This window comes from Schistocerca americana, chromosome 8, assembly GCF_021461395.2.
Source record: "Schistocerca americana isolate TAMUIC-IGC-003095 chromosome 8, iqSchAmer2.1, whole genome shotgun sequence".
In the NCBI taxonomy this organism is placed as follows: Eukaryota; Metazoa; Arthropoda; class Insecta; order Orthoptera; family Acrididae; genus Schistocerca; species Schistocerca americana.
Window position 1 is genome coordinate 116,100,118 of NC_060126.1, and position 144,179 is coordinate 116,244,296.

At 42.9% G+C, this 144,179-nt stretch overlaps 1 protein-coding gene across 1 annotated transcript; it reads right to left on the reverse strand.

Annotated features, from left to right (window-relative positions):
- Window positions 1-16,324: 16,324 nt before the first annotated feature.
- Window positions 16,325-119,695, reverse strand: LOC124545612. The gene is made up of 5 exons (XM_047124560.1): window positions 119,618-119,695; window positions 58,302-58,472; window positions 34,281-34,470; window positions 22,226-22,364; window positions 16,325-16,676 (listed from the first exon to the last, which is right to left on the reverse strand). The coding sequence occupies exons 1-5, from the start codon at window positions 119,693-119,695 to the stop codon at window positions 16,544-16,546; spliced, it is 711 nt and encodes a 236-aa protein (XP_046980516.1). The 3' UTR covers window positions 16,325-16,543.
- Between the last annotated feature and the right edge of the window lie 24,484 nt (window positions 119,696-144,179).

Consider the following 144,179-nt stretch of genomic DNA (forward strand, 5'->3'; position numbering starts at 1 on the left):
AAGGTTTCATTATCAGTGACAACACCCACGAGAGGCTGCAGACTTACTAAACAGAACACCACATTAACAATGAAATTTTCTGCTGATAACAATTACTTGTACAATTTCAGACACTCACAAAACAAAACAAGCACCAAGGTGACACAGGAAGAAAAGAGGCTTTTAACGTCCTCTTATCCTTCGCACGAACGCAGTAAAGAAGCTACGCCATAGCGATGCAGTGAGATCCTGAAGAAGATCCCAGCAGATGCATCGAAACGTCGAGTAAGAGGAGTTAGAAGTACCCATGCTGGGATCTGATCCTTATTATCATCGCCCTAAAAAAATCGTAGGCACTGCCCGCTACGGGGAGTGTTCACCAGAAACAAGGGGATCGTCAGGTGTGCCCTAGGAAAGTGTAATAGTACCGCTATTATTCTCTATACGCATAAATGATTTGGCATACAGGGTAGGCAGCAATCTGCTGTAGTTTGCTGATGATCTGTGGGAAGGTATGACTGTACGAGCGTTCAAGATGACATGGACGAAATTTATAGTTGATATGATGAATGACAGCTAGCTCTAAATCTAGAAAAATCTTAGTTGATGTAGATGAGTAGGAAAAACAAACTCGTAATGGTAGATTATACACTACTGGCCAATAGAATTGCTACACCACGAAGATAACGTGCTACAGACGCGAAATTTAACCGACAGGAAGAAGATGCTGTGATATGCAAATGATTAGCTTTTCAGAGCATTCACACAAGGTTGGCGCCGGTTTCGACACCTACAACGTGCTGACATGAGGAAAGTTTCCAACCGATTTCTCATACACAAACGACAGTTGACCGGCGTTCCCTGGTGAAACGTTGTTGTGATGCCTCTTGTAAGGAGGAGAAATGTGTACCATCACGTTTCCGACTTTGATAAAGGTCGGATTGTAGTCTATCGCGATTGCGGTTTATCGTATCGCGACATTGCTGCTCGCGTTGGTCGAGATCCAATGACTGTTAGCAGAATATGCAATCGGTAGGTTCAGGATCCCAACGGCCTCGTATCACTAGCAGTCGAGATGACAGGCATCTTATCCGCATGGCTGTAACGGATCGTGCAGCCACGTCTCGATCGCTGAGTCAACAGATGGGGACGTTTGCAAGACAACAACCATCTGCACGAGCAGTTCGACGACGTTTGCATTAGGATGGACTATCAGCTCGGAGACCATGGCTGCGGTAACCCTTAAGGCTGCATCACAGACAGGAGCGCCTGCGATGGTGTACTCAACGACGAACCTGGGTGCACGAATGGCAAAACGTCATTTTTTCGGATGAATCCAGTTTCTGTTTACAGCATCATGATGGTCGCATCCGTGTTTGGCGATATCGCGGTGAATGCGTATCACCCGGCGTGATGATATGGGGTGCCATTGGTTACACGTCTCGGTCACCTCATGTTCGCATTGTCGGCACTTTGAACAGTGGACGTTACATTTCAGATGTGTTACGACCCGTGGCTCTACCCTTCATTCGATCCCTGCGAAACCCTACATTTCAGCACGATAATGGACGACCGCACGTTGCAGGTCCTGTACAGAAAATGTTCGTGTGCTGCCCTGGCCAGCACATTCTCCAGATCTCTCACCAACTGAAAACGTCTGGTCAATGGTGGCCGAGCAACTGGCTCGTCACAATACGCCAGTCACTACTCTTGATGAACTGTGGTATCGTGTTGAAGCTGCATTGGCAGCTGTACCTTTACACATCCTAGCTCTGTTTGACTCAATGCCCAGGCGTATCAAAACTGTTATTACGGCCAGAGGTGGCTGTTCTGGGTACTGATTTCTCAGGATCTATGCAACCAAATTGCGTGAAAATGTAATCACATGTCACTTCTAGTATAATATATTTGTCCAATGAATACCCGTTTATCATCTGCATTTCTTCCTGGTGTAGCACTTTTAATGGGCAGTAGTGTATTGTCAGTTGTATGCTGCTTGACACAATAACATCGATTACATATCTAGCCGTAACGTTGAAAGCGATGCGAAATAGCTCGGGCATATAAGGTTGATAGTAGAAAAGGTGGTCGACTTCAGTTTATTGGTACTTAGGAAAGTGTGGTTCATCTGTAAGGCAGACCGCGTATAGGACACAGGTGTGACCCATTCTTGAGTACTGCTCTAGTGTTTGGGTCCCACAGTAGATCGAATTGACGAAAGACATGAAACTATTCAAGGGTGGGCTGCCAGGTATGTTACCGATTGTTCGAACAACATCCAAGTATAATGGACATGCTTCGGGGACTCAAATGGGAATCCATCGAGGAATGGCGACGTTCTTTTCGAGGAACCTACTGAGAAGATTTAGAGGACCGGCATTTGAAGCTGACTGCAGACTTGTTCTTCTGCCGCCAACGTACATTTTGCCTAAGGACAACGAAGATAATAGAAATTATGGCTCGTACAGAGACACATACAAGATGGTCAGAAAAAGTCTGAAAACCTTGTGAGGTTGTTGCAGGGTAAGCTGTGCTGAGAAATAACTGTTAAGAAAAAAAAAAGAATACGATACATTGCGGCATTTCTGAGTTAATTAGCATTGAAGTTGGACGAGCAAGCCACTGCGCGAGCAAATTCAAACGGCCCGCCAGAGACTTTGGCGCTAAAAGCGTTCTTCGTTTGCTTTCCTAAAACCGAACAAGAGAGCGACACAAAAATTAGACTTGGGGCGGTATTAAGAGTCAAACCTACGAAAACAGCTACGCTACGAGAACAACTACGCAAAGAGAACAATGCTTGAATTTGATTGTGCAATGGCTTACTTTACTAACTTCAGTGCGAATTAGCTCGCAAACTCCGCAGTGTATAGCCTTTCTTTATTAACAATTATTTCACTTCGCAGCCTACCCGACAATACCCTCACAAGCTTTCCAGATTGTTCCTGACCACCACGTAGACAGCCGTTTTCCTTCCGCTCTATTTGTGAGTGGAACATGAAAGGAAATAACTAGGAGCGTTATACGCTGTTGTCCGCCGCATACCGTACAGTAGCTTGCGATGCATATAGACGAAGAACGTCGTTCTGAAAGAGATTCTCGAAATTTATGGACATGTTCTCAAGAAATGCACCGTGCCATTCTTGCATGTTTGCCATCATGGTTTTCAACGTGAGTGAAACAAGCTTGTGAGCATTCAAACGACCCTTACATGTAAACAGGGAACCTCGTTATGGCGACCTGATCAGTCCCGTAGTGTCGAGTAGTGTCCGCAATCTATTTTGTGCCTAGACGCCTTTCCTGTGTCTTAGCATTGAATCGTAGCCTGCCATTTAGGGTAAATCAGGGTGATATAGTGAACAAAAAATCTGGGCCTCGTAGAAGACAAGAAATTGTTTATTTAAACAAAATAAAAACACTCTCCTTTCACAAAATACGTAAGTAACACATTGACAGTACCACACACTGTTTAAGGCACTAAAACAGTTATAAAAACAATACTAATTTTTATCAATTTCACCCATGTATTTGGGTGAAATGGCGAATGCCCTTGGGGTGAAATGGTGGACTTATTGCCCCTGCTTTTTGCCACATACGTCACACATAGATTCATATTTTGAACAGTCTTCATGCAGCCAATGTTGGCAGCAAATACATTTTTTTGATCCAATCCACTTCTTTTTTAGTTTAACTGTACAGTTCACCGCACCCAACACAACAACACTCCTCATCATCCGCGTCGTCATCATCGTCTTGCAATTGGATGTCCAGCGACGAGTCGGATTCGGTGTCAGTGGTAGACGCTTTTCGTTTCTTAGGCTGCTTCTTTTTGATAATTCCTTGGTAGTCTCTTTGGTTACCATTTTTCCTTTGGTTACGGTTTCTCCTTTGTCCTCTTTTTAACATTTGCTCTACTCTTAACTCGACCGTGCTTGTGAACTTTCGATTTGCGGATTGAGAGTTCCGGATTTCTTTTTAAGAATAAATGCAGCCAGTCCATTCCAGAAATTTCCTTTTCTCGGTTAAATTTGTGATGTTGGTTATATTTCTCAGTTAGTTTATGTGCCATGGTACGTACTTCTGTCCTTGTCGGTGCAAATCCCAAGTTTTGTAATTTTATGATATGTTTTACCAACTTTTCCTCATATTCTTGTGTTAGTACAGGCGGCCCACCCAAAGGTTTTTCCGTAAAGCACCCGTTTGCTAATGTTCTCTTCAGCGTTGGCCATGGAACGTGAAACTCCTTTGAGGCTTTATTCAGGCTCATTCCATTTTGCACCGCTTTTACGGCATCGTTAAGTTGCTCCTCTGTCCAATCAGCACGGCTGGATCCTTTTTGTCTTTTGTAAAATGTAGGCATCTTTGCTTGAAACAATGGCGGTAGTTAGAACATTTTCGTTTTTAATCACTGACAAACCAAACTATACTCGCAAAAATATATATAAAAACTAATTTTTAAATTAACGATTGTATTGGTCGTCCCATAAAACAGAATATAACTCTCGCATGGGATAGGAAACGCTAACATTTCATGACTTGTCAAAAACCCTGGTTGGTATGTACCTAAATAAAAGCTTTACATTTTACACATAAGAAAAGTCCTTCACCGTATCACCCCTGCCCGAGTTCACCATTTCTCCCATTTGCTATTACTGAAACGGTGAATAGCACGGCAAAAAGTTCAGAAGACTAGACGCATCGATTTATAGGTTATGTAGTACATAAGCAATATAAGAAGGCAGAATATATCAAAAAATACCCCGCGGACTACGCTACCTGACGTAACATCTACAAATGCATGCAGCATATAAAAACTGTTTAGCATCTAAAACAGTTTTGTACAAAGTACTTACGGTTTTTAAAACCGATCTGGTTCTGTGCACACTGCACAGATGATCAGAAGCTGTTGGCATGCAGACATGCAGACATACTGTTTAACCAGTAAAGAATTAAAGCAATTCACCATTTCACCCGATTCTCCATATCACCCTGACTTACCCTACTTTACACTCAGCTGCGCCTTCAAGTACGTTCCACTTCTTACCTCCATAGGTTGCTGCTCCAAAATATTTGTATCGCGTGAGTATTTGTGACTCATTATTGTTGAGTCGGTTCAGGGGTGGATGCCAAGGAATAGGCGTGTGCTGAGACGGAGAGGAAAATATGTGGAAGCACACGTAATATGCATGTAACGTCGTTTACTTAACTTTCTTCAGTAAGTCCAAATAGCGATCCACACTAATCGATTACATACCCACGTTCGTCATAAACAGTCACAGTAACGAAGAGGCAAACTAAGTCGCGCTGCGAAGGCTTCAAATGAACTCCCCGATTACTCTGGATGGCTTCGGTGCGGCGTCTTCTTAAGTCGGATCAGTGGCGGCGCTTCTCGCGAGTGCAGCAGAGGGTGTGTCCATGAGCTGGCTGCCGATTGGCGGGGCAGTCACAAGTGTTATTGCCAACCTCTAGACGCACAATGCCTGGTTTGGTGTCGATACTGTACGAAGCCACAATTACTCCAGTAATTGAAGGGTAACACGCATTTACATTTAGTGAAGAGTACAACATCGCATATCTTGACATTAACGGCTTCAGTCTCTATCTTTTTGTAGCTCAGTGAATAAATCAAACACGTTGTCCTTGATTGTGGCATACGCTTTACACCATTTGCTTTCAACGCGTCACTCGTTATAGGTTTTTCATTTCCCACTAGGTGCCTGGGTCTGAAATAAAGATAGTTAATGTTTGTCTTTAGTAATTTTGAACTGGAGTGTATTTAGAACACACAATAATATGCTAATATATCATATGCTATCCAATAACTGTTTGTTTATTTCTTTACAATAATATAGCGGTATATTTTCTCGATGCCCCACTGAAGCTACTTCCGGCAACGACCTAAACGTCTACGTCTTTAATATTGATTTTTTCGAGCATGACACATGTGGTGTCACCGTCAGACACCACACTTGCTAGGTGGTAGCCTTCAAATCGGCCGCGGTCCGTTAGTATACGTCGGACCCGCGTGTCGCCACTATCAGTGATTGCAGACCGAGCGCCGCCACACGGCAGGTCTAGAGAGACGTCCTAGCACTCGCCCCAGTTGTACAGCCGACTTTGCTAGCGATGGTTCGCTGTCTACATACGCTCTTATTTGCAGAGACTACAGTTATAGCCTTGAGCTACGTCATTTGCTACGACCTAGCAAGGCGCCATGTTCAGTTACTATAATCTGAACAGATAATATTTTGACTCATGTACCGTCAACAGCGACGTTCATCATTAATGGATTAAAGTTAAATATCCAACTAATTATGTCCGCTTTCTGAATTCTAATTCCTTGTCATGTTCCAGACCTCGCGTCAGTATAGTCCTTCCCTCCTCACGCGAGCCTGCGTGAGCTACAACGCGTGCATTTCGGCCTCCTCTAGAGTAACACGGTGTTGGCTCTTCTGCCAACACAACAACACATATGTCATTTATTTTCTGATATAAATTGTTCACTTTCAACACGCTCTAAAATTTTGGTGAATCATACCAGTTTTTAAGTGTAGTATTTCAATCTTAATTTGTTCCAGAGTCCAAACTTTTCATTCATAAACTCCAAAGGTTATTGGATTCTTATAAATAATGCTTTATCAGTCATGCTCACAAAAAATAGTTATCACTTTCGTATTATTAATTATCGTTCTGTTATTCTGAATTACAATGCACAAAAATTATATGTCATTTAGTGGCATTTTGTCACTTTGAAAAATGAAGGTATATTACAGTGACGCTGTTTGCTGTTGTCTGCGATATGTTTTCTTGTTTAAATACATTTTTTATTACATTATAATCATAAAATATACGGTAGAGTTTCCATTTAATGAAACAGTCAAGGAAGCAAATAATCAGTTACTGAAAATTGATGAGCGGTTTCTGCCTTTATGCAGGCCGTCTTGAGATCTACTGCAGCGTGTGGCTGAAGTCGGCGGCGCACACTACAGTTGTGTGACGCCAGGGTCGTTTGTTGCGGTAGATCCGCAGATGGCCAGCATAAAGGCCACAACCGGCCATAATTTTTAAATAAATGATCATCTGCGAACGTGATAGTTTCGCTCAGTCGTAATTTGCAATAGAGTGCTAGTTTTTCTCTAACCACGTTACCTAAAATATCGAACAATTATTCTTCTGCTTCAATTGATATATTGCAAATAGTTGTGCTGTAAGTCCCAGCACGTAGCATCAGTCGGTGTTTTGCCTGCATATTACTCTGGTGTTCACTTGTGCTAAGTGAGAGAGTTAAATTTGTTCGGTACTTGGTAATAAGCGTTCTTCATATCTGGATACAAGCTGATACAATGCTGTTGTACAATGCTTACCATGACCTAGTATATTTGAGTAAGAAATATGTGTTTTCAGCCTTCGCAATGGTATAATGACACATTTTGATTGTATGTCTTTTTTGGTGATGCTTATATAAATGTTCATCGTGTTGTACATGTACAAAAGTGTTGGACTTTGAATACTGTTATGAACAGTTATGTCACTTATTAATGACAGTGTGTCTTCTACCGGCCAGGTGACAAGAACATCAATGTTTGTTTGATTTGATATGGGTTGACATGCGTATGACATCGTCATAAAGACAACTTATGCCATCCTACAATCCCTCACTGTGTAATTTTCTGTAAAATTTCAGATGTGGTGATGGCTAGCTATTTTAGCCGAAACTAGTTTATCAATGATTATAAATACTTTATGCGATCTTTACTAATAAAGAATTTTATGTATTCGATAAAGTTTAACATTAATAGATCGATTATCTCCAACGCGACTATGTCAGTAAACAACAGGTTGCCAATCTTTGTTCGAGGATCGTATTTTACCGACATGTAACTGTGTATTACTGCAATAATATCATATATAATTTCTTCATGGATAATGATACAATACGTGAAAAGTTCAAAAAAATGTTTCTGAGCACTATGGAACTTAACATCTGAGGTCGTCAGTCCCCTAGAATTTAGAAGTACTTAAGCCCAACTAACCTAAGGACATCACACACATCCATGCCCGAGGCAGGATTCAAACCTGCGACCGTAGCGGTCGCGCGGTTCCAAACTGAAGCGCCTAGAACCACTCGGCCACTCCAGCCAGCTACATGGAAAGTCTGGAATTACAACTTCTACTATTCACTGAGTCATTAACGTATAACATAAACATCAACGCTCCTATTACGCCGCCGTAAGGACTTCTATTGAAAGGTTTCTGTACCTGTCTTGAGATTAAACTGCACGCTTAAAGCTCTGATTTTCACTATATTCGTTCCCAGGACAGTCCAAGGTCGTTCACGTTGCATGTACCCAGGCCAAATCAACTTACCACACAGACCCTGCAGACATTTTAGTCCAGAGACGAAAGGCTTGGGCCGATAAAAAATGTGAAATCATCAGTAATAAATTATTTAACTACGCAACTGGTAGCGCGGGTGTTAATATTTACGAATAGTTGGAAGTGTGTAAGGCTCGGTGAAAATGCCGTCATCAACATGCAGGTTTCTTTCAGCGTTCTACATACAGATAATCAGCCGTTATCATCTGTACTACATTTTTGTCACCACAAACAGTGCTTTGAAATTGGTTGCAGAGACAATAGGATGAGGAAAGAAGTGATTTGGGTTATTTAGTATTTAAACTATCTTCATTTAATCTGAAATGTTTTATTATCTCAAAGAAATACTAAAGTTGCCATGCTACGAGCCTACATTTTCTGAATTAATGTTCAATACACAAACACTTATGATAAAAGTTTTCCCTTAAGGTGAATTGAAACGTTCTTACAAGATTTATTTAGCCTTACACAGTGCTGGTCGAGATGCGGAAACTATAATTATGCCTGTGTTCAAAAACAAGGAAACATACATTTTCTCAAACATCTAGATGTAGATTGGCACTGAGTTACTGAACTTTAGCATGCACCAGATTCTGGAGAACAAAAACTGAGGGCGGGAACTGATACCGTTTGTGCTGATGCATGCTTCATACGTAAATTTAGTCTAGATGCCGAACATAGAAAATAAAATATGGAGAATGCGGTTCAGACAGAAAAATAGCGTACAGGAAGAAAATTTTTCGAAAATGCGAAACTTAACATGCCAGTTGCGTATTGTGATGCTAATTATAACACACAGAATAATTTTGTTTTCGTTCTACATGATCCCCACCAAAGTGTAGAAATTTCGAGCTTGAAACTGAAAAAACTACTAAATGGTCACGGTGCTTTGTACGAAAACTGAAGAGAGCGCTTACCGGAGGAAACCTCAAGTCTTTAACTTTCCAGCCGCCAGAAACTGAAAGCTCACGTGGCCTTCTGTGTTCTAATGTTGCGCCCCAGGCTTTGGACGGCGGTCGCAGGTACGAAAGACTCTCCACAACGCATCCGAAAACAGTGGGTCGAAGATGCAATCAGGTTATCTGGTTACCCTTTTTGTCCCAACTTAGCCTACCCAGAGGCTTGAGATGGCTTTACTGCGTCAAACCTTCCCATACTCCAAATGGAGCGAGTTTTGAATTGACTCTTTTTTCCCCTTTTTTCTCAAGCGTATAGAACGCATGAACGGAAGTGGGCCTGTTCAAGGACAAAACGCCAATTAATGAACATATGAAAACGCTTATTCCCCCTCCAGAAGCTTTGAGTCGGACTGGCAGAGTACCGAATCGAAATATACACACGCAGCCAGACTGCTAAGGTGAACGTCACGCTTAGAGTTCCAACACACCTCTCTGTTGTGACACTAGACGATTCTCCGCTCAGAATAGTGGGCTTCGTCCTATATGTCTCGAAATCATTGATATAGTTTCAAATCCGGTCAGGCACCACATAGTGAAGTAAGTTCATTGAAAAAAGGCTAGTCATTACCAGGAGACATCACGCTCATACGGTGTTACATATAGACTTCCCGTATTCCTGAGATGCCGATTGGTACGTACCACTTGCTGCTCAAAGCAGGCCCAGATATAGAACTTTAAACGAGATTAAAACTTGTTGAATTCAAGGGCCAATCAAGGTCGAGTAGAATGCCTGGTAGACCATCAAACCACGGACAACGTGGTTGTTCTCTTTTTAAACGGCACAGAAATTTATCATGAAGATGTAGAAGGAAGGGCAAAATTTATCTACGTGAATGTTAAAATATAGCAGGCCATTGTTCAGTTGATCGACAAACCACGAGTGTAAGTGTGCAGTCCTGAGAACAAGACGATTGTTGTCTTGGGTAACGGCAGTGTCCAAAGCAATTAATCTTGAAGAAGTAGACGAAACGGCAACATATATCACCGTGAATGTTAAAATGGGCATCGTGTTTCATGTTCAAGGTAATCTGGAAGAGTGTACCCAAGCAATCGTACAAAAAATACCCCGAAAGCCCCTGGAACAAACTTCGATCTGAGCCATAGTTGCACAAACTGTGGCAGAAATGCCTCATTGGAACGACGGTGCACTCGAACTCCTTGCATCATTTGTAAATGGGGAAAAATGCTGATTGGTGAGAGTTCTCTACACGCCTCCAGTCATCTGTTGTCCAATTTCTGCGTTCTCTGGCCCATTGAAGGTTTGCAGTTTTACGTGCTGATAGAGCAGTGCTGTTTCGTGAGGTATCTGAAGGCCCACTGTATCCAGATCGAAAAGTTGTTGAGATTGACCTGCAATCACTTAAAACAGTTATTCATTTCGAACTTGAAACCGACTAGTTCCTGACAAAACTTGGCACTCGTCCCCAGCTACTGTCATTTAGGATCTGTATGATGATCACTCCTCTTACGCCATCTTACACAGCAGCGAGTGGTACATCATTCCTTGTAGACACCTTGGATAGTGAGTTTTAATAAACGAACAACTCTGGCAACTTAAATCACTGTGTGGTCGTGGAAGCGCCTAAACATAATAAAGCATTAAGAGCATTTTTCTGCCACTGTGTCACGTCTCTACGTCGACTCGTCTTGTAATGGTTCCATACCTTTCTGGCACATGCATTTCTGTCTAAAAGTTAAGGATAATCAAGATAAGACGATAATTAAAAGAGAACTGATTAGCAATCGCCCAACATCACCGTAAATGTTTACCTACGAACCCATCTTGTTCGTTCTGTATAGAAAAGGAGTACTCCGTGCTGTGAATATCGGTGTAAACGAAAAGTAAACACATACAGGGCATAAGATTGCTTATGTCTCTGTCTCGTTTGTCCGTTCATAGCGAGCAGAGTGTAGTCTCCTGTTCAAGTTGACAGCCTAATGCCACCAAAGTGCCTACTGGACGCTGCTTTGCAGGGTAGAGTACTCGGCCGCCTGGGAGCAGGCCAGACACAACCACTATCTTTGGATTGCCACAAAGTGTCGTCTCGAGGCTTCGGCGACACAGGAGGCGTTCATCGTAGGCAAGCACAAGGTCGATCAAGACTAGTAACCCTCCAGCAAGACCAGTATCTGTCCATAACTACCAATGAAATCGAAGTATACCTATAACAAAATTGGCTGCAAAGTTCTCAGCTGCCTCAGAAGTTGCTGTTTGCCGACAAACTGAGTATCGGATGCTCAGAACAGCACGGCTGTTTCTCAGACGTCCGTGTACATTCTGCTCACTCATCTATAGTGACGGGCCCTTGTGGAGTCGGCAACAGCAAAATTGGGTCATGAATACATGGATGAATGTGATCTTTTCACATTAATCCTGCTTCAATTTGCAAAACGATTCCCGTCGCCCATTAATCTGGAGAGAACCTGGTAGCCGATGTCATCCCAGGAACATCGTAGAAAGAGACTGGTTTGTTGGTGAAGGCGTCATGCTGTGGGGAGACATTTGAATTGCAGTAGAGAGCTGCACATCTTCGTACGTGGCACAAGTTCTTTCCACATGTGCAGTTGGTCTAGACTTCCTCTTTATGGGTGACAACGCCCGTCTGCATCGAGCTACTCTGGTGGATTAATTTCTTGGTGAAAAGATCCGTCGCATAGACTGGCCAATGAGGTTCTGGGTCCTATAAAAACATGTGCGGGGGGCATTAGGAAGGCGGACCGCGTCTCGCCAGCCTCCATAGAAAAACAGACCTCCGCACCGCTCTTGCTAAGGAATGGGATCAACTGCCAAGTGACCTCCATAACCATTTATCAGAGAGCGTGCCACGTCGCCTTGCAGAATGTGTGGCTGGTGGGGGTAATCATTTCGCCTATTAACGGCTTTTTTTTCATGTGGAACAGATTTAGCAGTTGTATTACTTTCTTATAAGTATGTATCTTAGCTATTAGAACTTTTCTAACATTGTGTTTCGAGCACCGTTGTACACCAAATGACTTGTGATTAACCTGTAGCTTAATCAGTAATCTTAGCGACACTCTGGTAAGGTAATATGTTCTATTTTTCGTGATTATGTTTGATTTTTGCACACTAGTGCACACCCCACTTTACCGTCATAGCTTAATTCAGTTGTGGAGGATGACATGGTCCGATCAGTGTATTTAAAGAAAGTAAAACAAAAAAAAAAAAGGTTTGCTAACTGTTTTTCCAATGGATCAGGTCTCCTAACTTTTTTATAGACTGAAAAATTAGTTTTTCAATCTCGAACGTATATCGCAGCTCACGCTATCTGCGGCATACTGTAATCGACTCTGGATCTGTTTCACCCACAAGTGAAGAAAGTACTTGACAGGGACTCCATAGGGCTTTGGAACCTTATTGAGGTTTAGAGATTCAAGCTGCTTTTCAACATGACTAGTATCGACTAATACGTCACTCACCATTGGAACGGCTATTGAGCGATGACATAATTCATTTGCTTTTCCTTTGTGAGGGAACGTTGAAGTTAAAATTCAGCATTATAGCATTTTGTTTTTCTATTTTTTATGTCAATTCTAATTTCATTTAATTCTTTCTGCACACTAATTTTCATACCACTGACAAATTTATAGAGTCAAATTTTTTTGAATTTTTGAAGAAGATTCACTGATAATATAATCATGCTGCAACGTTTCGCACATTGCCCTTATGGTTAACCAAAGAGTTTCATTTATCGTTTGCCTATCTGCATATCTTTGCTCTTTTATGCTTTGTGAACTGTCCGGGAGGTGCTATACCTACACAAAAGAAAAAAGAAACTTGATATTATCTGTGTACCAAGTGGGATCTCTAGTGTCTTGAAATGTTCTACGGGGAACGCGTTTTTCTAATGCTTCGTCGAGTATTCTTTTTATCATGAACCACAATTTCTCTGCGTATTCACCACTCGAAACAATTATTATAACGCATCTGGGAAATATGGTAACCCCCTTATCTGTTTTACTAAAGATATTCATTTTAATTTCTATTTTTTGTGCCCTTTGTCGCTCTGTGCTCAACGTTACTCCTATCGCTTGCTGTCACTGACTGCTGACCCGCACGTGAGGGGTAAGGTTGATTATCTGTAAAAAAAGTCTAATATATTGCCATCATACACAGAGTGCCGAAACATCTATTCTAAGCTAGTTTTGGAGGAAACTTTTGTAAAAATACTGTACAGAAGAGTATTTTAATAAATAACAATCAAAGTATTGTTTTCTGCTATTTCAATTAAGAGCATTTCCTCTGGCCAACAATTCGTTTTTACAATATGTGTCAAATGCACTGTGATGCAGCAGCGAATACAGGAAACTTCTTAAATTTATACACACAAGACTATTAAGTAATCATATCTTAATTAAACGCACGCTATTCTAGGCTCAAAAATTAGTTCCTCAAACGTGAGCAATCCAAATATGGTAGGACGAAAATTCGCGCAAGAAGGTCGGGAATCAGGCAAGGCCAAGTGAAGACATTCACTAAGGTAGGTTGTTTGTGAAATATTGTTACACTCCTTTTATTAAAAACCACAAGGAATTTTACAGTACAAATTAAAATTATGGTAAGTTATGGTACGGAAAGCTAAAAACCACGCAGACAAAGGGAACAGATGTTATGACAGTGAAAACGCGTGAATAACACACGAAGTATCAAGAATACAGGTTAATGAAAAATTATATATGATAACTACGGCGCTGCTTTATGATCGATACGGTATCCGCCGTGGTGGTAAACTAATGGTGGAGTTTTCGTGATAGAGGAAGAGCATGTCGACAGAGTTCACCCTACGCTGTCTTGAAAATCTAACCGTTATTTATGTACGTGGTAGGCCATCAACTCTGATTGTTGTTTATGGTCATAGTTTATCATCATCTGTGATCGGTGTTTGTAGGCGTAGCTAGTTATCAACTTCGATCGTTGTTTATGGATGTAGCTTGCCATCACGAGACTGAAATATGAAGCCTGTCTCTCACCGAACTTTCAGACTCGATTGCGGCAGTTTTTACTTTATTCGCTTAGTACTACACTGTCCGAATGAAATATTTTTCCTTCTTGCGATTTAGGTGTAGCGATTATAACGTTTGTGCAGGTCTGGAATATTCTTGTTGAATGCGTATCTGTTTATTTTGACGGACTGTTTTCCGGTACAGGCCTCCTAGGTAGACGCCGTTATTTTGGGTGGTCGGGGAAGCGTTTCAATAAAGCGCGATTTTGCATTAGTGATGCAGTTAGTCCAATTTCATGAGATAAATTTCTTCTTAACAAAATTTAGCAGGGTTTACCTTAGTCACTAGATGATAAACTATAAGTAGCAAAAGGTATCACATGGTATTATCTGTATTTTTTAATTAAACCCTCACTAATTATTGAATCTCAAAGGTGTCAGATCTTGTTTTTCACTGGTTGAATGTGTCTGTTAGCGGTATATAACCTCCACAGATAATCTACGTAACTGGTAGCGAAAAAATCTTCAGTTTTTCTTCCTGGATTGCGGCTTTGCAGAACATTGACTTTCAATAGACTGAAAGCTAGTCTGACATAAAGATATTTCGAAAACAGATTACTGACGTACTACCTGTCTGAACCGCGGCGAACACAGTCAGAAAATTATTTTCTTCAGTCAATAGTCGCTACCTAGTACCGGCTTCAGTAGCAAGTTGCATCACTGGGCCATCCTATGGTGCACTGTATTGAAGCTCTCTTACAGAAATAGATGTGTCCTATACTATCATACACCTCCTTCGATAAGCAATCTTGACGACTGCAAGTCAGCGGTAGGCCTGTTGTTGGTATTTGGAAACGAAATTAAAGGGTGCAATTTTTCTCATTCTTCATGTAAGTTCCTTCTTTTGTCAGTGTGATTTCACTCTCTTGATTTCAAAGACACTCCTGACTTAATTTTCCTTGTTGCCTCTATCTTCATACTTTATTGTCACCGCTTATTTTCACAGTGAAATGTAGGATGACAACAAAGCAAGAGATATGGCGTTAGAACTATTTTCGACTACACAACTACAAATAGACTTTTCAGCTGCATTTAAATTACAGCGTTCTTCCTGTTGTTACATCCACTTTGAATATGTTAAAGTCAGCTTACCGAGACGCTAGAACATTTAACTAAATATTTGATATTCCAATATAAACTCCGTCACTCTACGGAACGAAAACTAATGGTGGTGGACGTCAAAGACTCGTCACGTCACACCAAGGACTCTATACAATAAAATTTTGACGTTGTAGTTGTGTCACGAGACCTTCTGATCGAGTGCATTTGCTTTCTCCTTTTCGATATGATATTGTCTTGTTCATGAAACCCTTATTTAGGTTACTACATTTTGTATTTTTTTTGTTTTTTATCTCTCTTTGCATTTATTGACAGAGACTGCGTTGATCGTATGAGGAATTAATATCTTTTCTAAGACAGGTTCAAGGACAAAGTGATACTTTCTACTAGAGGTGTGTTACTTACGTTGTACAGTAGATCGGAAAGGACAAGATCTATGTTTCACCGAAAGAAGAATGTGAACTGAAACGGATTTTTTCACAGATATTGTTCTATGAAGGACGCACAGTGGTTTGGTCACCGCCTACTGACAATGGAATAGCAACTTTTAAATAATATAACATAATTACGAAGAATGTAAAGTAAAAATGTAAAGTCAAAGCAGATTGAGCTGTCCTCTAACTATTGTTTTTTTCCACACTTGTAAATATTTTCTGAATCAATCAAAATTTGATATAAAAGAAACAGTACTTAATATTAATAATATAAGAGTTCATGAAAACATCTCTTATGAATTTTATTTTAGCTCTTGATAACTCCACCTACTACACTTCCAGTTCTTAATGCTCAATCCAGATTTCTTACAGGATGAGTGGCTGTTCCTAGCCTTACTAATTTTGTGATTCAGTACTACACAGCAGAACGTGATGTTGACTGTCTCGTTTGAACCAGTTGTTATTTTAAGTAACGTCGCCAGTTAATATCATGTTATTCCAGTGCGTCAGTTGCGAATCAAATCTTGCTACTCTCGCAGTACTTGAACGAGGTGCTAGGAAAGGCTCAGTCTTTTGCCAAAGTGCCCCTTGCTGCTACAGAGAGACCAGTTATTCGATTCGCAGTCCACGAACTCTTGTTACAGGGAGACTGTAGGGGAGGTCGCCACTCGATGCTGTGTGAGGCTAGGCTAGGATGGGCTGGGCTGCGTTTGTTGCGTTACTGCGCCGGCATGGGGGCGCCGGGTCGCCCACGCTTCGCCACGGCCAGGCGGTAGTGCTGCACGTCGCCGCCAGGGCGCACTCCCTTCGCGTCCCTTACCTGCACCGAGTCACCAGAGGTGCCTTCCTTGCTGCAACAGAGGCGAAAAAAACCAAAATTGTATACAAGTTTCAAATTAAAATCCACACATATAATAAAAATGGATATACATATGTATGTATTTATGTATGTGGGTGTACCGGTATGTTCCACACCTCCTCTTAAACTACTGGACCGATTTCAACGAAATTTGGTACACATATCTCGTGCAGTCTGGAGAGAATAGCTGAAGGGGAAAGAACCGAGTATCACATACCTATCAACGGGGCGGCCGTGTGGTTTTAAAAGTACTGCAGCTCATTAAGTGAAAATTTCCATCTCATTGCCTTAGTGAAGGATGCACTTCACAAGAACTAGTACGTAGACGACGGGGGAGATTATTGATTCAGCAAGACGTTGGCTCCCGTCCCAGTTCGGGGCGTAATGACGTCGCATTGAACGGAGATAATGTTGAAAATAAGGTTTTGCTACCAAAAGGCTGAGGGATAATGTGATGTATTGGGATCCTGAATAAAACGAACCTGCTTTCAGAAAAGGAAATTGTTGCATTACTTATTGAACGCTTCTTCCATAAATCTGTTCGGTAAGCTACAACCAGGAGCAATTAATTTGCGAACGCCTTAGGTGAAGTGAGAGACCTTATGTACTGTTCGCAGTAATTACATATTCTCAGTCACTGAGTTCATACATTATGAAATTGTGTTAGAACTGGGTGTGGTTATAACGTTAGGTGACTGGTAACATAAGCAGGATGCTCACAAAGTTTCAATGAACATGTTAGAGAAATCAAGCTATGACCATGAAACTGATTAGAAAACGTTCTATCTCAAGAACCCCTCATCTTCATTCTGGAAATGCCTGCCCCGCAATGCTTTCTTCATCCGAGGAAACATGAAGTCACTGGATGCCGTGCTTGAAGAATGCAGGGGAGGCATGTGTAGCTGTAGTTGTGTCCTGTGCAGGATGGGCTGGGGTGTGGCGCAGGGTGTTGAATACTGATCCATGACAACTTTTTGATGATACTGTGGACAGGGGACTTCAATGTGTTCCAGTGCGTTAAATTGAGGAAGCAATAAGGAAACCATGGGGAAACTTGGAATGTGAATGAAAAGTCAGGGAATAGATATAAAAATGTTGAATCTTCGTTGATCCATTATGGATCGTGGGACGACGGCTGGCATAAACTTCTTGATGCAATAATTCACCGCAAGCCGTATGATTTGTAGAAGTTTATTTTATTTTTTGAATCTCTATGTGCTGCTACCAGTTTCGGCATTACATTGATGCCATCTTCAGGTCCCATTCGTCATAGTCGTAAAATCGCTATACACGGAAGGCGCCATGTAACTGGATCCGTGAATCAATCGTCCTGCAACAGCTCTTGGTGGCCAGGCGACACAGAGTGTCTAGAAATCATACGGCTGTTGGTAAATTATTGCATCAAGAAAAAAAAAAATAAAAAAAATGTTGAGGTTTGCTGAACACGCTGTAATTCTCTCAGAAGCACGACTTGGAAGATCAGTTCAGCGGAATGGACAATGTCTTTAAAAGAGATACGATGAACATCAATTAAAGTAAAACAAGTGTACCGAAGTAGGTATTTCTGATGGAAAAAGATTGGGAAATGAGGCACTAAAAGTAGTCGATGAGTTTCGTTATTTTGGAAGCAAAATAACTAATGATGACTGAAATAATGACATACAATACAAAATATCTACAGCAAGAAAATAATTTCTGAAAAAAAGAAATTTCTTAACGCCGAATAAAACTGTTAGATGTACTTTTCTGAACGTAAGCGTCTGAAGTGTAACTTGTGCAAAAGTAAAACGTGGACAATAAGCAGTTTACACAATGAGAGAATAGGAGGTTTTCAAATCTTGTGCTGGAGAGGATTGCTTTTTTATGTCAAGTGTAATAGTAACTTTTTTCTGTATAAAGCTTTACTCAGTGGTGTTATGTTTACAGAATGTAAATTTCATAAATAAATATTAGACTCTGGACAGTACCTACAACCGTTTCACTTTGTGTTTTATCATTCTCAATACTGTTTAGTGTTATTGCTTTCATTACTGCTTTTATATCTTACGCTGTATCTAGGATGTCGTCTAAAGAGTTACTTACCTCTCTCGGCCTCAAAGAAGCTACTTCTTACGCTAAAGTCTGTTTTGCTTCATTACGCTTCAGTCTACTTTGAGGCCATCACTCCACCTTTTCGTTGGATGTGCCGTATTTCTTTTATCAGCTGGTGATTTATTTCTTACGATTCTGACAACCTCATGTTTATCCACCCTGTCTGTTTCCGTTCCATTCATGTTGATTAGCAGAGTCTCTAATTAATGGAGTCTTTTTTACCGCTTTCACATCTCTCTCTAGCTCCCTGTATTCAGTGCAGTACTCCGCAGAATTTTCATTTCCATGGTTTTGAAAAGTCTTCTAATTTTGATGTTCCAGATCTTCTCTAAACTTTGTGTCATTGTTTTTTTCACAATTGTTTAGCATTTAGCATCTTTTACTAGACATGTATTTTTATTTTTCCAAACTGTATCATTTAAACAGCCTGCCAGTTTTTTTGAACTGCTTCTTGTTTTTAAACTCATTTTAGACTTTTATACTGACGGACAATTCATAACCAAGGTATTCAAGTGTTAACACCTGTTGAATAATTTTTTCATTTACTTCCAGTTTCTAATGGGTTCCACATGTATAGTCATACATTAGATTTTTTGAGTGGATATGATCATGTTTAGATTTTTGTCTGCCACTTTAAATATATGTAAACGTTTCTGCAAATTATCTAAATTGTTTGCAGCATAAACCATGATTTTCTTCCTTTGTCCACCTTTCTATAATGACTTCCAGCAAATACCTTCTTCATCAACTCGTCCAAGATTGCATAAAAAGTAGCCGCCTCGAAGAGTGACCTCGTTAGTAGCACTATTAACTGATATACAGCTATTCGACCTGGAATCATTTTTCGCCTGGAGGTGTTTGTTGGAATAAACGTTTTTTAATTGTTTTTATGAGCTGGGATGAATGCGTCGACTGTAGAGGAGGTTTACGACGTATATTTCCTATCAAAAATCTTCTATAATCCAGTAGTCGGAAGTATATACTTTATTTCCGGATACTTTTATTAGGAGTTATTTTGATGGTCTGATATTTCTCCTCTTCTTCCCTGTACATGAATAGTACTACTTCTGAATTTATCTGGGATTTTATTATCAGTACAACATTGTCAACTAATCTGATTAATGGTTCAGTATTGCATTGGGAACCCTGTCTTCCTATGTTTTATGAGACTTACAGGTTGTTTCATCTCCGGATGTGGAACAGTTACACCGTCTTTTATGCGGATCTCTTTATTTTCCGTTTTCTCGTATGTTTAATATTTAATCTTCTGTGTTAAATATTTCACACGTGATTCTTAATTTATGCAGGTCATTTTTTAAATTTCATTAAATTTTTTTCTGTTGTCGTATCGCTCTCCAAATTTGTTACCGAACCCCATTGAAGTCATGTTCTACATTTCTAGAAAAGATTTTCCAGTGTTCCTTCTTAAAACAACTAACTAGTAATTTTGTCTCATGACTTCTTTGGTAATTCTCATAAGACTCTTGTATTAATTGTTTTGCATTTAAAAAAGCCACATATTTCTTTTTTTACTTTTTTACATGCACTATGTGATCAAAAGTATCCGGACACCTGCTGGCTGAAAATAACTTACAAGTTCGTCGCACCCCCCCCCCCCCCCCCATCGGTAATGCTGGAATTCAACATGGTGTCGGCCCACCCTTAGCCTTGATGACAGCATCCACTCTCCCAGTCATACGTTCAATCAGGTGTTGGAAGGCTTCTTGGGGAATGGCAGGCCAGTCCTCTCGGACTGGTGCACTGAAGAGATGTATCGATGTTGGTCGGCGAGACCTGGCACGAAGTCGGAGATCCGAAACATCCCAGAGGTGTCCAATAGGATTCAGGTCAGGACTCTGTGCAGGACAGTCCATTACAGGGATGTTATTGTCGTGTAACCACTCCGCCACAGGTCGTACATTATCAACAGCTGATCGATCGTATTGAAACATGCAATCGCCATCCCCGAAATGCTCTTCAACAGTAGGAAGCAAGTAGATGCTTAAAACATCAATGTAGGCCTGCACTGTGATAGTGCCAAGCAAAACAACAAGGGGATCAAGTTCCCTCCATGAAAAACACGACCACATCATAGCACTACCGCCTCCGAATTTTATTGTTGTCACTACACACGCTGGCAGATGACGTTCACCGGGCATTCGCCATACCCGTACCCTGCCATCAGATAGCCACATTGTGTACTGTGATTCGTCACTGCATACAACGTTTTGCTACTGTTCAATCGTCCAATGTTTATGCTCCTTACACCAATCGAGGCGTCGTTTGGCATTTACCAGCGTGATGTGTGGCTTATGAGCAGCCGCTCGACCATGAAATCCAAGTTTTCTCACGTCCCGCCTAACTGTGATAGTACTTGCAGTGGGTCCTGATGCCGTTTGGAAGTCCTGTGTGATGGTCTGGATGGATGTCTGCCTACTACACATTACGACCCTCTTCAACTGTCGGCGGTCTCTGTCAGTCAACAGACAAGGTCGGCCTGTACGCTTTTCTGCTGTACGTGTCCCTTCATGTTTCCACTTCACTATCGCATCAGAAACAGTGGACCTAGGGATGTTTAAGAGTGTGGAAATCTCGCGTACAGACGTGTCACACAAGTGACAATCACCTGACCACGTTCGAAGTCCGTGAGCTCTGCGGTGCGCCCCATTCTGCTTTCTCACGATCTCTAATGATTACTGAGGTCGCTGATATGGAGTTCCTGGCAGAAGGTGGAGCACAATGCACCTAATATGAAAAACATATGTTTATGGGGGTGTCCTCATACCTTTGATCACATAGTGTATTTCTTCAATCCAAGGGTGCCCAACCTTTTAGCTTACCTGGGCCACAGTAGAAGAAGCCGCTTATTTCTTTTTGGGCCACCCATAATATACTTAACAAACACTGCTGAGAAACAAAGGAAAGTACCGAACAAGAGAACAGCCTCGTTAGGCGGGGGTTTCCAGTTACAGATTAAAATATTTACGGGAACGGAATTCTTGCGACGCACTGACTTTGGGCTGCATGCAAGGAATGGACATCCCTGTTTTAACCTCTTTACGAAACCGTGGTGTTCTGTTTGCTTTCCTATCATGGTTTTAACTCCTGTACCTAATGGTTCTTGAGCCGCTCATTCAACATTTTCCTTGATTTTTTTCCATCTCTTGTCTACATTACTCACTGCTTTCTTTGAGTTTCTCTGTTAATCGTTTCTGATGTGAATTCCTTGTATAGTGACTATTTATTGAAGCTTTGCAATATGTTAACCTCACTGTGTTAAGAAATGTAACTGACACTGAACACAGTAAAGTTCAGTAGTACTGCTGGTTAAATGCTTATATTAACCTGTACAGATGTGCAATTTGTAAACAGAAATATATTCTACCTGCCTCAACTCACGGGTGGCAAGTCATTTGTAAACAGCAACGAATTAATAAATAGATGAATTACCTGTCGTCGGTGCCTGGGTGCGCGTCCTTGGTGTCAGCCGCCTCAGCAGTGCCGTTTTCAGAATTGAAGAAGTTGGTGCGGAACGCGAATGGGAAGCTGAAGCTGCTTCCGAAGTAGCTGGGGTTGAGCAGCTCGCCTCCTGCAACAACATGTGAGTTAACGAACATTAGCTCTCATTTAAATATATGGCCGAAAGAGTCAACGAACCCAGCCATCCAGGACCGCCTGCCACAAAGGGTACAGGTTCACCACGAGATGGGGAAACTCACAGGCATCTATTGTCTATTGAGCCCTAAGTGCTGTAGTGTGCGAGTGAGACAGACGAGAACCTATGTCATAGAGAAACCCAGTAGAAGCCGTGTGTGGCCAAGGAAACGTAGCAGTGTTAAATATCCCGCAGCTCGTGGTCGTGCGGTAGCGTTCTCGCTTCCCGCGCCCGGGGTTCCCGGGTTCGATTCCCGGCGGGGTCAGGGATTTTCTCTGCCTCGTGATGTCTGGGTGTTGTGTGCTGTCCTTAGGTTAGTTAGATTTAAGTAGTTCTAAGTTCTAGGGGACTGATGACCATAGATGTTAAGTCCCATAGTGCTCAGAGCCATTTGAACCATTTTTTTGTGTTAAATATGGCGGACCTAAAATCGGCCATAAAGGGAAACGGTTATGAAAACTATTTAATTCTCTAGTAATGCAGGGAATCAAGCAACACTAATCTGCCACCCTCCATAAATATTCATGGTGATCCCAATATAACTTGAATATCGACCATATGTACAATAGTTTAGGATTTTGAGGTGAAATTCCCAAGTTTTTTTAACAAAGACCTGAGTGCTAAAATCAGAACGCTTTAGTTGCGGGAACGGTGAGCAGCCACGCGCCTGGTGTAAACTCGTAGATAACTTTTATTTCGCGATGAGACTGTGAATGATCGAACTGTGTGGAAAGGATATGCGCCCAAGTGCAACAGTAACTCTAAATACGACCACTTTCGCTATTAGTTTGTTTTCTGAATAAACATTATTCTAACCAAATCGCAAGTTTGTGGCCTACATTATTTATGGGTCGTTAATTTAGTTGCCGATATTATTATTACTGTTATTATATGTTAAGTTGACTTTGTATTTCGCAAGACTGCCATGAGACAGACAATTTAACAAAGGGTCACAAGTGTCTAATTTAGGGTGTGTAATGCGACACGTGCTGTTCAACCCCTAGACGAGTTTGAGCCAAGACATTTCGACGAAGAGGAACCGCATGTGAGCCCCAACATCTCTGAGATGTTAGGTCGCAAACAGAAGACGGGACTGCCAGGGACGCCTCACGTCTGCCGTGTGCAATGCAGGGCGCGTGGTGTTCTTCTCGGGTTTACTAATGCAGCCTGAAATCTACTTGAGAACATGATTCAGCAGTCTGTCCAGAACAATCTTGTTGGTGATTCCGCTAGAAACGTGCGTTTGCTCGATTTCGTTTTCTTTTCTTAATTTGTGAGTAAGATTTACTAGTCCTGTATCTGACGGCTCTTTAATAGTGCAATGTGTGCGTTGATGTGGACACTCAGTTAAAAGTCGTGATACGTCAAGGACAGCTGTTGTAATCTCAATGAAATCATTTGACTGGGAATAGACCCACTATACCTAAGAGTTGCTGCTTGGTAATATCACGTTAATTATGACTCGAAAATACCAAAGAACATGTACAAGCTGACCATGAATAATCATGTAATGTTCGAGATTCCCGACGAAATAACTACTACATTGGTTCATGGATAAACCGACGGTGTTGCTGTGGGCAGCTCTTTGTCTCCCGTACTAGCTAACCTTTCTGTAGACGGCTTCAATGATAACGCACTGTAGTGGGAGGTTTTGGCACCTTAATGTTACCAGAGAACTGAAGACGGCACCTTTCGAGTATGGTCACGTGGGACAGCAACGCTTCCTTGGTTTCTGGAACACATCTGAGCATTTGCTTCACCATGGAAGCGGATAAAAAAGAAGACATTTCTAGATGTCTTGGTTCGCATAAAAGAAGGGTCACAGTGTGTTCCGTAAACCAACGAGTTGCGAGCTGCCATGGCCCATCCAAACGCAGTGGTCTATTGCAGATCCTCGTTCACCAGGCTACAGTTATCTCGGATCCAGGAATCGTATCAGCAGAGCTCTTTGTCGGTACACATAGGGTAGTCTGATTAGCATATTCGAAAGGCATTTCAAGCTGCACGATATATAACTATGTTGGTAGCCTGTTTTAAGATAGGCAGACTGTTCAAGAAACATCAAATAAGATGTGTCTTCCGCCCGCCAGTGCGAATGCAAATGATTCTGGGTTCTGTTAAAGACAGCCTAGTTTTAAGGAGACTAGGTGTAAAAAAATCCGGTGCCAGCGTAAGAAAGCATACATTGCCCAGACGTGTCGCACTGTTAATGATAGATGGGTTGAACATAGAAGTCGCATCGGATTTGGTCAGACAGAAAAGTCTGCTGTTGCTGAGCATTGTATTCACACGGGACACGGCATGCGCAACAGAGAGGTGGAAAGCCTTTAGTCTGCCTACTGGATGTCTATCGTTAAAGAAGCAGTCAAACTACAAATAAGTAAAAACATGCTTAATAGAGACAGGATTTCAGCTTAACGAGGCATGGAAGCCATTATTGACAGTACTAAGCCATCGTCGGCCGCAGTCAAAACAGATGGAGAATCACCTGTCCACATACTTAACCTGGGTTCCAACACACTACCTGCGCCCGCGAAGTGCCGCAATCTGCGGCCGCGCTTTTCCGGCGTTTCGCATGGGTGGCCGTTTCTTGGGATGAGGCTCTGGATGACGTCCACTATGATTCAGCTTCGATGACGTTATATCTCCACCCGTGGGCGCCTGCGCTTTTCTAGCGAGCCAGCGCTTATATTGGCGAGCCAAGTCAGCTACACGTCAGTAAGCACCTGAAGATAACGACCAGTAGCTCTTTGAAGTATTGTGCAGCTTTCACAACGTTATCCGACCGGACGCCCGTGAACCACTGAAGCATAAATAAGAATCTATGTATATTGGGTATTCTGTATGGAACTGGAGACATAGCAACGACGGAGAGGCTTCCTTCCGATGTTCACGACCCAACAACAAGTCACAGCAGTCCACCCACACCGAACCTAGAGTTATTGTGTTGCTTGGCACCAGTGGACCTCCCGATCGGAGGGACATTTACGGTATGGAGACAATCTCATGATTCCATGGACCGTACGTGTCAGCAGGGCATTGTTCAAGCTGGTGGAGGCTCTGTAACGGTGTGGGGCATGTGCGGTTGGAGTGATATGGGACCCCTGATACTTCTAGATACGTAAGCACCCTGTCCGATCACCTGCATCCATTCATGTCCCTTGTGCATTCCGACGGACTTGGGCATTTCCAGCAGGACAATGCGACACGCTACACGTCCAGAATTGCTACAGAGTGGCTCCAGGAACGCTCTTCTGAGTTTAAACACTGCCTATGGCCACCAAACTTCCCAGAAATGAACATAATTGGGCATACCTGGGATGGCTTGCAACGTGCTGTTCTTCACCCCCTCGTACTCTTCGGGATTTTTAGACAGCCCTGCAGGATTCATTGTGTCAGTTCCCTCCTGCAAGACTTCAGACATTAATCGAGTCCTTGCTACGTCGTGTTGCGTACTCGCAGGGGTCCTACACAATTTTAGGCAGGTGTACCGGTCTTTCGCGACGGAGCCCTTGGATGGAAAGCTCTCGGATCCCCTGCTACAATCCAGAGCTGTTGATGACTACGACTGGCGAGATTCCTAGTTTGATGCCTAGAAGACAGCATCTGATTGGCTGCATTGGGTTATGACATCATGTCCATAGATTACATTTGCGGTTCTCTCTCGCCTCACTCGGAGCGCTATCTCTCTCGTCGAGAGATAAAGTACGAAAAGTGATCCTCTGTGCATTGGTAGATGTGTAGCTGGTGTCTCTGTTAAAGTTGATGTCACATTGATTTCAGTAAGCCGGCCGCGGTGACCGAGCGGTTCTAGGCGCTACAGTCTGGAACCGCGGGACCGCTACGGTCGCAGGTTCGAATCCTGCCTCGAGCATGGATGTGCGTGATGTCCTTAGGTTAGTTAGGTTTAAGTAGTTCTAAGTTCTAGGGGACTGATGACCTCAGAAGTTAAGTCCCATAGTGTTCAGAGCCATTTGAACCATTTGATTTCAACTGCTTCCTTGATTACAGGGTACAAACAGTTCTATGCGTGAGGAAGAATTATCGTATTTTCAAACAAAATCTTGCGTTTATTGAATAGGCTGCTCTTGTCTGCCGCTGAGTTTTGGATATTCCAATATTTAAGGTGGCGCTGATGCTAAACGCACCTCAACATTTGCTACACTCGCTGAGAATAGGGCCTATTACAAATCCCTGGTACCCGCAGGATGAGCTTATCTTTTTCTGGGCGGTAGGAAGACTGGTCTTATTCTTTGCCTGTTTAGGGCTCTACCTATCTTACTAGCTGATGCACCGCAGAAATAATGTCGGTCCTCCTACAATGGTTGAATGGTGTCGCTCCTTTTCTTGTCAGCTTTCACCGTACATCAAAATACCTGTACCTTCTGAACAACGTCGTCAGATGGTTGACATGGAGCCGAGATGGTTCTTGTCCAAAATAATCCAAAATAATCTTGTTTTAGAGGCTTCAGCATAGCTCTGTTCTGAACTGGGCTGATATACATGTCCGTGTGCATCGATTTTCTATACGAATAATGGTCGAGTTGTCCATCTGCATTTGACCAACACTCATAAGAAAGGCAGCTACGCTGTAAATCGTTTGTTGGATATGCATCATTCATGTGGTCGACGAACTGATGCAGTGTCTCACTACCGTGCGGCCAGATTAAAAATGTATCGTCAGTATATGTGAAGAAGCAAGGTGGAAGTAAGGGATCAGTGTTCACCGCTTGTTCTTCGAAATCCTCCACGAAAAATTTAGCTCTGGCTGGTCACGTTGGTGGACCTATGGCTGTTTCATCACTAATTTTATAATAGCTTCCGCTATACAAAACATTAGTGATCCACAATGAGCGCCAAAATGATTTTAAAATTTCAGGGGAGAAATGAGAGACCAATAGTTTAAATGTATCTTCCACTGGTACCTTCGTAAAAGTGGAGTCCACATCGAGGCTGACCTTGATGTCACTGGGGTCTATCTATATGATTCAAAAAGCAATCCAGAGTTATTAATATAATGTCCACAATGGCCAACTATATGTAACAATAATAAAATAATTTGCCAGTCTGTATGTAGGAGAGCCGATACCGGTAACAACTGGTCTTAGTGATACCATCTTTGTGTACTTTAGGCGGACCATTCAACCTGGCTGACCTAGACGTTCTTAGTCTTCAGTTCTTTAAAAGTTCGTCAGAGAGGTTATAGTTCTTTGGTATTTCTCCTGTCTCCTGTAGATGTGGGATCCACTTGAGAATTTGTTATGTACAGTCTTTCAATAACAGACTCATTTATTAAAGATCACAAATTTAGCATTGGAGGGCAGCGTGGAGGGTAAAAATCGTAGAGGGAGACCAAGAGATGAATACACTAAGCAGATTCAGAAGGATGTAGGTTGCAGTAGGTACTGGGAGATGAAGGGGCTTGCACAGGATAGAGTAGCATGGAGAGCTGCATCAAACCAGTCTCAGGACTGAAGACCACAACAACAACAATCTATAGCGTTAAAGACGACCGTAGAATTCCCCTTGTCGACTGGCATGACAATAAACTCTTTATTGTTCTCCAAAGATTTCAGCCATTGTTTCTGCACGCTGGTAACATCGGACTAAGCAAGCTTGTCTACCGCTAAAATCCGGATGGTAGCAGGGCCTAAGTCGTCTGAGGAAGATAATGAACTGTTTGTGCTGCTGCACTGATCATCACTGCCGCTGATAGCGTTTGTGGAGCTGGAACGTAGTTCAGTCCTTTTCTTAGCATCCAAATGGCGGCATCTTCCTTGTCTGAGAAGTTGATGAACACCTCTTGTCCCAGCAGTTCCGTGTTCACGGTTAAGGCGCTGAAATTTATCGTCTTGAAACAGGATGGACGCACGCACTTGAGAAATAAAGAGTACAAAGGTACTCTTTTCGTAGTTTGCGACTGAGCGCGAGTGCTGGCGCTTTAAGTGACGCTGGCCAGGCAACGCAGACATAATCTATGATCATAAAGGGCGCCACCTCAATGCGCGCCATTCAGTGATGTCACTATGACTCAACCCAGCCAATTAGATGCCGCAATCTGGCATAACAATGGGAGTCTCGCCCGTTTCACGATTGTCAGTCTTAGCCCTTGACTACAATGATGGGGGTAATAATCGAAAGCTCGGAATTTTATCAGGATATGATGCGGCAGGTAAGCCGACAACTTATTATCCTCATATATTTTTCCTAATAATAAAGTAGAAAGAGCGATATACATACGTGTAGGAACAGCTTTCCTGCATAGCCCATACGTTCTCCGAAAAGTGGCATGAACTGCGAATGAGCGGCTGCGAGCTAATATGGGAAGTAATCACGGCATTTATACTGTCATCTGCCCAATGAGAGGATGAAGGCTTTTCAACTACTCGCATAACGATACAGAACTGTTCCATGTTCTCACCATGTGGTGGAGCCGGCTACAGGTGACTACAGGTGACCAGACGAAGCTGACAAGTTCTTTCTTCAAGACGCAGAGGCAGGTGCGTGGAAGCTATTCCGATATCACATCAGGCCGCCACTCGCGTAGACAAAGCGAAACCGAGCACGCACTTATGACAACGGAAACATTACCTTGGCCCATTCAGATACATTCTTGCTTTGAAAAGATCAATGTTAAAGGAATCAAAGATCTGACTAGATGAACGCATCGAAGTGCCAAACTCGCAAGAACACCAATGTGTTCATATAAATGCCGCCACTCATTTGCTGCTAGGCAAGCTTTAGAAAGATGAAAAATTGTGAACATACAGTCACCTTTCTACACAGAAATGCGACGAAGGTGGAAGCCAAGTGGACCACCAAAATATTATATTGACTGCAGGATTCGGCCACAAATATATCAAGAAGTAGAGAATGTTGTAGGAGTACTGCGATTCATCATAAGTTTATTTAATAAAGACGATTACAGAAAACCCCAATAACTTCAGTGGAAGAAGCTGCATGAAAGATTGTGTCTCGGGAAAAGCCTCAGAATTCTAAGAGTATCAAATAAAAATCAACGGAAATGTAATTCGTTCCAACATACATTTTGCGTAAAAGTCATGGAAATAAAATTACCTAAATTCTGGTTTACTTCTGATTCCTTTCACACACCATCGACGAATGGAATAGAAAGGAGTGAAATGAGTTTTGTTACATTCTGCGCCTTTCACAACATGGCGATAAAATGGACAGCACAAACAAATTGAGATCAGAATGATGTCTTCTACTTTCTATCATGATTGTCAGTAGAATGCGATAGTGTAAAACATCCGGTGTATCATCTCAATAAAATTTGTATAGTAATTTAACAAAAATTCTTGTAGTTGACTCAGAACCATGCAGTTCACCAAGATTTTATCAGAATTATTTCTGTGTTTGTTTTATTGAAACTATTACCTGCTGACCGTTCGTTTTTGTCTCCCTAACAATCCTCTCAGTAGATGGGTGAAGAAACTAATGAATAAAAAGCGCCCATCACCCAAAATTATGTGTTGAAACTAGCGGTAAATTTACTTAACTGAAATACTGACATTTTTGTCGATAACTCTCATGTTTTAAAGACATCCATGCCAACATTCGCAAAGAAAAACGTGAGAAATTCCACTCCGTCTTTGGCAGAAAATGCTCTCGTTCTTATTTTCCCAGTTGAATCTCTGCCACACATGACATAAACAGCAAAAGCGCTGGAGAGAAGCAGAAACTCTGGAGAGGAATACGATCACACAGAGTGCATTTTTTGAAAGTGTAACAACTATCAGATACGAGCACGAAGTATTAAACGTATAACTGAGAACCGTACAGTCAACCCGATCATAAAACGAAATAGCAAAAAGGCGATAAGTTGTATTCAGCGAAGAAGTGTCTTGTATATGTGTTGACACAGTTTAAATAGTCTATTATTGTAGGCTGGAACTATCATACATTGAAATCAGAACTGTAGAGAGAAAATGGGCCCTGCTAGCCACGAGGTAGGGATTACTGTTTCACGGAGGAATGTGGTCGCTGCGTGCATTCCAAACCAATCTGGTGCTCTGTGTACAGAACTCGTGTTGTGTGGACACGAACGGGATTGGCGGGGATTAATATTTACAAAGCTGGCGCGGAAGGACCGGCCGGCAAACAGACAGTATTTGATTCACCATCGCAGTACATAGAAGAAATTCCTGAGGTTGAGATTCGATGAAAGAATTCAAAACAAGGTGGCAGAAGAGATCGTAGTGTTCTAATTAGGAAACGTAATTCATATTTGGTTTTGTAGTCAATGAAATTTTGTTCAGCTCCTCGCAAGGAAACATAATTTCTTGAGAGAAGTCGAAGGTAGTTATAATATCCACGCTCATCAGAATTATCGATTTCACCTCCGGCGATTGTGGTGGCCAGGAAGACTCTTACTTCATCTTCGTTTTCATGAGATATTTCAAGATCTCGCATGGGGATAGTGTTTTTTCCGTTTTACTGAATCTGGGGATATCAATTCCTTTCCTTCCTCGTTCCAGCTGCTTCTCCTCCCACTGTTGCCACTGGATTCCTTGCAAACTACGATATGATCTCCCAAATCATTACGCACCCACAAAAATAAAAATTCCTGCTGTCGTAGGAATAATTGAAAACCAGATAAGACCTGCCAAATCATAGTTATTACTAGTTACATATCTTCCACTATTACCATGGGCTTTCAAAGAAGACATTTTGATTTCGAAAAGAAGTTTAGTTTTCGGGACTATTTTAGTGAATTACTTGTGACAGTATAGGCCGCCAGACGGTCGACAATTACGGCGTATCTTCGTTTTGCATAACCCCCTTTCTTATACATACATAGGGGGATTCAGCTGCCACTACATATGACGTTTTATGCAAACCGTAGTGTTATATCTGGCTTTCAGAAACCATATGCGAAGTTTTGACATTCTTTCGCTAGCCAGACGCGAACTCTTAGTCCTACATAAAAAAAATAGTACCTTATTGTAAGAAATTCAATGTAGTTCAATTTTGTATTTGAATACTTTTCGATGGAGGCTGTTCAAGAAAAAGTTGTAAAAGTGAGCTTGAAACGCCCCTCCAGCCCTACACTCATCCTCTCCAATCAAGGTATCTAGTATGTTGTTCGTGGCACTCTCTACTACACCGCTAAAAAATTTCCAACCACATGAACAATATTAGACATTTTATGGTCTCTATTAATTGGGCTATTACGCTACGAGCATAGTAGGCTACTTCATTGATATTATTGATTTAAATGAGCCTGAGAAGATAATGAAAGAAAAACGAGTTTTGTAATGTTTACGCTAAACCAATTACGTTCACACTTCGATCCAAGCTTTAGTAGTTTCGTAATGGGGAACCTTGACGAATACAGTGATGTAATTGTTTATTTTATGCTGTTGAAATTCACAAAACTGTTATGTAAAATTTAGGCAAACGTCAATTCTACAATTCTTAAGGACTCGACTAAGCCAGTGGCTTAAAAATGCTATTCGACGAAGACCAAAACTGTCGATTGTAGGAAATAATTTTTGCAATCACAAAGTTTGTAAGTTGTAGGAGAAAGCATTATGAACAAAACACGAGAAATGCTGACCTGTGGGGGCTGAGTGTCGGGGTGAGGGTGAGTCTGAAGGTCACTTTTGTAAATATTTATTGAATAACTCTAAAACTATGGCCTCTATCGAAAACGCATCTCGGTACAAACTTAACTACATTAAGTTTCCTAAAAAAATTCCCTGTTAATTTTTCTGTAGAACTAATAATTTTCGTTCAGCGAGCGAGAGAATATGAAAATAACGAGCGTGGTTTTTGAAGGCCAAATATGACATTGCGTGTTGCATTAAACAACACCGATAGGGGCAGCTGAATCACCCAAAATTTATGTATCTGTTACCACTTTCAGGTATACGGTTCGTGTAAATATAAAAAATAATTCATTTAACATCATTGCACAACATAATATGTAATCATATATCACCATTGTACTGTTTGGTACACGTGCCTTATTATCAAACATAGCCTTAAACTGAGAAGGAAATATTTCAGAACTTAAATTGGGAGAACAACATTTTATGGTACAGAATCACGGACTGTGGGAAAAGCGCAACAGAAGAGATGGGTTGCTGCAGAAGAATGTTGAAAATTAGGTAGACTGATAACGTAATCCATGAGGAGGATCTCAGCTGAATCGAGCAGGTGGGAATCGCTGGCAAGAAGAAGAGACAGGATAGGACGCCTATTAAGGCATCAGGGAATAACTTTCATGGTACCAGAGGGAGGGGGAGTGGGTAACAGCTGCAGAGGACGTCGGAGATTGGAATACATTCACCAAATAACTGAAGACAGAGATTGCTAGTGCTACCCTGATGAGATCGGCACAGGAGAGATACGTTTTTGACGGCGCCTTTCTGACTTAGAGTTGTATAAGAGCATAACCACTTATAAAGGAATATGTTAAATACATGTAGAAATAAGGCAATCATACCGTTTGTTGAGCATAGTAGCTCCTCTTGATTCCAGTAACTGGGATTCCACGCTATTAATTTCTCACAGGTGAAAATTACCCTACCATGAGCATCTATTTTATGCGCATATATGTCAGTATTTTATGATATTTCGATGCCCTTTTAGAATAAATGTCACCCGGTTTTATCACAAGAATTTGACTTTGTTCTTAATACCATCAGTGACTCATGATAGCAGCGTGTGATATACGCAATCCTACTGTAAACAGCTCTTAATTCAATTATAACCAAGTTGCCAACATTCTATGATGACATTTAACGTTAAATGATATTACTGTGTTAACGGTAACAATGGCGTCAGTGCCTTTGCGACTTTACGGCTGTGAAACGAGGATTGAGAGAAAGAGAGACAATAACAATACAGTATCAGCAGAAATGAGATTTTCTGTAACTACAAAACATTGCTCAAGGGACGACTACATGAAGATGATAACCGGGCAGTATCTGTAATTTGTAATTTAAATGAGCAGAATGCGAAATACAGGAACGAACTCTGAAAATATCTCAGTTGAATGGATGAAGACAGCATTCCAATCGTTGTAAACGTTATTATCTTTCAGCAACAGGCGACGTAAGAAACCGTGAAGAAGATGGAATTAATTCTACATCAACAAGATTATACTGCTATTCGCGATAAAGTGCCTGGCAGACGGTTCAAGTCGGAACAAGCATGATTTCTAAACCTTGAAGCGCAGAAGAAGCATGAGAAGAAGAGGTAAATTTTTCTCTTTTAGAAATAAAAGCTTTTCTTTGTGTTGCTTTTCTATATTTAACTCCTCTTGCTACCGTCAATTATTTTTCTGCCCAAATTGCGGAGCTTTTCAATTACTATTTATTTTTACATGTGTGAGCTTACAATCTCGACGTAATTTCTGAATGCTAAAAACATTTCGTCCACTATAGACCGTCAGAAATTTTTAAATACATGAAGCAATAAACATCGTCTGTATAAAAAACTCATGACAGCCTATTGTGGAAATTTAAGATGGTTTTAGCATTCTTCAATAACTTTTAGGTCATATTCAAGTACTCAAGCATCATCTGAAATACTTCGACTACTCTGTGTTTTACTTTCATTGATGTTCATCTGATCACCAGGTTTCAAAAGCAATCCGTGCCATTTAATTGATCTTTTAAGTCCTTTTGACATGGCAGACAGAATTAATTTGTCATCTGGTAACCTGAACGTCTTTTATCAAGCTTTTCCTTAGTTGTTTTACTTCTATTTCTAAATACATCTAAACCAAAAACTTCTTCCGACAGAATAGAAAAACATATAGGCCATCACCAGAGAATGCTCAGACAGCATCATCTTCTTCCCAGTTTGAACGTCACGCACCTGTTCCGTCGACGCCACTGTTGGTGCCGCTGACGTAGTCGACGATGGGCCGAATGATCTTGGCGATGAGGGGGTGTTCCAGCAGCTTCTGGGCCAAGGCCAGCTTGGTGCCCGTCAGTGTGTCTGAAATTCCGGACACTCCGAGACTCGCCTCTGGCAGTGGGGCCGTCTGCACCAACCGAGGCTCCACCTGCTGACACATACGTTTGTATTTATTTATTTGCCATTGTCCAAGCTACAAATGAGGATGCTTGAAACACCAGGAAAATATTCTATAGGGAAAGACGAGTAAGACACAATACGGAGAAGATTCAAGAGGGGTAGATAAAAGCGAAAGATCAAATGACATAAGCGGTGATGAAATCTTTCTTCTATGATATAACATCGAATAAACAATTCATCTTCGAACTGAGGACAATCCATCATATATTAGAGATGGTAGTACTCATCGAAACAAGAAAAACAAAAAAAAACCAATAGACAAGGGTTCGGAAATGTATACGTTCTGAGATAAGGCCAATAAAGCTGGGTCTGGAAATGCATACTTTTCGCTACAAACACTTGTTTACAGGAGGTGTTCAACATGACGTCCATTCATGACAGTCCACCCCGTCTGCTCCCGTGTCAGATGTTCGCGCACATAGTAACGAAAGTGTGCTGGTGCGCCATCATGCATGAACCACATTTGTAATCGTTGTTGCAATGACACAGCCTCCAGCCAGGTAGGAAATACATTAATGAGAAAGTCCAGATAACGCGCCCCAGTTAACCCTTTATGGTAGCAGGTATGACGCTATTAATCTGCCGCTGATGATGCCTGCCCATACGTTGATAGAGAATCGGTGTTGTTCTCATATTTTCTCAATTGCTTGGGGATTTATATCTGCTCATATATGCAGGTTATGGAAATTCACGATACCAACTCTTGTGAACCCTGACTCACCGATAAATATAATCTTGAATGTGAATAATGAATCTGCGGCCTACTTCTGCAACAGCCCTTAACAGAACTGCCTCCTCCCATGATGATCCTGTGGCCGTAGGGCCAGAAGGCTCTGGATGATAAAGGTATAGCAATTGTTCAAGAAGTACCTCCCCCCTCTCTCCCCCTCAGATAAGACAGTGAGACACGACTTTTGCTGCTGTTAATCGTCGCACGCTGGTCCACAGAGTTTTCTTCCATCGAACGTAGCACATGCTCCTCCATGTCAGGCGTGCAGACTGTTCGAAGCCATCCAGTGTCAGTCTTTCGAGGTGCAATGGTACCTGTGTCCCTCGGACGGTGGGAAAGTCTTCCGAACAGCTTATTAGATGCAGCTCTGCCCTGTGGATATTTTTCAGCGTAAAGGCCACGACCTCGCGGGCTACGTCCGTTTGCTAACAAGTGGTGGAACAGAGAAAATGTATATGTACTACCCCGTTTGTACTTACAAACAGCACAATGACAATAAAAACACAAGTGAAATCTGGGTTTGGAAGAAAGTAAAACACTATGATACGTACCCACGGTTGACAGTACTGCACAGTATAGCACTTAAACATGACGAAATCTAACGCAGCCTACAACACGAATCACACAACTGACTGCAGACCACCTAATAGTAGGCAGTGTACTGTGAGTAAGACATAATACCCTGCTGACACATTTGCCGGAGTCTCAATGCAACGACCGTGCTAATATCCGAAACCTAGCGTAGTGCAATCCGTCCTATAAACACGTGTTTATCTCGGAAAACTTGTACTTCTGGACTCCTTTATTGTTCTTATTTTTCTTGTTTCGATGAATACTGCCACCTCTTAAACGAACAGACACCATTTTTGATCCAGCAGACATTATGAATTAAGACACAAAGAAATTACAGCCACTGGCATGTCTGAAAGAACAGACACTACATATAAATTAAAGCGAGAAAGTGAGTGGTTTCTTCAGTGCAGATACACAGCTGGCTCTACCTCTTACGGGAATTGGCGAAATATCGCGAGTAATGGAGACAGCGGGCAAGGGGATCTGCATGAATAGTTTGTAAATTATGTTGAGAATCTGAGTGTGACCGGAGGGGCGCTGGGGTTTCTGCAGTTGCTGTGACCACTGGGTCAGAATGGCTCAATAGTATTCGGCCAGAGGGTTAGCTGTCCTCTGTAGAAAGACGGAAGTAATGAGGAACAGCGGAAACGAGAACAGAAATAAACCGAACTTTCACATAGGGGAGTTAGCAGCAGCGAGGTTAATGAAATTCACAACCTTGGAAGCAAAATACTGGATGAATATTTCGTCAAGGGACAGCTTTATGAGGACTGCGACTTCTGATAAATGCAGTTTCTGTGTCAGTCACTTCTTTATTTTACCTCTACGCGTTTTGTCTCCATGCGGAGAGTTGTTTATTTACCCGGTAGGTGCTGCCATTGGTCTCCGACTGCGAAAAGACGTCTATACTCTCCACCAACATCAGCCATGTAAATAAAAGACTCTCCACCTGAAGATGAGGAACATCTTCCGAGATTGTCCTAAATGCTTTCTCCGAAAATTATTTCGAGCAGTTAGTCCACGAACCCACGCGAATTGTAAATGGTTGCGAAAACACACTTGACCTCTTAGCTACAAACAATCCAGAGCTAATAGTGAGCATCATGACTAATACAGGGATTAGTGATCACAAGGTCGTTATAGCTAAGCTCAATACCGTTTCTTCCAAATCCACCAGAAACAAACGCAAAATAATTTTATTTAAAAAAGCGGATAAAGTGTCACTAGAAGTCTTCCTAAGAGACAATCTCCATTCCTTCCGAACTGACTATGCAAATGTAGACGAGATGTGGCTCAAATTCAAAGATATAGTAGCAACAGCAATTGAGAGATTCATACCTCATAAATTTGTAAGAGATGGAACTGATCCCCCATGGTACACAAAACAGGTCCGAACGCTGTTGCAGAGGCAATGGAAAAAGCATGCGAAGTTCAGAAGAACGCGAAATCCCGAAGATTGGCTAAAATTTACAGACGCGCCAAATTTGGCACGGACTTCAAAGCGAGATGCCTTTAATAGGTTCCACAACGAAACATTGTCTCGAAATTTGGCAGAAAATCCGAAGAAATTCTGGTCGTCTGTAAAGTACACAAGCGGCAAGACGCAGTCAATACCTTCGCTGCGCAGTGCCGATGATACTGTTACCGACGACTGTGCCGCTAAAGCGGAGTTATTGAACGCAGTTTTCCGAAATTCCTTCACCAGGGAAGACGAATGGAATATTCCAGAATTTGAAACACGAACAGCTGCTAGCATGAGTTTCTTAGAAGTAGATACATTAGGGGTTGCGAAGCAACTCAAATCGCTTGATACGGGCAAGTCTTCAGGTCCAGATTGCATACCGATTAGGTTCCTTTAAGATTACGCTGATACAATAGCTCCCTACTTAGCAATCATATACAACCGCTCGCTCACCGATAGATCTGTACCTGCAGATTGGAAAATTGCGCAGGTCGCACCAGTGTTTAAGAAGGGTAGTAGGAGTAATCCATCGAACTACAGACCTGTATCATTGACGTCGGTTTGCAGTAGGGTTTTGGAGCATATACTGTATTCAAACATTATGAATCAACTCTAAGGGAACGATCTATTGATACGTAATCAGCATGGTTTCAGAAAACATCGTTCTTGTGCAACGCAGGTAGCCCTTTATTCGCACGAAGTAATGGCCGCTATCAACAGGGGATCACAAGTTGATTCCGTATTTCTAGATTTCCGGAAAGCTTTTGACACCGTTCCTCACAAGCGACTTCTAATCAAGCTGCGGCCTCTGGGGTATCGTCTCAGTTGTGCGACTGGATTCGTGATTTCCTGTCAGGAGGGTCGCAGTTCGAAGTAATAGAAGGAAAATCATCGAGTAAAACTAAAGTGATATCAGGTGTTCCCCAGGGAAGCGTCCTGGGACCTCTGTTGTTCCTGATCCATATAAATGACCTGGGTGACAATCTGAGCAGTTCTCTTGTAATTTACCGTCTAGTAAGGTCATCCGAAGACCAGTATCAGTTGTAAAGCGACTTAGAAAAGATTGCTGTATGGTGTGGCAGGTGCCAGTTGACGCTAAATAACGAAAAGTGTGAGGTGATCCACATGAGTTCCAGAAGAAATCCGTTCGAATTCGATTACTCGATAAATAGTACAATTCTCATGGATGTCAATTCAACTAAGTACTAAGGTGTTAAAATTACGAACATCTTCAGTTGGCAAGACCTCATTGATAATATTGTGGGGAAGGCGAGCCAAAGGTTGCGTTTCATTGGCAGGACTCTTAGATGATGCAACAAGTTCACTAAAGAGACAGCTTACACTACACTCGTTCTTCCTCTGTTAGAATATTGCTGCGCGGTGTGGGATCCTTACCAGGTGGGATTGACGGAGGACATCTAGAGGGTGCAAAGAGGGCAGCTCGTTTTGTATTATCACGTAATAGGGGAGAGAGTGTGGCAGATATGATACGCGAGTTGGGATGGAAGTAATTAAAGCAAAGACGTTTTTCGTCGCGGCGAGATCTATTTAACCAGCCATCTCTTCCGAATGCGAAAATATTTTGTTGAGCCCAACCTACAAAGGTAGGAATGATCATAAATATAAAATAAGAGAAATCAGAGCTCTAACAGAAAGGTTTAGGTGTTCGTTTTTCCCGCGCGCTGTTCGGGAGTGGAATGGTAGGGACATTGTATGATTGTGGTTCGATGAACCCTCTACCAAGCACTTAAATGTGAACAGTAGAGTAATGATGTAGATGTAGATGTAGATAATTGTATGAACCTTAGAAACGCGTAGCGGCCAAATAGACAAGTGACTGATGCAGAAACTGTTTTATTTGAAAATATGGGATGAGACGAAGCAAATAATTGAAATTATGTTGGTTGAAAAAAATTCGTAACAAACTTGACCGGTTTCAGCGGCTAAGCAGTCGTCAATAGCTTTCTACAGAGTAACGTGTCACAATAATCAAGACAATTTCATTAAATACACTTGCGATAATTAGATCACATGCTCCATAATAATTGTCAGTTTCATGAGGACATAAGGAGTAGCACTGACAAAGAGGGCATTCCTAGCCAGAAGAAGTCTACTTGTATCATAACAATTTGAAGAAGATATATCTGGGAATGTACGTTCTGACTACAGCACTGCACTGAAGTGAATCATGGACTGCACAAAAACACGATAGGAAGAAAATCGAAGTGTCTGTAACATGTTGAGAAGGACACTGAAAAACAAGTGGGCTGATATCTAATGAGGCACCCGCCCGGATAGCCGAGTGCAATAACGCGCCGCTTCCAAGATTCAGGAGACGGGTCTGCTCCGGATCGAATACGCCTCGCGAGTTAACGATGATGGCTTGTGAGCCGACCTACTTGAGTTTTGCTTTTAGTCGTTTTCCCACATCCAGCTAGGCGAATACTGCCCCAGATAAAAGCTACGCAAACTTCCAGCTAGGCGAATACCGCCCCAGATAAAAGCTACGCAAACATCTCGAAAACTTCCTCACACTTGAGCATAGATTTACTCTAGACGCAGACAGATGGGCACACAGATCCCGGGGGGGGGGGGGGGGGGGGAACGAGGCGGGTGGGAGGAGTGGCATGGCGTCAGGGAGGGCATCCGGCTATCATCATTCACTGTGCCAAAAATCATGCCGGCCGGAGTGGCCGAGCGGTTCTAGGCGCTTCGGTCTGGAACCGCGCGACCGCTACGGTCGCAGGTTCGAATCCTGCCTCGGGAATGGATGTGCGTGATGTCCTTAGGTTGGTTAGGTTTAAGTAGTTCTAAGTTCTAGGGGACTGATGACCTCAGCTGTTAAGTCCCGTAGTGCTCAGAGCCATTTGAACCATTTGAACAAAAATCATGCAACTACGCTGAGCCCTTAGACGAAACGGGAAAAGGCAATAGACACAAATATGTGAAATGAGGAGGTTGTCTGCAGATGGCGAGAAACGGAGTATATAGAAACATTGACCAGGAGACGACGTTTCAAAGCAGTAGATTGCAATTGGGTGTAGGAACTACCCTCAGATGAAGAGGAACAGGGAGGAAAATCTTGGTTGGCCGCAATTCTACATTGGGAAGACTTATGATCAAAGTGAAATATACAAAAAAGAAGTAATAACTCCTACTGTCTGTGGAGAAGCTACTCAGACATTCTACATAGTTTGGAACAATCTCCTTATGAAGTTACATAGTGTTGGAAGAATGGTCATTTCAAAACATTACATCTCAGCAAAGTTGTTCTTGGACGTCAGGTGTGTGGGACGTTTCATATACCGAGTGCTTTTAGCAATACGAGTTGTGCTATATCGACAGGTAATGACGTCAACGCTCCTGAAGCGATGGATACAGCGTAGCTGGTAGTACTGTCGGGCGGAGCACGAGACTGGTGACGCAAATTTGCCTATAAATTTGTATCAGTCGGTGTTCGCATATTTTTTATTTACTGGCGATACCGGTTTCAGTTTTTCACTCAGTATCCCTTAATGTTTATTGAATGATGGTTGCCCCAGGGTATGGTATGAGTGGAAATTTTCACAAGATTCCCACTGGACATCTCTCAAAGACGTGGGCCACATCTCTCGCTACCGAGCTCTCTTCACTCCGGTGTGCTGAGCCCAGACGTCCATTCTATGTCAGACAGTCAACAACGTAGTTACCTCTGCTATTGTTATGGACATTGCTTAGACTTTGATTCCGCCCTATATTCTAACGAGACTTTGTTGTGTTTTGTGTATCGTGCTTTTAGAATAAGCTACGCCGTGAGTAGCACACATTGCACTAGTTTTATTGTGAGGCACTACCATCACTGCATCCATTAGCATAAAACCGGGGTCAAAGAGTGAAGTATTGTTGTCAGGTATGTGTGCACGACAGAAGAAAACCTTCAAATGCCTGCAACGTACATGATTGAGCAAACGCAGCCGTACAGGAATCTGTTTAAAAGTGTATAACCGTGAGTTGCAGCCAGAATCCAGATTATTAAGTTGGGGACAACGATGCAACATCGCCGACAGCATGTTTGTTTCCATGACAATACGTAATTTGGGACATATAAGTATGCAGTCTTCCAGTACCCACTTTCTATCTCTAATAAATTTGCTACACACACGATACACCGCCTTACAAAAAAGTTAAATGAGTCAAATTTGCAAAGAACTTGGCACTATGAGCCCACTTATCAGTATGACGTTGCACCCCCCTGTGGCCTAGATGAATCCACTGATGAAACTGAGAAGGATGTCAAAAGTCGTCGTATCCTCTTCTCGGGCAAGCTGACACATGGCTCTTGTAACTCGTCCTGGGTAATCTGGATTCTGGAACTGGGAGAGAGCTGAAATCAGAGGTGGTCCCACACATATCATGTCGGGGACAGAACTGATGATCTTACTGTTCATGCTAGTATCTCAAAATCAAACATGCAGTTGATAGAGACACGTGCGATGCGTGCAAGAGTGGACGAGGTAGCATATGAGGACGCAGCATGTCCGTGACATGTCGTTGCGCCGTCAGAGTTCCCTCAGTCACTACCAGCCGTGACCTGATGTCATTCCCGATCAATGCCTACACCGTGACACCAGAAGTAACAACGCTGTGCCTCTCCGAAACAGTGCAGAATGATACCTCTCCGCACTTCGCCACCATCTCGCCAACGATATTCACCGCTGTAATGCAGAACCATTATTCATGACTGAATACAATGCGACGCCATTCGTCAGAAGCCTTTGATTCCCGGTCATAGCACAACTCCAAACACAACCGCCAGTGCTGAGGTGTTAATGACAGTCTACACCTGGGATGGTAATTCCCTTGTCCGACTGTTGTTAGTCTCTGAGCAATGATGTGGGACAACGCAGAATGTTGCTGTGAGTCCATTACTTGTTCTTGGATTGCGATGTGCTGGGCGCACCATATAACGCTCGTCCCTCGTGGTGGTCACACATGCTCGACGACTAGTATACCCGCCCACAATGGGGGCCCTTACGGGCTCTGGAAGGTGCTGACAACTGCGTGTGACACGGATACGTGGCATCCACTTGTTCTTCCTTGTTCTTCAGAGTGATCATTCAACATCTGACGCTATTCATGCTCTTTATATTACCTACCTGGCATGGTAACAGCACTAAACTTGAAAAACACTAATACACTCTATTGGTTGTTCTTCATGTCACGAAGAACTGCATTTTTTGCCTACCTGCCTATGGTGTGTACATCCGACCATGTCTTCTGGGTGCTTCACTGTTTTTATCGGAAGATTTAATTTCTGTAGCCTCTCTGCTTGGGTCCCTGTACTCTGACTGTGAGCCATAATTCGTTTCTGATCAAACAAAGCCTTGTGCTTAATGAAGAGACTGTGTTCAGGAACAGTAATTTTTCTCCTAGATTCCTGTTCATTCCTGTTCGTAATGTGCTGCTGATCTTCGGTATGGCTCTAGGAAACTATTAGACTGTCCCAGGTAGCAGTTTCCACATTCACATCGACTACTGTATACAAATGGACTGGGGGTATGACTGACCGTTCCTCACACGAAAAAACATCTTTTTGGGAATGACGTTTTCACTCTGCAGCAGAGTGTGCGCTGATTTGAAAATTCCTGGTAGATTAAAACTGTGTGTCGGACCGAGACTCGATCTCGGTACCTTGGCCTTTCGCGATTATTTTCTTAAGCAGGTAAAATGCGTTTTTCATCCGCTGTCCATTTCTGATTCGTCCACATTTATTGACATTGGTCCACGGAACGGAAAGATGATTTACGCTGACAGTGTTATGTTGGAATGGTTTAAGTTTACATTATCAAGAGGAAGCTGACGTAACTTCAGATGCCCAACAGCTACTTTGTATGAACAAATAGACTACATGGCTTATATCGGTACCGAGTTCGTTCTTCTTGTATGCTATTTGCTCTGTGCATCAGTATGGGATGATGGAAACACTATTGGTTGAGATACAGATCTGGGTGAGGCGGTTTACGACACACGCAGTAGCGATACCGACCGCCAACTTTCCACTCCCTTCTTTCTCCATTTCCGTAGTAAATTTTATATTGCGATGTGTACTGTTCATATCGTCAATAAATTGGTTCAATATTTATTGTGTCGTGAGGGTGAATCAAAAACGAAATATTAGTACCGAGTGATCAAAAAGTCAGTATAAATTTGAAAACTGAATAAATCACGGAATAATGTAGATAGAGAGGTACAAATTAATACACATGCTTGGACTCACATGGTGTTTTGTTAGAATAAAAAAAAAATACAAAAGTTCAAGAAATGTTCGACAGATGGCGCTTCCTCTGATCAGAATAGCAATAATTAGCATAACAACGTAAGACAAAGCAAAGATGATGTTCTTTACAGGAAATGCTCAATATGTCCACCATCATTCCACAACAATAGCTGTATTCGAGGAATACTGTTGTGAACAGCACTGTAAAGCATGTCCGGAGTTATGGTGAGGCATTGGCGTCGGATGTTGTCTTTCAGCATCCCTAGAGATGTCGGTCGATCACGATACACTTGCGACTTCAGGTAACCCTAAAGCCAATAACCGCACGAACTGAGGTCTGGGGACCTGGGAGGCCAAGCATGGCGAAAGTGGCGGCTGAGCACACGATCATCACCTAACGACGCGCGCAAGAGATCTTTCACGCGTCTAGCAATATGGGGTGGAGCGCCATCCTGCATAAACATCATACGTTCAAGCAGGTGTTTATCAGCCAGGCTGGGGATGATGCGATTCTGTAATATATCGACGTACCTCTCACCCGTCACGGTAGCAGTTACAGAACCAGAATCACGCATTTCCTCGAAGAAAAAAGGCCTGATAACGGTATATGTGGTAACTCCAACCCATATCGTGACTTTCTCGTCGCGCAATGGAGTTTTCACGACAGTTCTAGGATTTTCGGCAGCCCAAACTCTGCAGTTGTGGGCTTTGACAGACCCTTGGAGCGTGAAATGAGCTTCGTCGGTCCACAACACGTTACTCAACCAATCGTCATCTTCCGCCATCTTTTGAAACGCCTACACCGCAAATGCCCTCCGCTTCACTAAATCGACAGGTAACAATTCATGATGCCGATGGACTTTGTACGGATAGCATCGGAGGGTACACCTCAGTGCCAACCAAATTGTAGTGTATGGCATGCCGGTGCGACGTGCGACTGCACGAGCGCTGACTTCCCCGTGCATAGACGATCCCGCTACAGTCTCCATTTCTTCCTGAACTGTCTCAGCAGCATTATTCCTTGTGCTCAGTCGGCCACTACGGGGTCTATTCGTCTAAACAACCCGTGGCTTCGAACTTCGAAATTATTCTCGCCACAGCTGCATTTGTCAACGGACCTTTACCCGTTCGAATCCCCTTCCTATGGCGATTGGATCATAACGCAGAACTAGCACATTCCCCATTCTGATAATACAGCTTCACCAAAAGCGCCTTTTCAGGTAACGTCAACATGTTGTGACTCCTGGCGCATCCGATTCTCTCTCTCATTACAGCTCCTTTTGTACACGATTGTCATGCGGTCACTGACGTTTTGCTGTCCAGCGCCATCTGTCGGACATTTTGCGAACTTTGCTTTTTTTTTGTTCTAATAAAACCCCATGTCATTCCAAGCATGTGTGTCAGTTTTTACCTCTCTATCTACATTATTCCATGGTTTATTAAGTTTTCAAATTTATACTGACTTTTTGATCACCAGGCATAACGATAAAAACAGGACGAAGGCAGAACAAAGCCGTTTATGGCACAATTCAAAAATCTCCAGAAAGAAATTGTCCATAGCCGATGAAAACAGGTTACCTCATGGCCATTCGAACTGTCATTTCATAATATTACCACGAATCAAAACGTTAGAGGTGGTCGAAATGACCTGATATCTGGAGAGAGGTGGCTGGTAAGCAAACGGAACGTATCTTTTGCGCGCCGTTTGCTGAATTGTCAGCCACGAATAGCAGTTCGGATGGCTGCTGTAGATTTCTCAGTGGTATGTTGTAGCACAGGTTAGCACAGGAGAGGAATTCGTGGTGGACCGCATCAAACCAGTCAAAAGACTGATGACAAAAAAATTAATAAAAAGCTGTAGGTGTGTTAGTATGTGGAGTGAATTTAAGTGTACCTGCAGCCCGAATGTATGCTACAGGAAAGAATTACATCGAGCGGCCGCACTAGCCGAGCGGTTCTAGGTGCTTCAGTCCGGAACCGCGCTGCTGCTACGGTCACAGGTTCGAATCCTGCCTCGCGCACGGATGTGTGTGATGTCCTTAGATTAGTTAGGTTTAAGTAGTTCTAAGTCTAGGGGACTGGTGACCTCAGAACCATTAAAATGTTCCACATCTTCGTCTACATCTTCGTACACACTCCACAGACCACCGCACGGTGCATGGTGGAAGGTATTTTTACGACTACTAGTCATTTCCTCTCGTATTCCACTGGTAAATAGAGTGAGGGAGAAAGTTTGTCGAAAAGTCTCTGTTTCTCATATGCTATCCTCATGGTCTCCACGCGAAATATGCACTCATGGCAGTAGAATCGTTCTACAGTCGGCCTCAAATATCGATTTTCTAAATTAGCGCAGTAGTGCGTTGCGGATAGAGCGTCGTCTTCGCTCCAGGGATACCCATATGATTTCACGAAGCATCTTCGTGACACTAATCGAACCAACCGGTAACAAATCTAGCAGCCAGCCGCTGAATTGCTTCGATGTCTTCCCTTAATTCCATCTGATGAACCTAGACACTCGAAATCAAGAACTGATCTCACTTGCGTTCCATACGATGTCTCCTTGATAGATGGTTACGCTTTCCGATAATTGTCCCAATAAAACGAAGTCGAGCGCTCGCCTTCCCTACTTACAACATCACTTGTTCATTCCATTTTTTATCTCTCTGCAAAGTTATTCCCAGATATTTAATCGAAGTGACTGTGTCAGCCTGCAACCTACTAATGCTACAGTCGAACGTTACAAGATTATTTGTCTTACTCAATTAACTTACATTTTTCTACGTTTATAACAAGCTGTGATTCATCACACCAACTAGAAATTATCGTGTCATCTTTTGTATCCTGACTGTCACGTGATACTTTACCGTGCACCATAGCCCTCTCAGCAAATAGCCACAACTTTCTGCTGACGTTGTGCGTCAGGTCATTTATATATAGAGCGGTCCGCTCCCGGTAGCTAAGTGGTCAGCGTGGCAGACTGTCAAACCTAAGGGCCAGGGTTCGATTCTAGGCTGGGTCGGAGATTTTCTCCGCTCAGGTACTGGGTGTTGCATTGTCCTAATCATCATCATTTCATCCCCATCCACGCACAAGTCGCCGAAGTGGCGTCAAATCGAAAGACTTGCGCCGGGCGAGCCGTCTAGAAGGTCGTCGTCACACGCCTTTTTTATATAGAGCGAATAAGAGTGGTCCTATCACCCTTCCCTGCAGCACACATGAAGTTCCCCTTGCTTCTGATGAACACCCGTCGCTGAGAGAAAGGTGTTGTTATTTAAAAGATCTTCAAGCCACCCACATATTTGTGAACCTATTCCGTATGCTCGCACCTTCGTCGACAATCTGCAGGGGGGGGGGGGGGGGGGGGTACCATGTCAAACGCTTTTCTGAAATTATGAATATGGAATCTGCCTGTTCCCCTCTCTCCGTATTTATTAGGGTACCCCATGAGAAAAGGGCAAGCTGAGTTTCGCACGAAGGAAGCTTTCTAAATTCTTGCTGATTTGTTGGCAGAAGCTTTTGTCTATTAAGGAGATTTATTATATTCGAACTAGGAATTTTTCAAAAAGTCTGCAGCAAACCGATGTGTTGGATATTGGTCTATGACTATGCGGGTCAGTTTTTTACCTTCCTTATATGCAGTCGATTGGGATTTCCCGCTGGGCGAGGGATGAGTTATAAATGCAGGAAAAGTAAGGTGGAAACGCCGCAGAGTACTCTGTGTAAAACCGAAGTGTGATTCAAGCTGGTGCTGGTGCCGGCGTCTACTGCTGGGGGCTCAGGCTCGACTGAACCATTTATGCTACCAGCAACACAATAGCGTATGATGTATTACCTATCAGTCAGGCGCGACAAACAGCTATGAATACGATTTTGTGTGACACTTCAACAAGAGAGTTTTCTTAACAAATGGGATACGAGGTAATTTGTGGTTAATTTAGTGTAAAATTATTATATGGGAACTCACGTTCTTCTAAGAGAACGGACTTGAGCCACTTTCAAAATAATAGGTCTACATGTTAAAACAGTAGGCTAGCGCATTTGCATGCAACCACCGCCACATGTCGATTAAGAGGAAAAATAGTTCCGCCACATGACGCGTTGTATGAATGCGCGCGCAGCCCCATGTCGAGAAACACAATTTACAGCGTCGGTATGAAAGTGTTAAGTCAGCTCTACTTGTTGACACACATTATCACTGCTAGTCTTTACCACAATTCTCTTTCATTTCGGGATAAGCCACGTCAGTGACTTTTAATTTATAAAATGATCAGGTTCTAGACCGCCATTGACGAAATTCAAAACTAAAACTTAATTGCCTAGTTTTTAGTTCCATAATTACTTCTGCTTGTGTTCATGTCTTTCGAAAAGTATTACTTCCCATAATTCATCAATTATTTCTATTACCACTAACGTTAAGTGTTAAAATTAGTAAGGAAAGACGAGTCCTGCCGGATATGTTGCGAGAAACCAAAACTGAATACGAAGACAAAAAAGACGTTAATTTTTGCATGAGGAGGGAAAATAATTATGTGACGTTAAACATACCTGATAATTTCGTATGTTATGTTATAAACAAACCAACTTGGATGGGACCGACAGACGAAGATATTATCAAGGAAGTCTTCAGCATTTATGTCATTAACAACCTGTTATCAATTTATAACAGACCGTGCCGTGTAATTACATGCTATACCTATATGCACCGAATCCTTAGCAACAGAACAATATTTTTGTGGAGCCACTATCGGAAAAGATTTCAGGCTACAGAAAAAGAGCCATAAGAATAATATAAAAAATTGTCATCAGCTTTACTGTAAAGATTTGCTTAAACAGCTGAGGACTGTAACCACAGCATATCAGTACGTCTACAACTTGGTTACGCACATTGGGACTAACATCAATAATTATTACCCAATCACAACCATGAAACAGAAGCCAGATAAAGAAACACATACGTTGACATTTAAAGCAAGGAATAAACTTTTCCAATAGACTGACCAAAGAGATTGCAGAGTCAAAAATTTCAATTTCATTCTATTAAAAAGTCACCTAAAATCAAAATAGTTAAGATATCAGTTGAAAAGTGCCTTCAAAGAGTACGTGCTACGTACTGAAAAACTATTTTGAGAACGCTGTAGGCGGGGATAAAATGTTGCTACAACATATTAATAAACACATGTGGTATTGTGCCGTATACGATGAAAATAAACAAGTTAACGTGAAACCTTAGGTCCAAGATCTGGAAAGGATTGTGCACTAAAATCCCTACCATTCTGCCGAGCATAAAATATTGATCATATGTGGACATATGACGACTCAGATTTTCAGACATACGGAAATAACTAAAAAAAAAGCAGAAGTTTTGGCAGTTCATTATAAATAGTTTGTGTGTGTGTGTGTGTGTGTGTGTGTGTGTGTGTGTGTGAGAGAGAGAGAGAGAGAGAGAGAGAGAGAGAGAGAGAGAGGGAGAGAGAAAGAGAGGGAGAGAGAGAGAGAGAGAGAGGGAGAGAGAGAGAGAGAGAGAGGGAGAGAGAGAGAGAGGGAGAGAGAGAGAGAGAGAGAGAGAGAGAGAGAAAGAGAATTTGTGAACTAACGACGGCAATAATATGGCTTTATGCACCAATGTTCATATGTACCTAAGGGACCAAACTGTTGATCTCATCCGGCCCTAGATTTACACACTACTCAAACTAACTTACGCTAAGAACAACACAAACGCCCATGCCCGAGGGAGGAGTCGAACCTGCGGCGGGTGGGGACGAGCAGTCCGTGACATAGTGCCTCCAGCCGCACGGCCACTCCGCGTGGCTATGTACGAATGAAATAGCTCTTTAAGCACGTCTGCAATAAGGCGACACGTTAAATATCATTATTTTAACTATACCTCTTTGCAGATTAAAACTATGTGTCCAAAAGCGATTCCAAACCAGAAGTTTTACCTTTTACGGGAAAATGATTTACCGGCTGAGGTATTCTGTCGTGATGGGCTAGTCGCATTCACATTTTTATTTCCGACAGTTCATCTCCCCTACTGTCCAAACTGCACACGTACGTACTTTGCAGAGTACCCAATATGGATAAAACGAAGAGACATGGAAATGAGATTAGCGATAAAAGCAACATAAAAACTGGTTACTACGATATAGACGACGATAAGTAATTCTTCTAACACTGAAGCAAAATAACACATCGAGGCTACAAAAATCAGATTACCAAAGGCAAGGAAGACACCTCTGGGTAAGAAAAGTCTGCTAGTACTGTAAGTGGGCTGTCTAGGTTTTTATGTTGGTAACGCCACGTAGCGCTCTATGTGGAAATCACTGACTGTGCTGTCTGCCGTCTGAGGCTTGTCGGCATTGTTGCAATATTTGCTATTGTAGAGTTGGGCAGTTGGATGTGAACAGCGCGTAGCGTTGCGCAGTTGGAGGTGAGCCGCCAGCAGCGGTGGATGTGGGGAGAGAAATGGCATAATTTTGAGAACGGATGATCTGGATGTGTGTCCATCAGAGACAGTAAATTTGTAAGGCTGGATGTCATGAACTGATATATTATGACTTTTGAACACTATTAAGGTAAATACATTGTTTGTTCTCTATCAAAATCTCTCATTTGCTAACTATGCCTATCAGTAGTTAGAGCTTTCAGTAGTTAGAATACTTTATTTAGCTGGCAGTATTGGCGCTCGCTGTATGGCAGTAGTTCGAGTAACGAAGATTTTTGTGAGGTAAGTGATTCATGAAAGGTATAGATTATTGTCAGTCAGGGGCATTCTTTTGTAGGGATTGTTGAAAGTCAGATTGCGTTGCGCTAAAAATATTGTGTGTCAGTTTAGTGTTGATCAGAATAAGTAAAGAGAGAAATGTCTGAATACGTTCAGTTCTGCTCAGCTGTTTGAAAATGAAATAATGTAAGAGGTTTATCAGCACAGTCATTCATAAATTTTTCTAAGGGGACGGCTCAGTACCTGAGGAAGAAAGTTCTGGGAACTTAGGTTTGCAGGACAGCGTTTTATGATAGTGAATCACGGACTACGGGAGACCCCGGAAAGAAAAGAAAGGAAGGGTTTGAGATGTGGTGCTACAGAAAAATGTTGAAAACTAGGTTGACTGAGAAGGATGGACTGAAAAGGAATGAGGTAGTTTTCTGCAGAATCGGTGAAGAAAGTAACATATGGAAAACACTGACGAGAAGAGGGGCTTAGGTAATAGTATGTATGTTAAGAGGTCAGGGAATAACTTCCATGACACTAGAGGGAGCCATTGAGGGCGAAGCTGTGTGAAAAGACAGAATTTAGAATGGAGCCAGCCGATGATTGGCGACTTAGAGCGTAAGTGCTACTCTGAGGTGAAGAGGACGGCACAAGAGAGGAATTCGTGGCGGACCGCATCAAACCATTCCTTCACAAAAAGAAAGAAAAAAATGACCCAGTAGTTGTGGAAGAAATTTGTTGTAGAGTTGGTGAATAATTTGTGGACGAACTTATAAATCCCAAAGGCGAGTTCGAAGCGTTGAGTTGAATAAGCACTGAAGTGACCTGGTGTAACAACACAGAAGACCGACTGCAGACAAACAACTTTATCACTTTTTCATAATGCCTTGTTGATTCTTTCGTGTGTTATTTTTTGGAAGAAACGGCAGAAGTCCAGCCATCTTGTTTAAAGTTTCACGTGCCAGGGTGGACCAGTGAACCACAGCCGTCGGGTCGGCTTTTACTGAAAAGCCGGGACCAGCGCACGCTGCGCGCGTTCCGCTGTTCTGTTCAATAATGCAGGGACCTCCACTCTGGCGGCGCATGGCGCCCGCCGAGAGTCGTTAGCGGCGAGCGGCTCTCTGCTGCAGCTGGCGGTCTGCCTGTAGCGAGGGGAGCTGAGCCAAAATGCGGACAATTCCCTACTTACTCGTTTGCGTGAGTCACGTGAGAGAGTACGGTCCTTCACTCATCTCACCTGATTCGTACTACTTCTTCTTCTTCTTCTTCTTCTTCTTCCTCTTCTTCAACATATTTCAGTCCTCTACTGGATATAGGCCACTTCCATATTTTTCCATTGTCTTCGACTTTTAGCTACCTCATACCACTGTGTTCTAGCGCCCAGCGTCACGCCATCAAGCCAATCCCTCGGAGTTTTTCAATGCCTCTCTTGTGAACACATGATCTCCAGAACAATTCTAGAGATCAACCTGCTTAGATCTTTTCGAGCTACTGTCCGACTCACCGCCTCTTCAGGCTTTCAGTTCTCTCAAGAACGTTTTTTACCTTGTTATTTTTCTTCTGTCCTCTGATCAAATCCTGAGACTGACTCCTATCATATACAGCTCCAAATCTCATTGTGAGCGCTTTAGTTTACGAGCACTTAGAATCATCGAAGTCGTAGGTTTTGACTGGTAGTATGCACGTATTATAGACTTCAGCCTTCCGATCACTTAGGACATCATTGTTGCTCGGTATAAATCTTTTTGTAAAGCTACCCACATCACTCATTTTCTGTGATGAATTTCTGCGCTCTAATTGTTTTTCCCTAGCTTGTAGTCTAGCTTCTTTAGTTTGGTTTCCAAATGCCGTTGGTTGGTAGTCTGGGTTTATTATTTATGTTCTATTGATCTTCATTTCCAAACCCATCTTTTCAGAGTAAAGTTTTAGGCCTTGGAAAATACTCTATCTTCCTTAGAAATCTTCACTTATGAACACAACATTCCCAGCAAAGAGCAGTTGGTTAAGTTATGAGTCACTGATTTTTATTCCTTTCTTATTCAAGTCTAGTGATTTGAATACATCTTCTAATGCAAGGGAGCACGGTTCCAGAGAGATTGTGTCACCTCAAGAGCTTTACATAGGTTGGAACAGACACAGCAAAGCGCAACACGATTAAAGGAAAGCTCCTAATTATGATCCACTGCGATGTGTAAGTTTGAAATTTGGCTTCAATGTGACTACAGCCTTTCTTTATAATGGTGCAAAAGTGTAGTGGCCTACAACGTCACCCTCGAGCTCGGCGACGCTTGAAAGACCAAGGTGTCGTGACGTGCGAAAACAAAGGCCCGAGTTCAGAAGTCTTTATGAGTCGTTAGGTTGGTTAATGACTTCACATTGGCACCAAATTTCCCCAAAATCCTGTCCTACACCACCACACGATGGATAGGTCTTTACAAACGCTCTTATTCACATTTCACCCTTTCTCTTGACGCTTCTGCGTTGGAGACGCACAGCGTCAACGAAAACGCTGATGTAATGGATGGAGACCTTTTCACCAATAAGATCCCTTAGGCAAATCCAAGAAACTGAGACGGAATGGCTGCAGGAAAAATGAGAAGACATCGGATAAGAAATGATTGTCGGAAGGAGAGACTCAGCGTACAGGAAAGTTAAAACAACCTTCGGTGACATTAAAAGCAAGGGTGATGGCATTAAGAGGGCCAAGGGAATACCACTGTTAAATGCAGACGAGAGAGCAGATAGGTGGGAAGAATACATTGAAAGCCTCTATGAGCTGGAAGATTTGTTTGATGTGATGGAAGAAGAAACAGAAGTCGATTTAGAAAAGAAAGCAAATACTATATTAGAACCAGAAATTAAGAGAGCTTTGGAGGACTTAAGATCAAATAAGGCAGGAGGGATTGATAACATTCCATCACAATTTCTAAATTCTTTAGGGGAAGTGGCAACAAACCCACTATTCACTTTGGTGTGTGGAATGTATGAGTCAGGTCACATACCATCTGACTTTCTGAAAAATATCATCCACACAATTCCGAAGACTGCAAGAGCTGACAAGTACGAGACCTATCACAAAATCAGCTTAACAGCTCATCCATCCAAGCTGCTGACAAGAATGATATACAGAAGAATGGAAAAGAAAATAGACGATATGCTAGATGACGATCAGTTTGGCTTTAGAAAAGGTAAAGGCACGAGAGTGGCAATTCTGACGCTGCGGTTGATAATGGAAGGCAGACTAAAGACAAATCAAGACCCGTTGATAGAAGTTCTCGCCCAGGAAAAAGCGTTCGACATTGTAATATCTCCGAAATTCTGAGAAGAATAGGGAAAAGCTACAAGGAGAGACAGGTAATATACAATATGTATAAGAGCAAAGAGGGAATAATAAGAGTAGACAACTGAGAATGAATCGCTCGGATTAAAAAGGCAGTGAGACAGTGAAGTAGTCTTTCGCCCCTATTGTTCAATCTGTACATCGAAAAAGCAATGATGGAAATAAAAGAAAGGTTCAAGAGTGGAATTAAAATTCAAGGTGAAAGGGTATCAGTGTTACGTTTCACTGATGGCGTTGTTATCCTGAGTGGAAGTGAGTAAGAATTACATGATCTACTGAATGGAATAAACACCCTATTGAGTACAGAATATGGTTTGAGAGTAAATCGAAGGAAGACGAAAGTAATGAGAAGTAGCAGAAATGAGAACAGCGATGATTGATGGTCACGAAGTAGATGAAATTAAGACAGCAAAATAACTAATGACGGACGGAACACGGAGGACATCAAAAGCAGAGCAGCAATGGCAGAAAAGGCATTCCTGGCCAAGAGGTCTGCTAATATGAAATATCGGCCTTAATTTGAGGAAGAAATTTCTGAGAATGTACGTCTGGAGTACAATAGTATGGTAGTGAAACATGGACTGTGGGAAAACCGGAACAGAAAAGGATCGAAAAATTAGTGATATGGTGCTACATTCGAATATTGAAATGTAGGTGGACTGACTGATAAGGTAAGAAATGAGTAGGTTGTGTACAGAATCGGAGAGGAAAGGAACATGTGGGAAACACTGACAAGCAGAAAGAACAGGTTATAGGACATCTACTAAGACATGAGGAAATGACTTCAATGGTACTAGAGGGAGCTGTAGAGATAAATTTTGGAAATTTGTGGTAAGGAGTATGGGACCATATTGCTGACGTCATCAGTCCCTAGGCTTACGCACCAATTAATCTAACTTAAATTAACTTACGCTAAGGACAACACACACACTCGTGCCCGGGGGAGGACCCAACGTTTGGACAGGGGGAGCCACGCGAACCGTGACAAGACGCCTAAGACCGCACAGCCATCCCGTGAGGCAGCTGTAAAGTGCAAAAAGGACAGAGATTGGAATACATGCAGCAAATAATTCAGGACGTAGGTTGCAAGTGGTACTCTGAGATGAAGAGGTTGGCACAGGAGAGGAATCCGTGGTGGGTCGCATCAAACCAGTCAGAAGACTGATGACCCAACAAAAATTGAGGATAATGAGCAAGGGACTGCATTAGCAGTGTGTTGATAAGTTGAGAATTTGGATCTTACTGGAGGCGTGCTGTTCCCGTGACCTGTTTAGAGCCTCTGCCTAGTAAGCAGGAGACGAGGGTTGCAATCCCAGTCCGGCACAAATTTTCATCTTTCCCCACTGACTTTAATAAATGCTCACAGGCACCCAGTGTCTATAATTCCTTTGTGTCTTGATTCATAGTAGCTGTTGGATCAAAATCGGTATTTCTTCTTTAGGACATGTTCGTGACTGCCTGCTGCACATTCTCCTCCTACGGGAATCTTTGATCCTTCAAGACATGTTCAGGGGACCGAAGGCTTCACAATCGCAGAAGCAGAGACAGGGTCGCGTGTTCCATTGTCTCCAATTTCAGCTGACGTTGCTTCTTCCAGATCGACGGGTGACTTGTGTCAAAACTCCACCAGCGCAGATCTTGACCCACCATCGGTGGTTTTTGAGACTTTATGTCCCATACGCATACTTAATTACACTGAATGTATACGCATCTGCGAAAATCGGCAAGCATCAGCTGTATAATGGAATGACGACAATGATAATTTGTACCGGACCGGGTATCGAACTCGGTTGTCCAGCTAATCGTGAACGGTCGCCTTACTAATAGACTACACGAACTCACCTCATGGCCATACCGAAAGTTCAATACGCCGTCAACCATCTCTCTAAAACCTGCATTGGTGCTTGTTTTATGAACAGGGGAGACATTTTAATTGAAAGTAGCTTGCCTGGTGTTGGTGAATGAATACGATACTGTCGTGCATGTGTTCTACAAAAATATAATGTAATGTTCCTTAGGACATGCACGCACCTGCGAAGGCATTTTGCATCGTATTTCTGAACAACACAGGCACCGAAGTATACCAGATTTAATTCTCCGATGCTATCCTTCGGCAGCCAAGAAAGTATAACAGCAAGCTGTCCCTGCTTAAAAGCGTTTGGTAATAATGTCGCTATAATTCACGTTTCCGCATTTACCGCAAGCAAGACACGAATGCCACGCTGATCCCTTGCTACATGTCGGTACTTATATACCCGCATCGAAGTAGCACTATATTGCACATACGCTGCAGCAATTACCTCAAACACAAACTTTTTGATCACCTATACGTGTATATGTGTGTGTGTGTGTGTGTGTGTGTGTGTATGTGTGTGTGTGTGTGTGTGTGTGTGTGTGTGTGCGTAATATAAGTGGAGGTAAAGACGACTAGCAGGCAGGCGAATTCATGGTCTTATTGTTAAGTGCATTATGAATGGTGCTATATATATTTCCTAATCTACTATGCTTTATCCCAAATAACAAAATTACATCGATACGAAGGTTTAACGAAAATGACATTTGAAATATGTAAGACTAACTTCTTCTCCATGGTCTCCTACATTTCCTGCGTTAGGCAAGAGGCTGTTCTCTCATCAAAAATGGTCTGTCCATCTCTCCTTAAGCCTTCCAACATCTGCTGTTCCTGCCGGCTTAGAAACTAAGGCTGGTTTGGGAAGTCGTTCACTGTCCAATGTGTTCTTAAGAGGTGTTTCGATATTTGGTTACTATGCTTTCCACTGGCTATACTTTTTGTTCTTGTTGCACTGTTATGTTTTGTATGTGGACTGTTATTGAGCAGCCTTCTGTTCTTCTTGGGAATATCATTCCTGCAACACGATATTCACTCCATGAAGAAGTATTGAAAGAGCTACATATTTATCAAATTTTACTCTCGTTCTCTTTCTGCTCTTATTGTTAAGTGCATAATGAATGGTGCTGTATATTTTTCGAAATCTAGCCGTTTTACATCAGTATCTTTATTACTGTGCACGACTAATGTGAATGAATATTGCTGAAAGTAGTAACTATGGAAAACACACGTAAAATACTGGAGATGAATTCATTGTAACAGTGGATATCGAGTGACCGCTCCTGATGACGATTATGATGGCATCTTCGGATGGTGTATGTCAATCGAATACCGTTTATTCGCACAGTCAAAAGTTCTGCCTCATGATGATTCTGTCACGTGCCTATGAATTGCAAAATAGTATACAAAGTCACAGAAACAACAAGGAAACCTGCCGCGGTCGTGTTACATCTCCCCTTTTGCCTCTGCCTTATTTTGTGTATGATTTTCATGTATGACGGCGCACTTCTAAGTAATGATATGATTAGATTAGCTTATGTCCACAGAAATTAATAAATCTAATATTTATCATTACAAGGTCGCTATGATCGTCAGTAGTGCGAAATGAAGAAAGAATACCCTTATTTCAACATACGGGATTCGACATTATGCTCTCTGGATTTGGTGGCATGCGCAGTGTTTGCGTCAAAAACTACGACCAAACAGGTCTAAGGAGGCTCAACGGTACCGACCGACCACCGTGACATCCGATAGGTGTCACTGGATACGAATGCGGAGGGTCAGCACACCTCTGTCTCTGCAGTTTGTCAGTTTTCGTGACCACAGCCGCTACTTGCGTCAAGTAGTTCCTCAATTGGACAGTGTTTGCGTACCATTATTAAATGCATGGTATACGTTTCTATATCTTCACAACAGTCGCTGATCTCGATATTTGTTTAAGTTCAGTGTCTGATAATTAATTTTCGTAAGCAATTTCAGTTGAAGCTTCCAGAGATCAGTCGCATTACTTCAGAACAACAGATGAGATCACTGACAAGAAAGTGTTTGAACAGGTAAGATTTTTACTTTCAAATTAACAGAACGGCTCGGTAAGCAATAGTGACGATTAAGTTGAGACAATGGACACATATTAAAGACGAGAATTATACATCCATCCGAGCACACAGATTTTTCCTCCTTGTTAGCAATACATCACCACAGGCGAAAGCTGGGGATGTTTCTTCAAAGGAACCGCAGACTTTCCCTGCCCCATCCTTCTCCAGTTGACTAGACAGTTGCTAATAACCTCGACATGGACGGAACTTTAGTCATTTTTCCCGATATTCTTGACAACCAGGCCAGCTATGTTCTAGAACCTATTCCAAAGACTTGTAATGTTCTTGCAGAAGTGAGAATACTCCAGCGTGCTGTAAACAAACTTTTCACAACACTCGCTATACAGCTGAAGTATCTGTTTATCTTTTTGCCATGACGGAATGCATATATATGTGAAAACTTTTCATCTCTTTTTATAGAGTTGTTACTCGCTTCTTCGGCTCGTCGTCTGACTTGGAGAAGTCGGTTCGTTGCTGTAAGCGGAGGGGTGAAAATGAAGTTCCGCCACGACGGGTGGGAGCTATTGCGGGCTGACATAAACGTGGACCCTTACGAGTATAGTGCGTATGTCTACACAGTTTTGGAGAAAGTAATATATAGTATTTCACAGCTCGTTTAAGAAGGTCGCTAGAGTACTGTCATGCACGGAACCTATGCTTCCTGGTGTTGTAATTTGCAGCAGTGTGATGTTCTAACGATACACGTGTATTATCTTTAAAAGAATCAAAGGCTTTTTCAGAGGGGAATTACGAGATATCCAAGCTGAGAGAGATGATGACGTACCTTCCCGTCCGTCGGCGATCGGTTCGCCGCGTTCCCTGGGGTGCGGCGCCACCTGCTTATCGTCAGGCCGCGTGCCGGCGCCGCCGTCGATGTCGGGGTTGTTGACGCCACAGCCGTCGCTGCTGCAGCATCCGCTGTTGTTGAGCCCCTGCTCCCCACGAGCGCTGCCACCTGCGATACAAGACGATGCTGTGTCTGAGCCTCAACATTACGTCTACATTCATACTCCACAATCCACCATACGGCGCGTGGTGGAGGGTAATTCGTACCACAACTAGCATCTTCTCTCCCTGTTCCATTCCCAAACAGAACGAGGGAAAAATGACTACATATATGCCACTGTACGAGCCCTAATCTCTCTTATCTTATCTTTGTAGTCTTTCCACGAAATATAAGTTGGCGGCAGTAAAATTGTACTGCAGCCAGCCTCAAATACTGGTTATCTTTCCTCCAGAGACTCCCAGCAGAGTTCCTGAAGCATTTCCGTAACACTCGCGTGATGATCAAACCTACCAGTAACAAATCTAGCAGCCCACCTCTGAATTGCTTCTATGTCCTCCCTCAATCCGACCTGATAGGGATCCCAAACGCTCGAGCAGTACTCAAGAATGGGTCGTGTTAGTGTTTTATAAACGGTCTCCTTTACCGATGAACCACATCTTCCTAAAATTCTTCAAATGAACCGAAGACGACTATCCGTCTTCCCCACAACTGCCATTACATGCTTGTCCCACTTGATATCGCTCTGCAGTGTTACGCCCAAATATTTAATCGACGTGACTGTGTCAAGCGCTACACTACTAATGGAGTATTCAAACATTACGGGCTTGTTTTTCCTATTCATCTGCATTAATTTACATTTATCTATATTTAGAGTTAGCTGCCATTCTTTACACCAATCACAAATCTTGTCCAAGTCTCTTGTATCCTCCTACAGTCACTCAACGACGACACCTTCCCGTACACCACAGCATCATTAGCAAACAGCCGCACTTTGCTATCCACCCTATCCAAAAGATAATTTATGTAGATAGAAAACTACAGCGGACCTACCACACTTCCCTGGGGCACTCCAGATGATACCCTCACCTCCGATGAACACTCACCATCAAGGACAACGTACTGGGTTCTATTACTTAAGAAGTCTTCGAGCCACTCACATATTTGGGAACCAATCCCATATGCTCGTACCTTAGGAGTCTGCAGTGGGGCACCGAGTCAAACGCTTTCCGGAAGTCAAGGAATATGGCATCCATCTGATACCCATCAACCATGGTTCGCAAGATATCATGTGAAAAAAGGGCGAGTTGCGTTTCGCAGGAGCGATGCTTTCTAAAGCCGTGCTGATGCATGGACAGCAACTTCTCTGTCTCAAGGAAATTCATTATATTCGAACTGAGAATATGTTCGAGAATCCTGCAGCAAACCGATGTTAAGGATATTGGTCTGTAATTTTGAGGATCCGTCCTTCTACCCTTCTTATATACAGGCGTCACCTGCGCTTTTTTCAAGTCGTTCCGGACATTAGATATCATGAACAATGTTTGTGCTCATGTGAAGATTTTATCCGCTCGCTGACGGAGCAGTTCTTGGGCTGGGTAATCGACACTGTGCAAAGACACCGGAAAATCGTGAAGCTACAGAATGGAGAGACTGTGCTACCGGTTTGTTTCTTTCAGTGTTTTTATTATTTATTGCAGAAGTGCTTTCATGAGTTTTAAAAGACGATGAGAGAAGTTTGCTCTAGTCAAGTCAACATTCGAACGTGAATGCGAGCTCAGCATACGTGAGCTCATTATATGCTTATCGGGATAATTACATATGACTGTCTTGTGTGCTGGGATCTGATGAGGAACTGATTTTAGCTAAATTCTAATAAACGTGTATTTTTTAACACAATCTGACACTGAACGAGAAAGGGTAATGAATTCGGCCGAGGTATATTCAGAGTAACCAAATATAGAATCGTACACCCATTTAATGTATATTGTTGTATTACTACACAGCGAAGGATGTGCTGGGAACCAGTTATCAAAAGCAAAGGGAAATTTATGCTTCTAACATCAGTGCTAACAGAGTCCTCTCCAGTATTCTCACTATCAAGTAGAAGAACCGATAACCTTCTGATTCTAGATGAGTGCTTCCAGTTCTGAACTTTTTAGACACCAGGGGATAATCACTTGGTTGCGCACAGCGTGCACGAATCACTCCATAGCAGCAAGTAGGAGGTGATGTTCTGCTAGGGGAAAGACAATAGCATTAAGGGAAACGAACAGACGTTTTGAGTAAGAAGATCACTCGCAAAGGCGAAAATAGATATTGCTATCGATTTTGTATGGCTTTAGCCAGTGAAGTCCGGAAAAAAGAGTGGCAGGATTCATAAATGAGTGGAGGAAGACCTTACGCATAGTTATACCATGTACTACCGGTGCATCACTCGCATGACAACTACCGATGGGAGAATCATAACGGCTATTACACATCTGAACATCAATTACGATTCCAGAAGCATGTGTATCGCACTGTTTACGACTCTGGTGCGTCGTGTGATAAAGAACACACCTTTCTTTGGCTGCATCTATTTGCACGATTCTACGAATTTTCTGTTACAGCTGATGTGTTCGCAGGCGAATTTAGTAAACGTACTATCAGAGAACAATTGCAATGTATACAGACTCTTATGCAGACTTGTAGTCAACAAATAAATTCGTCCAAAATGAAATTTTCACTCTGCAGCTGAGTGTGTGCTGATATGAAAGTGTCTACCTGACCGAGACTCGAACTCGGGACCTTTGCATTTCGTGGGCAAGTGCTCTACCGACATTTTTTTAACAGGAGCAGATATCCTTATCACATTTTTTTTCTTTTTTAAGCATTTTCTAGGAATGTCCTGGCAAATGAAAACAGTGCGTGCCGGACTGAAACCCGAAATGGGATCCGACTCAGTTACCCAAGCGTTGCCTCCAGGAGACAGTTTTAATCTGTTAGGAGGCTTCGTATCAGCGCACCCTCCGCTGCAGAGTGAAAATTTCATTCTGGGAACATATTACGGAGACATGGCGTAGCCACAGCCTCATAACTGAGCGATGTCTCCGTAATATCCATCTTCCAGCAGTGCTAGTCTTGCAAGTTTCGCAAGAGAGCGTCAGTGAAGTTTGGAAGGCAGGAGACGAGGTACTGGCGGAATTACAGTTGTGAGGAGGGGTGCTCGGTCGTGCTTGGGTAACTAAGTCGGTAGAACACTTGCCTGTGAAAGGTAGAGCTCCCAATTTCGAATCTCAGTCCGGCACCCACAGTTTTAGTCTGCCACGAAGATCCAAGTAAATTATTATTTAATATTAAAAAATATATACTATTCTGTGAATTTGTCAACACGCAAATTGTTTATTTGTTGACATTGTCTTGTTCGTCATCAGTATAATACCGTCGCCTGTAAGAGAGCGTCTCTGATGCCAGTTAACGGAAAGCGACCATCCCAGAAGTCTTTTTAAGTCGTTTAGGGAAACAGTTGAAACGTACAGACGTCAATGAGAACCCCACTACTCTGGAACACCAGTTCGCTGCATTAACCATAGTGCCGCATCACTCGCTCAATTTTCATGGGTACTGAACAACGATTTCCTGTACGAGTTTCAAAGGGTCTCGATGAAGTTAATACTGTTAAGCAGGAAGCTGGGATAAGAATCCAGTCCATGCACTTCATAGGCGGCTAACAACCATGTGAAAATTAATGGAGGTGGAATGATGTGTCGCTGAGTATTTTAATACAATCTGTTTCCTTTTGTGAACGTATGGAATAAATAAAGAATTCCAAAATTATTTATTAATATGAACCGGTATGATACCATCAAGGAAAATGTCGAATTCGTGTCCTCCAGCAAGAAATACTGATTGCAACGTATATTTGAATTAACCAATGTGGTCACAACAGAAGTGACAGCGACATATGTTATAACTTGTGACAGTGACCTAATTAAAACTACTGTCACACCACTGATGTTAGCAAACAAGGTGATTATCCTTTTGGCGTCGTTGTAATTACGTTAACAGATGTCCTATTGGTTCAGCGAGAATGAACAAATGAAAAGAATTGCTGTGCCATGTTTCTTTTGATTTATGTGGTTTACTGTTTCTGTGGAACAAAAATATTATTTATTATGTGTGCTCATGACGTTGTTACTTTGTACGACATGTAACATACTTTTATTTCTGATCATGACTTGATCGTTTGAATATCGTATGAAATAGATTTTAGGCGTTTGCATCTGCTAAACTGCTGCAAGACCAAAATGGCTCTACACTTGTAACTCCTTAAAAGAAAGATATAAGTAAATTCTGTCATTAGTAATTCTACAGTCTTCGTCCGACAACATTCTAATGCCAATAGAGAGATATAAATAAACGCTGTCAACAGTAACTGTGCTGTCTTTGTCGAAAAACAGTGTAATTAAAAGCATACTATAGTAATCCTGGCGCCATCTCTTTGGAAAGATACTGAGACCCAGTGATTCTTTGGTCGCCACCACCTTCGCTTTCTTTTTCTACAAGAGGGGAATCGCATTTTGTTTGTGCAGAAGAATAGTAACCCTCAAGAGAGTATTTTAAATGTTACAGTCACCAGGTACTATTGCTGCAGAAAAGAAGGAATATGCAAAATTTTCGTTATTTCGAGACGACTTTTTACTGTGTGAAAGTAACAAGTCGATTATACACTGGCCCGTCGACGCTGGTATTCAACGCCGTACCAGTGATGGAGGAATTAGTGCAGTTATACTCCAGCAGCTGGATGGCATCAGTTTGCTTATGACGAGTTGCTGCGGAGTATCTGTTAAGCAACACAGCGTGTGCTTATTGCGATAATTGGCACGTGGTGACACAGGCAGTTGATGCGGGCAGTAGTTTCAGAGAGGTCTCGGGTATGCGGGTGCTTCGCAGAGTTGCCTAACTGGCGTGTCGGAGCGGAGATGCCTTTCATTCCACGAACCGAGCGTATTCCAATTCTACATTTGCATCTGCACTCCCCGATTCGACTTCAGAATGTGGCAGAAGATACACCGAACGAGAAACAGTTCCCCCTTATCCCTGTTGTACATGGGAAGAACGGATGTTGGTATCTCTCTGTAAATCTAGAATATCCTCTTTCTCTCTCCTTGTTCATCGACCACACAAGGTGAGGTAGTTAAGCATGCCAACCAAAATATATACAGAACAAGAAAATATATTCAGGTGTAGTCTGAGTTGTCAAAGCGGTCGAAGTGACGAATTTTATGATTTTGTGACATACAAAAGTAATTAATTTCTAACGTGTATGGCACCAACTAATTTCGTAACTTATATATATATATATATATATATATATATATATATATATATGGAATTAGTTGGTGCGATAATACATGTTAAAAACTACTTTTGTATGTCAGAACATCATAAAATTCGTCACTTCGTCCGCTTTGACTTAACTCAGACTACACCTGAATATTTTTTCTTGTTCTTTATATATTTTGGTTGGCATGCTTAACTACCTCACCTTGTGTGGTCGATGAACAAGGAGAGAGAAAGAGGATATTCTAGATTTACAGAGAGATGGCAACGTCCGTTCTTCCCATGTGCAACAGGGATAAGGGGGAACTGTTTCTCGTTCGGTGTATCTTCTGCCACATTCTGAAGTTGAATCGGGGATTGCAGATGCAAGTGTAGAATTTGGATACGCTCGGATATATTACTGCATTCGAAATAGCTTTATAAGACTTTTTCACAGTCACAGCATACGTGAAACATGATCGGATACTAACGTGTTAACAACGCCGCAAACTGTACCAAACGTAAGGAAACTACTAAGGAAGGTATGGTGGTTCGTGTGTTTACCTATGCATTGGAAACCTGTAAGTTTGCGCTCTGCTAACGTAGCGATCAGACAACTTCCTCGTGAAACTATTCAGAGCTCTATAATGTATACGACGTTCGAAAAACTGCATAGCGCTTTCTTTAGTTGTGAAAATCGCCGGACAGTTAGTTATACAGGAAAGGTATACTCACCGCCCCAGGTCCACACGGCCAGTCTTCACAAATATTACTAAAAATATTAATAAATTGGCAGTGTGAGGAATAGAATACGCCAGTGAAAAAGAACAGCAGCTGTTGTAATACATGCAAATAATACATAAGCAGCAGTAATACATAATGTACCTGTCAATAAGAGGAGCACTGAAACCGCGAATGGGACCAGCCAAAGGTGTGTTCTGCAGGTTCTCCATTCCAACACATTTCTTCCTTTTGAAATTTCGCCCCATCAATAGCTTCATGGCAATGACTTTCAACTCGGTTACAGTCCCTGGAATGCTGTTTACGAAAACTAAAGAATGTGGCCATCCTCCGAAAGATTATGTTTTGCGAATGAACAATCGTTTACAAAGCAACGGAACTTGAATCCTCTCAATCTGCACCACTGTTCATATAAAAACTCACGCTAGCTGACGTAAGTGGATAAAAAGCGACCGTGGTCTCATAACTCGTGGTGTAGGCTTAACAGGAATCGCGGCATTGGTTCCTGTTTTGTTAGCGAGACCCTAAATAACAAGAAATATCTGCTGTTATTAACAGACATTCTGCCGCATTTATGTAAAGATATTGCACTTGGGACGAGGCAATTAATATGGTATCTACATGACAGGTATCCTGCCCAGCCAGAACATTTAAAGATTGGAAGTTCAGAAACCACAGAATGGGCTCCACGTTTCCCAAACTCATTTCGATTCACACTATGATCAAATGTATCGTGACACCTATCACTGGACATTAATATGCGTATGTGCAAACCTCAAACCAGCTCGAACTCTGCTGGGGACACTGTCAATGAGGTTTCTGAAGTTCTGTGGAGAATGACAGCCCACCGTTTCTCGATAGCCAAAACCAGAGAACGCCGAGCTGTTGTACGCTGGGGTCTCGAGTGAAGTGGCTGTTTTCACTTATCCCAAAGATGTTTCTTGGTTTCAAGCTGGGACCCTCGGCAGACCAGGAATGGCACTGCCCAGATTGTTCAGGTATGTCAATGTCCACAAGCCATTGCTTTACAGATGTTGTTTCATCACAAGGTGCTACATGAAGCTGATACAAACAGTAATTGTCTCCTAACTGCATCTCTACTGCACGCAGTACAAAATTTGTTACAATGTGTTTGTATCCTCCTGCAACTGAAGTTTTCTTCAGTGGAGTGAGAGGACCGTAACCTAAATATGAAAAACACTCACTCTTTGTAACAACTCCAAACCTGCATTTCGATGTTGACACTACACGTGGTTGCAGTGTATGTTTTTCAAGCATTCGCCAAACGCACTCTCTTCCATCGGATTGCCGCGTTATTCATCACTCTAAAACATCGTCGCTGTTTGCACCATTTCAAGCCCCACTATGTGTGGCTTATGAGGACTGCCCGGTGACCGTACCCGATTTTTTTAACCCCCTGCACACATTTATTGTGCTTGCTGGATTTGCTGGTAGCATTTAGCAACTCACGAGTGAGTCCTTCTGGTGATTTCACGCGATTTTTTACAACTATCCTCGTAGTGCTCGACGATCTCTGTCCATAGGTAGATGAGGTCTGTCTGATGTTAATTTAGATGTGGTCGTTCCTTCTCGTTTCCGCTTCAGAGTCAGATCATCAAAAATTGACTTGGGCAGTTTTAGAAGTCTCGTAATGCCCCTGATGGACTTTTTACTCAGATGACATTCAATGCAACAATAAGTCCACGTTCAAAATCACTGAACGCTCCCGGCTGGCCCATTCTGCTACTGCTTCTCTGCTGACAACACAATATCTTCGTCTCCTTTCTACTGTAAGGTCGGTAACTTTTGATGTACAGTACTGAATTTCGCATAACATAGTGTCCGGATATTTTTGATCAGACGGTGTATATATGTGCAGGAAAAGAGGTCAAAAAGAAAATAACGAAGACTCCCGAAGTTACGAAACGCCATACAACACACGTGTGCAGAGTAAAATATTCCTATGAAATTCAGCAAGTAGTATAGTCAGTCCGGTGTTACAGCTTGTATCACTGCTCACAGTCACCAATTTGAGAACTTGATACGACATTCACAACGAACCATACATGAGCGACATGCTTGCTTACATTTGGTGTAGTACGCAGACATTTGTAGGACCTCTTTTCCAGAGGGCGAGACAGTGTTACACAGCACGATTCCTTGTTATAATTTGACGAAATCACACATGTCGTATACCGAAGTCCTCCTGAAGTAGCTTTCCAATGTCACAAAAAAATATACAGTATCTTAAAATAAAGTCCATGTCTTACATCGACGGCTATAAATCTTAAAGATTACTTGCGTACGTCAGACGACAAAGAAAGACAAAGATAAGAAACACAGTATCGAGTAAGAGTCCTAATTACCCAATGTTTCTTTAATCTCAATCCATTAGGGTAGATACACTGTGTACTCAAAAGTATCCGGACACCTGTCTAGCTGGCCGTCGTGGCCGAGCGGTTCTAGGCGCTTCAGTCCGGAACCGCGCAGGTTCGAATCCTGCCTCGGGCATAAATGTGTGTGATGTCCTTAGGTTACTTATGTTTAAGTAGTTCTAAGTCTAGGGGACTCATGACCTCAGATGTTAAGTCCCATAGAGCTTGGAGCCATTTGAACACCTGGCTGAAACTGACTTGCAAGTTCGTAGCGCCCTCCATCGGTAATGCTGGAAATCAATATAGTATTGTCCCACCCTTAGCCTTGACAGCTTCCACTCTCGCAGGAATACGTTCATTCAGGGGCTGGATGGCTTTTGGGGAATGGGGAATGGCAGCCCATTCTTCACGTAGTGCTGCACTGAGGAGAGGCATCGATGTCGGTCGGTGAGGTCTGGCACGAAGTCGGTGTTCCAAACCTTCCCAAAGGTGTTCTATGGGATTCAGGGCAGGACCCTGTGCAGGGCAGTCCACTACAGGGATGTTATTGTCGTATAACCACTCCACCACAGGCCGTGCATAATGAACAGGTGCTCGATCGTGTTGAAAGATACAATCGCCGTCTCTGAATTGCTTTTCAACATTGGGAAGCACGAAGGTGCCTAAAACACCAATGTAGGCCTGTGCTGTGATAGTGTCACGCAAAACAACAAGGGGTGCAAGCCCCTCTATGAAAAACAAGACCACAGCGTAATACCACCGCCTCCGAATTTTACTGTTGGCTACACACGCTGGTAGATGACGTCCACCGAGCATTCACCATACCCACAACCTGTCATCGGGTCGCCACATTGTGTACTATGATTTGTCACTCCACACAACGTTTTTACGCTGTTCAATCGTCCAATTATCTACGCTCGTTACACCAAGTGAGGCGTCGTTTGGCATTTACCGACATGATGTGTGGCTTATGACCAGCTGCTTGACCATGAGATCCAAGTTTTCTCACCTCCCGCCTAACTTCCATAGTACTTGCAGTGGATCGTAATGCAGTTTGGAATTCCTGTATGACGGCCGGAATAGATGTCTGCCTATTACACATCACGACCCTCTTAAACTGTCGGCGGTCTCTGCCAGTCAACAGAGGAAAATCAATGCAATCTAAACACAAGGTGTACCACGAGTCGATACACGGCTCAATGCCGTTTCCCGTTATTTTATACAACACATGGTACAATAATTGACGAGTTTTTGGAAGAACCTCAAGTTGTCTCTGCTTAGAAATATGAGCTTCGATTGAAAGTCAATACGTGGCCTCACTATTCTATTGAAGATATATGCCGTCGTATGACGATGGTGGTATTCTCCCGTGTCACTGATCTTCGTTGAAACTCACATTCAGTATATGTGATAGCCTGATATTGTTTTGCGCGTTACAAAAGACCCCCATAATGCTTTTCCCACTTTATGACGTCAGAAAATTGGCAGACTCAACGTCGACGTTCGATTGCACCGTCCGAGTTCCTCCGGCTTCCCGGCTGCTTTACACCATGTGGTATGGAGTGTGGGGTACAGTGACGCAGTGTGGAATTCAGCGTGGAATCGTCCCTGTGTGGGGTGCGTCGCAATGAACAGAAGCCTGCTGCAGGTCGGGAAACTCTTCGCTGCAAGTTCCTGGGACATATTTCACAGACGACTTACTCGAATTTTATCTACGCAACTGGATTATTTGAAATCTGATGTGTCTTAATTTTTTGAAAAATGAATAGTTTCGAATCGTTGAGCGTGCATTCTATTTTAATGTATGTGGCTACGCTTTGGAGAGTGTTAGAAGACATCAAAGTGTGTTATATATAACTGTTCATGTGTTGAGGATGACTTGTACTTGTTTACTTCATTTTAGGGACAGACGTCAATTTTTGGCTCTGATATCACTTGAAATTCTCTTTGTCTCCAGGAACAGTAATACACCCGACTCACCACGAAGAAGCTATGAAAATTGGTCACAAATTGAGGTTTATACAGGTATCGGCAGAAAACGCAAAATTATAAACTTCAGCGTCCGACGGATGAATGTGTGGCTCTGAAACGCAGCTACCAAGGATAGTAAACAACGGGCAAGTCGATACGAGCGCATCAAAGTCTTGCGAATTTCATTCCGTGTAATATCTACATCTACATTTATACTCCGTAACCCACCCTACGGTGCGTGGTGGAGGGCACTTTACGTGCCACTGTCATTACCTCCCTTTTCTGTTCCAGTCGCGTATGGTTCGCGGGAAGGACGACTGTCTGAAGGCCTCCGTGCGCGCTCTAATATCTCTAATTTTACATTCGTGATCTCCTCGGGAGGTATAAGTAGGGGGAAGCAATGTATTCGATACCTCATCCAGAAACGCACCCTCTCGAAACCAGGCGAGCAAGCTACACCGCGATGAAGAGCGCCTCTCTTGCAGAGTCTGCCACTTGATTTTGCTATCACGGTTACCAAATAATCCTGTGACGAAACGCGCCGCTCTTCTTTAGATCTTCTCTATCTCCTCCGTCAAACCGATCTGATACGGATGACACACTGATGAGCAATACTCAAGTGTAGGTCGAACGAGTGTTTTGTAAGCCACCTCCTTTGTTGATGGACTACATTTTCTAAGCACTCTCCCAATGAATCTCAACCTGGTACCCGCCTTACCAACAATTAATTTTATATGATCATTCCACTTCAAATCGTTCCGCACGCATACTCCCAGATATTTTACAGAACTAACTGCTACCAGTGTTTGTTCCGCTATCGTATAATCATACAATAAAGGATCCTTATTTCTATGTATTCGCAATACATTACGTTTGTACATGTTAAGGGTAAGTTGCCACTCCCTGCACCAAGTGCCTATCCGCTGCAGATCTTCCTGCATTTCGCTACAATTTTCTAATGCTGCAACTTCTCTGTATACTACAGCATCATCCGCGAAAAGCCGCATGGAACTTCCGGCACTATCTACTAGGTCATTTATATATATTGTGAAAAGCAAGGGTCCTATAACACTCCCCTGTGGCACGTCAGAGGTTACTTTAACGTCTGTAGACGTCTCTCCATTGAGAACAACATGCTGTGTTCTGTTTGCTAAAAACTCTTCAATCCAGCCACACAGCTGGTCTGATACTCCGTAGGCTCTTACTTTGTCTATCAGGCGACAGTGCGGAACTGTATCGAACGCCTTCCGGAAGTCAAGGAAAATAGCATCTACCTGGGAGCCTGTATCAAATATTTTCTGGGTCTCATTAACAAATAAAGCGCGTTGGGTCTCACACGATCGCTATTTCCGGAATCCATGTTGATTCCTACAGAGTAGATTCTGGGTTTCCAAAAACGACATGATACGCGAGCAAAAAACATGTTCTAAAGTTCTACAACAGATCGACGTCAGAGATATAGGTCTATAGTTTTGCGCATCAGCTCGACGACCCTTCTTGAAGACTGGGACTACCTGTGTTCTTTTCCAATCATTTGAAACCTTCCGTTCCTCTAGAGACTTGCGGTACACGGCTGTTAGAAGGGGGGCAAGTTCTTTCGCGTATTCTGTGTAGAATCGAATTGGCATCCCGTCAGGTCCAGTGGACTTTCCTCTGTTGAGTTATTCCAGTCGCAGACTGGCGCGTGTATACGCAGATACCATTTAGGAGAGCACGTGTAGCCGGGCTCAAAGAGGCCGCTTGGAGTAGCGGCGAGTAGCTCGAGATATGAACAGGAGCAATGCCAGTATCCAGCGACGTTGGCGGAATGGGTGAACGATGGCCGGTCACAGCGTCAAAAACGAACTCGTCCATATAGAGAGCCGTCAGGACGAGAGGATAAAGCGGAGTCGCACTCACAGCCCCGGATTCATCAGTATCATCGATCCGACAAGCAACTGGCGTTTCAGAGACAAGAAGGGCCATTAATAGGCGACTCATGAAAATGCAGCTGAGTTCGTGGCTCCCCTTGCGCCGACTACCTAAGGAAGCCGTTTGCTGCTCTGTCGGGAACATCATTAGGCCTTTACTCTCATACACTGAAGTAGTCTTCAGTAAAGAGTCTCATTCCGAACTGAGCCACGATGACCGGCGAAGACTGCTTGGAGACACATCCGACAACAGAGGGACACCAACGTGACTGTCGCTCATCAAAAGGCCCGACAACCCGGAGTGACGCTCTGGGCTGCCATTTCCTTTCGTAGCAGCACCCCTTGGGTTGTCATCCGCGGCAGCCTTACAGCACAGTGGTACGTGGAAGATATTGTACGCCCCGTTTTGTTGCCCTTCTTGGTAAGCCATCCTGGCCCTACATTTCGGCAAGATAGTTCCCGCCTGCGATAATTTCTATTGACTTTCTTCGTACTTGCCAAACCCTACCTTCGCCAGTAAGGTCATCTGATCTCTCCCCAGTTAGAATGTGTGGAGCGTTATGGGCAGGGCCCTCTAACCATCTCGAGGTTTCGACGATCTAATGCCCTAAATGGACAGAATTGCTTGCAAAAGGGGCTTGGACCTAACCTGCCTTTGACTTGCTTCATTTGTGAAGCTTTTTCGCTTTAATCGATAATCCAGTTCTTCTGGAATTGTAATAATTTGTTTGTTTGTAAATGCACATAACAACTTCCTCCCAATTCGTAAAATTGATTAGTAGCCCTCGTTCTTCTCTCTTTTTGGGCTTGGAATGTATTAGTGTATTATGTTACCATTTCCAGTTTCGTACAGAACATAGCTTAGCCTGTAATTACGTTCAACACTAATTTCATTTACATCATTTTCAAAATGGTTCAAATAGCTCTCAGCACTATAGGACTTAACTTCTGAGGTCATCAGTCCCCTAGAACTTAGAACTACTTAAACCTGACTAACCTAAGGACATCACACACATCAATGCACGAGGCAGGATTCGAACCTGCGACCGTAGCGGTCGCGCGGTTCCAGACTGTAGCGCCTAGAACCGCTCGGCCACACCGGCCGGCACATCATTTTCATGGCTCGTTTTTATGTAATGTCTCTGCTCTCTTTGCGTTCCAGTAAAGTGGGCGATTAGCGCGGGTTGCTTGTGTAATTATATGCTACAAGGTCACCTTCCACAAGCCGACCTCGATTGGCGTGTTGAGTCAGTGGGCTTACGACAGAGAAACAGGCTATAATTCTTTTAAATGATTAACGTTTTTATTCTATCTGTTAATTTTAGAAATTCTAAAGTAATGTGGTTGTGCCTCTCTTTTCTTAACCTTTGTTAAATTTACTAGAAAATTTTATTTGTAAATAATACAAAGTTTCCTTTGTTAACAGCTCTGGGAATAAAACATAATTGGTGAGACACTATTCTATCTGACCTGTTCCTCCTGCTCTCTGCTCCATGAATTATTAGCATTTCACTTTTGTTGTATGAAGGTGCCGTTAACCATACTTATTTTACGCTGGTGTGCTGAAATGAAAATCTTTTGCATATCTAAGAATGCAGTTTCCATACCAATTAGACATTTGTAGCACGCCGTCATAGAGGTGTTGCAACTTTAACGGCCTCCATGAAAATATTGCCACAGGAGATCGAGTACTGCCTCAAAAAGTGTAATTCTTGGGTGATTTGACATTGTAATGCCTACAACATTTTTGGTCCTGTATTCCTCAGTTGAGCGTAATATTACGGTATATTGATAACTTTTACTTATGGACCGTCTGACAGCAACGGAATAAAACACAATTTTAGTGCCATACGCGGTTCTCCTTTATTTTCTGCAAGGCATCATCAGTGGCCTGGAATATGTACATATGTTAGCTATTTAATTTACATTTTTTGTCACTGTGCCTATAGGTTATAAACAGTTCTGGTGGTTGGTATTTCCTATTAAGTAGTAATATTTTGTACTGTACTTACAGGTTGCGTGGACAATTTCTTACATATTACGCTCCTGTTGCATTTTTGGTGTTGTTCTTCTTCTTATGAATGCCAATTTTCGGTTTTTTTTTTCCACATACCACAGCACTATGAACTGAACGCTGGTTTCAATGCAATGTTTTGGTTTCACAGCGTTCAGTTCATAGTGCTGTGGTATGTAAAAAAAAAAACCGCAAATTGGCATCCATAAGAAGAAGAACAACACCAAAAATGCAACAGGAGCGTAATATGAAACTTCCTGGCAGATTAAAACTGTGTGCCCGACCGAGACTCCAACTCGGGACCTTTGCCTTTCGCGGGCAAGTGCTCTACCAACTGAGCTACCGAAGCACGACTCACGCCCGGTACTCACAGCTCTACTTCTGCCAGTACCTCGTCTCCTACCTTCCACACGTTACCGAAGCTCTCCTGCGAACCTTGCAGAACTGGCACTCCTGAAAGAAAGGATATTGCGGAGACATGGCTTAGCCACAGCCTGGGGGGTGTTTCCAGAATGAGATTTTCACTCTGCAGCGGAGTGTGCGCTGATATGAAACTTCCTGCAAGGTTCGCAGGAGAGCTTCTGTAAAGTTTGGAAGGTAGGAGACGAGGTACTGGCAGAAGTACAGCTGTGAGTACCGGGCGTGAGTCGTGCTTCGGTAGCTCAGTTGGTAGAGCACTTGCCCGTGAAAGGCAAAGATACCGAGTTCTAGTCTCGGTCGGGCACACAGTTTTAATCTGCCAGGAAGTTTCATATCAGCGCACACTCCGCTGCAGAGTGAAAATCTCATTCAGGAGCGTAATATGTTTGAAATTGTCCACGCAGCCTGTAAGTACAGTTCAAAACATTACTACTTAATAGGAAATACCAACCATAAGAACTGTTTAAAACCTATACGCACAGTGACAAAAATGTAAATTACATAGCTAACATATGTACATATTGCAGGCCACTGATGATGCCTTGCAGAAAATAAAGGCGAAACGCGCATCTCACTACAATTGTGTTTTATTCAGTTGCTGTCAGACGGTCCATAAGTAAAAATTAACTATATATTGTAATGCCTACTTTTTTGTGACGAACGGTAATGTTTAGGCACTTGATCAGAAAGGCTATAGAAAGGAATTCTGGCATCTGTGTGCGTGTGCAATATACACGCAGGTTCACAGCGTTCAGTGGCGCAGTGGATGGATGTCGGGAAGGGCACAGTGCAAGTAAGGAGCCAGAGAGGCGATTTACATTTTATTGGCGCAGCGGCGACGTGGGGACAGGACGGTCTTTGATGCCTCTACCTCAGGGCGTGAGTCCACTCACCAGGTACTGCGTGAAAGCTAACCAAAGTGGCTGCACATCGTATCACGTGAAGAGAGACGAGCTGTGGATTCTCACTTGCAACCAGTGCAACCGCTAATAGCGTCCTAAGCAAAGTCACTTTAGTGACTGTCGAGAAACTACAAGATCTTGGTCATATCACCTTCTTGTAGCGCTGGCAGTAGTGATACTTCCAAACGTTAGTAAAACTTCCAAAAAAGTTTACATCTCTGTTTTTGGCTCTGGAATATTGTGGAATACACTACTGGCCATTAAAATTGCTACACCAAGAAGAAATGCAGATGATAAACAGATATTCATTGAACAAATATATTATACTAGAACTGACATATGATTACAATTTCACGCAATTTGGGTGCATAGATCCTGAGAAGTCAGTACCGAGAACAACCACCTCTACCCGTAATAACGGCCTTCATACCCCTGGGCATTGAGTCAAACAGGGCTTGGATGGCGTGTACAGTTACAGCTGCCCATGCAGCTTCAACACGATACTACAATTCATCAAGAGTAGTGACTGGCGTATTGTGACGAGCCAGTTGTTCGGCCCCCGTTGACCAGTCTTTTTCAATTGGTGTGAGATCTGGGGAATGTGCTGACCAGGGCAGCAGTCGATCATTTTCTGTATCTAGAAAGGCCAGTGCAGGACCTGCAACATGCGGTCGTGCAGTATCGTACTGAAATGTAGGGTTTCGCAGGGATCGAATGAAGGGTAGAGCCACTGGTCGTAACACATCTGAAACGTAACGTCCACTGTTCAAAGTGCCGTCAATGCGAACAAGAGGTGACCGAGACATGTAATCAATGGCACCCCATACCATCACGCCGGGTGATACGCCAGTATGTCGATGACGAATACACGCTTCCAATGTGCGTCCACCGAGATGTCGTCAAACACGGATGCGACCATCATGATGCTGTAAACAGAACGTGGATTCATCCGAAAAAATGACGTTTTGCCATTCGTGCACCCAGGTTCGTCGTTGAGTACACCATCCTAGGCGCTCCGGTCTGTGATGCAGCGTCAAGGGTAACTGCAGCCATGGCCTCTGAGCTGACAGTCCATGCTGCTGCAAACGTCGTCGAACTGTTCGTGCAGATGGTTGTTGTCTTGCAAACGTCCCCATCTGTTGACTCAGGGATCGAGACGTGGCTGCACGATCCGTTACAGCCACGCGGATAAGATGCCTGCCATCTCGACTGCTAGTGATACGAGGCCGCTGGGATCCAGCACGGCGTTCCGTATTGCCCTCCCGAACCCACCGATTCCATATTCTGCTAACATTCATTGGATCTCGATCAACGCGAGGAGGAATGTCGCGATAAGATAAACCGCAATCGCGATAGGCTACAATCCAACCTTTATCAAAGTCGGAAACGTGATTTCTCCTCCTTACACGAGGCATCAAAACAACGTTTCACTAGGCAACGCCGGTCAACTGCTGTTTGTGTATAAGAAATCGGTTGTAAACTTTCCTCATGTCAGCACGTTTTAGGTGTCGCCACCGGCGCCAAACTTGTCTGAATGCTCTGAAAAGCTAATCATTTGCAAATCACAGCATCTTCTTCCTGTCGGTTAAATTTCGAGTCTGTAGCACGTCATCTTCGTGGTGTAGCATTTTTAATGGCCAGTAGTGTACTTCCCTAAAGGAAATTCTTGCAATATTTACAGCTAACATGAGTACAAGTTTACGTGTATCGAGCTGTTTATTTCCGTGTACATTCCTTATTTCCTGCAAGGTAACAAGGAGGATGAGCATGATTATTATGAAGTCATGATGAAACTTTTGTTTACTGTACTTGTCTATAAATTGGCTCCGTTGTAGCCGGCCGCGTTGGCCGAGCGGTTCTAGGCGCTTCAGCAACGACAGACAAATTCACTACGTAGTGCTACTGAGAGACGTATAGTACAATAAGATCGAACTGTACTGATATACTTTCGCAGAACTCCCTTACATGCACCTTGTGTGTGAGGAAGTTCGTTGCAATGCTCTCACTGCTGAAAGGCTGTACAGGGAACTATTTAGTAACAGGAATCCTCCGTCATGATGAATGTTTATTTTAGTAGGGATGTCCGCAACCATGTCAGTGCTGTGACCTTAGTCCCCTTCATTATTTCCCATGGGGATATCTGAAGTCTCTTGTTTATGAGACGTCAGTGGATGCGGAGAAGAACTAATTACCAGACTTGTAGCTGCCAGTGATGTGGTTTGAAACAGAATAGGGATATTTGTCAGTGCGCGTCAGGAACGTGTTCGCCGAAGTCATGCTTGCACTGAGATTAATGGCCGCCAGATTCAGAACATTTTGTAAGGTAGAGTACAAATGGTACGTACATTGTATCGTTGATGGTATTTGCAGTTGACTTTGACTAACGTAAATAAAAAAGTACGAAGTAATATGACTTTATTCCTATAATACCACTAAGCTGGTTTCTCCGGCACCAGGTTCCCTACCTCAAATTGTTCAGTGGAGTATCTTCTATGTCTTCTTAACTTTTTGCACGCTCTTGAAGAAACAGCCTGTAGAGCTACCAGAAGAATTATAGTCTCATTTTACAGTTCTCGAAACTGCTCCCGTAAACGGAAATGTGCGTTTTCTGATGTCTTAATCTCAGTTTCCATTCTATTCTGCTCACTAAACGTCTTCTCATATTTTTGCGAATTTTTACAACATATTATCCCAGAAGGATACTCTTTTAAAAGTGAATTCATCTGCCGACAATGGGGGATCATAGCTGGGCACCTTTCTCACGACCGTGCGCTCATTTTCTCCACGTTAATTTGTAACATTGCTTTCCTTTTCTGAAAGAACTTATCATGAGCTGGAAATCCTCTTTGCCATCACCTATCAGAACAACGTCGTCCGCAAATGTGAGCCGATTTATTGTGTTCCTGCCCAGTGTAATATCAGAATTATAGTGGACTATGGCTGTGGTTTCAGAAGAAACCGATCAACTATTAATCTGCTTTTTACTTCAGTAACCGAGAAGGATTGGAAACATAACATTGATACTGACATGGTTTTCGTTGATTTCGAAATGTCTAGAAAGAGCTTCAGTTTCCACTGAAGTACTTTTGATACAGATGTGTTTAGAGGAAATATATTGCAGAGTAAAGATCAGTACAGGAATGTCAGAGAGTTTTTGAAGTCAGAGCTTGTCTTAGAGAAAGAGATACATCATGTACAATACTTTTTTAAACGTGATTTTAGAAAAGAAAATTGTAGAATACAAGAAATTGAACCCATCTCGAATACGACTGGGCAGGGACACAATAAATCGGCTCATATATGCGGACGACGTTGTTCTGATAGGTGATGGCAAAGACGATTCCCAGCTCATGATAAGTTCTTTCAGAAATATATCAAGGAAATCAGTGTTACAAATTAACGAGGAGAAAATAAGATCGTGGTCGTGAGAAAGGTACCCATCTATGATGCCCCACTGTCGGTAGATGAAATCACTTTTAAAAGAGCATCTTTCTGGGATAATATGTTGTACAAATTCGCAAAAAATGCGAGAAGACTTTTTAGCGAGCGGAATGGAATGGAAACTGAGTTTAAGACATAGGAAAATGCATATTTCGGTTTCGGGACGCGTTGTGCAATAGAGCCGTTTCGACAACTGTAAAATGAGACTATACTCGAGTGTTATTCTTCTGGTAGCTATGCAGGCTCTTTCCGTAAGGCCGTGTAAAAAGTGAAGAAGGCATAGAAGATACTCCACTGAACAATTTGAGGTAGGGAACCTGGTGCCGGAGAAGCCAGCTTAGTGATATTATAGGAATAAAATCATATTACTTTGTACTTTTTTATTTACATTATTTACAGTCAATCGCAAATACCATCAACGACACAATGTACGTACCATTTGTACTCTACCTTACAAAATGTGCTGAAAATGACGGCCATTAACCTCAATGCAAGCATGACTTCGGCGAACAAGTTCCTGACGCACACTGACAAATATCCCTGGAGTGTTTCAAAGCACATCAAAAGCAGTTACATATCCGGTAATTAGTTCTTCTCCGCATCCACTGACGTCTAATAAACAAGTGATTTTAGAAATCCCCATAGGAAATAATGAAGGGAACAAAGGTCACAGCACTGAGATGGATGCGAACATGCACATGGAAATGTGACGGATGATTCCTGTTAGGAAAAGTTTCCTGGACAGCCTTTCAGCAGCGAGAGCAAGAGCATTGCAACGTACTTCTCCACACAGGAGGTGCATGTCAGTGAGTTCTGCGAAATTATACCAGTACTTCTCCACTTTATTTTACCGTACGTCTCTGAATAACACTGAGTAGTGAATGGGTCTGTCGTTGATTCATAGCACGTTTGTCGTGGGACAATGTAAATATGATACAACAGAGCTACCTTATGGACAAGTAGAGCAACAAAAGTTTCATCATGACTTTCTAATAATCAGGCTCATCCTTCTTGTTTCCTCGAACGAAGTAAATAATGTACACCGAAATAAACAGCACAGTACACGTAAACTTGTACACATGATAGTTGTAAATAAACTGGAAAACTGTAACGCTAGAGAAACCTGTAGATAAGTGTACTCTCATATCTCCTTAAGCTGGCTTCTCCGACCCCAGGTTTCCCACCTTAAATAGTACAGTGCAGCATTTTCTATGATTTTTACAATTTTGTACGCTCTTATGGAAACATCCTTTATATGCGTCTGAAACATTTACATTAAGAAAAAGAGATGAAGAAGAACCACAAACCCTTCAGAGAAAGATATTAAGGAAAATATTCGTGTCAAAGGTGACACACAGTCATCAGAGAGGGTATTAAACAACCAAGAACTACAGACTCCTACTCAGAAGCTCATATTGGCTGAAGTATGAAGGAAAGGAGACTGATGTAGGGAGGGCACCTAATTACGGTGGACGAGGACAGACTAACACGAGCAGCATTATGAATATCTGTGGAAAGGGACGACGAAGGCCACGGACAAGATGGAAATATGATGTCAACAGGGATATGGAGATGTTGGGCCTGAGAGCAGGATAATGGTGCACGAAACCCAGGAACAGAAATGACTGGTCTCCCAGGTCAAAGGGATAATTAAGGAAAAGAGGAAGTATAGTAGCTTAAAATGAAAGCTGATAAGGTATTGTGCGGGGCTGTGTGCAGGTTGAAAACATAGTGATGTAGAATTCGGATATTAGTGTTGTGTGCTGTGCGGTGGACGGCAGGGTTGAGTCGCGATATGGCTGTGGCGCCGGGTACGTACCGCCAGTAGAGACAGCGAAGTTAGTGCTCTGGAGTGCATGGCTGCGACTGCTGGAGGCGGCGGGTTGGCTTCGGCTTTTGTACGGTGCCGCCCCCAGCGTACTAGTCCTATGGGGGCGGAAGCAGCCGCCCCCGCCTGATTACGTAACGCTTTCACTGGTAACGAGCCGCGAGCAGAGGGTTCCGCCTGTGATAAACGCTGTCTCGTTTACTTTCTCTGTCTCCGTTATAGCAATCCGTGCGTTAGCGCGAGCCATTCTGATAAGGCTTTGCTGCTCGCTGAAAATCAGTACCGCCGATGTCGTACAGAGGCCGTGAATCCACACAGACATTGCTCAATTTCATTTACGTCTGTCATACTGAAGTGTCAGTCTGTAAGGGTACAAGCAGGCAACCACGCTCTTCTTATAATAATTTGTTACAACGATCGCTCAATATATAGTTTCGGCAAATATCTGCCTTCTTCAGGTGTACGTAAAGAATATTCTATTTTTCTATAACGCGCATTACGAAGGGGGGGGGGGGGGGGAGTTGCTTTATACGCATCCTAAAGAAATTATTTAAAAATACCAAATTATTTAGTTCTTCTTCAGTTATATTAACAACATAATCTTTAAAAAAGATACTGATGTTTAAGTAATATTCAGAACCTGAAAATAGCTTTTAACACACTCTTAGCAGTAACAAGACACTTAATAATATATACTAACGACTTTATGAAAAGAACAAAAATAATTTCAGAAATGCAAATTTCGTACATTGTTTTTGAATTTTGCTCTCAACATAACTTTTAAGGAGATATTGATGTGTAAGTAAGGGTTAGACCTTGGAAATATTCAATGCGACATTCACTGGGGAAAGTGGCAGCTTCTACAGGGAGTTTAAATTTTGGGTTAAGTTTAACTGAAATATTTAAAACATTTATGGAATCTGGTAGAAGAAATCATTTAAAAAATATTTTTTTTTCAAAATATTAAGTAACTGATTACATAATAATATTTTCGAAAGATGGGCGTAAAGAATCCTCCATCCTGCTTGGTATTGCTAGGGTTAAACAACAAAAAGCTTCATACAGATAAAGAAATAAAGTTAAGCACTTTGAACATCATAGACATTTAACAGTTGAGTGAATGTACATCATATAGTCACGTGAGAAACACTGTTTTTTGCAATGCAATGATATGATTTACATTCATTCAAATTTCGGAATAGACAGAGCCTGAATTGCAACATTCGCTTCTTACGTAATTGATGACTGCTTTCGGATTATCTCAGCCAATTTTCAAATCATCGAGAGAGAAAAAACAGTATTTTCCGAACGATTACAGAAACCGTGTCAAGATATTAGATATACGTCGGGCAAAGTCAAGGTTAACCATGAATAGTGACAGAACAAACATACACGTCAATTTTAAACTTGAACAGTGACGGAATTAACATACGTGTTTATTCTGCCACTGTTCATGTTTAAACTTGACTTGGTTGCAGGTATGCGTAAAGTCTTGACATGCTTTATATGCTATTTCGTAAAATATTGCTTTCTCTCTCTGGATGATTTGATAATGGGTTCATGTAACACAAAAGTAGTCACCAGTTAAATATAAGAGTGATTAATGTAACTTTGGCTGTGTCTATATCGAACTGGTCAACACAAGTTGCTGTTCTGCAAATAATCTGCATATCCTTACAGACAAACATTAAATGATCATGATGTTCAAATCACGTTACTTCATTTCTTTATGTGTATGAATCAGTTTGTGAATCAAACACACCCGAAGATGGCGAATATTTGTCGAAACCGATAATGTGGATATTTTTTTAAAAATATTTGAGTGATCGTCGACGTAACAAATTATTATACAGGTATAACAAAGGTCGCACATTTCCAGTCGGCAACACGTCAATTTTTTAAAAAAAATAGACGCTTCTTCCTTTCAGTCCGTCAAATTCTTATCACCTGTTTTTAAATTTGCGAGACTCGATGAGAAATCGTAATTCCCATAGGTAATGGAAGCGTTAGCATCAGTTATTGAGCTTCCCGTACCCAGTGGACTCGCGAGAGCGCACTTCACTCTGATGGTACCGTAATTATTGTATAAACAAACTTGATGCTGTTCAGGTCGAAGAAACAGCATATTGCAAGACCAGTGGTGTACACAAAGATGTGATATACTGAAATCAGTACGGATTTTTCATTATTTACTTGTTTCTGCATTTATCACATCCTTTGCTTCGATGTTTAAAAAGGGCAATATTTTATACAGTGTTCTATAAGACGTGTTTGTAAAGTTTACATCAAGTAAGCTGTTTCATTATTTGAACCAATTTACAGCTCACGACACTTTTAAACACTTGAAATATTGTTAAAGTACTAGGAAATGACGAAAACAACCAACCAAGAACTAAAAATCAAACCTGATACCAAAAAAAGAACTACCCTATGAATATAAAAGTAAGTAAGATAAAGCTAGCCTACAGTTCCTTGACACCACTTATTTGGTTGCATACGTATACCGAAAAAGACTTCAGGTCTGCCCACGCGACGGCAGGAGCCTACTCCCGCTGCTAGTAGCAGAGAGTACACCTGTTGTTAGCACAAACCATGTCTGCTGCCACTGTTTTCTTCCAGAACAACATAATGAGAACAACCAATAGGAAATAACTGAGCCAGTTACCTGTTGGAAAAGAATACACTCATTCAGTTTTAGTTTACTTACCGGTTGAATTATTCATTCATGCTTTTGAGTGAAACCAGTCTGTGGGAGAAACTGAACGAAAACACTCGACGCAGTCTGGCGCATTCAGTTCTGCGCGGAAACATTTGATCGTCTGGCAAATGTACGATCATTATCTTGCCTGTAATCTGTTATCGCCTGTTGTCATTGTTAATGCCGTTTTGGTATCTGATTTTTATGGAATGCCGATAAGTTGCTTTTAGTTCATTTTTTCATTCATGTTTATGACAAGCGTTTTCTTAATAGTGAACTATGATTATTGATTAGAATGGTGGAAAGGACAGTGGTGTGGGAATGGAAGAAATCAAATGAGTGGATGGAAAGTGGTCCTCAACATCAAAATCAATGCAATCTACAATATCTACAAGGATTATTCATATTACGAAGCAATATTAATTAAAGAAATTAAAAGAAAATCAACGAATGATGATAAATATTTCTCGCAAACAATTACTTCTGGTAGTGACAGTATACGCTTAGATAGCAAGTGACAAGCCGCAAAACAGTTAAATAGAATTGAATCTTACATGCTTTCTGTTCACGTCACCTCAGCATTTACGTAAACAGAACCAGAATGGGTACAAACCAGCGTGAAGAGAGAGACAGGGGTTCAATAAATTTAAATAAGAAAGCAAGTGTTTCTTTATTTAGACATAAATATATAATCTAGAAACAATTATTAACCTTTTAAAACCAGCCAAAAATTCCAAACAAAAACTCGTATTTAATGCCAGAAGTACGAAAAATTTATATTTAAGTAAATAATTAAATTTTTAAATACTTCAGTTTCAGATATACGATCACCCCTCCTTGAAAAAAGTTAGTTTATTTGGTTCTAAACAACGCGACAACTCTAGTCATGGTTCGTGCATAGCCGAAAGGGATGAAAAAACATGTGAATAAAATCACTCAAATCTGAAGACTGAGTCAGTCATTGATGCAACTGCCGCAACTGTCATAGACTTGTGCCAGTCGGTTGTTTCACATTAAGTGAAACCACTCAAATTCGGAGAATACAGGAAAACATTAATATAAACTCTTATTTGGAAAAAGCGGAACACCAAGACCGAGAGATATGATGACAGTGAAATTTATTCCAGCTATTAGGAACACGACACTACACAAATGATTGGCATTGCAGATCCGTATATGCTCTGTGACTGTGCAAATTCAGTATGGAGTAGGGCCTTAGCATGCTGCAATGAGAACCGTTAGGCATCGTGGATGGAATCAAAGAACTAAATATGCTGCTGTGAAATACTCTGCCACTCGGTCTGTTTGGGCGTCCACCCAGGCCCGGGAAGCAGAGGTGCCTGTCATTCTTCAAAGAAAGCTTGCACATTCCTCTCCACTTGCGGCGGGGCGTTATCCTGCAGAAATATGGCATGTAGAACGGCTCGCAGGACGGGCAGTGCCTCAGGCTGTAAAACCTGGTGTAGCGTAGTTGTTCAGATTGCTCTCGAAATGAAAGAGACGAGATTGAGTGTTATAGGCAATGGCGCCCAAAGGCGTTGGTGGGTTCTGGTCGATGGAAGGCGACGCAATGGAATGCGTGCCACTAATTCAGCCTGCAGAAAATGGCGTCGAACCGTCGACACAGACATGGCCACACCCGTTGCAGTGCTCCAACAGCGCGCGAACACCGTGGATGAAGCTGTTCTTTCCTTACGGAGGAGCGGGAAAAATAGCCGTTATCTCGCTCTGTGGCGTCCAGCCGGCGCTGTGTACGGCCCTTTTCTCTCTATTGCTTCCACATACGCCTCACGGTTGAAGCACCGTGCGCAGAACGAGCCGGTATGGCACGGAACGACGGACCCGCATCCCGGAGACCAACTATTTGGCTCCGTTCGAACTCTCCGAACATGCCGATAGTCCCTGTGATGTCGTCGAGACAAAGTGGCACTTGGTTCACTTTTCCACTTCGTTATTACGTCTCCGCATCGACTGGGCGTTGCGTGACGCTGACCTGTTCAGTCACACAAAAGAGCGCGCCGCTGGGGCTACCCACAAGCCATCTGTCTGCCATTTAAATCACTTATTATGGTTCCGCTGTTATATAAGTACTTTAGTCGTGGCGTGTTTCAGACCATTGCTTCTGAATGTTTTACGTTTTCCAAACAGCAGTGTAGCCGACATGGCTGAATGAAAGAACAATCGACTGGCGAGTCGCTTATTAAAATCTGCCAGTTGTCCAATCACTATAATTAGAGCGTGCTTCTGTAGAAAATTATGACTTTAAATGTCGCACTTTTTACATCACACGTACAGCATTATCTCAGCAAGTAAATTCAGTACAATTAAAAACACTAAATTTTAAACCACCGTCTAGCATTTATGTAAACATTAAGCAACATCCCTTACACTGTCTGTGGCAGCGGACTACGCATCTCCTAGATGTTCAGTCTTATTTTGGTGACGCAGCCAAAGGCGACATTTTACTGCTAACCGTTGAGTCTTTCGGTGTTGCAGTGTCGCTTTACCATTTCTCCTGTCAGTCGCGTTGCACACAATTCCACTCTCACTGACATTTATACGGTGAGTGTTACGTCCTCGAAGCGAACTGTGTGGAATTCCTGCCACCTACAGTTGTATTCAGTTTCTAGGAGGTGACATGTACTTCGCTATTCACAACTACATCCAACTCCAGGTCTTTAACCTTTAATTATAGTTGGTATTATAGCACACTCTCTAACACTGGGACACAACACTAGAGAAATAACCATTCCATATTCCCATAGCCCTTCCATTCCCCTTTTGATCCTGAACGCTTAGTTTCCGAGTAAACCACGCCTTTAGTGGGTGAAGCATGAAGTAGCTTCAGACTTCCTCAAATGCTTGGGAAAACTTTGTTGCAATGTCGACCCTTATCAGATGAGTTGTAGTCGCTTTTCCAGACATCTAATCACCAGTTCCTTTGCTCAACTGTATTGCGAATTCAGCTTGTAATTACGAACTGGATATCGTTAGAAGCACTGCACTAATACCTGAATAAATAAATGCAACAACAAACGCAAACCAGACTTTGTGATAGGGATACAGATGTACTGCCAGAAGTTGTTTACCATCTATCGCAAAAGTGCAACCATACCATAATGACTCGTTGGCCTCAACTGTTCTACTGCTTTATTCTTGTGATCGGCCAGTGTTTTAATACGACGAGGCACGTAAAACCATGTTTCTATATGTAACTTCTAGCCTTTGTGGAGCTGCAGACGGGCATGAGACAAATTTTAAATAAACCGAATCGCCAGCTGAGGTTGAAATGTTCCTGCATCAACCATAGGAGCAATAAAGAGAAGAAAATCATCAGTTGGATTGGAGACGACGACACAGAAAATGGACTAAAAAGTTGCGGTAGGGGTATCACAACTTTTTAGGAAAAATAGACTAGCTATATACACCGTCCTGTGTAATTTAATGTGCCCACCGCCAGTGTTCCAGGTCAAAGTACACTAACCACTCAAAAAGCGTACGTAGCAGCAGTAGCAATGGAGGGTACATAAAGCGTGTGTAAGTGGGTCGGGGGGGGGGGGGGGGGCGGGCGAGGACGCGGAAACCGGTGCAACCGTTGTCGTAGACCAGAAACGGAGAGATTTATGTGACGTCCAGAAGGGTATGATGATTGGCTTTCGGGCTAAAGGTGGCAGGATTTTCGAAGTGCGCCGCCGTGATTAAAGCATGACAAAGCGTCACTATCCAAAACCGTTTCTGAGACAACTGTGGTGCACCACGGGCCATAGATGAGCAGGGGTGAACAACGCGTGCGGATATGTATGTTGGTGAATAGACGTGCAACTGTTAGGCAACTGACCTCCCTGATGAATCAAGAGGATACCAAGAGTGTCTCTTCATAGATCATTTAGCAAACATTGCTACCTCTGGGCCTTCGCAGAAGGCATCCGTTCTGATAACTGTTCATGGGCGCCGAAGGCTAGAATTTGCACGTAAATACCGAAACTGGACGTCCAATGAGTTGCGACAGGAGGTCTTTTTAGATGAATCACGTTTTACGCTCCATCGGACGCAAAAGTATCAAAGCAACACCGAGAAACACTCTTGGGAAGGCTCCAGGCAAAAGGAGGAGAGTTAGAGTCTGGGGAATATTTTCGAGGCATTCTCTGTGTTACCTCGACATTCTGGAACGCACAACAGATCAATACAACCACGCATCTATGTCGGGACTAAGTTCCCCCCCCCCCCCCCCCCTCCCTTGTCGTTCCCCGGCACGATGACATTTACCAGCAGGACAGTGAACGCAATGTATCACATAGGCCGCAGCATACGTAGCTGGAACAGCACGAGGGTGATTTTATCGTATTCCTCTCGTCACAAAACTCGCCGAATTCCAACCCAGTCGAGAATCTGTGTGGCACCTCCATCTGGCTATTCGCGCCTTGGATGATCAATCGAAACAAGTAGCGCACTGGGAGTCGGGATGGCTCCGTACCACTGTCGGCTCCTTCTAGAACTTCACGACTCACTTTCTGCATGTCCAGCAGCATTCCGCGCTGCAAAAGGAGGTTATTCGGCTTTTGATAGGTGGCAGGACAGTGTAGCTCAAGTACCTTTACCTTACAAGCTGCTCCAGACAAATTATCCTCCAGGAGCAGGAGTGACAACTAGCAAAACTTTAAAATTACTGACGAATCACAAAAGAGAGTATTATCATACATTGCAGGTATCAAAAATTGATGTGCTTCAGATCTAGCGAAAATATGAGACAAAATAACGCTAAGCTGTAACGAACAATGCTACTGACAAATTTAATTGAATTTACAAACCAAGAAGTGACGTCACAGCAGCCATACCATAAAGTCACTGGCTGAAGCTGGCGGATAGCGCCACAAATTCCTCTTGATCAGTCGGAGAACCGCCAGCCTCTCGAAACCTTATGTCTCTAGCAGTTACACTTTTTCTCGACTAGACGATCCCGTGACGAAAGGCACCGCTGTTTGTTGCATTTCCTCAATCTCTATCTCTTTTGCCAGATCAACCTAGTAAGAGTCTACTTAAGAAACGGTCGAAGATATTATTTGAGAGTTCTTTCTTTGTTTGATGAAATATGTTTCCGTAGTATTGTTAAAATAAACTACATGCTGGTCTAAGCATTTCCTACAATTTTTATTACTGTGTCATTTCACTTTAAGTCACTCGTATGGTTTACGGTACTTACTATTTCTAGTAATTTGTCTCTAATAGTGTAATCGAATAGTAATGTATTTCTTGTTCTGATTATACGAAATATGCGACATTTTTAACGCCTCTTGTTGTACGCCAGTTTAGTGTATATAGATGACCGGTCCATTGCTTTATCCTTCTGACAACCACGTTCAGAGTTTTTCGTTACAAATGGGGGGGTCTCCTATCATCTGTAGTTCATTCTCGGTTCACACTAGTTTGTTATTGTGTCTGATCTCCTTCATTATTCTCCCGGTTACTGTTCGTTGACTGCTTACCTTTTTATCAGGTTGGATTCTGGGACTACGAACGCTGCGGGTGTCTCCGTCTGCTGATATACGTGACGTTACTATAAGTACTTTTCAAGTGCGTTTATTTTTATTGGTTATCCTTAATTAATTTTTCTAATGTACTGATTACAAGGATGCTTTGGCTAACGGTTCAAATGGCTCTGAGCACTATGGGACTTAACATCTATGGTCATCAGTCCCCTAGAACTTAGAACTACTTAAACCTAACTAACCTAAGGACAGCACACAACACCCAGCCATCACGAGGCAGAGAAAATCCCTGACCCCGCCGGGAATCGAACCCGGGAACCCGGTAAGGATGCTTTCCTTTCTAAGTAGAACCACCTGAAGATACTGCTTGAACGAACCGAAACCAGTCGTGAATACATTGTCAATTAACAGCCATATGCGGTTTATTCAAGTTCAGTTTACTATAAACTTATTTACGTCCACTGTCAATTGCCAGACGCTGCATCGATCATTGATACGCTGCAGGTTCCTGTAACTTGGTACAATCTTGTGACATTGCTATCTTTCTCCAGGTACCTGCATCGTCTGCAAACAAGCCTCGAGGAACTACCGACCTCATCCTCTTGATCGTGTACACTATCTTACCAAAACTATTCGGACATCAGTTAGTGCTATTTAATGAGCAGTGTGTACACTCTTCGCCTATATGAGACTTGAGGACACTTTCAAAAAGTCTGATTCTTCGGTTACTGCAGGAGTATTTGTTGATCGAAGACTGCATGGGTGTACTGCCGGTTCATAGTGTCCAACGGTCTCAATATTTCGGCGATCAGACATGTCACCATGGTCAGGTGCGCTTACGAACTGAGCTCCCGTGCGCGTTTGCGTGACTGGATTTGAGCTCATAGCTACTGAACGTCCCGTGGAGTTATCCTAATGCCTTTTGTATAAGGTTGGGGGTGCGAAGTGAGGGGTTGTACGTGTGTTTGTGAGTGTGTAATCGTGCTGCGTTTACTATGATATATGGAGCAGCGTTTTATGCTCTGAAATGGATAGTAGTTGTGTTCTTCGGGTGTCTGTAGTTTACATGGAGGGGATCGGTACTTAGTGATGAGATGAGGTGGAATGGTGAGATTTTTGAGATTTTTGTTTTGTCATAAAATGATTGTGTTCTGTTCTGAATGATGGTGGTGATTTTTGGCATGTTTGTGCCGTTGTGTAAGTGTGTTCTGGGGACGAAACAAGGTGTGTGAGTGATGATTCTTAGAGCTTTGCTTTGTAGGACTTGCAATTTGTGGAGGTGAGTGTCTGCGGCCATGCCCCAGATTTCACAGCTGTAAAGTAAAGCCACAAGTACTGTCATCTTCCAGATTAGTAGTTTTGCTTTCGTGGTTAGGCCATTGCCCTTGAGCGGAGGGTACAACTTCTATATTGGAGCTGAACCCCAATTACATACGTCTGTAATCTGTTGTTTCCATAGTAGTTTATGATTGAATTTCAGTCCTAAGTAGGTTACCTAAATAGGTTAGGCATTACATTTATTGAATTTATATCTCATAAATGTTGCACCATTGACTGATTTCCTCAAGGTGCAGCTGGAGTGGGATGATAATGTAATTAGGATTAGGGTTGCTAGCGTAGAGAGCAGTGTTATCTGCTAAGAGGGCAAGATGAGTGTTGTCTCGCTTTGGTATATCATTAGTGTAGATACTATAGAGTATGGGCCCCAATACTGAGCCTTGTAGGACCCCTGCCTCTATTTGCTTAATACTACTGTTGCTTTCGTCCAGCCTAACATATAAATTCATATTTACTAAGAAAGAACCTATCATCTAATGAAGTAGAGGGGACATTCATACTGGTGGAGCTTGAATAGTATGCTGTCGTGCCAGACCTGGTCAAAAGTCTTCTCGATGTCCAAAAAGACTGCACCCGTGCTCTACACTTCTGCCCTGGCCTTACAGACCTGCTCAACCACTCAGGTGGCTTGTATTGTGGTGCCATGCCCAGCACGAAAGCCGAACTGATCTGGGATGATAATCTATTTGTCGTTGAGGACAGTATGCAGTGAGGTGAGGATTAAGTGTTCCAAGATTTTACCTAGGAAGCTTAGGAGTGATATGTGTCTATGGTTTTTGGGGAATAAGGGATTTTTGTGGGGTTTCGGAATGGTGATAACCTTTGCAGTTTTCCATTGGGTGGGGAAGTGGTTTGGCTCGAGGCAGGAATTATAGATGGAAGTGAGGTATCGTATAGCTGTGGGAGGTGGGTCTGTGAGTTGCAGTGGCCTGACTTTGTCAGGGCCAGGTGATTTCGATGTGCCGAGCCATTTGATGACTGAGCTGACTGTTTGAGGAGAGACAGGCTGGTACAAGGTCTGGGTGGCTCGTCTCAGTAACTTTGGTATGCTCCTTTCCACGATTATTTCTTGATCGCCAGGTCGTTGTCGTTGATGTTTTTATCTCTGAACTGTAGTTCAAGGGAGTTTGCAATGGCCTCAGCCTTGCCTGTGGGATCGTACACTAGGCCATTTTCCCCCAACAGTGGCTTTATGGACCCGGCTGGATTCCTTCGGGCCTTAATGATACTCCAGAACTTCTTTGGGTCGTTCTGGGTTGCGTGGAGAGTTTGTTCCCAGCAGGCACTTCTGTGCTCAGCTAGGTGAACCCTGTGTTCCTGGACTAGACTGCTGGCAATCCTCCTGTCAGTGGGATCAAATGGTTCAAATGGCTGTGAGTACTATGGGACTTAACATCTACGGTCATCAGCCCCCTAGAACTTGGAACTACTTAAACCTAACTAACCTAAGGACATCACACAGCACTCAGTGGGATCCCTGTATGGCTGCCACCGTCTACGAAAGCGCCTTTTAGAACGTAGAAGTTCTTGAATTTCATCAGGAAGGTATTGCTTCCTGTTCAGGTGGCCCGTTGTCGTGGTGGAATTTTCGTAGCATATATTTAAGATATTTGTGAATTGGTCGACCTTGTCTTCTAGCTGTCCCCTGTTCCTCAGGGCTGGGACTTCTTCTGTGTGTAGTCCTACCAGATCAGCGTACATTCCCCAGTTTGCACTGTACGTGTGGTAGGTCCTTCTTGGGTCCTCGTGACTGGCACCGACTAGTTCTAGGGTCACAGGGTTGTGGCCTGAGTCGAGTTCATTATGTACTGCCGTACTATTCTTCAACAGAGATTCAGAAACCTTTTTGAAAGTGATGGAAGAGTTGATGAGTATACTGTCAGTTCATAGAGTATTTGGATAGTTCTTTACAGTGAAGACGGCCTGGATGTCTGGTCTGAAGAGTTCTTTGTTGTAGTAGTGTGAAGGCTCTTCGGAGGATACTACCCTGATGTCATTTAGCTCCTCGGTGAGATTGTGGAAAATTCTGCCACTGGCTGTGGTGAGTCAACAGTCCCATGCCCTGTGTTTGGATTTCAAGTCTCCACCGATGATGAACCTTCTCCCTAAGCCTAATACGAAAACTAAAAAAAGAGGATGGTAGGCTGCCATCAGAATGACTGGGGTTTTATTTAGTTCTAGCTCTGTCCCACTTGCTTATATTCTTACTTTCTTGTCTATGTCTAGCCTAGTCTTAACTAATACTAATGTCCCACCCCCAGGATGGTCTAGACTATCTAGTCTATAGCTACAGTAATTCCTTATATGAAATTTATGATGACGTTTGAGATGTGCCTCACGTACAAAGTGCAACATCCACCCCATTGTCATCTAGGAAAATGTCTAGCGCACGCTTTTGATGGTGGATGCCATTGGCATTCCAAGGTCGGGCGACCACCTTATATACCCCCACGGGCCCATTCCCTCCATGATCTGGGCTTCCAGAGGGAACGGGTCCGTGGGGGGAGGGTATATAATGTGGTCGCCTGCCCTCTGGAGCTCAGTTCATCAGCGCACCTGATCATGGCGACATGTCTGATCGCCGAAATATTGTGACCGTAGAGCACTATGAACCGGCAGTCACCCATGAACTCTTCGATCAATTTCAGAAAGGTTTATGAATCGGTGTGGAAGGATAACAACCCATTCTTCCTCAAGAACTGAAACCATAGGGGATAGTAATGTCGGATGGTGGAGTCTCGGGCGACGGCGACGCTCTAACTCATATCCACAGTGTTCCTGTGGACTCGGATAGGGACAGTGAGCAATTCTGTCCATTTCAGGAATGTTTTTGTCCACAAGCTATTGCTTCACAGATGATGCCTTATGGTGCAGTGCATTGTTGTGTCTCCGAATTGTTCACTACTGTACACAATGGTGTAAAATGTATATACTTACGAATCTAGCGTTTTCTTAATAACCACGAAAAAAAACCACATTCAGTGACTCCATTTACTCTGTACTTTACAGTTGGCACTACACACGATGGCAGCTCTCATGAAATCCAAACCCCTCCATCGGACTACCGCAATGTATAGCGTGCTTCGTCATTCCAAATAAGTGTTTCTCAGCCGTCCACCGCCCAGTGTCGTAGCATTGTACGCCATGCGAAGCGTCGTTTATGTGGAGCTGCTCGGCCACTGTACCCCCTCTATTTAACTTTCTACTGACAGTGCTGTGCTAGCTGGATTGGAACTCAAGAGTGGTTCATTCCGCTGATTTCGCACGGTTCTTTACAACAACCTACACAATGCTCGACGGTCCCTGTCCATAAGTAAGTGATAACTTCTTTACCTTGGTTTAATTGTGGCTGCTCCTTTGCGTTACTACTTCATAATCATGTCGCCACCAATCGAGTGGATAGCCTTAGAGGGGTCGAAACGTCCATGACGGATTTGTTTGGCATGTGGCATCTATAGGGCGTGCTGAAAAGTGGTCTCCGTATTTTTATGTGAAAACTCTTATTGTTTTTAAAGTAAAACAAGAGTTTATTAGCATTCTACAGGGTGAATCACTATTTTTATTGCCACCAAGAATAACTCCAAAAGTATGATAGGAACTGGAAAGTTTGTGGGTCAAAAGTTCCATGAGACAACGAGGGGCATAATATGACGTTGGTTTTTTCTTGCTAGGTGGGGTCGCTTCACAGATATTAAGGTCAACTTTTTCTTATCATCGGCACTTATCCGAGCACATGCTCTGACAATTCCCTCTCGCATATCTTCAGGTGTAGTTGGAACGTCTTTACAAGCAATGTCTTTTACGTATTCCCACAAGAAGAAATCCAGAGGCGTCAAGCCTGGCGATCGAGCCGGCCAAGACACATCTCGTCCGTGTCCAATCCAACGATTTGGGAATTGCCTCTGCAACTCATTTCTAGCTACCAGCGAAAAATGTGCCGCACACCCTTCGTGTTGATATCACATTCTGTTCCTTGTTCCTAAACACACCTAATGTTTCTTGTTGGAGTGTGGTGTACTTCCTACAAGTAAGATTTCCTTCGATGAAATAGGTACCCGTAATTCTGTTCTGCAGAATCCCACACCATACATTCACCACCAAGGTTTTTGGTGTTCTCAGGTGGACTCATCAGCAGAAGCAGCATTCTCCTGATGATGGCAACCAGTTGGATGGCCGAAATATCGAATCGAGTTGATTTTAAGATCTGGCAGCAAGTCCGAAGAGACTTTCAAGACTTATTACGCCGGGGAAGCCTACTAAGTCACACTGAATATGGCTATTTATAGCCGAAATATAGAAATGTAAGAGTAGTAAAAACTAATGGGATTGTGACTGACTGTTGTGTGTCGCTCCTTCCTGTCGGAGACGTTACTTTGCAGCACGCCCTCGTATTGACTTGTATACGTTCGAAGTCACTAAGAGGTCCTCATCGACCCGTTCCACTGTTGGTGCTTCTCTGTTGACAATACTCTCCGTCTCTTTTGATACTGGCGAGTACTCGTCAACATCAATGGGCCTTTCTCAGTTCCTTCGGGTACACCTGAAATTACTTTCAAAACTGTCGATTTTCTCCGGTTTATAATTCTATACGCAAATAAGTCGTGAGTCTAGTTCAAATCTACTCCGACTCGGTAAGCTCGTATGTTATCTGCAATGGACAGTGCTGGGCTGTACCGAATCACTTCCTGTAGTCGAGGAACAACGATCTGACCTCGATATGATAGCGAAAATACATCTTGAAAGTCGGTGGTAGGCATAAAACGAAGTGTTTATGTTAGTGAAAATATACTTGACATCTCAGCAACAAGAAATCTTTAGCAAATAGGGACCACCATGTCGGATACAGGATGAATGACCACAAGGGCTCTGTAGCAAGATTGAATAGCGTAAAAACCAAACCCACGAAAAATAAGATATATTTTCTTCAAAAATGGTAAAAATACATTTGACATCTTCCAAAGTGACAGTCTCCACTCCTAATCTGACTATGTAGAATAGTCCAAACGTGGTCTGAATTAAAAGAAATAGTAACGACAGAATTTGCGAGAATTAGACCTAATAAACTGATGGTAGACGGTATTGAACCCTCGTAATACACAAAACAGAACAGTGTTATGGACGCAGCGCGAAAAGCATGCTAAATAAAAAGAAAGCAAAGTTCCCAAGGCTGTCGAAGTTTTACACAAGTTCGACATGCTTTCGATAGTTTCCAGAACGCAACTCTGTCTCTAATCCTGGCAGAAAACGCAGAGATTCTGATCGTATGTAAAGTACACCAGCGGCACGACGCCGTCAATACCTTCATTGTCCACTAAAAATGGTGGTATTATTGATGATAGTGCCACTAAAGCAGAGTTACTAAACACGGCTTTCCGAAATTCCTTCACAAAAGAAGACGTAGTAGCTATCCCAGAGCTCGAAGAAAGAGCAACTGCGAAGTACGTATCTTAGGTGTAGCGAAGCAGCTTACATCTCTTTATGAAGCGAAGCCCTCCGGTGCAGATAGTATACCAGTTAGATTCCTTTCAGAATCTGCTGATACAATAGCCCCTCACTGACCAATCAATCCAAAAGCTCGTTCGTTGAAAGAGCCGTGCCTAGAGACCGGAAAGAGGCACGAGTCACATTAATACTCAAGAAAGATAATCGGAGTATTATGCTATATTACAGATCCATTTTAGTAACATAAATTTGGAGTAAGATTTTTGAACATACACTGTCTTCGAACATTATTAATTTCCTCGAATAAAACAATATATTGACAAACAGCTAACACGGATTCTGAAAATATCGTTGTTGCGAAACAGATGTAGCTCTTTATTCTCACGTAGTATTGTCATCGACAGAGGATCTCAAACTGATTCCACATTTTTGGATTCCCAGAAGGCTTTGGACACCGTTCCAGACAATTGACTTCTAATCAAATCGCGTGCTTATGGAGCATCGTCTCATTTGTGCGACTGGATTCGTGGTTTTCTGTGAGAAAGGTCACAGTTTATAGCAGTTGACACAGTCATCGAGTAAGGCAGAAGTAGTATTTGGAGTTCGACAAGGAAGTGTTGCACGCTCTGTGCTGTTCCTGATCTACATAAACGATTTTGGAAACAATCTGAACAGCCTGAAAAGATAGGTTATAGATGGTCGTATCATCGAATGATCCTAACCAATTGTAAAATGATTTATGCAAGATATCTATATGATGCGGATAGTGGCAACTGGCTATATATAACGAAAAGCCATCAAGATGAGTACCAAAAAGAATTCGCTAAATTTCCCTTACACGATGAATCATACAAATGTAAAGGTTGTGAATTCAACCAAATACTTAGGAGTTACAATTACGGCAGACCAGTGTGGCCGAGCGGTTCTAGGCGCTTCAGTCTGGAACCGCGCTGCTGCTACGGTCGCAGGTTCGAATCCTGACTCGGGCATCGATGTGTGTGATGTCTTTAGGTTAGGTAGGTTTAAGTAGTTCTAAGTTCTAGGGGACTTATGACCTCAGATGTTATGTCCCATAGTGCTCAGAGCCATTTGAATCATTTCATTAGAATTACGAATAATATAAACTGGAACGACCACAAAGATAATGTTGTGCGGATGAGAGCTAAAGATTATGATTTACTGTCAGAACACATAGGAAATAAAGACACTGCCTACACTACGCTTGTTCGTCCTTTGCTACAGTATTGCCGGCCGCTGGTGGCCGAGCGGTTGTGGCGCTACAGTCTGGAACCGCGCGACCGCTACGGTCGCAGGTTCGAATCCTGCCTCGGGCATGGATGTGTGTGATGTCCTTAGGTTAGTTAGGTTTAAGTAGTTCTAAGTTCTCGAGGACTAATGACCTCAGCAGTTGAGTCCCATAGTGCTCAGAGCTATTTTGCTACAGTATTTCTGGGCTTTGTAGGATCCTTACCAGATAGTATTTGCGGAGGACGTTGAAAAAGTTCAAAGACGTACAGCTCATTTTGTATTATCACGAAATAGGGGAAAGAGTGCCTCGGATATGATACACGAATTGGGGTAGCAAAAATGAAAACAAAGTATTTTTTTCATTGAAGCAGTATCTTCTCATGAAATTTTCTTCACCAACTGTCTCCTCCGAGTGTGAACATACTTTGTTGATGACCTCGTAGATAGGAAAAGATGATTATCCTAATAAAATAAGAGAAACAGACGTCGCACGGGAAGAAGTAGGATTTTAACGCGTGCTGTTTGAGAGTGGATCGGTAGAGAAATTGAATGTGGTTCGATGAAACCTCGGCCAAGCATTCAGTTTGCGAATTGCGGAGCAATCATGTAGATGTAGATGTACAGGATAGGGCACATAACGAATGGGTATGACTGGACGTGACTGTATGCATATAGCCGTGACGTGCACACCACGTGTACGACCGCCATGTGATCCACACCGGTTCGGAGCATAGTGCGGGCTGTCAGCGTGAGTAGAACAGTGCAAAGGGAACGATGGGACTCACATCGGAGCAGCGGGTGTTCGTTATGGCGAGTTACGTGACAACGAAGTCGTAGAAACGATGTTGTCAATTTTTTGCTGAGAAGTTAAACGGTGTCAAGTTGCCAGTGAAGAGTGCTATGCAACGCTTAAACAGGAAATGGTGTCAATGTGTTTTGAACAAGCCAAACAAATATTCCGAAATGTGCCCGCACATCAAAAAATGTGGCTGTAGTTCACCAGAAAACATCTGCTATAGTAAGGTTAGTATTATATTTAGTTTCCTCTACTGTGCTTCTTTGTACCCTGGAGCTCTATTCCCGGGCCACTTTTACTTGTCCCACTCATCTACCTCAGCGTCGTTGTATGTGTGTGACGGTATCTAACGGTTACTGCTGTGCAGCTGGTCTGCTAAAGAGCGTTTTCACTAGTAAACTATCTGCGTCTTTATCTGCGGTTACTTGTAATTTAGATACTGAGGCTACGCATGGCTCTGCTTGAAAAGAATAGCTGATACAATCATAGGATCGAGGTGCGCAAGTCTGCTTTCACGCCCCACAGCTGATTCACTGCAATTAAAACGTGTCGCTGTGATCGTGGAGTCAAACACTCTATGTACTCGCTAGAATTGCGAGGTAATACAATAGAGAGAAATATAAAAAATAAATGAATGACTTACTGAAATTTGTAATTGATGTAAACGACAAAGAATTAAACTGAATAATGGTTATTGATGAAAGGACATCCTAGATAAATGAGAAGTGGTCCTACGACAATCAAGTATAATACAGACAGAAATACCATTATCTAGTGCAGTTAAGTTACGTTGGGGGCTTTACGAGAATGACAGCAAAGTTCAAAATGAAACAGTTATAAAGATGCATAAAAACGAAGTCCATTTCGTAATCACAGTACAAGAAATAATCATCAACTCAAAACAGTTCAGATTTCAACATGATGATTCACAAATTAACGCAGGCAATGCAATGAACTGTAACTCGTACTCTTTCTATCTTCGGTTCCATGATACGAGTGGAAGAAGTTCTACACTGGGAGAAAATTGAGACCTCTCGAAACACAAAGTACCTTCAGAAGTATGATAGCGCGCGTTCACCTCCAAAAGATCTCCACGATCGAATCACAAAGGTTACCGCAGGCAGGGCTGCCTTCTTTAAGAACTCGACATGAAGTACTCGGAATCGTTCCCTTAACTCGAGAAGTCCGAGTCTCCATTTGATTTTCGTAGTGTTCCGCTACTAGCTGCTTTCCTATTGGCTGAAGACCAACAGTAATATGTCTTCCTTAAGCTCTACAGACAGGATTTGATACCGCTCGGGGTAGCCGCGCAGTCTAGGGGCCTTGTCACGGTCCGAGTGGCTACCCCCGTCGGAGGTTCGAGTCCTCTCTTGGGCATGGGTGTGTGTGTTGTCAAGTTAGTTTAAGTTACATTAAATAGTGCGTAAGCTTAGGGACCTATGACCTCAGCAGTCTGGTCCCATAAGATCTTACAGTTTTCCACGATTTGATTCAAGTTGACCACTTTCGGGACTAAACTAATATACTACAACAATATTTAAAGAAGAAAATGTTATAAATATTGTGTCACTCCCAGATCAATTACGATAAATGTAAGTAATAGTTCATAAATAAACAAGCCAGAATTCATCCGCAAATGTGCTCACGATAAATGGCAACTGATTGTCGTTAATGTTGTTTAAACAATTATTTATGCCTTCTCATCATAAGCGTCGTTTGATTTTCTGTTCAATTGTGATGTCCGCTAAAACATGCGATCGGCCATTTCTAAATTAACACATTTATTTAATAACACTTACAATCAATATTTAAATGAAGTTACTGGAAAAGTAGCAAACTGTTCATTCAATAATTACACAAGTATGACAGAATGTGTGGTATTCATGCTGTGTTCATTTTCTGTGTAAATGTGGAGAATACGAAGTTCTGACAAATATTTGCTTAAGGAAACGGACAAAAAGACGTTGTGAATCAATAACTTAATTACAGATAAGTAGTTTTCAGGGATGATGGGTATAGTGCAATGCTGTCAACTGATATATCGTATGAGGAAATCGCATGAAGCGATTAAAAGTTGATAGTTTAGAGTTTATTCGCTATGAAATATTGACTTCTATAGTTTTAAACATATTGAAATTTTGTTGCGTCATTGACTGTGTATCACTTTTATGATATCGCAAATGTATTCGGATTTGCATTAATATTTGATGTGACTTATCGTCTAATCTCAAAGATGTAAGTAGCCACTCTGAGTTTGTCTGAAAGCCCGCCGTTGCTGCTAGCACAGCTGGTCCTCTTAAGCGACCAACGCGTAGTCTGAATTCTAAGCGATGGGATTTATCCGTTTCCGGTGACGGTGCTAAGCAGTCTTTGTATCTGGACTCCACTGTAAAGGTCATGTAGCCGGAAGCTGGAACTTCCGCGGCGCACGCTAAGACGTGGGCCCATTACCGTTGACCCTTACAACAAACTCATATTACCTCGTAATAATACTGGGTGGACGATTAGATCTACTAAATACGCATAACGTTACATGAGGCGGTGTGGATCTCGCTGATGAGTAAAGCGAACTAAGTTTCGGAAGATTTCTGTTTGCGGAATCAATGACGACTTTTGTAAAGAACCCGTTGTACCAGATCACTGATGAGATGCTTGATTCCGTTGCGCAAAGACGCCGAGTGTCGACGACACACACCTACATCTACATCCGTACTCCGCAAGCCACCTGACTGTGAGTGGCGGAGGGTACTTTGAATACCTCTATCGGTTCTCCCATCTATTCCAGTCTCGTATTGATCGTGGAAAGAAAGTTTGTCGATATGCCTCTGTGTGGGCTCTAATCTATCTGATTTTATCCTCATGGTCTCTTCGCGAGATATACGTAGGAGGGAGCAATATACTGCTTGACTCCTCGGTGAAGGCATGTTCTGGAAACTTCAACAAAAGCCCGTACCGAGCTACTGAGCGTCTCTCCTGCAGAGTCTTCCACTGGAGTTTATCTATCATCTCCGTAACGCTTTCGCGATTACTAAATGATCCTGTAACGAAGCGCGCTGCTCTCCGTTGGATTTTCTCTATCTCTTCTAGCAACCCTATCTGGTACGGATCCTACGCTGGTGAGCAACATTCAAGCAGTGGGCGAACAAGTGTACTGTAACCCACTTCCTTTGTTTTCGGATTGCATTTCCTTAGGATTCTTCTAATGAATCTCAGTCTGGCATCTGCTTTACCGACGATAAACCTTATATGGTCATTCCATTTTAAATCACTCCTAATGCCTACTCCCAAATAATTTATGGAATTAACTGCTTCCAGTTGCTGACGTGGTATATTGTAGCTAAATGATAAAGGATTTTTCTATGTATTCGCAGCACATTACACTTGACTACATTGAGATACAATTGCCATTTCCTGTACCATGCGTCAATTCGTTGCAGATCCTCCTGCATTTCAGTATAATTTTCCATTGTTACAACCTCTCGATGTACCACAGCATCATCCGCAAAAAGCTTCAGTGAACTTCTGATGTCATCCACAAGGTCATTTATGTATATTGTGAATAGCAACGGTGCTACGACCCTCCCCTGCGGCACTCCTGAAATCACTCTTACTTCGGAAGACTTCTCTCCATTGAGAATGACATGCTGCGTTCTGTTATCTAGGTTCAATCCAATCACACAATTGGCCTGATAGTCCATATGCTCTTACTTTGTTCATTAAGCGACTGTGGGGAGCTGTATCGAACGCCTTGCGGGAGTCAAGAAACACGGAATCTACCTGGGAACCCGTGTCTATGGCCCTCTGATTTTCGTGGACGGCCGGCCGGGATGGCCGAGCGGTTCTATGCGCTACAGTCTGGAACCGTGCGACCGCTACGGCCGCAGGTTCGAATCCTGCCTTGGGCATGGATGTGTGTGGTGTCCTTAGGTTAGTTAGGTTTAAGTAGTTCTAAGTTCTAGGGGACTGATGACCTTAGAAGTTAAATCCCATAGTGCTCAGAGCCATTTCTCGTGGACGAATAGCGCGAGCTGGGTCTCACACGATCGTCTTTTTCGAAACCCATGCTGATTCCTACAGAGTAGATTTCTAGTCTCCAGAAAAGTCATTATACTCGAACATGTTCGAACGTGTTCAATACACGCCGCAACAGACAGCAATACATCGAACGGTTGCGGCCGAAGGAGAAGTGAGCGGGCGCTGCTGAGTAAATTCGCCTACGCAACTGTACCGCCGCCACCTGTGGGTCTTCTCTTGTCGTTCCGTAGCGGCGGCTCAGCGAGGGAGCAGCAGTGTGCGGAGAACGGGCACCGCGGCCGCCTGCCTGCCTGCCTTCCGTCCGTCCGTCTCAGCTGCCGGGCTCCGCCAAAGGTGCGTAGCTCGCCGCTTCCGACATCAGACACTAAAGGCAGCGCTCTTCTTCTCTGTCCCTCATCGTATTCACCATGTCGTAGTTGCTGCAGTTAATTCCACGGGTAACGCTTCATAATAGGGACATTCTGGGAATGCTTCTGTTTTTTATCCTCTGCATTTTTTCTTTCGAGATATGTCCAGTACTGTAGTTTGGCTTCTCTGTGTCATATCCAACAATGCCCTTTGCTCTATAGCTTCTTTTAGTGTATATGCAGACAGAAGTGACGAATGAAAATTTTCACCAGAGCTGGGATTTGAAACCTGTACAGTTGCTCACCAAGCAGATGCACCCTGGCTCAGTGGCTTTGCACAACTGCACGGACTATCCTAGCACGCCTCCCTCCTCAATTCAAATTCCCATTGTTGCCCCCTTCTCTCAATAATTTTTCATTCCACTTTTCTTCAGTCCAGGATGATTTTGTCAGTAACTTTTGCATTTTTGAGCGTGTCGTTCATATGTTGCCTAAATTGTCATCACTGGTATAAGGCTGATCATAGAGCCTTGCGACACACGACGAGCACTGTATTACTGAACGATGCCACACCAGCGGCTGATGTTGCTTATCTGTAGGCGTTTTGGAGGTCTAGGTTTCAAATTACCTGTGACAGAGCATTTCCACAAAATTTCGCGAAAAGTTCCGTATTTTGGGTAGCGAATGGCCTGCGTGGATTACATTGGTTGAAATTTTCTGCGATGATATGGCTGATGTTCTCTCCAGTTATCGAGAAGATCTCAATGCATCGGCTTGTGTTAACGCCAGAAACTTTCAAGCCACCTGTACAGAGCAAACATCAGTCGTAACTCGAGAATTACTCTTCTTATGAGAAAAGAGCCATTGTTTATTCCGTGTATGCTCTATCTGTTTTAGTATTTGAATATTGTTTTAATATTAGAATATCATGAGTTGCATTCAAGTTGATGATTTCCAAAACGGCCACCATCTTGGTAACATAGCCTCACAGCTTTCCACCCCTCCCCTCTCTCGCCTCTTACTATATTTCTTTTTATCGATCTGTTTTATTTGGATTGCTATCTGAGTTCCTAAAATTGATGAACCTAGGCTTCTTTTCTCCAAAGGTTTTCCTGATTTTCCCGTTGGTAACATATTTGTTTCCCATGGGCATGCATAGTTCTACGGCTTCGCATTTGTCTGGTAACCATTTCTGCTTCACCATTTTGAACTTCCTGCGAGGTTCACTTTTAGAGTTCTTCATTCCCGTTTGCTTAATTTATCTGTTACATTTTTACATTTTCCCCTTCCAGCTATCAAATTCAGTTTCATACGTGTTATCCAATGTTTTCTATTGTGTCTCACTTGTAGAATGTTACATGTTCTGTTTTCTTCACTGTGTCATCTCTCAAAGTTCCCATTCGTCTTTATTCTGTTCCTTTCGCAGTGCGGGATTAGCCGAGCGCTGTAGGGTGCTGCAGTCATGGAATATGCGGCTGGTCCCGGCGGAGGTTGGAGTCCTCCCTTGGGTATGGGTGTGTGTTTGTCCTAAAGATAATTTACGTTAAGTAGTATGTAAGGTTATTGACTGATGACCTTAGCAGTTAAGTCCCATAAGATTTCACACACATTTAAACATTTTTTAATGTTCCTTTCCCCTGTTTCATCAATCTTTCACTAAGGCTTCCTTTGAAACTCTCAACACCCACTGGTTCTTTCAATTTACCTGTGTCCCAACTCCTTAAATTTCTTTTTTGTAATTTCTTCGTTTTCATCCCCTTTTCACAACCAATAAAATATAGTGCTCGTCTATATTTGCTCCTGTAATTGTTTTTCAGTTTAAAATATGGTTTCTGAATCTGTATTTCCATTTTATAATATACCTGAAAGATTCCAGTGTCTCCAGGTCTGTTCTACGTATGTATCCTCTTTCCACGTTTCTTAAATCATGTGCTGCCAACGATTAAATTGTAACATTCGCAAATTTTTACCAGTTGGCTTGCCCTTTTATTCTTCTCCTCCTGTCCATGTTCTTCGATTATTTTTCCTACTATCAATTTGCAGCCTCCCATCATAATTAAATCCTCGTCTCTCTCAACAATATGATTTTTTTATTTAACTACACATTCCCAATTTTCATTTTTTGAGGAGTTAGTAAGCATTTAAACTTATGCGAGTGTAGTGGGAGATGGCGTTGTGTCTACCTCGGCTGCGATCTTGCATTCATCATGAAGTTAATAGTAGCTCACCTTCATTCTGATTATTAGATTTGCGACTGAATTACTCGTATTTGATTTTATGTTCATAAAGCTGTCATGTTCTGCCTAGAAGTCCCAACCAAACAACATCAGATTTGTTTTTCCTGATGATAGCATTCACTTGAGTAGTCTCTGTGCAAGAGATCCGAACGGGGGAATATTTCACCTACGGAATACTGTACCCAACAGAATGTTATCATCATTATAAAGTATAGCTGCATGCCCTCGGGAAATATAGCAGCTGCAGTTTCCTCTTGATTTCAACTGTTCGCAATACCAACAAAGCATGTCCATTTTGATTAACGTTAGGCCGGCCGGTGTGGCCGTGCGGTTCTAGGCGCTTCAGTCTGGAACCGCGTGACCGCTACGGTCGCAGGTTCGAATCCTGCTTCGGGCATGGATGTGTGTAATGTCCTTAGGTTAGTTAGGTTTAATTAGTTCTAAGTCCTAGGGGGCTGATGACCTCAGAAGTTAAGTCGCATAGTGCTCAGAGCCGTTTGAACCATTTGATTAACGTTAAAAGGCTGGAATAGTCAATTTTCCAAACTGTTGTCTCTGCAACTTCTGAAAAGACCTGCACGTCTTAAGGAATACGTTAGTGTAGCCTCTCAAGAGATAGTAGCTACGGCTACCTGTCTCTCTGACCAACAAAACCCAAGCCATCAGCAATATTCATGGTTTGTCGGGGGATGACCTATGTTTTTCTTTTCTTTTTTAAAGAAAGCTTTTATCTACAATGTATTACCTCTACCATCTTTAATTATTCTACTACATCCATTTTTGTCTTGAGAGTTTGATCGACAGATCACTTGAGTCACATTTCCTCTATATGTTCATTATTTAAGATATCCCACCAATCAACGGGGAAGTCTTATCTATTTTACCGAAAATGAACACCTTTGGGCTTATTTTTGTGGCTATTTGTACGCTGGCGACAAATATAGCTACGATGCTACAACTTAAAAGTGGTCAACACTTTTGATGAAAGTGGTTGTTGACTTCGCCTTATAATATGGGGTGTGGGTAGCTGAGTACTAACTATGAACAAATACTGCAATAAACACTTTTTATTCAGCACTAAGTGCAAAGCCGCCGGACGTTGCATGAAATTTTAATCGATTACCAGCCCTACTCTCTACCATGAAGAGAAAACTGCGCGCACGGAATTCTGATTATTGAACTCCAGAACGCCTGTGACGAATCACACTTTGCTACATTACTAAATAATTTTCTCTCACAGGGTACAGTGGGCTAAACATTACATGTTATGGGGACATGTGCTGGAGTGCACTTCGAGAATGAGTACAACGAAGTAGTTAGCTGCATTATTAATATTTATTTCGCAAATGGAGCGTACTACTGAGAGCACATTTACATGAGTCGTGCATAAAAATACTGAAACTGCTGTCCCATACGTGTAAACAATACTACAGTACCGATCGTTTATCAGTAAAAGAACGAGTGGGAAAAGAGAGGACAAAACAGACGCTCGGTTAATCACACACAAAGATTCGAATGCAAAGTTCAGGACTTTGGATTACTAATTGAACCATCAAAGCCTGCTCTTGACTCAGAGCGAAAAAAACCATGGCAGTTCACTGGAAAAACGTTGCGTGAATTGTTTCGTAACTAAGCGCCGAATTCGGTTCCATCTGAATTTGTAAAAATGAATTTAAGATCGTCACCCGTAAGGATTCCGCACTGCTCCTAACGATGGAGCTGCTTAGTTACGGAGAATACTGATTCGAAATCGACCCAATTCCCACCAAAAAAATTATTTCTTACTTGATTTGGAGGCAGCGACTGCTTGCCGCGGCTGTTCTCGTCCACCCGGTGATTTCTCTTTAAAATTTAAACTTTCTCGCACCTGCATACTGAGAGCACTAAAATCTGGTGTGGGTATAATTACTAATCACCAAACTGCTGTTTTTTTTGAAAGAGCAAGCGTTTCCTCCAATCAGCAGACAGAAGAGGAAACGCTCGTTTCCCTCGGCGTGAAATTTTCCATCCCGTTAAACGGCTGAAATTCTGCAGACGGCGTCGCAACGCCCTGATACGAAACGCTCAGCCACGCGGGTCCACGCCTAGAGACGCGCAGCCGCGTGAATGTGGCGATCATTCATGTTTTGGACACATTGTAGAAGGTACATATTGTACTGGCTGTGAATTGTAATTAAGGCGAGCATAAAGACGCATATATTCCTGCCTGGCTCGGAAAATATGAGAACGAAAAATAGTAGCAAATTCCGGCAGAGAAAAGATACTCTGCCGAGCTTGATAAGCGAAAACCACAAAAATTTTATGGGAGGTGGAGTGAGTGTCGCGTTTCAGACTGCGTTGGAATGACAAATGCCGGTCTCTCCCAGCATTCGTAGAAAACATCGCTAACTTCTGTGCTATGGTATTCAATTTGGAGGTAGCCGTTTCGAATACTACTAATGAGGAAATGTTCACAGCTAAAATTTACTGGCAAGTGCAGATGGGATATGACCACCAGACATTTTGCCAATATCCGAACCTCTGCGCAATGTCTCAAGCAATGAGGCGGTATGACATGTTGATGGTGATCCATGAAATGGAGATGTTGAACTCGACAGCTCCCTGGGTACTACTGGACAGGAGTATGTTCTGTTCGAGTACCGAGTTTTGTCCTCGCACTGCTCCCATCACAAACAGAAAAAGAACATTCTCTTTATTCGCACTTATTAAAAGTCACCTTCCCTGAACAGATACACTTAAATCACAAATCTCAAACTTAAAAACGGAAAAACTCCCTTGCACGCAAAGAGAATAAGTTATAAAACTACACGACTAAGTTATCCATAGTGATTTCTCAACCAATAATGCTATAACATGCTTTCGATCTTTTTCATCCCAGTCACTATGTGAATATCTTCAAGAGATTGTATATAACCTAACAATTTAATTTCCAGATGGGCTTGAAAGAAAAACCTTTATGACCTATCCCCTATATTTTCGTAGATGTAAGGTATGGTTGATAAAATACCCGTGAATTATCGCATTATTATTATTCTCGTGTCACAAACATACAGGTACATGTACATACATTTTACACAGTTATGATTAAATTACTTTTGACCAAAACTTGGCCACTTCCAGTGCATTTTCTCTTGCTTGTTGAAGGTCATCTTCTGTGCTGGAGACTGGACACAATCGACACCGAAGCATGTGCCGGACTGTCTGTTCTCCACAGTCACACCGAATATTGCTTGAATCAGTGTATCCCCATTTTGCCAGGTTAACTTTTTATCTTCCAACGCCGGACCTCAGTCTATTCATGGACTTCCAAGTTGTCCACTCCCTGTCATGACCTGTAGGTAAAGCTTCAACAACTCTTTTACAACCATGGGGAAGGTAGGTCTTAGACCTCCACAGTTGCATCCTAGATTTTTCAGCAGTGGTTCTAATTTCCTTTGATGTCCTCAGGAAACACTTCCTTGACTTGTTGCGGATGCCGTTCATGCCCATAAAGAGGATGAGTAATTTTCTGTTCCACTGCCTTTCTTTCCTTGTTCGCAGCTCTCCTCTTCAAATAGGTGGTGGTGCTATTCCTGCCAGGTGGTAAAGTCATTCGACTAGAGTGGGTTTCAGGCAACCTGTTGTAATTCTGCACATTTCGTTGAGAGCTACATCCACTGTTCATGAGTTTAATTACACCGAACAGAACAGGTATACTCTGCCGTAGATTAGAATAGTGCCATTGTAGATGTTTGGATTGTTTCAGGTTGACTACCCCACTGTGATCCGGCCAGTTTCCGTAGGACATTGTTCCTGGTGGAGACTTCCGACTTGCATTTCACGCAGTGCTTTTTGAAAATGAGAGATCTATCAAGTGTCACTCCTAGGTATTTTGGAGTCTCATAGTGTTCCAGTTCAACCCCCGACCATACCATTCTCGACTTGCGAGTGGCTTCCTTGGTTCTCAAATGAAAAGCACACACTTGGGTCTTTAAAGGGTTTGGTTTAAGTTGGTTTGTGTTGTAGATCTTCAAGGGCATTCGTGAGGTTCTTCCCCACTGATTCAAAATCTCTGCTCTGAGTGGCTAGAGCGAGGTTGTCAGCATATAATAAGCTCCAGGAGTTTGGGACTATAGGTTGGTCATTCGTGTACATATTAAACAGAATTGGAACCAAAACACTTCCTTGCGGGAGGTCATTCTTCTGTAGTCTCCATAGACTAGGCTGTCCTTTAAAGTCGACGAAGAACCTGCTGTTCTGCAGAAGGGAGGTGATGAGTCTGGTGTGACCTAAATCTTTGATCAGATTGTAGACCTTGACTAGTAGAAGCTGGTGACTGATCGTATCTTACGCCGCAGATAAGTCGACAAATGCGACTCCTGTCACCTTCCGAGCTTCAAATCGATTTTCTATAAGCTGTGTGAAATTTATCAATCGTCCAGTACAGCTTTTACCTGGACTAAATCCAGATTGCTGAGGTATAAGTGAGGAGTCAATTGCAGGTGACAGGCGATACAAAATTAGTCTTTCCAGCCATTTGTAATAATGACAAAGTAGTGCAAATGGTCTAAAATTCTTTGGATCATTTCCTTCCTTGCCAGGAGTCAGCAAAGCAAACACTCGACTCTCCTACCACATCTTTGGAATTTAGTTTCTGCTTACACAGTTATCGAAAACTTGAAGAATCCATTTCTTAGTATTTAAGCTGAAGTGTTTGATTTGCTAGGTTCGTATATCATCCAAGCCAGCTGATTTGCCATTTTTACTTTGTTTGATAGCCTTCTGTAGTTCTTCCATGCTGAATGATGATGTAAGGTCATTACTCTCCTCTTGCTCTTCTCTTTGCAATTTCGGTTTTTGTGATTTATGTGTTGGCTTCCCGTTCATCAGTAACTGATGTGCTATTTGACTGGCAGTGATATGATGTGTAATGATCTTAGTCGGATCATTGTTTAAGCGTCTCAGAAGCCTCCAAACTTTATGGCTGTCTCCTTTCAGATCCCAGTTTTCTAAAGCTTTTATCCACTTATCCCTTTTTGTCTTCCTTATAGAGGAAATAAGCTTGTACCTGTTTCCACAGTTGCTTCACTGAAATGGTTTCCTTAAAATAAGTAGCTGTATTCCGCTTGTAGGGTGGCTTGGTCTGAAGTAAGCCCGGGGATATAAAATGTTCGACAGCCGCGAGGAGTAGACATTCTCGAACATCTCTTTACAATTGCCGTGAAGGTGTCATAGCTTTCGGGTATTAGTTCTATATGTTGTTGTTGTTGTGGTCTTCAGTCCTGAGACTGGTTTGATGCAGCTCTCCATGTTACTCTATCCTGTGCAAGCTTCTTCATTTCCCAGTACCTACTGCAACCTACATCCTTCTGAATCTGCTTAGTGTATTCATCTCTTGGTCTCCCTCTACGATTTTTACCCTCCACGCTGCCCAAGATACTGCAATGTCCGGCAATTCCGCAAATATTGACCAATCAGCAGTCATCTTAAAATTAAACCTCCGAAAATATACCTTCTGTGGTCTTATAGACATGAATATCTGTTCTCGCTGTCTACAAAGGCAAACCAGTCTCACTACTTCAAGAGTATTTCATCACTGAATATACAGAGTGGGCCAAAAGTCACTGCACATCGTAACCATTGAATACAAAACAACAGAAATGCTGAAAGAACTGAACACTTTATCGACACTTCAAGATTATTAATTATAACATTCATTTCCGAATTTTTTAGGATTCTGGATAACAGCTTGTAAAACTGAGCTTAGTTTCATCACTTATTGATAGCCTGCTCGACCTGTGGTTACTCACAGCAGATCGACTTTTCCCGTTATATTTCCGCAAATTGTAGATCTCTTTCCTTGCAGGTGGAAAGCGTTGAAATTATTATTCCACTCATTTATTATTAAATTATAATCACGTTTGTACCACGTTTCTAAAGCAAAAACTCTTTCTCCGTTGAAAACATCTCCGTATCAGGTTAGAATCAACAATGAACGATTTCAGAGAGCTCTGATTTAATAGGAGTGCTCTCTCGTGTTTATATTAATAATTATCTAGAAAGACGTGAGTGCACACTAGTATTCGTATCTATAACTATCACAGACAAACAATATTACATGTCCACAATGGGTTAAGATGGGTACTGACATTAAGCCCAATCCGTACAAGCAAAGTAGTATACACGGAGCCAATAATGCAATGAAGTTAAGAAATTACTTCTCTTACAAAACCCCTCAAGTGTCATACAACAGGCCCTTTCGGCTTTAACAAAGTGTAGAAATCGTTTTATTAACAAAAATTACATCTCACGTACTTCAAACTGACGATATTTCTTTTTGTAATCACCTCCGATACTGAAGCATTTTTTATTTATGCCCAACATCTTTAGAACTGCTGAGTCATATTCTGCAGCTGCCGTGCCACTAAGTCAGTTGTTCGCTACACTCTCCTCCCCGGCGTCGCTTCCAAAACGTTTCCCGTCAAAGAAATCTTCGAGTTTCATGAAGACACAAATAAGGATTGATCTGAAGAGTGGATGATCTAAATTTTCCGTACAAATGGACACAGTAAGCCTCTTGTTGCAGCAAAGTTGGATCAAATAATGCGTTTAGTTTCAACGTAAAACGTTAAATCATTATTTTGAAGCAGTTTTGACTGTCTCATGGTCCAGATATTAACTATTGTTTTTTGTTGAGTTAAGACTACCTAGTTGAGAGCCTGATCAAAACAAAACTACCCACCAACGTTTCGTCATCGTTCACGGAACATCTTCAGAAATGAAACAGGAACAATTGAGTGGGAACCTTACGGGAGCCTTACTTTATAAGGTCATTATGACCTGTGTAGGAAGCGCTACAACCGTGAAATGATACCAAATGCTTAGGTTTCTGGGTGATGAGTGACATCTTTCTTGGTTACAAGTAATCGATTCTTAGAATTCTTCTTTTTGCAAAGTCGGCGGCATCCATATTTTCTATAATTAGACTCCCTCTTCATTTTCATTTTAATTATTATGGCGGTTATTTATTTCAGTCTCAACATTTTTCAGCACTTTGCGTAACCACAGCCTTAACTGTTGGTCGAAACCAGTGTTGAAATATAGGCTCAGCTACGACTCCACGGAATTTTATACGCATCGTCTGTTGTCAATGAAAGATGTATGTCTTCTATACATCTAAGGAATTCTTCTATTTTTATAGTGGACATGAAATTTATGCCCAAATCTTCACAGTCGGCTTTTAAGAAAAAAGGCTACTCGAAGATAAAGAAGTACTACAGCCAAGGAGGAAGACTTTTGCAGCTAATGATCAGCAGCAACTAACGGGAAATGTCTTCCCCCATACAATGTTACTGGTCGAATTAGAAAAGTTTTGGCAAGCCGTTATACTTGTGGGGAAGTTTTCATTCAACCCAAGAATTGGGACATAGCCTCATAATTAATACCTTAACGTCACCACTTTACCTGTCCTCGCAGAGCAAATGACGATTTCCTTGTCCACCAGGATCCAATCATCTTGACTCTGGGTCGGCTTTCACATGAACATCCAACAAGATCCAATCACCTTGACTCTACGTCGGCTGTCACATGAACGAAACCGACATGCAAAACAGGTATCCTGTCCCTGCGTTGCTATGCAACACTCCCAACGCCGCCGCGCAGCTAGCTGACTGCATCCGGGCGAATTCGACGAAACCATTCCACGACTGTGCTGTGCAACTTACGCAAACAGAAACGACGGTAAAACAAATGTCAAACACCCTTTTGGTGACGAGATCTCTGCAGACATTTAAAAGGTATCATACCGGTATTCATCTTAAGTCATTGAAGGGTAAACGTAAACAAACATACGTTACTGCAGTGTCTTTACTATTCCAGATTACGATGCAATGTTCACTTGTATTTTCAAGTAAAATGTCCCACTTGTACGGGAATATACATAACGGATGTTCGAGAGCAGGTTGTAAATACATGGTTGACGGCATATGGAAGCTAGAGCTCGGTCGTGAGTCGCACTGGAACAGCCTAATTGTAAGGCGACCTGCTCGCGATAAACGGGAAATTTTGGTTCGAGGCCCAGTCGGGCACAGATTTTCACTGTCGTCATTCCATTAAACAGCTAATGTCTGTCCATATTCGCAACAGCGAATACATTTCATGTAACAAATACGAAAGTCGGAACTTAAGTAGTGGCAACTATTTATTCACAACCGTTACAAAAGAGTTACATGTTTGCCCCAGTTACTGTCCTTCAGTTTAGTCACCAGCGTTGTGTAGAACACGTTGCCAGCAATGTGGAAGGCGTAGTATACCATGAGCAGAGCCTGTTCTGTTGATGGTGCGAATGGAGCGGTCTACTGCCTGTCGAATCTATGGAACAGTTCTGATGCGAATGCCACAAAGTGGTTCCTTCATCTTCGGAATCCAATCAAAGTCACAAGGACTTAAATCCGGGGAGTATGGTGGATGGTACAGTACTTCCCATTACCATTGACCGAACAGAGTAGCCACAGCTTGCGCTGTAAGCGCCCGCGGATTGTCGTGCAAAATGATGGGCGGGTTGCGAAGAAAGTGTCACCACTTCTTTCGCAAAGCTCGTCGCAGGTGATGCTCCAAATGCAGACAGTAATACTATGCTTTGACGATATGCCGTGGAGGAACGTAATGCGTTAGGATAACACCATCGCAGTCGTACACGAGAATCACCATAACTTCACTCCATTCGCACCATAAACAGAACAGACTCTGCTAACTATGCCTTCCACATCGCTGGCAACTGGTTCTACACGACGCTGGTGACTATTTTGAAGGTCAGTAACAGGTGCAAACATGTAAATCTTTTGCGTCGTTTGTGAATAAATAGTTGCCACTATTTAAGTTCCAATCCCATAAAATTCAGGCTTACCGGACGCAGATCTGAACCATCCTTCCACCGAATGCGAGTCCAGTGCCTCAATCGCTGCAGCACATCATTTAATTGGAGTCTGGTATCTTGGAACGTTTGTTATATATTTTAACGATTTTTTATTTAGCATATGGTATGTATTACTGAGGCTTGCAAATGGCTAGTACTGAAGTAGACAGAATATAAAGAAAATATGATAGCCAAAGTGGCAGAACTATGACATTAAAAAATATTAAAAAGAAAGAAAGCGTTAAAAAGAAAGAAAGCGTTAAAGAAGACGAGAGTGTGATTCGGCGTCTGCAATTCGATAGTAGGAAAAATGTTAACTGGAAACATAAATTGCAAGAATTTGTTACGTTTCCTGCGGAATGTGGTTCCAGATGTCTACACAGATTAAACATTTCTCAGGTGGTGATTTGTGGGCGCGAAGCAGGGGCCCGATAGGGTCCGGGGTGTGTTCCATCGGGTTTTGGGTGGCCAAAACATCAATTTGAATTCGCTATCATGCTCCTCAAACCACTTTAGAACTATTCTTGCCTTGTGACACGGATATAGTCCGCTGGAAAATGCCATTACGTTTGGGGAACGTATTAAGCACGAAGCAAGCAGTAACGTAATCACCGAGCGAGGTGGTGCAGTGGTTAGCACACTGGTGTGGCCATCCTTATTTACGTTTTCCGTGATTTACTAAATCACTTCTGGCAAATTCTGCGATGGCCGACTTCCTTTCCCATCCTTCCATAATCCGCTGGGAACGTTGGCCTCAGTAGTCACGACGTCTTTGCTGTTATCACAGGTGCATTGATAGCTCAAGTGAATGTCCCATATAACTTAGTAAGTCTGGATGACGGCGTATCCGGTCACACCCCACACCTGGTGTAAAAAGAATTGTGATTCATCCGAAAAGGCTTGACGCACAATTTCATATTCCGTGTCCATTAAAATAATATTCTGGCCTTCGTCAAAGCCGCTTATGTAAATGGAGTGCCTCATTTGCGGTCTCTATTCCTCATTACCTACAAAGTGACCGCAATGTATTCACAGAGACTCAGTCTGGCAGTGGGCAGTGTTCATCAAGCCTGACAATAGAAAATTTGTTCTGCAGCCTATATGTATTATACGAAGGGCGTTCAGTACGTAATGCAACACTTCTTTCGGGCGATTTCGGATGAAAAGATACGGAATTTGTTATAGGACGTCTTTCAATATTCCCACTTCAGTCCCTATAGTTTGATCAAGTTCCCGCAGGTGGCAGGGGTATACGTAGCCTTCAGAATGGCTCTTACGTGTTCCAGGCAGAGAGCTTTCTTTTCGCGGAAACCAGAGGCGCTTGCAGAGACCTGGCAGTCAACAAAAGCACGGTGACTCGCTGGACGAGACGTCTGTTATCATCGCAACAAGATGGCTCAAATCTCTCCGATTTACCGAGTGCCGGTCGGCCGCACACAGCTGTGCCCTTGCAGTGTTGGCACATGTTGAGACTCTCAGACGAGGTCATGGACGGATCGTACTCAAACACCCAGCTGCTCAACTGAACGCGTCTGTTTGTACTGTTTATTTGCTCGTTCACCTGTCGAGGTATTCAAAGATGTATCCTGCTCGGTTTCCCGCCGACTAACAGAAAACTATAAGGAGCAACGAAGGATCATCTGTGGGGAATTGTCTGCGCGTTTAGAAGCTGATTGTGTCAACTGTTTGTCGAACATCGTCACAGACGATGAAACATGGGTTCTTCACTTTGAACTGAAAACGAACCGGCTATTCATTGAGTGGTGCCACACCTCCTTTTCTTCGAGGAAAGAGTCAAAAGCAGCACCCTCAGCTGATAAAGTCATGGTGACGGTCTTCTGGGTCTCCGAAGGGGTTATTCTGTTTGATGTCCTCCCTCCCGGTGAAACGATCAACTCGGAAGTGTGCTTTGCTACGCTCAGGAAACAGAAGAAATTTGTTTGTCGCCACAAAATACAAACGAACTTCCCCTTCTCCATGACAACGCAAGGCTCCCAAAATCTGCACACATGAGACGAGCACACAAAACTTCATTGGACTGTTTTTTCTCATCTCTCCTACAGCCCAGATCTCGAACCTCCTGACTTCCATCTGTATGGTCCAGCAAACGATGCACTCCACGAGTAGCAAGCAGTACGTAGATGATGAGGAGGTTACTGATGGAATCCCCGATGTCCACCAGTAGAGTGGTACCATGTGGGTATACAGCCCTGCCAGAAAGGTAACGTAAGGCCGTCACACTGAAAGGAGATTATGTTGAAAAATAGTGTTTTATAGCCGAAAGAGTGGGGAACAATAACGTGTGTTGGATTTCTGAACAAAGCGAACCTACTTTCAGAAAAAAAGTGTCCTGCATTACTTACTGAACGTCCCTAAGAGATACATGGTTTTAATTATCATTAAATCCATCGCCAAGAGCAGCAGTGACACAAGGGTGGCGTTACGTTGCACCCTATCCCGTTCCCTATTTTCCACATGTCCCTTTCATCGCCAGTTGTGAGAGTCTCATCATATCAATTCACCTAGTTTTCAGCATTATCCTGTCACATCACAATCAAACACTTTTATGCTCTTTCTTAGACGTTTTCCCATAGCTCATGTTTTACTTCCGTGTAATGTTGTACTCCAGGCAATGCAGAGTTATGAAATTTCGGGAATACATTTGTTTCGGTAACATATATAAGTGATTGACGCTGCAAGATCACAGGTCAGTGTAAGCGCGAGAAAAGTCACTGAAATATGAAAATTTGATGTATTAATAACACAGGTATGCAAAAAAATATTTTTTGAAAGTTGCTGATTTCAAAAATGCAATCCATTTCTTTCTATCACAACAGGTTTTCTCACAAAAAAAGGGAGTATTTTTTGATATAATAACAAAATTCAATTTATCACATTATTTGGAATGTTATAAAATTTTATTTTATTTATAAATCATGTTCTAAACTACATTTCCAGTACAATTCCATTTCCCTTTAAGCTCATAAATACTTATAATAACGCTTTGGCTTTCTGCGGAAGCTTATTTTATTGCTTTACGGGCTGTGGACACGTTGAGGACCATTTCTTTTTATCATCCAGCGGTAATCCACTATAATGTTGGCGTTCCATCTTCCTTGATACCTTCGTTCCATTTATTTGATGTTTTGGTGGAATCTTTCTCCCTGCTCTCCACTTACATCACCAAGGTCTGCTGGGAAGTAGTCGAGATGTGAGTGGAGAAAATGAACTTCAATGCTCATGTTACAGTCCAGCTTCTTAAAATTGTCGAGCATGTCTGCCACGATTGTCTTGTATTTTCGATCTCTTTTGTTTCCAAGGAAACCGGTAACAACTCATTTAAAAGATGTCCATGCTGCCTTCTCTTTTGTTTCCATTTTGTCCACAAAGTTGGGATCTGTCATTAGTTTTCTAATGTCTGGTCCGACAAAGATCCCTTCCTTTAGCTTTGCCTCGGATAAACCAGGAAACTGTCCACAAATATATCTGAAACACTCCCCTTTTTTGGCAATGCCTTAACAAATTGTTTCATCAGCCTCAACATTTTGAACCCCTACCTGTAAGGTTTTTCTCAAGGGCCAAGCTTTTTTTATGTAGTGTTGCTTTCTATTTCTACTGTCCCATTCACGGAGAAAGCAAGAGAACTTTGTATAGCCACTTTTTTGACCAAGCAGCATTGTAATCACTTTTAAATCACGACGTAGTGTCTATTTGTGGTCTGAATAGCAGAGTTTGCTTAAAACCAGTTCAAGGTTTTCGTAACATTCTTTTAAGTGAACCGAGTGTCCAACTGGTATAGAAGCGTACTTATTGCCACTGTGTAGAAGTACTGCTTTAAGGCTTATTTTTGAAGAATCAATAAAAATCAGGAGCATATTCTATTTAGGAACGTGCCATAAATCCAGGAACATCACTGCAAAACACCAAGTCACCGTCTTGAGAGAAGAAAGATACAAACTCCTTTCCCTCGATCGATAACAAGGATGTTTATCTTTCAATCTAGTTCCTAAAACCTATGCCGATTCCTTAGAAAGGCCTAGGTCTCTAACTAAATAGTTCAATTCAGATTGTGAGAATGGAATGGGATCGGTTGTGACAGGATCGTAACAATGTCAGTCTTCTTCACTATGGCCTGGCTGAGCCAATGGCTTGTGATCATTTGTATCATCCAGAGAATCTGGAAGAGAGGTTACTGGAACTTCAGGTCCATGAGGAACAGGGCGAATGGCAGATCGAATGTTAGGGTAAGAAATATCCTTTTTGTTTTTCAAATTGAAACCTCGTACGTTGCAAGAACAAAAATAGCAGTCATCACTATGATTTTTGGATGGACAAACCATTCGTATTCCAAAACGTATGGACTGCTTTTTACGTTGAAACCATTGCCTCAGTTCTTCGACACACACTGAATAAACTTTGTGTGAGGCCCAAGGCTTATATTGATTGCCAAAATTTATACCAGACTAGGCGAAATACGCTACTGGCCATTAAAACTGCTACACCACGGTGATGACGTGGTACAGACGCGAAATTTAACCGACAGGAAGAAGATGCTGTGACATGCAAATGATTAGCTTTTCAGAGCATTCACACAAGGTTGGCGCCGGTGGCGACACCTACAACGTGCTGACATGAGGAAAGATTCCAACCGATTTCTCATACACAAACAGCAGTTGACCGGCGTTGCTAGGTGAGACGTTGTTGTGATGCCTCGTGTAAGGAGGAGAAACGCGTACCATCACGTTTCCGACTTTGATAAAGGTCGGATTGTAACCTGTCGCGATTGCGATTTATCGTATCGCGACATTGCTGCTCACGTTGGTCGAGATCCAATGACTGTTAGCAGAATATGGAATCGGTGGGTTCAGGAGGATAATACGGAAAGCCGTGCTGGATCCCAACGGCCTCGTATCACTAGCAGTCGAGATGCCACGCATCTTATCCGTATGGCTGTAACGGATCGTGCCGCCACGTCTCGATCCCTGAGCCAACAGATGGGGACGTTTGCAAGACAACAAACCATCTGCACGAACAGTTCGACGACGTTTGCAGCAGCATGGACTATCAGCTCAGAGTCCATGGCTGCAGTTGCCATTGACGCTGCATCACAAACAGGAGCGCCTGCGATGGTGTACTCAACGACGAACCTGGGTGCACGTATGGCAAAACGTCATTTTTGACGATGAATCCAGGTTCTGTTTACAGCATCATGATGGTCGCATCCGTGTTTGGCGACATCGCTGTGAACGCACTTTAGAAGCGAGTATTCGTCATCGCCATACTGGCGTATCACCCGGCGTAATGGTATGGGGTGCCATTGGTTACACGTCTCGGCCAACTCTTGTTCGCATTGACGGCACTTTGAACAGTGGACGTTACATTTCAGATGTGTTACGACTCGTGGCTCTACACTTCATTAGATCCCTGCGAAAGCCTACATTTCAGCAGGATAATGCACGACCGCATGTTGCAGGTCCTGTATGGGCCTTTCTGGATACAGAAAATGTTCGATTGCTGCCCTGGCCAACACATTCTCCAGATCTCTCACCAACTGAAAACGTCTGGTCAATGGTGGCTGAGCAACTGGCTCGTCACAATAAGCCAGTCGCTACTCTTCATGAACTGTGGTATCGTGTTGAAGCTGCAAGGGCAGCTGTACCTTTACACACCATCCAAGCTCTGTTTGACTCAATGTATAGGCATATCAAGGCCGTTATTACGGCCAGAGGTGGTTGTTCTGGGTACTGATTTCTCAGGATCTATGCACCCAAACTGTGTGAAAATGTAATCACATGTCAGTTCTAGTATAATATATTTGTCCAATGAATACCAGTTTATCATCTGCATTTCTTCTTGATGTAGCAATTTTAATGACGAGTAGTGAATATTTTTCAACAAGATTGGAAATGTTTCTTTGTTGATATTTAACGGTATAGTTACCACTGATGTAGCAGAAGGAATCTGACAAGTTTATACATCCTCTGATAGCCATTGTCAATTGTCCATAAAACAACTTCAGAACGCAAGAAAACAGTCACTACTTTAAAGCTCCAGTAACAACAATACGTGAACAGCACAGGTTGACGAGGTACTGTGAACTGAAGGACAATAACAGTAGCTCACTGCTTGGTGATGTTGGGGCAAGGGGCAGCGCGGCAGACAGGCACTGTCATGAAAATACTGCTGGTTTCTCCTAATTGCTCTTTATTTTACGTCTATCTAGTGTAAAAACAATTTATGGAGATCCTAAAAACCAAAATTCAAACTGACTAGAGTGCTGAAATATGAAAAATGTAAAACTAGACAAGCAGTTTGTGAAATAACTTTACGGAATGGAATTTCACTTTTTTCCCGAAATGATCGTTGAAAACAGTATAAAAGTCACTTAATAAATGTGAAACAATTTTTATGCCGCAGACCTGTGTAACAGGTATAACCGGCGGAATGTAGAATGCAAGCATGCGGACATATACGCATGATGAATCTTCCTGGCAGATTATAACTGTGTGACATACCGAGACTCGAACTCGGAACCTTTGCCTTTCACGGGAAAGTGGTCTACCAACTGAGCTACCCAAGCACGACTCACATCCCGTCCTCACAGCTTTACTTCTGCCAGTACCTCGTCTCCTACCTTCCAAACTTTACAGAAGCTCTCCTGCGAACCTTGCAGAAGGCAGGAGACGAGATACTGGCAGAAGTAAAGCTGTGAGGACGGGATGTGAGTCGTGCTTGGGTAGTTCAGATGGTAGAGGACTTGCCCGCGAAAGGCAAAGATCCCGATTTCGAGTCTCGGTCCGGCACACAGTTTTAATTTGCCAGTAAGTTTCATATCAGCGCACACTCCGCTGCAGAGTGAAAATCTCGATCTACATACGCATGATGTCGTACGGGTGTCTGATGTCAGTTTGTGGAGCAGAGTTTCACGCATGTTGCATTGAGTCGGAAAATACTGGGACAGTTACCGCTGGGTGTCGATGTCACTGGAGTTGTCCGTCGCTAACGTCCCGTACATCCTCGGTTGGAGACCTGATGATCGAACAAGGTAAGGCATCATGTCGGCACACTGCAGAGCATGTTGGGTTGCAACAGCGATATATGGATCAGAGTTGTCCTGCTGGAAAGCATCCCCTGGCCCACTGTTCATGAAAGCACGACTAGCTTTTCAGTCAGGGCACATGGGATAGCCACGAGAGTGCTCCTCCAGGCCATAACTCCTGAAGTAGGTCGCAGACAGGTTGGTTGCAAGCGTTCACATGGTCTCATTCTAAATAACACACGGGTTTCAGTGGCACCGAGGCAGAACCGGCTTTCATCAGAAAACAAAACAGACTTACAATCCGCCCTCCAATGAGTTCTCCCTTCATACAATAGAAGTAGCAAATGGGGGTGATTTGGTGTCAGGGGAACCACACTACAGGCCTCTCGCTCGGTGCCACGTGGCCGTCAGCGACGCGATCTTCTTGTGACTATGCTTTCTCGTGGCCACGTCAGTTAGCAATCCTGTACAATGGCTACATTGCCAAGTCTTTCTGCAGTGTCACGGAAGGGTCATCCAGCTTCTCGTAGCGCCATTGCATGACCTTGTTCAAACTCACTGAGCTGCTGATAATGGCGCCTTCTTCGTTATTTTGACTGACATCAGCTCACTGCGTCCAGTCTCGAAGGTAGCTAATGCTTATGACGGTTTCAGCACGTATTCAAAGCAAACCTGATTTTCTTCCGCATAGTAGCACTACTAGTGCCACTCTTATGCTACTATGGTGAAATATGAACAGACGTCACCTCTCAGATGTAGAAACACGCCTACCAACCTTCATTTATCTCGTTGTAACTAACCACGGGTTTTCTTACTATTCACTGAGTGGCAGTCTACGGAGCGTTACTCACTTTCACCAGCAGGAGCTCCTTTTGAATATTATTATTTCTTTGGTTCCAGCCTGCTATGATGGCATATCCTGTCCACATTCGCTCTTATTTTTCTTTGGTGACGTAACCTCATCTGAATAGATTTAGGTCCATCTAAATTTTAGGAACGATTCCTTCACTGATTGAATTTATTAAGGTTTCAACGGAGAACGCTATGGTATTCTGTGGGGCAGTCAGAGGAAGCTACGTGCTGTTAGCTAAACTTGAGCCAAGCCCTTTGGATTTTTAGGAGCATAATCATCAGTGCTACAAATGTGACACTATGAAACTTCCCCTTTGAACAATTTATACAAGACTGTCCTTAAACTGACACACAATATTTTGTTAGCGCAACGCAATCTGACTTTCAAAATTCCCTACAAAAGAATGGCCCTGACTAACATTAAACTATACCTGTCACAAATCACTTACCTCACAAAAATCTTCGCTGCTCAAGCTACTGCAATACAGCGAGCGCCACTACTGCCAGCTAAATAAAAGATTCAAACTATGGAAGGCACTAACTACTGATAGGGATGGTTAGCAAATGAAAGATATTAATAGAGAACAAACAATGTATTTACCTTGATATCATCATGTATAAATATAGCAGTTCATGGCAAATTACAAATCTCCGCCATCTCTCTCCCCACATCCACCACTGCTGGCGGCTCACCTCCAACTGCGCAACGCTACGCGCTGTTCACAGCCAGCTGCCTAACACTACAATGGCGAGTATTACAACAATGCAAAACAGCCACAGACTGCACACAGCACAGCCAGTGATTTTCATACAGAGGTGGCGTTACCATAAAAAAACCTAAACAGCCTACTTACAACTATTTTCAGATGTATTGAAAATAAATTAACGCACACGGAAATAGCTTCAAATGATAAAATATTTCTTTTGACTAATACTTAGCATGTTAACAGTAATCTTTTTTGTATTTAATAGTTGGACAAAACACTCCTGGTACATTTTTATACGATTCTATGGCTTTCTCATACGAGAACAACAAGCCACGTTGCCCTTGATCTGTAGAGTCCTGTGGGGTGGGAAGATCTGGGAGCACGTGGTCACCGCTCAAGTTTGTAACACAGACATTCACATGCAGTAATTCACACGGCAAACAAAATGTCGACAGCATTTATTAGTAGGAAGAATTGTATGCACCTCGTGGTTGGCATCGAGCAGGATTTTGGTGGCTGTATATCTTTGCGTGAAGCGCTTGGAAAAAAATTGATTAATCTTGCCGAATATACGTTCGGTACAGTTTTATTGATAATTTAAAATTTCCCGCACAAATAAAATAATAATGCAGACAATAACTTTTAAGGCTTGGGCTGCGCTTTGAATCTATAGACCGCGTGGTCCCCCCTAACGGACATCACACTATTATGACACTGATTAAGTGAACCAAAAATTGTAACCAGATTCTAAATGGTAATTCAAAAAATGGCTAGGAGAAGAAATTGTTGAGATTAACAAACTGTTCCTTTTGTCCCTTGTTCTACACAGATGTCCTGAGAGAACGTCTGGTCGCTTACCTGTCTTCAGAACAACTCCCCATGTAACCGTCGTGCGCAGCTCTCTCCGAAACGCCCGAGGTGGTGGGGGAGGCCCATGACCAACCTCTGCTTGGAAAACGTTTTGCTTTACTCGTCTTTGGACAAGCCCTCCTGTTCCTGCTCTCTGCCTTCCAACGACACCGCTTAGGTTTGTAGAAGATTAAGAAAGCCACCACTTCTCTGGTTCGTCTGCTACTGCATTCAAATCATTCACACTTGACCACACAATTTCAGGAATGGTGAAAAATGGAAATCATGACGCAGGACGTGCACATAAGATTGAAAAAAAGAAATGTGTACATCCATACTGCTTCAACAGGGATGTGGTTGTTGGGGCTGAGATTAATTAGTTACATCACTCACTTTTTTAATCATGTAACGACACCTTTTGTAATGTTACACCGTACAACTCCTAAATTGGTGTTGTGACTATTTCCGTCTGTGTATTTTAATTCTTAATGGTCGCTTTACCCTGCAGGCGATTCCTGTGCTTGCTGAAAATCATGTGGGATTCTTTAATTCCGTAATTGTTCATATATTAGTAATTTGCTTACCTCCCTAAATTATTTCGTGCGTACGGTTATATACGAGGGCATTATAGCAGTGGTGTACGACCAACTTCTGGGGCATACAACGTGAGGGACTCAATTGTGCAGGTCATGCATTTGCCCACGCCGTCTCTGGGATTAAGGTCTTGTTAAGACCAGGTGCTGCTTCTAGAGGGCAAATTTTGTGACAGGTCTTGGAACAGCGATATACATTTATACAGAGAATTGTAGTACCATGTACACAATTTGTAATTGGGCAGTTGTCATTGATACTCAGCCGATACGTGAGATAAAGTTTCCGACAAGATTCTGGCCGCCAGACGGGAAGCAACAGACTTCAAACGCGGAATGGTAGTTGGAGCTAAAGGTACGGAACACTCCATTACGAAAATCGTTTGGGAATTCAATATTCCGAGATCCACAGTGCCAACCATGTACCGAGAATACCACATGTGAGGCATTACCTCTCACTGCGGACAACACAGTGGCCGACGGCCTTCACTTTAAGACCGAGACCAACGGCGTTGGCGTAGATATGTCAGTGGTAACAGACAAGCCACACTGAGTGAAATGACCGCGGAAATCAGTTTGGGACGCACGACGAACGTACCCGCTAGGACAGTGCTGCGAAATTTGGCAGACGGTAGACGCCAGTGCCCCTCCTGTGTTTGTGACCCTAGAAATTGGACACGATTGGACGCCTGGATAGATGTCCCGATTTCAGTTGGTAATAGCTGGTGGCAGGTTTTGAGTGTGACGGAGGCCCCACGAAGCCTTGGATCCAAGTTGTCAACAAAGCATGTACAAGCTAGTGGTGAATCCATAATGTTTTGCGCTGCATTTACATGGAATGGACTGGGTTGTCTGCTATGTCCGCTTACGTGGAAACCATTCATGTACTTCTTGTTCTCAACAACGATGGAATGTTCATGGAAGACAGTGCACCATGTCACCAGACGACAATTGTTTGTAGTTGTTTTGAAGAAGATTGTGGACAACTGGAGCGAATGATTTGGCACCAGTTAGCCCGACACGAAACCCATAGAACATTTGTGGAACACAATCGAAAGGACAGTTCTTGAACAATATCTTGCTCCGCCAGTCCCCTGGCGGAGAAAATCCCAGACCCAGTCAGCAACAGAACACGGGACTCCGCTATTCAGAGGCAGCAAATTCTATTATTGGATCCCCTATCTCTTCTAAATTGCCTTCTGTTTCTTCTATCACATCAGACAAATCTTCCGCCTCATAGAGAGCTTCAATGTACTGCATTTAACACTGGAATTACCGGTACATGCTTAATGTTCTCACCCTTACGTTTTAATTTCACCGAAGGTTGTTTTAACTTTCCCTTGTGCTAAGTCACTCCTTCCGACAATCATTTCTTTTTCGATTTCTTCACATTTTTCGTGCACCTCCTATTCATTTTATTCCTCAGCAACATATAGTTCTGTATTACAGAATTTCTCTGAACATTTTTGTACTTCCTTCTTTCATCGATCAACTGAAGTATTTCTTCTGTTACCGATGGCTTCTCCGCAGTTAGCTTCTTCGTACCTATGTTTTCCTTTCCAACTTCCGTGATTGACCTTTTTAGCGGTGTCCACCCCTATTCAATTTTACTGCACACTGAGCTACTCCCTCTTGCTGTATCTATAGATTTATAGAACTTTAAGCGTGTCTCGTTGTCCCTTAGTACTTCCGTATACCACTTCTTTGCATATTGGTTCTTCCTGTCTAATCTCTTAAACTTCAGCCTACTCTTCATCACTACTGTATGGTGATCCGAGTCTACATCTTCACCTAGGTACGCCTTAAAATTGAGTAACTGATTTTAGAATCTAACTGAAATCTTCCTGTAACACCTGGCCTTGTCCAAGTACACCTCCTCCTCTTGTGACTCCTGAACAGAGTATTCGCTGTTACGAGCTGAAATCTATTACAGTACTCAACTAAACTTTCTCCTCTCTCATTCCTTGTCTCAACCCCATAATCTACTACAACTGCATTTCAGTCCCCCCTCCCCCCATGACTATTAGATTTTCTGTTCCCGTTACGTACTGCTTTCCCTTTTAATGTCCTCATATACTTTCTCTGTCTCTTCATCTTCAGCTTGCGCCGTCGGTATATACACCTGAACTATCTTTGTCGGTGTTGGTTTGCTGTCGATTCTGATAAGGAAAATCTGAACTCTTCACGGTAACACACTCTCTGCCCTACATTATTCATAACGAATCCTTCTCTCGCTATCTCAGTTTCTACTGCTGTTGCTATTACCGTACACTCATCAGACGACAGATCCTTGTCTTCTTTCCATTTCACTTCAATGACCCCTACTACATCCACAGTGAGCCTTTGCACTTCCGTTTTCATATTTTATAGCTTCCGTACGACGTTCAAGCTTCTGACATTCCACCCCCCCCCCCCCTCCACACCCCCTCGACTCATAGAACGTTATCCTTTCGTTGGTTATTCAATCTCTTTCTCATGGTTACCTCCCCATTGGCAGTCCACTCCTGTGATCCGCGTGGGGGACAATTGCGGAATCTTTTGCCAATGGAGAGATCACCATGACACTTTTTAAATTACAGGCCAATTGTACAATGGATACTCGTTATGTATTTTTTTTAATGCAGTGATTTCAGTTGCCTTCTGCACGCTCATGCCGTTGATGATTGCTACTATCTCAGCCTGTAGGGGTAGTTACCCACCCCAAGGAGAAGAGAGTGCCCTAAACCTCTGTCCGCTTCTCCGTCCTCTTTGACAAGGCCGTGAGCAGAACGACGTTGTCTTCAATGCCGAAAGTCTTTGGCCGCAAATGCAGACTGTTAATCAAAGGCATGTATTGAATCTGGGACCGAAAACTTTTTAATTAATAATCTAAGACGCTATCCCTAGGCCCGGGAAAATGGAGGCCTGACATATTATTATTAGAAGTACAATGACGATTGTTACATCAGTGTCATTGGAATGTAATGCAAAGAAGACGGCAAGTGCACGATTGCAATCCGCGCGTCGTAAGTGTGAGACTGATTTTTCCAACGTAGGCGAGACATTAATAAGTTTTTTCGATTTTATGGCACACAGATACGCACACTATGCTTAGCATTTCCCCCAATCTACTGCTGGTAATTTATGTGCTTGTTCCTCGAAATTGGTCACAGTGAACTCATTTCCCCTATTTGACTTAGGACTTAGTTGTGAGACTGATAGCCAGTAAATAAATTTATTTTCTTATTTTTATTTATTTATTGTTCCGTGGGACCAAATTAAGGAGAAGTCTCCATGGTCATGGAAAGAGTAAATACATGAAATTATAACACGATAATAGAAACAGATAAAATGAAATACAAGAAACGTATTAAGGCGATAATTCGTAAGTTTAAATAAAGAAAATCAACAATGTAACACTGGAATTTGCTTAATTTTTCAGCTCTTCCAGGAGCTCATCGACAGAACAGAAGGAGTGAGCCATGAGGAAACTCTTCAGTTTAGACTTAAAATCGTTTGGGCTACTACTAAGATTTTTGAGTTCTTGTGGTAGCTTATTGAAAATGGATGCAGCAGAATAGTGCACTCCTTTCTGCACAAGAGTCAAAGAAGTGCATTCCACATGCAGATTTGATTTCTGCCTAGTATTAACTGAGTGAAAGCTGCCTACTCTTGGGAATCAGCTAATATTGCTTACAACAAACGACATTAAAGAAAATATATACTGTGTGGGCAATGCCAGAATTCTCAGACTATTGAATAGGGGTCGACAAGAGGTTCTCGAACTTACACCACATATAGCTCGAACAGCCCGTTTTTGAGCCAAAAATACCCTTTTTGAATCAGAAGAATTGCCCCAAATAATAATACGATATGACATAAGAGTATGAAAATATACGAAGTAGACTACTGCCTTTGCGCTAAGTCACTGTTCTAATGGTAAATAAAGCAGCATTTAATTTCTGAACAAGATCCTCAACATGGGCTTTCCACAACAGCTTACTATCTATCCGAACGCCTGGGAACTTGAACTGTTCCGTCTGGCTTATAATATGCCCATTCTGTCTGATTAAAAGATCAGTTCTTGTTGAAATGTGAGTCAGAAACTATAAAAACTGAGTCTTATTGTGATTTAGCATCAAATTATTTTCCACAAGCCACGAACTTATTTCATGAACTACATTATTTGATAATGTTTAATATTACACACAAGATCCTTCACTACCAAGCTGATGTCATCAGCAAACAGAAATATTTTTGAATCACCTGTAATACTAGAAGGTATATCATTTATATAAATAAGAAACAGCAGTGGCCCCAGCACCGACCCTTGGGGAGCGCCCCACTTAACAGTGCCCATTGGGACTAAACATCACTACCACTCTCAATATTGCGGAGGATTACCATCTGCTTTCTGTTCTTAAAGTAAGAGGCAAACCAATTGTAAGCTACTCCCCTTACTCCTTAATGGTCCAACTTCTGCAGTAACATCTTGTGGTCTACACAGTCAAAAGCCTTCGTTAAATCAAAGAAAACACCAAGCGTTCGCAACCTTTTATTTAATCCGTCCAAAACCTCACAGAGAAAAGAGCATATAGCATTTTCAGTTGTTAAACCATTTCTAAAACCAAACTGTTCATTTGACAGCAAATTATGTGAATTTAAATGCTCCAGTAACTTTGTATATACAACCTTCTCGATAACTTTAGCAAACACCGATGGCATAGAAATAGGTCTATAATTGTCAACATTATCCCTGTCTCCATTTTTATAAAGTGATTTCACTACCGAGTACTTTAATCGGTCAGGAAAGCGACCGCTCCTAAGGGAAAAGTTACAGATATGGCTAAGTACTGGGCTAACATACATAGAACAATACTTCAGTATTCTGCTAGATACCCCATCATATCCATGAGAGTTCTTGGTCTTTAGTGATTTAATTATTAACTCAATCTCCCTCTTGTGAGTATCATGGAGGAGCATTTAAATCGACATTCGACGATTGTTCCAGGCTGGCGACGCTGAGGGCCGCGTTGAGGCGCTGGTGGTACACGGACGAGGAGCGCTCCGAGCCGGGCACTGGGGCTGGTTCTGCAGCGGACACCGGAGTACATCACCATGAGGGGCAGAGCGGAGGCATCGGCTGTAGAGGCGGAGATGTCCCAGCAGCGAATGTCGGCGGTATTGCCCCCACAGTCCATGTGCCACGGAGCTCCACCTCGGCACCTGAGGACAGCTTCACACCCGCGCAGTGTGTCGAAGGAGGCACATGGAACAGTTTCGAAGACTGGACCAGAGGACTGGCCAGTCTCACCTGGAAGTACCTCCACCATCAAGTTAGGGGAAAAAGGAATCCAACGGACTGCGCGTGCAAGTCCTGTTCCTCCCGTGTGAACATCTGCTCGAATAGCTCTCACGGCGACAGCGCCACGGACAAGGGGTACAGGAGTACTGCTGAAGAGGCCAAATGTAGCTCTGCCGATGTGTGTGACAATGAATGCGGCATCAACGCCGACTACTCCGAGCCGTACGAGATCTGGCCCAGTCCGCAGCAAGTCACCATCTACCCCACGCTGCGAGGGGAAGCAAGAGCATCGAGCAGCAAAGAAGATAATAGCTTGCAACCGGGAGACACGAAGCACATAGTAAGGCGCTGGAAAGACCACGTTGGGAGTCCCAGCGGCAGTGGTCAGAGCGATGACTCTGGCAGCGGCACCAGCAGCGACGCCAGCTATAATTCGAGGAGGGACAATGCGGCTCGTCGGCGTAGCGACTGGCAGCTCTCCTACTGGAGCAGCGACGAGGTCGCAGAGCCCAGTGCCAAACCGTTCCGAGAGCGCTTCGGGAGTGTCTGCATGTGGGGCGCTCGAGGACACCGCTGGCCACAGTACGTAGTCAGCGGGAGAGCGAACAGGCGAGCACCTGCCACCAACAGGAGGCGCAGCACCCCAAATAACGCGACTGGTATCTACAGTGGACGGATTGTAGATAAGTCGGGTTGCCGTGCCGCGGGGACAGCTAGTGACGATGTGCCACAGAACCTCGGCCGCAGTCTTCCTCGCGCCACCGATGCCGCTACAGAAGAAAGTACGACATTCAGGCAGAAAGATTTTCCGGAAGAAAGCGAATCCGAGCAGAGTTTGTTGCAAAATGAATATGGTGAGAGAGGTCCGAAAGATGTTGCCAACAGACAGCAGCGTGCACGACTCAGAGTTCTTGAACAGAATGGACAGGCTATGTTGGCGTGGATTCGGCGTCGGTCGTCGTTCCGACCTGACAGCGCCAAAGACGACCCGTCCCACTCAGACAAAGGTAGGTGCAAAGGTCTTCTTTTCTATTCAACTAGGCGCTTGACATCATCCCACCGTTGGTTCTTGATAAGCACGCGAGGGTGTGACGTTGATTGTGGGCACAGCGCACAGCATAAGGAAAGCCAATTTGACACCAAGAAAATTGTCTTGATGGCGTGGTTATCACCGCAGTCTCATGTCTGAAGCACTTCCACTGGAGTGAATAATGTGATACAGAACGGAATAAACAGTAGCAGTCCCATTTCAATAATGTAGTGGGCAGTTGTAGTGAGAAGTTATACTATTTTTTTCTGGAGGAAAGTATAGATTCTGAGTGCCAGAGCACCAGTGGCAGCAGATATTCATACATATAAAATGAATGTACATATGTATGAATGTATGTTTGCATATTCCACATTTCCTCTAAAGCCAATGCACCGATTTCAGCCAAACGTAATCCGCATAGTGGAAACCATCGTTGTGGGCTTAAGAACAACCTACCTATCAAATATCTTTGAAAAAGCAGTTTCGCCTACAACGCGTGAATATCCATATTTTAGTCATCGAATGTTTGACAATGAGAGCACTTAGTGACTTGCAACAGACTTTATTTTAAACGTTTAAGATTTTTTTTCTTGCTGACGACCCGCAAGAAATGACGAGAGGTGAAAAGTTGATCTGTTACGACTTTTTCGCTGTTCATGCAGTAAGTCTTTCGCGTAAGCACGGAGTCTGAATTTACTACTTCTTTACTACTAACTGTATTCGCGTCACATTTGGCAAAGAGTATTCAGATATAACACTGAATGTACCAGCAAAATTATATCATTGTACGATGCATAGTTCAGAAGTTATGACGCTTTAAACACAGAGAGGCTTGGAAAAGTGCCACATTATGCAAGACGGTTACATTTATTACTTCTTTACTAATAACTCCATTCGCAACATATTACGCAAACAGGTTACACATATGTCGCTTAATTTTCCTACAAAATACACCGAGTTCAGGAGAATGACATCATATTCACAGAAATACGTGGAAGCCTGCCGCATCATGCATGACGTTTTCATTTATTACTTCCTTACTATTAATACTTCTTACAACACGTTTCAGAGATGTTGTTGTTGTTGTTGTGGTCTTCAGTCCTGAGACTGGTTTGATGCAGCTCTCCATGCTACTCTATCCTGTGCAAGCTTCTTCATCTCCCAGTACCTACTACAACCTACATCCTTCTGAATCTATTTAGTGTATTCATTCTTGGTCTCCCTCTACGATTTTTACCCTCCACCTGCCCTCCAATACTAAATTGATGATCCCTTGATGCCTCAGAACGTGTCCTACCAATCGATCCCTTCTTCTAGTCGTGCCACAAACTTCTCTTCTCACCTATCCTATTCAATACCTCCTCATTAGTTATGTGATCTACCCATCTAATCTTCAGCATTCTTCTGTAGCACCACATTTCGAAAGCTTCTATTCTTTTCTTGCCCAAACTAGTTATCGTCCATGTTTCACTTCCATACATGGCTACGCTCCATACAAATACTTTCAGCAACGACTTCCTAACACTTAAATCTATACTCGATGTTAACAAATTTCTCTTCTTCAGAAACTCTTTCCTTGCCATTGCCAGTCTACATTTTATATCCTCTCTACTTCGACCATCATCAGTTATTTTGCTCCCCAAATAGCAAAACTCCTTTACTACTTTAAGTGTCTCATTTCCTAATCTAATTCCCTCAGCATCACCCGACTTAATTTGACTACATTCCATTATCCTCGTGTTGCTTTTGTTGATGCTCTTCTTATATCCTCCTTTCAAGACACTATCCATTCCGTTCAACTGCTCTTCTAATTCCTTTGCTGTCTCTGACAGAATTGCAATGTCATCGGCAAACCTTAAAGTTTTTATTTCTTCTCCATGGATTTTAATACCTACTCCAAATTTTTCGTTTGTTTCCTTCATTGCTTGCTCAATATACAGATTGAATAACATCGGGGATAGGCTACAGCACTGTCTCACTCCATTCCCAACCACTGCTTCCCTTTCATGCCCATCGACTCTTATAAATGCCATCTGGTTTCTGTACAAATTGTAAATAGCAGCTGTGTATTCCACTGAATAAAAAAATATTATATCATCGTGCAGCATATACAAGTAGTTCAGGAGATATGTGGCCATAGACATTGAGCTGCGTGAAAATGAAACTGCAGGGCGAAATTCGTTCCAGGTGCAGGTGAAATACATGTACAAATATGTGCGAAGTATGTTAAATATATGTGAAATACATTTGATGTGCGCGTAAACGGTCAAAGCCAAGGTAAAGAGTTCATCCTTAAACCGTGGAATGATTTCAACCAAATTTAGTACACATCTTAGTCTCGATTTGGAAAAAAGTATTATGTGGATTAGAACTACCATCCTAGTATTGGTATGAACGTGATAACGTGGAGAAAGTAGGAGGAAAAGGTGAGTGTGCGGTCACCGCCAGACACCATACTTGCTAGATGGTAGCCTTTAAATCAGCCGCGGTCCGTTAGTATACGTTGGACCCGCGTGTCACCACGATCAGTGATTGCAGACCGATCGCCGCCACTAGTCTAGTCTAGAGAGACACCCTGGCACTCGCCCCAGTTGTACAGCCGACTTTGCTAGCGATGGTTCACTGTCTACATACGCTCTCATTTGCAGATACGACGGTTTAGCATAGCCTTCAGCTACGTTATTTGCTACGACATAGCAAGGCGCCATATTCAATTACTATAATTACTTCAAGAATGTATTCTGAACAGACAATATTGTGAATCATGCACCGTCAAGAGCGACGTTCGTCATTAATGGATTAAAGTTAAATATGAGACTAATTACGTCCGATTTCTGAATTCTCATTCCTTGTCATGTTCCAGACCTCACGTCAGTATAGTTCTTCCCTCCTCACGCCAGCCTGCGTGAGCTAAAACGTGTGCATTTCGACCTCCACTCTTAACACGGTGTTGGCTCTTCAGCTAACACAGAGAGAGGAACAGGAGCAAGAAGAAGATGGAAATATACAGGGGCGAGAAGAAGATGGACAGAGAAAGAAAAGACTAGGAGATGGACAGAGACATGGGGAGGAAGATATCAGCAGAAAGAAGGGGAGGATGATATGCACAGAGAGAACGATGGTGGGGTGGGCAGAGAAAGGAAAGAGGAGGAACAGATAGGGGGAGAAGGAGATGAGGTGAGATAGGGAGAGAGAAGATGGGGAGAGAGGAGGGAGGAGGAGTTGGGCAAAGAGAGGTGGAAGAGGAGACAGAGCAGGGAGTAGCAGATGGACACAGGGGGGAGGAACAGATGGACAGAAGGGGAAGGAGCAGATGGACAGAGGCGGGAGGAACAGATGGACAGAGAGTGAGGGGTCGAGGAGGTGAACAGGGACAGAGGGTGGAGGAAATGGACGGATAGGGTGTGAAGGAGGAGGTGAAGGAGGAGATGGACTAATACCGTAGAACACTGGAACAAATACGAGGACTCCCAGACTCTGCCGGATACTCAATTTGGTCCTATATAACACAGCACATCACCTCAAAGTGACAAAATGGTCAAGACGCTCGTTTTGAATTCTAGTGATTAAATGCCGAAGCATCTGCAACAAAATTCCAGATTTTCTCACAAAAAGCAGTGAAGTTCTTGTAGTACTAGATACAGAAAACAGGTTAAACCTGATATCGATAGTTTGGGGAAAACGTAAGCGTATATCGAAAGAGTAGGCTATTGCGAAATGGGGTGGTTTATCTGTCGCAGTAAACAAGAAACTAATACCAATACTTTCTCCGAAAATTGCCTAACACAAAATGGTTCCAATCCCACACATGATGTAAATAGGATCCAACCTCTTTGAGGATGTCCACATTGAAACTGGTATCAGTCATCATGAGATAGTTATAGCAACAGTGATTGGCAAAACAGAAAGCGCAACTGAAACAAGAAGCATTTATGCATTGATTAGACTAGAGAAAGAGGCAGGTGTGTCATGTCTAAATGAATGAACTTCGAGCTGAGATCAGGAGCATATAGGGAAACTATGTCTCATTTTTAAAAACACATTTAAAATGCAGTAAATAGTTACGTACGTCGCAGAACAGTTCATGGAGGAACTCTTCATGGCGTACAGTTGCTGAACAGAAACCTCTGAACCAAAAAACTCTACTGCGTAATAGGTGTAAAACAAAGCATAGGGCTATAGATAAGTGAAGAATATATACACTCCTGGAAATTGAAATAAGAACACCGTGAATTCATTGTCCCAGGAAGGGGAAACTTTATTGACACATTCCTGGGGTCAGATACATCACATGATCACACTGACAGAACCACAGGCACATAGACACAGGCAACAGAGCATGCACAATGTCGGCACTAGTACAGTGTATATCCACCTTTCGCAGCAATGCAGGCTGCTATTCTCCCATGGAGACGATCGTAGAGATGCTGGATGTAGTCCTGTGGAACGGCTTGCCAAGCCATTTCCACCTGGCGCCTCAGTTGCACCAGCGTTCGTGCTGGACGTGCAGACCGCGTGAGACGACGCTTCATCCAGTCCCAAACATGCTCAATGGGGGACAGATCCGGAGATCTTGCTGGCCAGGGTAGTTGACTTACACCTTCTAGAGCACGTTGGGTGGCACGGGATACATGCGGACGTGCATTGTCCTGTCGGAACAGCAAGTTCCCTTGCCGGTCTAGGAATGGTAGAACGATGGGTTCGATGACGGTTTGGATGTACCGTGCACTATTCAGTGTCCCCTCGACGATCACCAGTGGTGTACGGCCAGTGTAGGAGATCGCTCCCCACACCATGATGCCGGGTGTTGGCCCTGTGTGCCTCGGTCGTATGCAGTCCTGATTGTGGCGCTCACCTGCACGGCGCCAAACACGCATACGACCATCATTGGCACCAAGGCAGAAGCGACTCTCATCGCTGAAGACGACACGTCTCCATTCGTCCCTCCATTCACGCCTGTCGCGACACCACTGGAGGCGGGCTGCACGATGTTGGGGCGTGAGCGGAAGACGGCCTAATGGTGTGCGGGACCGTAGCCCAGCTTCATGGAGACGGTTGCGAATGGTCCTCGCCGATACCCCAGGAGCAACAGTGTCCCTAATTTGCTGGGAAGTGGCGGTGCGGTCCCCTACGGCACTGCGTAGGATCCTACGGTCTTGGCGTGCATCCGTGCGTCGCTGCGGTCCGGTCCCAAGTCGACGGGCACGTGCACCTTCCGCCGACCACTGGCGACAACATCGATGTACTGTGGAGACCTCACGCCCCACGTGTTGAGCAATTCGGCGGTACGTCCACCCGGCCTCCCGCATGCCCACTATACGCCCTCGCTCAAAGTCCGTCAACTGCACATACGGTTCACGTCCACGCTGTCGCGGCATGCTACCAGTGTTAAAGACTGCGATGGAGCTCCGTATGCCACGGCAAACTGGCTGACACTGACGGCGGCGGTGCACAAATGCTGCGCAGCTAGCGCCATTCGACGGCAAACACCGCGGTTCCTGGTGTGTCCGCTGTGCCGTGCGTGTGATCATTGCTTGTACAGCCCTCTCGCAGTGTCCGGAGCAAGTATGGTGGGTCTGACACACCGGTGTCAATGTGTTCTTTTTTCCATTTCCAGGAGTGTATATTGAGAGGTCAATAGCAGAATACACTGACTAGTGAACAGACGTCGACAAAATGTTCATGAAATTACACCACTTATTGCCCGAACTGTCCATTTCTGAGTCAAAAATATCCTTAGAGAGTGGGAAGTGTTAAACTAAAATATATCACCATTTGACATGAGCGAAAGAAAATAAGCAAAGTAGACTAATTTTCGTGTCGAACGATCACTTACTTCAGATACCTCTCGAATAGTAAATATGGCAGCATTAATTATTTGAATAAGATCATGAACTTGGGATTTCCACGACAGTTTACTATCTATTCTATATGAACACCTAGAAATTTGAACTGTTCAGTTTCACTAATCATATGCCCATTCTGTGAAATTAAAAAGTCGGGTTTCGTTGAATAATGTGTTAGAAACTGTAAAAGCTGAGTTTCATTGTGATTTAGCGTTAGTTTGTTTTATGTCATGAACTGCACTATTTGAAACCGAGCCAGTGTTGTACACAACATCCTTTACTACCAAGCTAGTGTCATTAGCAACCAGAAATGTTTGTTAGAGAAACTGAACAATTCAAATTTCTAGGTGTTCAGACAGATAGTAAACTGTCGTGAAAAGCCCACGTTCAGGATCTTGTTCAAAGACTTAATGCTGCCACTTTTATTATCGATCGTTCGACACGAAAATTAGTCTACTTTGCTTATTTTCATTCGCTTATGTCGTATGGTATTATATTTTGGGGTAACTCTTTCCATTCTAAGAGAATATTTTTGCTCAGAGATGGGCGGTGCCGGCAATAAGTGGTGTAAATTCACGAACCTCTTGTCGATACCTGTTCACGAGTTTCGGTATTTTGACATTGGCCTCTCAATATCTATATTTTCCTTTCTGTCTTTTCTTGTTAACAATATTAGCCTATTCTCAAGAATAAGCAGCATTCACTCAGTTGATACTCGGCAGAAATCAAACCTACATTTGGATCGGACTACCTTAAGTATTGTGCAGAAAGGTGTGCAGTATATTGCTGCATCCATTTTCAATCAACTCGAACTTAAAAATATTAGCAGTAATCCACGTGCTTTCAAATCAAACTGAAGAGTTTCCTCATGGGTCAATCCTTTTAGTCTGTCGAGGAGTACCTTGAAAAATTAAGCTGATTTTTGTTGTATTGTTGACTGCGTTTACTTAAACTTATGGATTGACATTTTTGGGTTCATAAGCATTTTATTTTTATCTGTTATTTTTATGTTGTAATTTCATGTACTGACACGTTCCATTACCTTGGAGATATCCTCCAAAATTTGGTCCTACCTAATTTGACGTGTAAATAAATAAATAAAATAAAATTAGTATTGAAATCACCACATATAAATAATTTTTAATACATCCTATAAAGCGAACCAAGAACCCTCTCTAGCTTGAGTAGAAATGCCCTAAAGTCAGTTTTAGGGGACTTATAAAGAACAAAATCAGAAGTTTAGCTTCACTAAACTCAACTGCTCCTGTACAACATTCAAATAACTGTTCAGTGCTGTGCCGTGATATGTCCACGGACTCAAATGGAGTATTGTTTCTTACGTACGTGACCACTCGCCACTCCACAAAGAACTCCTTGGAAAACAGCCAGCTCATCTCTGTCTTTGTAAAGGACGCCTTTGCATTGTCAAATTATTTAAGTGGTGCGCCGATATATCAATATTGTCAGAGTCAACATCTATCAGCAGTTCACTAACTTTATCACTAATACCTCTAGTATTCTGGAGATGTATGCTAATTTCTTCTCTACTGGTATACCTGACCACCTCTGAAGGTGATTCCTTTGCTAGAGGGACTTCCTTTCAAGTATACCTATCAGCTGACTTCAATCTAAAAAAGTTGCTGCTTCTACATGATGCGATCCCACCACCCCACTACACTGTCACCTATAAGCTTTACAAGCCTCCTCTTCCCATACCTATTGAGGTGCAGGTCATGCCTAGTGGAACTCGATGTACTGATTGACTGAACTGGCACCACTGCAATGTGACCCATGCCCTATGCCATCAGTGCCTTCTGCAGCCCCATGTTAACGAACCTAACAGCCGCATCAAGATGAGGCAGATCATGAGGCTGAAACAGTTGCACGACATGCACATTAGTGCCACCAGTTTGAGTAATCTTTACCAAGTCACCACTGACATCAAATTCCCCGTCCCTATTAAGACTATTCCCTGCCCCACCCACAATCACTAGCTGATCCTCTTTCGTAAAATTCCTAGATAACTTCCCTATGCTGTCAGTCATCTGACCCAACCCTGCACTAGGCTTCAAATTGCTGGTGGCCTGGTACTCACTCCCCAACACTTCAACCAACTGCTGGCCCAGAACTCTACCATGCGAACCGCTTATCAGCAGAACCTTCTTCTTTCCCCCAGCGCCGTTCACCCTCCTCAACCTACCTAGTCCTGCTTTGCTTTTTATAACTGCACCTGAAGGGCACAGATCTTACGCTCCTGTTCCTCTACCAACTTATTTCTACTACAGTTTCAGAGGCGAGGATCTCATTAGAATGCCCACTGGCTCCCCCACTACATTCCTCCCAATGCAAATACTTTGAACATATCGCACACCGCAACACACTATCCACAAACCTACAAGGAAGCTCATACTTCTCACTTACAGTAAAATTTTAACGATTTCTGAAAAAAAAAAAAACTAAATGTCTACGTTACCTAAGATAAATCACAACAGCAGAGCTATTTAAAGAACTAACAACAGTGGTCTTGAAATTCTGTCTCTACTAAGGAACCTACAACATTTATTAATACTACTGAACCACGTTTGATACCAATACCACCAAAAATTCGCATACTTTCTTAGCTAAAACCAAAAATTGAAGTGGTCACTTGAACACTCAACGAAATTACAACACTGAATGAAAATTTTACTGAAATATTTCAGTAGAAACAACGAGAAACGTCAGCTGAAAACTACCGCACGAAATTTACTAAACGACTTCAACGCACAGACAACACTAAAAATGGCAGTAGGCGAACGTTTCGAAAAGTTTATTAAACCGTTATTTCGTCACAAACAGCACTAGACACCGTTGAAAACTACTAAATTTTAGTAACTGTATAACAGCGCACAAACAGCTTTATCAGAACTTGACTTAAGAACCGCAACAGCTACAAATGCACGCCGCGAAAGACATTGCTAATGTTTGGATAAACGACTGAAAACCATTAAATTCAGTATTCGAATTCAGTGCAAAAAGCACTTTGACATTAATTAGCTTTATAACCACTACAGCTGCAACTGCACACCGTTGAGGCCTGAGTCTTGGATGAACGATGTAAGCACACCCACGAATAACAAGGTACTCGAATCAATAACACAGATCGAACGACTAAGATGAAAGGAAATGCACTGATAAGTTACTTTTACAACAAATGTTAACACAAATAAACTTAAAATACGTATCTGAAGACTAAAAGTTTGTAAAATACTGGCGAGCAATTTCAACAGCAATCCAGCACACGTGACGTCACATTAAGTGTATTATGACTTTTGCAGACAATGTTAATAGTAACCTAAGACTTTTTGCAAATATTGCAGTTATTGTAGAATCCTCGCCACCACCGTAATGTCTTGTACCATAAGGAAGCAAGGGAGAGGATGTTTTTATGGCTGGCCAGTAGGGTCTTTCTACAACACATAGATTAATATGGTTCTTTCTTTACATGAACAGAAAGCTTCTTATCTCAAATAGAGTCCATGTGCTGTGGTAAAAGCTTATCACTAACGGTCCTCTTGCAGATAATATCAGTAACCTGGCTATAATCGCTAATCCGGTCGCTATTGTAGACTGAGACGTGAACAGAGGCCACACTGCAGCCAAGCGACAGATGCCGAACTGGAATGTAATACGTCAGTGTGGCCCTCCAGTCAGCGGTGGTCTAAATACATGCTGTCGCGTGGACGTTGGCAGCGTATTTCTTGTCGGTGTGTCTCTGGCCTCTCTAGTGGTAGGCGCGCTTGATCCAGCGCCCACTATCGACCTTCGCGATACAGCTTCGACGAATGGTGTGCTGGCGACACCTTATGCCAGCGCATTCCTCCCACCTGGAATGCCGCAACGCTGTGGTGTAGGGAAGATGTGAACGACTGTAGGGAGGGAGGCAAGACGCTCGAAGTAGAGATGGGCCGTGATTGTGGAGGACGGCGTACTCCCGATCTTGCCCCGCCATCTGGTTTTCATGGCAAGAGGATCCTCCTCCCGAAAATTGCTGCAAGGGCACACGTCGACGCCTGAGAGCGGTGACGACGGGTCAACGTCCATCGGGTCGGCAAGCGGCGATGGAAAGGGGCCAGGACCCATCGTCGCCGTTGAAGTAAATCTGTTATAATGTTTTATTTTCCGAATGGAGTTCTTAACGAAACAGGACGCATCGTCCATCCGCTCCTATGGGGTGCCCTTGTAGCACCAACGAAGGACGAGCGGTCCTGTGAAGCCGTGAATCAGGGGGACGAAAAGCAGCAGAGTCACGGGGCAAATGGCACGCACGAATCTGGTTATCGTGGTGGCGCTGCAATCCATCGGAACCTGCAATCAAGTACATAAAAGAACGAATGCTTTCCTGGATCACACCTCTTTCCCAGCACCCACGGTTGCTACAAACACTGAAAAGAACAAGATGGCGCAAAACGATATTTGCGGACCATTAGCAGCGCTGGATGCTGCGGTGGGTGTTGCAAGTGTAGCAGCGTCCGACGGCGGCGGCCATGCAGAAGTTAAGCCGGTGATGGTCCGTGTTGTGGGTGGGAGCGGTAGGAGGTGAGAAAGAGTTTCAGCGCCTGTTCCCGTGTGTAGATGGCGCGAAGCTTGGCCATCTGTCGTTTAAAAGTGCGTACGGAGCATTTTGCTTCTCCATAGGACTGGGGATGAAGCACTTGTTAGATGGCGAATGCCTTTTCGTACACAAAACTAAAATCACACGAAGTTAACTGTGGTCAGTTGTCTGACACAAGTACTTCTGACAAACCTTCTATCCAATATATGGAGGACAACTCTTGAATGGTATTACGTGACGTGGTAGAATTTATAGGCACCGCAAATGGGAACTTGCTTAGCGAATCTACCACCACGAGCCAATGAGTGTTCGAAAATGGTCCTGGAATGTGAACTCGTTGCAATAGGGATTGAGTCTTAAGCCAAGCTGAGAATGTCTATGGCAAACAGACTGCTGGGATATGGCCTTTTTTCCCACACGTGTAACACGTTGAGTAACGTGATGCGCAGTCCTGTCTTTTATGGCGAGTAAAGCATCTATGGCATATTCACACTCCTGTTTACAAGTCTACGTGGCTGTCCCCGCGGCTGTGTACGCGCTCGTTGTTGCGGCTGCTTGGGCGATGGCGAACAAGGGGCGACTCGACCCGACAAATCGGGGCCTGTTTAAATTTATCGGTCGCTATGACAATACTTGGGGAAGTGATTGATAAGAGTTCTTTAAGGTCTGTTCCCGTATTCTACTATCTGGGGCACTGGGTGTTACTGCATCGTGGATCATTAAATCATTGTAAAAGTTGCCACAGTTACACTTAAATTTACACTTCCTAGTCACAAATGTTTTAAATGGCTCTAAGCACTACGGGACTTAACATCTGAGGCCATCAGTCCCCTAGACTTAAGACTACTTAAACCTAACTGACCTAAGGACAATACACGCATCCATGCCCGAGGCAGGATTCGAACCTGCATCCGTAGCAGCAGGGTGGTTCCGGACTGAAGCGCCTAGAAGCGCTCGGCCACAGCTAGATGGTTCAAATGGCTCTGAGCACTATGGGACTTAACATCTGTGGTCATCAGTCCTCTAGAACTTAGAACCACTTAAACCTAACTAACCTAAAGACATCACACACATCCATGCCCACGGCAGGATTCGAACCTGCGACCGTAGCGGTCGCGCGGTTCCGGACTGAGCGACTAGAACCGCTAGACCACCGCGGCCGGCACGGCCAAAGCGGCCGGCTTCCTAGTCACACCTGTTAATTCTGTGTAACATTAGCGGTACGTCTGTTCCAACTTTCTCTGCAAGCGAAAGAAGTGATATCTGTCTGTAGCTACTTGGACTTGTTGCTCACAGTATTTAGATAATGCAATTACTTGGCCATAGGCGAGTTCGTCGAGAGGCGAGGTTGGGAATAGTTTTTGTATTAACTTACACACTATGGGCCCTACAATCGAAAGGAGGTATTGTAACTTTACAGTACCTTGAACACGATGAGATTGACAATCTGCTTTTAACTGCGTCAGGCATTCGAGACATTCCTCTTCTGTGTGCTGAAATCGCCGGAACGGTGGTACATTGGTCAGCGTCACTTTTGGGGCTGGTTGATTGGTCGGTTGTGGTTGTGCGGCCATCGCAGGTTGTGCAACCAGTAGTTGTTGTACCGTCGTCGGTAGGTTTGCGATTTGTTGGTCCTGAAATTTAAAAGCTTGTGTTAGATCCATTACATTGGCTGTTGGCGGTTGTAACGCGGAGGCAGGGGGTGGAAGGGGCTGGGAATTCATGCTTTACACAAATACGTTAAATCAAAATAGCAAGCAAGGCATCTCAAAAGAGAAATTTGATTAGTTCTGCAGCTACCATCCTGGAATGCGTTCAAGAACTCAACAACAAGTTAGCCAATAGAAACATTTGAACGCTATCATCCCTGCAAGCTGAAACACAAGAGAAGCAAGCAAAAACTTCGATCGCTACTGAATTATTCTCGTTCGCCATTGTAGAATCTTTTACCATAGGGAAGACAGGAAGAGGATGTTATTATGAGTGGCCAGTATCCTCTTTCTACAACACGTATGCACACGTGGATTAATACGGTTCTTTATTTACATGAACAGGAATCTACTTCTGTTGAATAGAGTCCATGTACAAGCTCATCAGTAATAGTCCCCCTGGAGACAGTATCAGTAACCTTGCCATAGCCGCTAGTCTGGTAGCTGCGTACTGTCAAAGCCTGAGGCGCAAACAGAGCGCGCACTGCAACTAACTGACAGACGCAAAATTGGAATTTGACTGAGTCAGTGCGGTCAGCAGCGGCGATGATAAGATTTCAAAGTAGTGCAAACATTGGCAACTCAGTTTAAATGATCAGATATGTAAAGCTGCACACTTCACAAAACTAAAAAGTGTGATGACCTATCAACACTGTATCAGAAAGTCATATTTGTAATCTGGCAACTCAAAGAAATATTCGGGTGTAACAATTTATAGGAACATGAACTGGAACGAACAAATACTCTCCGACATAGATAAATCAGATGGCAGACTGGGGATTCGCATTCAGTCTACAAACGTGATAGCATACGAAACACTAGTGCTACCCATCCTAGAATATTGCTCAAGCGTGTGGGATCCATGCCGGACAGGACTAACAGGGGATATTAAACGCATACAGAGCAGGGCAGTACAAATTATCACAGGTTTGTTTAACTCATGGGGGAGTTTGACGGAGATGCTGAAGGAACCAAACTGGCAGATTCTTGAAGAGCGATACAAACTATATTGTGAAAACCTACTTAGAAAGTTTCTAGAACTAAGTTTAAGTGATGAATCAGGGAATATGCTACAGCTTGCTGTATGCTGCTCTGACAGGGATTGCGAAGACAGGACTAGACTTGCTACAGAGGCGATGAAGAACCCTACAGTTCATAAGTGGGTCTATGATTAACATGTTGCACGAGGTCCCCTTTGATAAAGAAGACTCTAAAAAGGAATGGGACACTATTAAGATGCTATCATACGTGAGTGGTTACACAAGTAAGGAGTTCGAGGACATTCGTAGGTAAGTGACGGTAAAGAGAAGAAACAAGGGACTGGTAGGCAGTGCGCTCTTTGTGCAAGATTTGAGTGACAAGAAAAAGTTCATCAGTCTCCGTTACTGAGGCAATATTTGGATAAAATGGGTAACTGGCTGAAGGATGTAAGTATTATTCCAGAATTCTATATACTTAACAATAATGGACAGCTCCTGATACAGCATGACTATAGGGCTCCACAACCATTTAATAAAACGGGTATTTATTGTATTAACTGCCCACAATGAGACTAAGTATGTGGGGCAAGCTGAAAATCCTAGAAAACACAGAGAAGATAGAACCAGTAATCCTAACATTGCCCTGAACGAATGGGTAGAACTTAGACATGAAAATATTTAGTCTGATGTTCGGCAATGCTTGCAATAGCCAATTAAAGTTCTGATTTATTCTCGAAGGCTCCGTTTCATAGTCCTACCATGGTTCCTGGTCCCAGTGTTTTTTATCTATTTTAATGTTTCTTGGCTCTTTAATGTCTGGCTGCATGGGTACCGGTTTGGTTATTCATCGCAATATCTAGTTTTTGGGCGTTCTGCCACGCAGTTTTAGATTACGACATATTTTCTGTGATGCCGTTTTCGCAGTCTTATTACTGGTATTTATTATTTTAAAGGTTTTAATTATTTGACCAACTGGTTCACTCAGGATTTTATTGTCTCTGTTTATACACTGAAATGCCAAACAAACGGGTATAGTTATACGTATTCAAATACAGAGATATGCGAACAGGCAGAATACGGCGCTGTGGTCGGCAACCACATATTTAAGAAAGAAATTTCTGGCGGAGTTATTAGATCGGTTAGTGCTGCTACAATGGGAGGTTCTCAAGATTTAAGTGAGTTTGAACGTGGTGTTATAGTCGGCGCACGAGCGATGGCACACAGTATCTCCGTGGTAGCGACGAAGAGGAGATTTTTCCACACGGCCCTTTCAGGACTGTACCGTGACTATCAGGAATCCGGTAAACCATCAAATCTCCGACATCGCTGCGGCCGCAAAAAGATCCTGCAAGAACGAAACCAGCGACGACGGAAGAGAATAGTACAGCGTGACAGAAATGTAAAATTTCTGCAAATTGCTGCAGTTTTCAATGTTGGACCATTAACAAGTGTGAGCGTTCGAACCATTCAACGAACATCATCGATATGGGCTTTTGGAGCAGAAGGCCTACTCGTGGACCCTTGATGACTGCGCGACACAAAGCCTTACGCCTCGCTTGGGCCAATAAACGCCAACATTGGGCTGTTGCATGGTCGGACGAGTCTCGTTTCAAATTGTATCGAGCGGATGGACTTTTACGGGTATGGAGACAGCCTCGTGGTTCTATGCGTGTCAGCAGGGGACTGTTCCAACTGGTGGAGGCTCTGTAATGGTTTGGGGCGTTTGCAGTTGGAGTGATATGGGACCCTGGCTACGTCTAGACACGACTATGGCAGGTGCCACGTACGTAAGCATCCTGTCTGATCACCTGCATCCATTCATATCCATTGTGCATTCCGACTAATTTGGGCAATTCCAGCAGGACAATGCGACACCCCACACTCTTCTGAGTTTAAACACTTCCGCTGGCCACCAAATTCCCCACACACGAAGATTATTGAGCATATCTAGGATGCCTTGCAACGTGCAGTTCAGAAGAGATCTCCACCCTCTCGTACTCTTACGAACTTATGGACAGCCCAGAAGGATTCATGGTCTCAATTCCCTCCAGCGATACTTCAGACATTAGTCGAATCCATGCCACGTCGTATATAGCACTTCTGTGTGCTCGCGGGGGCCGTACACGATATTAGGCAGGTATATCAGTTTCATTGGCTCTTCTGTGTATATTTAATGTTTCGACCTGTTTCTGTGCTGTTTTTACAGTAGTTAGTTATTTGACTTCCCTATGCATGGTGCATAGTGTGATCGTTTGACAACAGACGTGACGTGTGTAATTTTTGTGTTTGGTGGTTGTATTGGTTTTAGCTCCGGACTTTATACTTTTTCAGTTACTCTGCACTTAGTCCTCAGTCTGTTGTACACGTGCTGTTACCTTTATCTGCTGATTATTATTTTCGTCGCTTTGAACTTAATTTTAGTTTCTCTTTTACTCGGATGGGCACACAAGGTGGCTTCGTTTGTCAACTGCAAGGTAAACTAGCAGGTGTCGCAATAATATCAGATTGCCCTCCAAATTAATGACTGTGGAATCTCATGACTGCTAAATGAGATACGAATTATAATTACTTTGATTTGTTCCAGAAAAATTGACAAACATTCTGAAAGATGCTAATAATCGCAAAGTTCCCAGATATTAACTAAAAACAGATAGTTCTACATAAGTAGATTCTTCTTGGCCTTAAAACACAAATCTTCAGAGGGAAGCTTGAAGTAGCCGAAGTACCATAAGAAGACTTTAATGTCCCTACACTATATCTCGCGGTTGCAGCTCGATCTCACCATAGTATTGCAGGTGGAGGATGAAGTGACTGCAGAATCAATTATGTGTAAACCAACGACCCTCGCAATTGCCTCAGTCAAGATCTTCCCGAAATCTGCCCCAATCCATCATCTCTGGCGGCGCAGCAGGCCAGCGAAGTCGACGTCGGCTCTCCGCGGCAAAGAGACTCGAGAATTGACTGATTTCTGA

What these genes read in the sequence shown, in the direction of transcription:
- LOC124545612 (XM_047124560.1), bottom strand. Translation starts at nt 119,695, where the DNA reads ATGTGGACAGGATATGCCATCATAGCAGGCTGGAACCAAAGAAATAAT. An exon ending in AGGAGCTCCTGCTGGTGAAA is followed by an intron (nt 58,473 to 119,617) that starts GTGAGTAACGCT and finishes CTTGTATCGCAG; the next exon opens with GTGGCAGCGCTCGTGGGGAG. An exon ending in CAGTGGCGTCGACGGAACAG is followed by an intron (nt 22,365 to 34,280) that starts GTGCGTGACGTT and finishes ATGTTGTTGCAG; the next exon opens with GAGGCGAGCTGCTCAACCCC.